We start from the raw sequence: 144,179 nt of genomic DNA, 5'->3' as shown, positions 1-144,179 counted from the left end.
GTCATAGGTTCGTTATTTTGATAAATTATGGAGGGAAAATTGGATGTGGGGAGATTGAGCGCGGACGCGTTGCGATACGAACTCAAAGTCAGAGGTGTTACAGAGCAATTAGCGCACGATGAGATGCGGCATACGTTGAGAAAGTTAATAAAATTGGAGAAAAATGCTAGTTTTGTTTTACCGGATTATCCGTTTAATTTCGTGGACGATTTGAAAGCCATACGGGAGGATTTGGCGCAAATACAGATCAAAATCGATGAGTACGCGGGAATCGCGAATACGATATATTTGTTGGGGCGCGAATACGATATATTTGTTGGGGCGCGCGAATCGTTCACAACCGAAAGAGAAAGCCGATAAAGACTTAAGAACGGGGTTGGTTACACAAATCGTAACGTTGATATCGCGACTCGAATTGAAAACGAGAACTACTTCTACTCTAGATCCTTCGTCGAATCTGAGTGATACGTCATCGGATGATAGCGATGTTCCAGATGGTATGGCGGGATCCTCTAAATTAGTTTCGGTAACGAAGTGGGGAATTTCTTTCGCCGAAGACGGTAAAAGTTCTTTGAGTGCGTTTTTAGAACGCGTAAATGAATTAAGAGTCGCGAGGGGTGTCTCGAAGTCTGTTCTGTATACATCTGCGGTGGATTTGTTTAGGGATTGAGCGTTGATATGGTATCGTGCGAACCGGGGTAATTTCGCGAATTGGGAGGAATTAGTGGAAGGTTTAAAGTTAGAATTTCAGCCCGTTGATTACGATAATAGACTCTTTGAAGAGATACGTCATCGCACACAGGGACCTGGCGAATCGATGGGAATTTATGTGTCGGTTATGAGGAATTTGTTCTCACGGTTAAATACGCGAACACCGGAAGATACTCAAGTTAAGCTAATGCTTAAAAACTTAACTCCAGCTTTCCAGCGACAATTAACTTTGGTTGAGGTCGATTCGGTTGAGCACTTATTGCGGTTGGGGAGAAAATTAGAAGCAACTAAGTTATCCGTGGATAGTTACGCACCACCGAATCGTGTTGCAAGGGTATTAGAACCAGACTTAGCGTACATTCAAACAGACGAGACGGTATCAGTTGCGGAGGCGGTCGAGCAAAGCGCGACAACGAGCGAACCAATATGTTGGAACTGTCAAAAACGTGGACATAGGGCTAGAGAGTGTAGAGCTCCTAAGAGGTTGCATTGTTTTCGATGTGGTGAACAGGGTGTGATTACTCGAAATTGTTCTCGGTGTTCGGGAAATGGGTCCAGGGTGCGACGTTAGGTCGGTGTCTGCACCAAGCGAACGTAAAGCCGATCGGAGTTTTGCTTGATTTTGTCTTTAGTCATGTACGTGATGACGAGAGACCGTATTTAACTGTTAGCGTGCTGGGGAGAAAAATAGTCGGATTGCTTGATTCGGGGGCTAATCAGACGGTTGCGGGTCTTCGGGGCATTTCCTTTATTAAAGAAATGGGATTACCGATACATCCCACCAATAAGAGAATCACGGCCGCGAATGATGAGAGTTGCTCGGTTGAGGGCGTAGTGAGCTTGCCGATGGAATTGCAGGGTCGGGAAAAAATCATGGAAGTTTTGTTAGTACCGGGTTTGAGACACGAACTCATATTGGGAACAGACTTTTGGCGAACGATGGGTATAGTACCTGATCTTAGGCGCGGTGATTGGTCGTTTTCAAAAGAGCCACCGTTGGTGAGAGTTAATGCGATACAGGCGCGATCCGAACTTAATCGGAAAGACGAAATTAAGTTGCGGGAAATTATCGAGAATCTATTTCGTAGAGATATGGAAGGCGAATTAAGTCATACGACGTTGGTGGAGCATCATATTCGTACGGATGCGTTACCGATAAAACAGAGGTACTATCCGATTTCTCCGGCAATGCAGAAAGTAGTAGATAGGGAACTCGATGAAATGTTACGGTTGGGGGTCGTGGAGAGATCGCGAAGCGCGTGGTCATCACCGGTATTGTTGGTTCCGAAAAGGGATGGCGGTTATAGATTCTGCGTGGATTATAGACAACTTAATAAGGTTACACAGGCGGATGCGTATCCTTTGCCGCAGGTAACATGGACGTTACACCGTTTAAGAGACGCGAAATATCTGTCATCAATTGACATCAAATCGGCGTACTGGCAGATACCGATGGCTAAAACGAGTATGCAGTATACGGCATTTACGGTACCGAATCGCGGGTTGTTCCAATTTAGGCGTATGCCTTTTGGACTGTCGAATGCTCCGGCGACGTGGCAAAGATTTATTGATGGGGTAATAGGAAATGATTTAGATCCACATGTTTTCGTTTATCTCGATGACATAATAATAGTGACCGCGACGGTGGAGAAGCATTTCGAGATTTTGCAGACGGTTTGCAATCGTTTGATAGAAGCGGGACTTACTTTGAATAAAGAAAAATTTCAGTTTTTCCGGGATAGCCTTAAATATTTGGGTTACGTGGTAGACGGTAACGGGTTGCATGTCGATCTGGATAAGGTCAAGTCGATTCTGGAAATCCCTGTACCAAAAAAAATATCGGAAGTTAGAAGGATGATTGGTGTATCGAGCTGGTACAGACGTTTCGTGCCGGGTTTCGCGACTATAATTTCACCATTGACGGCTTTGCTTAAGAAAAATTGTAAAATACTTACGTGGTCGAACGAATGTGACGAGGCGTGGAAAACCATAAAGGAGAAACTTGTGACTGCTCCTATTCTGACGCGTCCCGATTTCGATAGGGAGTTCGTTATACAGACGGATGCTTCCGATTTTGGGTTGGGTGCGGTATTAACTCAGGTAATTGACGGTGAAGAAAGAGTTATTTGTTATCTCAGTCGTTCATTAACAGCACAGGAACGAAAATATAGCACTACGGAAAAAGAGTGTTTGGCTGTGTTGTGGGCTGTAGAAAAATTGAGGCCATACGTTGAGGGTACTCATTTTCGCGTCATTACGGATCATTACTCGTTAGTTTGGTTAAATAAGCTAAAGTCCTCTTCCGGACGGTTGGCCAGATGGTCAATTCGACTTCAGCAGTACAACTTCACCATTGAGCATCGTAAGGGTAAAGACCATGTTGTACCGGACATGCTGTCTCGTGCGGTACCGGTGGTAGTCGACGAGGTCGTGGAATCGGTGATAAAGGATCCGTGGTTGAATAAACTCAAAGAGAATATATTAGATAAAGAATATAAATATCCGAATTATAGAATCGAGAACGGGATAGTTTATAAGAGAATTAAAGTTACTTATCCGAAATTGTCGATGGACGGGGGTTGGCGTGAGGTTGTTGCTAAGAAAGAACGGACGGGAATAATTCATAAATATCACGACGTAGCGGAAACGGGAGGTCATTTGGGAGTGTTTAAAACCATCGCGAAGATCACTCAAAATTATTATTGGCCCAAATTAAAGAGCGATGTTATGAATTATATAAAGAATTGTAGAATCTGTCAACAGATTAAAGTCGAACAAAGGGCTCCCGCGGGGAAAATGCATAGTCACTTGAGTGCGGATAAACCATGGCAATACTTAAGTTTTGACCTTATCGGACCGTTACCGCGAAGCGCGAAAGGGTTTTCGTTCATACTAGTGGTACTCGATGTGTTTAGCAAATATCCGGTGTGTTTCTCGTTGAGAAAGGCAACAGCATCAGCTGTGGTTCGTTGTCTGGAGGACGGTGTCTTTTTAACATACGGGGTACCTCATACGATCGTGTCGGACAATGGCGTGCAATTTAGATCTAAGGAATATAGTAAACTTTTAGAAAATTACAATGTTAAAAGTAAATTCACACCATTTTACCATGCACAAGCTAATCCTACTGAAAGGATTAATAGAACCATAAAAACTATCATTACGGCGTATGTGTGGGATAATCATAGGAAATGGGATACCTTTTTGAGTAAAATTGTCTGTGCGATACGAACAGCTAAAAGCGAAACCACGAAATTTACACCGTACTTCGTCAACTATGGTAGAGAGATGATTTTGGATGGAAATTTACATAAGAATTTGGACAATAAGCCTCCTAAAAGTCTAATTAAAGATAGAGCTAACGAGTTCGGTCGGTTGTATAGAGAACCTTATACGCGTATTGGAGTAGCATCAGATCGCGCGAGAGAGATATAATTTGAGACGTCGGTCAGTCAGTTTCGAACCGGGTAATGTGGTTTGGCGACGTAATTTTATCCTTTCGGGTGCGATTAAGGGTATAGCAGCGAAAATGTCAACCAAATATGTAGGACCTTATCAGGTTCGGAAAAAATTATCACCGGATATATATGTGTTAGAGGACATGGAGGGTAATGCCATGCCGGGTCACTGGCATGTTACTCACCTTAAAGTATTTAATGCTGAATAAGTGTGTGTTTGCCCTATGGTTGGGGATATGAGAATTCCGCCATGGTGTACCACTGCCTGGGGTAAGAGCCCCCTAAATGTGTTGGGTTTTTGTTGTAGTCATGGGTTGGGAACAAAACTACCTGTCTTTATTTTCACAATCCTTTTCCACTTTGTATCCCATAATTGTAGTAATAAACCTATTTTTTTTTGTTCTTCCTAGTAGAGTCGTTTTTCTTTTTTGTTTTAGAGAGTTTTCGCTTCACGAATTCCTCTATGTTACTGATATTAGTCTGAAGTGATGCTGGATTGTATCGTGCGGTGGTTTGTTTGATCCCTGTAAGTCGTAGTGTTATTTCCTTTTCTACCGTCTATGGTATCTTCTTGCTTCACCGGTTGCGTATACCCGAGAGTTGCGACGTAAATCCGGGTAGCGCTTTCAAACTCCTTTAACCTCATTCCTTTCTACTCCCAATTTTATAATTTTATTTTTTTTTGTTTACGAATCTAAGGGATTGAATTGATCATCGTATGGTTATTGATGGTATTCATGGATTTCTATATCTATGTTTTTTACTTTATTTTATTTTTTTTTTATTATTTCCTTCCGGCCGATTTGCCGAAGACTTGGTGGCTTAGGGCACGTGGTGGGCCAAGTAAAGTTTTGTTGGGTTTCTTTTTGATACGATTGGGGTGGGTTTTTTGTTTTGGGTTGTGTTTTTTTTGTAATGATTCCTTTGGTATTTGGTTTATACGTTTCATGGCAAGAAATTTTGGGAAAATTTCTTTAGGAGGAAAGAGGGGAATGTTACATTCCGAAAATTTGTATGTTATGTGTGGGTGACTTGTTTATGTGTAATGGGTTATGAGTTGCATACATTCGGAAACTTATTATTATTTTTATTTATTTTGTTTACATTTTATTTGTTTATAACATTTTATTGTTTTCTCTTTCAGCAACATATTCTGAGTATTCCTTTTTTTCCTTTTAACTCCTATCACTTTAAAATTCTCCTTTTTGCTTTTGAGAGGGTGTCGTAAATTCATGATGTTATCTTGCGCAGACGTAATTTTTTTTGATATTTTCGATCTTTGGGTATAAAAGACTGTTCAAGTTTCTTCTTGAGCCTCTCTTTCTTACTATATTACCAGAGCAATACGTGTTCTCGAGTGTTAAAGAAATTTTGGTTGGTTCGCCATTTTTGGTTTTGGTGTAAAATTTTGTTTCTAATCCATATTTGTGGGATTCATCACTCGAAATAAAGTTTTGGAAAAGTGTTTTTCTTTTACCAAATTGTACGGAGATTCCGGATTTCAACGTATTTCATTACATTTTCTTCTGTCTTCTGGTTAAACCTCGAACATCAGAGGTAAGCATTTTTGTAAGGTCTTTATTAATTAGTTTTTGGCATATTCGTTCACCCTTTCACATTTTTCTTTTGATTCTTAAACTAACAATCTACTAATGCTATTTTTCAAAAAATCTAACTACTTTAAAAAAAAAAAAATTCTAACTACTTAAAAAAAAAAAATTACTAATTACTTAAATAGAAAAACTATCCTACAAACAAAAATTCTTAAATCTAATATTTCCACGTTTCATTTTTTTAAAATTTCTATATCCAGGTTTTTGTTGAGGGGAGCAACTTTTGGCTTCTCTTATTGGAACAACCTTTTTTTTATTGGTATTTTGGAACCATTGTCCAAGGGTATAATTTCCATTACATCCTAAGGATTCTAATTATTCTTTTGGAACAAAACAAAGAATATTACCTTACCTTTCCTGAGTCACCAGAATTTGTTGCTGAGGAGTTATTTCGAATCGGACCGGTGATCAAGACTTGGAGTAAAGGTCAGATAGAACAACATATTATTATTTTGGTCATTGAAGAATTTGTATCTTATATATCTTTTTTTTATTATTTTGATTTTCCTTAAGAAAATCTTTAAATTAATTAATCAATTTTTTTTTAATATCATTTCAATTTTTTTGTAAATTCTTGTTTGGCGAGATTTTTTTTTAAATTCTGTTCTGGCGTTGATTTTTTTTATAATTTTTGATTTCACGTTGAGTTCAACCATACGGAGTCAGACGCGGGTTAATTTTTCATTTTCATTTTTTTGGTATTTTGATTTAAATTTCCTTTCAGTTTTGACTTTCATTTTTTTTAAAGCTCGCAAACATCAATATAGTTTTTTTGTTGTTTGAACCTAAAAGTTTACGGTTTTATAATTTTGTTATTAGTTTTTTTTTTACTTACCTGTTATTTACGGGAGTTTTAATAAATTTTGTCTGCAACTCAAAACCCATTTTGTTGAGCGTTTGTGTTTTGTTGTGTTATTTGTTTATATCACTTGAGTTTGTACTTCCGCGTTCTTAGATTGCTTTTTATCGGGTTTGTTGGCGGATTTTTTTCGTTTTTCTTTCACTAAGAAATAATACAACTTCCTGGAAGTGCTTTAAAGTGGTCATTTTGTTGATTACATTAACTGTTATTAGTGAATTATAATTTTTCCGAATTTCCATTGTTGAGTCTTTGGTAAAAAGTGGTCATGTCTTCGTGCGAGCGGTGTAGTCGTGTGGTGGGGAGAAGAACTGGCGTGCAGTGCGAGGTTTGCCGTCGTTGGTTTCACACCAAGTGCGCTGAATCTGGCGATACGCTGCAGGACTCGCCCTCTAAGACGGCTGAGGCTTGGATATGTCTGGATTGCAGGTTAAGTGAGCGAGGTGTTAATTCCCGCAAATCAATCGTGCCTATTCAGTCGGCTTCATCAGGTTCTGTTATCACTATAGAATCTGTTTACGAGATGGTCCGTGATATGCGGTCGGAGATGCGATCGAAGAACGGGGAACTTCTTGATTCGGTTGAGTTCTGCAGTGGGCGTATATCTGATTTTGAGCGTATTTTAAATGAATTAAATGAAAAAATCAAGATTATCGATAAGCTAACGGCGGAGAATGCCTCCCTTCGTGAGCGGGTGGCTGGTCTTACGTCTCGCGTGGATGACTTGGAGCAGTATTCACGTCGAAGCAATTTGGAAATTCAAGGGGTTTCTCAAAGAAATAACGAAAATTTGTTGAATGTACTGGATACTGTCGCTGCTCACGTGGGGTCTGATGTCTCGCATGTAGATGTGGATGCGATTCACCGTGTCCCCCATTTCGATCGCTCGAATTCTGCTCCCAGGTCTATTGTCGTTCGTTTCTGCAGTCGCCTTAAGCGCGATTCCTTTCTGGCTGCCTGTATCTCGAAGAGAAAGTCTATGCCACCGGGTTCACCTCCGGGAATGTGCATTGCTGGGGTTGGTGATAAGTGTTTTGTGAATGAGCACCTAACATCATTGAATAAATCGCTTTTATCGCGCGCTAGAAGTTCAGGTAAAGAGAAGGGATATCGTTTCATTTGGACCCGTGATTGCAAGATTTTTGTCCGTAAATCAGAGGGCTCTCATGTAATACAAATAAAGACTGAGAAGGACCTTGCACGTATGTAAAGTATGTAAAGTAATACTCAATTGTCATTATACCAATTTGATTGTGACTTGTTGTACCGCAATGTACTCCTTAACTTTTTATTATCAGAATGTTCGGAGCATTCGGTGCAGGTTGCCGATTTTATACAATAACGCATTAAATTCCGATTTCGATGTAATTTGCTTAACGGAAACTTGGCTCCACCCCGGTATTTTTTCGGCCGAAACTCTCCCAAGTTCGTACACGGTTTATAGACGTGACCGAGTATCTGCTACTGTCGATTCCACTACTCGAGGTGGCGGAGTACTCATAGGCGTTTCGGGCTCACTTTATAGTTTCGAATCATGTGATTGGTTTCCGGGGGTGGAGGCGGTTTGCGTGACGCTGCACTTCGGCGTGGCTAAGTTGCATGTTTGTTGTATCTATATTGCGCCCAATGACGCTGCTGCTTTGTCTGCTTTTTCAGATAATTTGATGAATATTATCGATCAGCATCGCAATGATAAATTCATTATCTGTGGCGATTTCAACTTACCCGAGATTCGCTAGAGTAGAAATGATTCTTTGATTTCTCTTGTTCCTCACTGCAGTGGGTCTCGGACCGTGAATTTTCTGGATGCTCTGTCATTGGGTGAGTTGGATCAACACAACCATTTTACAAATGCTTATGGGCATACGCTCGATCTAGTATTTAGTCGCCTCGTAACGTTAACAAAGCTCGAAAGATGTGATAATCCTCTGATGTTCGAGGATACTGCTCATTCCACTCTTGAATTCTGTTGTGATGTGCCCCGAGAGAACAACCTTAATCCGCGCCCTGGCGTTGCTTACAATTTCTCTAGAGCCTCTTATGACGAAATCAATGGTTACCTCGACAGTTTAAACTGGTCCAAAATTTTGGACGGCGTTTCGGTTGATGCTGTAGTAGATACGTTTTATTCTTACGTCTATGACGTTATAGACAGATATGTGCCGCGTAGGGGTTTACGGGTTACTGGTTATCCCGCTTGGTTCTCTCGGGACACAATTAACACATTACGTGAGAAAAGGAATGTACATAGAAGGTGGAAACGATACAAAAATCAACTTGACTACCGCACCTTTTCAATGCTGAGACATCGTTCTAAATGTCTTATAGCACGTGATCACAAAGATTATATGGTTCATGTTCAGGACTCTGTTGCTGCTGACGCTAAACAATTTTGGTCATATCTAAGACAAAGAAAGGGCGGTGTTGGCGTGCCGGCGGTTGTCCGACATAACGGTGTCTCCTCGGTGAATGGGGAGGAAGTTTGCGAGCTCTTTTCCGACTACTTCGGATCTGTGTTTGCCCCGCCGGTAATTACTGCATACCCCGAGGGGGTCCATAGCCTTAATGCGATCTCGGTTGGCTGTTTCGATTTATCCGAGGTTGAAGAGACTCTTTTTGGTGTGGCTGTTTCCAAGGGTCCGGGCTCAGATGATATACCTTCCATTTTTATTAAGTGATGCTCTAAATCTCTTGCTAGACCTCTATGTTTAATTTTTAATATGTCGCTACGTTACGGTATTTTTCCATCTGTGTGGAAACGGGCGAAAATTACGCCTATTTTTAAGTCCGGAGATCGTGGTCTTGTAACTAATTACCGTCCTATATCTATTTTACCAATAATGGGAAAAATCTTTGAAAAATTGGTTTACAGCAGGCTATTTTTTCAGATGAAGCCCTCTGTGAGTGCGAAGCAACACGGTTTTTATCCGGGGCGATCTGTGGACACCAACTTGTTAGAATATACCGACTTTCTTTTTTCGACTATTGATAAAAACATCCAAGTAGATGCGATATACACTGACTTTAGCAAAGCTTTTGACAAAGTGGATCACTGTTTATTACTGTTGAAGTTGGAGCGCGTTGGTGTCGCAGGTGTCCTTTTGAGCTGGTTTGCTTCGTACCTCTCCAATCGCACGCAGGTGGTTGGGGTTGGCGGATATTTGTCCGGTCCTGTTATCATGTCTTCCGGAGTGCCTCAGGGTACTCATCTGGGCCCGCTCTTGTTTACGGTGTACATAGGTGACATCACCAGGTCTTTTCTTACCTCAAGATGTCTTATGTATGCTGACGACATTAAAATATTTTCTTCTGTTGCTGCTGTTTCAGACTGTGTTAACCTTCAGAATGACCTGAACAGATTTTATGACTTTTGTGAGATTAATAATTTGTCACTTAACATATCGAAGTGTCGGACTGTTACTTTTACGAGAAAAAAGCAGTTCTTTAAATTTGATTACCGGTGCGGAGCATGCTTATTGGATCGTGTTGACACTATTAAAGACCTGGGCATTACTTTAGATAGCAAACTACTGTTTGATCAACACATTGATGCAGTGGTGGCCAGAGCTAATAGGATGCTGGGATTTGTAATGCGCTCTTCTGAATCGTTTTGCTGCCCTAGACCTATTATTTCTTTATACAATGCTTTCGTTAATAGTATTTTATCGTTCGGCAGTACAGCTTGGAACCCTCAGTACGACGCATACATTAACAGAATAGAGAGGATTCAGATAAGGTTTCTGAAGTATCTCTCGCATAAATTCCGGCATCCTTATACAGATTACGAATCTGCCTGTCAAATGTATCATATGCCCACACTTCAGCAGCGCAGAACTTGCAGTGATGCCTGCTTTCTGTTCAGGTTGGTCAGAGGTTACTGTGATTCTTTCTATCTTCTTTCACGCATTGATCTGCATGTTCCCCCTCATCGGCTGCGCTATGACTTTCTGTTCTATGCGCCGACTGCCCGGACAAATTCGTATAGAAATTCCCCAATACTTCGCATGGAGAGGACAGTGGACCGTCTTGGGTTGGACATATTCGCCGTCACGCCTCACAACTTCAAACAAATTATTCGTAATGCCGTGCTCGCCCTACCAGTTGTGTGATTTTATGTACATTATCTCGTTGCAGCGGCTTGAGTTCTGCCTTGAATTGATTTGATCACATATGCTTAAGGCCATTATCAATTGATCGATTGTCAATTTTGTGTTCATACAATTTATTGTATACAAAATGTATTATAGTGGAGTAGCTTTTATGTGGGACTGTGTCCTGTTGCTACCCCCGTGTGTGTAAAATAAAATAAAAATAAAATAAAATATCACCATGTGACATATATCACCTGTGAAATATGTGATAATATGTGAAATATCACCTGTGACGTGAGATGATGGAGTATCATCTCACGTCACAGTTCGTGTTGTACGCGGGGTTAACTGTGTGGCGCCATATAAGTACCCCTCCCTTCTTCACTGAGCCGGTCGAGGACTCGCGTACATCTCAGGGTGATAAAACTAGTTTTGTCTTTGTTGAAAATTACGTTATTTTTTTTTGTTTTGATTTAAAATCTTTTAACGCATTTGGCGTCATAGGTTTAACAAAACACGGGCATACATACATAAAAAATTTGTGGTAACATGAAATGTATTGGCTGTAAGTCGCTGGAGACTACGAAAAAGAAATAATATACTATTTTAAGAAAATTCAGGACAATTGCAATCAGTATAAAAATGAACAACAGTTAAAGAAAAACAATTATTTTTCAAGTTACTTTGGACAGACGTTTTTACAGCATGTTCCATATATGCCGATGTGGACAAGTTTATTAAAACCAATACAATACAACAATTTGGTTGAAAACCAAATAAACAAGACATGTGGTTGGATAACGACTAAATCGTTGATTATGCATTGAGAATATTGGCAAAGGATAAAAATATTCAAATATTTTGTCTGGGAGAAGTAGAAAATATTATGAACGGGTTTTTACCAAAAACAATTAGCAAATTCCAAAAATATTTTTTCCCTATATTACGTAATTGTCATTGGATGCTAATGGTAGCAAATGTTGAAGATCAGCAAGTTTTATTTTTTGATCCAATGACTATTGAAACTAGAAAAGCACAAACTTATTATAAACAATTGACCAATTGATTGTTTGAAGAAAAACGATTTTTTCGGAATATAAGAAATGGTTAGGAAAATTTTCTTTTTGATTTTGAAGCAAGAAGCGACCGGGAATATAATGCCGTTGAAATGGAATCGATTAAAAACCCCGAACAGGTCGACATTTGCTTATGTTTGAAGAAAATCAATTTTTCCGGAATATAAGAAATGGTTAGGAAAATTTTCTTTTCGAATCTGAAGTAGTAGGGCAGCAACTGCCACCCTTAGTCGCCACCTTGATATGATGATTAACACTATTGCACTGATCCAAGAACCTTGGGTTTTAAAATCCAAGGTCTGCGGTTTCAGTGGTTTAAGCGGTTCTATTTTTAGCTGCCCTGCTACTAATAAGGTCAGAACTGCCATCTACGTACCAAAACACGCAAGCGCTCACCTGATGCCTCAGCACACAGGAAGAGACGTTACGTCGATTAGAGTACGGTGTACCATCAACCGAAAGGTTAAGGAAGTAACGATGGCATCAGTATACCTCCCGTATGAAGACCAGCTTCCATCTCAAGGATTGGAAAGGCTGGCCGCGAGGAAAGGTAACTGGAATCTTGTCATCGGATGTGACTCTGGGTGTTTGAGCGATAGTGGGTTGCGTAAGCCAACTGAATGCTTTGATGTTGAGAAGTACCTAAATACTATTAGTGATTCCTTAATCAAAGCTTATAAAAAAGGCCTGTCCCCTCCGATCAGAGGCCGTCTCTGGGCGTGCCACCATTTGGTGGTGCCCTGAGCTCGGCAAACTCAAAAAGCAGGCAAGAACAGCCTTTAATAGTGATAAAAACTCAAAATTAGACTACGACTGGAAACTTTATAAAGGAAAATTACCGGAGTTCAAAAAAAGCATTCGTCATAGAAAACAAGAAACGTGAAGGAAATTTTGTGAGGAAGTTTCCTCCTGCAGCGAAGTTTCTCGGTTAAATTGGGTTCTGGCTTCAGACCCTGAACGACGAATTGTCTTACTAAAAAACGCTGACGGTTCTTATACTGACAACCTTTTGGAGAGTCTTGTAACGAAGTTACATTATTTTTATTTTTCAAAAACCGAATATCCCGAAAAATTACCGAAAACTAAATATATATCCGAGTATACTTCCCACACTACCTCGATACGTTACAGTTTCCACCCGATTTGTAGAAATTCCGAAAAAGATATCTTATCTCCTTATCACCGCCCGTTTATGCAACCCAATTCACATTTTATTAATTTTGATAATTTTCTTAATTAGACTTTGATTTTCTCCGTTTTCCATTTCGAAACCGTTATTTTAAATTCCAACAACGTTCCCTGACCAAATCATCAATAAATGAAAGTAATTAATAAAATTGCTGAGTCACGAAAACATGTGCTTTCCGAAAAAATTATTATCAAATAATTACATAATTCCGAAATTAACAAATTTTCAAACAAGATACGGCAAGCCACATGTTTCTATCAGTCCAGCCGACCGTCCCGAGGAAGTTTCAGCAGCCAGCGAGCTACCGTCGAGCTACCGTATAGCGACTATTTTTTATGATGCGGAATTAGAAATCGTAGAACGATCAAACCGATTTCAAACATTTACAAATATCATGAAATAACCGTTGAACGATTCTAAAGATGATCCGCTTATTATTAATACAATAATTCACCGAAAATGCACCGAAAAAAGTGTATCAACTGGTGGGATAGGGTTAAGGGCTGCCATCTGTCTAAGGAAGTATTATATTATCCTTCAGCAGAGGCAGCCTTGTCTGTCGTAAAGCTTGGTGGAAACGGTCTACGAACTCGTCACGGGTCACTATAAGGTAAACAAGCATCTTTATAACCTTAAGCTTGCTGTTAGTCCTCTCAGTCTTCTTCAGTTATTCATACGGAGCACACGTATTTTGCGTGCGCTCTACGAAAAATTGAATTAAGACGATAAATTGATCATTAGCGATCTGTTTGCGGTTGACCTGTGTAGTGCAACGTTTGACGTTTAATTTAGTGTTAGTTTCGCGAATTTTGGACGCTTAATTTATTAGTTACTAAGTTTTTAGTGATTAAGTTTTGTGTTTGGTATACGTAAGGACGAGAGTCGCTCGCTGTCTTCGAGTCAGCGTACGACGAAAAAGGTCAGTGTTAGACAGGGAAAAGAAGATAAAAGGAATTCTTAGAAATTTCCTTGTTGTGACGCCGTCTCGGGAACGGAGTGACCGATTGGAGCGGGAGAAGTTCCGTTGCGTTCGGAGGAGTGCCGGGAGGTGTTTTGACGCGGTTTTGCGCTTCCGGTTTAACCGGAAGTAGGTGTGAGTTCGCGTAACTCGAGAACGGAGTTGGTGCGTGTTCTGCGGTTATCTCCAGCGTAAGTTCGGCTGGGTTCGTCTGGCGTCGGGCGTTCTGGCCCTTTCGTGAGGAGTGCGGGTGATACTTCCGGCGCGGCCATCGTGATTTTGAACGAGGCGTTTGTGGTCACCGTTCTAGGCCTGCACGGAAGCCCGTACAGCGACAGACTTGACGGCTACATCGGTATGCTGGAAAACCTCGATCGCGAGTTCGGGAACGGAGCGGTGGTGGTCACCATGGACGCCAACGCGCGGTCGCCGCTCTGGCATGATAGAGCACTCGACGACAAGGGCGAACAGCTGCAGGAGTCCTTGCTTGGGAGTAATCTTCACCTGGTGAATGAACCTGGCCAACCGTCGACGTTCTGAATCAGCAACGGAGAGTCCAGCATCGACGTTACGGTAATCGGTGCGGTAGTCGACTGGAGGGTGGCCGAAGAAACATGTTCGGACCACAGGGCCATTCACTTCGGGTTGCGCGTCGATGAACCTGAAAAAGAAAAAACAATTATTAGAAAAAGTGTTAAAAGGGTAAAATGGGGAACGGTGGAGGAGTTGATGGGCCGCGAGTTCGCGAGGTGGGAAATGGACCCCTTGTTTGAGGGGGGTGACGCCGAAATGGTGGTGCGCGAGGTGACGAATCGCTTAATAAAGATAACGGAAGCTACAATCGTGAAACGGATCGTAAAGTCAAACCGTTGCAGATGGTGGAACTCGGAGTTGGGAAGGGAGAGGGGGATCATGCGCCGTATTCGCAGGAAGCTGCAGAGAGCGTCGAGAATAGGGTGTGAACTGGTGCCCAGATTAAAAGCAAATTTAAAGGAGCGGATTGTTAATTACAAACGAATGATAGAGGCAGCCAAGAAAGACACCTGGGTTAAGTTTGTCGAAAAACATAGCGATGACCCGTGGGGGTTGTTGTATAAGCTGACCATAAGTTGCCGGTCCGCGCCATGGTTCACTCCGTGCTGTCGGGCGGTCAGGAAACGGTGGGGTGGAACGATACGGCGCGAAGTGTCCTGGATGCGCTGGTGGTGTGTAGGGAGGAAGAGATTGGGGCGATGGAAGCGGAGGAGTACAGGGCGGAGCGTGCTGATGTGTGGTTCAACATGCGTGAACTCAATACTGCGGTGAAGGGGATGAGGTCCGGGAAGTCTCTGGGCAATGACGGAGTGCATCCCGAATATGTAAAGAAACTGTGGGAACTACGGCCAGTTATAGTTTTCATAATTTAACACCATCTATGGTTGGTTTGACGTAAGATTCGATGCATTTTTAGTGATTTTTATTATGTGTTAGCGGTTTCGACATCCAGCGCCATCTACACATATTACCCCAATAAGTCGAACCGACCGGGGCAAGTACAGTTTCTGGGTTTGGCAGGTTTCTTTCGACGATTCATCCAACATTATTCACTAATTGTCAATATGATTGGGAGCAATACTTTTCCAACGCAACAACGCAGAACCATTGACCGTCGTATCGTATTACAGTCGTCGGACCTCTACCGCAGAACAAAAATATCATAGATCATGAGTTAGAAGCTCTAAAGGTAGTTGAAGCCATAAAACGATTCCGCATGTACGTGCTTGAAAGAAGATTTCGAGTTGTAACGGACTGTAATGCCCTGTAATAATGAAAAAGAAAGACATAACTCCAAGAATCGGACGCTGGATATTAAAACTTCAAGAATATGATTTCGATGTTGAGTGCCGATCCGCGACAAAGCTGGCTCATGTAGACGCCCTGAGCAGATGTCCCAACGACCCCTCAAAAGAAGAAGTAGACCTCGCCAGTATTGATGTATGCGCTATAAAAATCGACAAAGCCGATTGGTTACTGACAATGCAATTACAAGATGAGAAAGTGAAGAACATCTACCATATCCTTAAAATAAAGCCGACGAATAACGAAGAGAAACAAGTACATGTTGATTACGAAATAAACAAGAATCGCATCTATAGACGTGTTGATAACCAGTTAAAATGGCAATCACATGGATTCAGATGGAGAGTAATCAAAAGCTGCCACGACGATATGGGACACTACGGTTTAGAGAATGTGATGCGTGAGTTAAGACAGCTACTGGTTCCCGAAGATGACGAGGGTTGTAAAAGGGTACCTGAGTGAGTGTGTGGAATGTGCCTACCATAAATTGAAAGGTGGAAAACAAGAAGCGACACTGCACAACATTGACCGAGGACCTATTCCTTTCTACAGGGTCAACGTGGACCATTTGGGACCGTTTCCTAAGAGTTGCAAGGGAAACATGCACGTTTTGGTGTACGTAGACAATTTCACAAAGTATATTTACCTAAAACCTGTAAGAGACACGAAAACAAAGAATGTAATACAAGCGTTAGAAGATATTACCGGTATGTTCGGACCTCCGAAACGAAGGTCCATACCTAGTGGTCAAGAACCTTGGAAACGATCGTTACCTACTGGGCGATATTCCAGGAGCAGAGCGAACCCAGCGCAGCTTCTCTTCTGTGTTTGCAGCCGATCGCATGAAGCTATGGTGTGTCCCTTTCGACCCACAGGGAATCGCGGACGATTCCGAAGGTAGCGAAGCCGAATGTTAGCGGTTTCGACATCCAACGCCATCTACATATATTATCCCAATAAGTCGAACCGATCGGGGCAACTATTATCGGATTCAAAAGTTTTTGCCCCTCACTTTGAACGCGAATAACAAAAAAAACTACTCCGCAGAAAAAATCGAGACCACCTTTGTTGGACGCGAAATTTAATTCTTTATTATGTGTAATAATTTCAAATTTTTTCTCCCTCTCGTATAGGAATTGTTATAGGTATAATGAGAAAATGTACGCGATTACGGACGATCGGCGAAGAAGCTCGACTTTGCGATTTTTTTACACGGGAACGGTTCATCGAAAAAAATCTAAATTTCGACCACACATTGCCTAAAGTGTACTAAACATGCCAGTGTTTTTATTTTTTGATTTTACTGACCCATTTTCAAAAAAAACTACATTATGTGAAGTAGTGATATCTCGATAACGCGTTATCGTATGAGATTGAGGCTAACATCATTTTGACCGCCTAATGAAATTGAATAAAACCCTAACCCTCATTGTATATGAAGTACTCAATGCGATTTTATAATGAGAGTTAAATAAATCCGCGCGAATCTATTTCCGCGGGTGTGAGGAGCGGAGGAAGGTTACGCCGGCCGGGCCTCTTCGGCATTATGTGGCGGGGAGGCATCTTCAAACGTATAGGATAGAAACGGCTTAAGCACACTGTATAAATTTTTGTTATTTTTTGCATTTATTTTTCAAATAATTTTTTAAACAAGTCACTATTTTTTACTTTTAACCACAATTTATTGTCTGCTAGATTAACAGTATCACTGTTATTATTCGTGGGTTTATATACGGTTTTACAGAAATGAAAACAACAACTAATTTTTCGATTATTTACGATTATTCTGGAAATTATATTGATAAGATGATAAGACAGTTTATGTATTAGTAAATTATATATAGTAGAATAGTGATTAATATACAGGGTAATTCAAATTCGACCCCCACCATTAGGATCTCATGGTTTCTGAGAGATACAGAAATGGTGAAATGGGGCCAAAGTTGCGTATCTTAGAGCTCATCATCTTTCAACTAAGTTTTTGGATCTAGCCAAAAACTTAGTGGTTTTAGTTTTTAACATATGGCCGAAAAACAAAAAAAATGCTTTTTCGCTTTTTATTTAAATTGAAAAAACATTCTTAAGGCAACTCTTTATGACAAATATCATGACACAACTAGAAATTTTCTCCGACGTTTTGTTTTCGTGAAACTATCATCAGGTATATTTTTTCTAATGAACGCTATATTTGATTTTCACACCAAAAAATAGCATAATTAATTCTGATTTCAATGATGTCACACAATGTATTTCATTTAAAAAAACATTGAATTATTCAAAAAAAGAATAAACATGATCATAGTTTCAGGAAAACGAAACGTCGTAGAAAATTTCTAGTTGTGCCATGACATTTTTCATAAAAAGTTGCCTTAAGAATGCTTTTTCAGATTCACGAAAAAAAGAAAAATAAAGAAGTTATAGGCAAAAAACGAAAAAGTTATTTTTTTGTTTTTCGGCCATATTTTAAAAACTAAAACGGCTAGATCCAAAAACTTAGTTGAAAAATGATGCACTAAGATACACAATTTTGCCCCCATTTAACCATTTCTGTATCTCTTATGGTTTCTGAGGTCCCAATGGTGGGGGTCGAATTTGAATTACCTGTATAGTAGAATATAGTGGTTTAGTAGCAATAGTAGTGGTTTATTACTATTATGGTTTTTCAAAAGGATTTTATTATTTTGAACATTCAAGATTTCACAGTTCCTTATTCAAGGTTACAATTGATTGTAAATTATAATTGTAATAAAAGGTTGTAAAAACTGTAAAATGCTGTTTTGATTTAAAAAATTATTTGAAAAGTAAATTCAAAAAGCGCTTAAGCCGTTCCTGTGCTATACGTGTAAAGATGCCTACCCGCCATATAATGTCGAAGAGGCCCGACGGAAACTTCCTCCGCTCCTCACACCCGCGGAAATAGATTCGCGCGGATTCATTTAACTCTCATTATAAAATCGCATTGAGTACTTCATGTACAATGAGGGTTAGGGTTTTATTCAATTTTATCAGGCGGTCAGAATGATGTTAACCTCAATCTCATACGATAACGCGTTATCGAGATATCACTACTTTACATAATGTAGTTTTTTTTGATAATGGGTCAGTAAAATCAAAAAATAAAAACACTGGCATGTTTAGTACACTTTAGGCAATGAGTGGTCGAAATTTAGATTTTTTTCGATGAACCGTTCCCGTGTAAAAAAATCGCAAAGTCGAGCTTCTTCACCGATCGTCCGAAATCGCGTACATTTTCTCATTATACCTGTAACAATTCCTATACGAGTGGGAGAAAAAATTAAATTTCGCGTCCAACAAAGGTGGTCTCGATTTTTTCTACGGAGTAGTTTTTTTGTTATTCGCGTTCAAAGTGAGGGCAAAAACTTTTGAATCCGATAATAGAGCAGTTGTTTTTACCGTTTTGTATTTAACAGTATTATTGACAGTTGATTAAATGTTTCAAATTAAACGTGAATGACTTTTATATCTTAAAAACCTAACATATGTTATGATTGATTGAGGTGGGGGAATTATTTCCGTTTAGATATTGTTTTTGTGGTTACAAGTGGTTTAACTAGTCGTCTTCGAGCCGTTGTGTCTTTGGGTTCGATTGAGGCGTCTGATTTTTAAATACTTAAATACTGAACTAAATTTCTGCCAATTTGAAGATGGACTCTATAAATACAATGATGGCCTCCCTATGGGTTCACCACTTAGCGGTCTCCTACCAGACTTTTTCATTGATAAACTAGAGACATCGTTCCTACAACCTGACAATGAATACAATAAATACATTCTGTTCTGGAAAAGATATGTAGATGACATTCTCATAATCTGGGATGAATCTTCACCTAGGTATCTAAGAGAACTATTACAACATGTCAATACTCTTCATGAAAAGATAGAGTTTACTATGGAGAATGAACACAATGGGGAAATAAATTATTTAGACCTCACCTTAAAGAGACATAATGGAGAAATAAAATTCGATATCTACAGAAAACCAACTCAGACAGATGTGGTCATTCCTTTCGATTCCTTTCACCACTATTCCCATAAATGTGCTGCGTTTAATGCTTATATACACCGGCTATATGACACTCCACTTACACACGAACAGATGGAAAATGAAATTAAAATAATAGAAACCATCGCCCACAATAATAAATACCCCCCTAAATTTGTGAATAACCTTATTAACAAATTGTAGCGTGCTGTGGCAGCAGCTCCATTTAAAAACATAAAATTGTAATTCATTTGTTCTAATTTTTTCTCCCACTCGTATAGGAATTGTTACAGGTATAATGAGAAAATGTACGCGATTACGGACGATCGACGAAGAAGCTCGACTTTGCGATTTTTTTACACGGGAACGGTTTATCGAAAAAAATCTAAATTTCGACCACACATTGCCTAAAGTGTACTAAACATGCCAGTGTTTTTATTTTTTGATTTTACTGACCCATTTTCAAAAAAAACTACATTATGTGAAGTAGTGATATCTCGATAACGCGTTATCGTATGAGATTGAGGCTAACATCATTTTGACCGCCTGATGAAATTGAACAAAACCCTAACCCTCATTGTATATGAAGTACTCAATGCGATTTTATAATGAGAGTTAAATGAATCCGCGCGAATCTATTTCCGCGGGTGTGAGGAGCGGAGGAAGGTTACGCCGGCCGGGCCTCTTCGGCATTATGTGGCGGGGAGGCATCTTCAAACGTATAGGATAGAAACGGCTTAAGCACACTGTATAAATTTTTGTTATTTTTTGCATTTATTTTTCAAATAATTTTTTAAACAAGTCACTATTTTTTACTGGTAACCACAATTTATTGTCTGCTAGATTAACAGTATCACTGTTATTATTCGTGCGTTTATATACGGTTTTACAGAAATGAAAACAACAACTAATTTTTCGATTATTTACGATTATTCTGGAAATTATATTGATAAGATGATAAGACAGTTTATGTATTAGTAAATTATATATAGTAGAATAGTGATTTATATACAGGGTAATTCAAATTCGACCCCCACCATTAGGATCTCATGGTTTCTGAGAGATACAGAAATGGTTAAATGGGGCCAAAGTTGCGTATCTTAGAGCTCATCATCTTTCAACTAAGTTTTTGGATCTGGCCAAAAACTTAGTGGCTTTAGTTTTTAACATATGGCCGAAAAACAAAAAAATTGCTTTTTCGCTTTTTATTTAAATTGAAAAAACATTCTTAAGGCAACTCTTTATGACAACCTTAAAGAGACATAATGGAGAAATAAAATTCGACATCTACAGAAAACCAACTCAGACAGATGTGGTCATTTCTTTCGATTCCTTTCACCACTATTCCCATAAATGTGCTGCGTTTAATGCTTATATACACCGGCTATATGACACTCCACTTACACACGAACAGATGGAAAATGAAATTAAAATAATAGAAACCATCGCCCACAATAATAAATACCCCCCTAAATTTGTGAATAACCTTATTAACAAATTGTAGCGTGCTGTGGCAGCAGCTCCATTTAAAAACATAAAATTGTAATTCATTTGTTATTATTTTTATATCCACACACAATTGTTTTTGAAGCAAAACATAACAGACACAAAAAATAAAAAGTCTGCCAAAAAGTTAATTTTATAATTGTATTATTATGTTGGCTAATACCTCATAGCCACATTTGGTGACCCCGAACAAAGCAACTCGCAACCTGGAAGATCTTTCCCCCAGTCCGATTAAACCAACTCACAACCTGAACATTATCCCTTCAACCCGACTAAACCAGCCCGGCAAATGAGATTCAACTAAAAAATTCAAGAATCACCAGTTCAAGAATTAAGAAGAACCCAAGCAGAATCCATTCAACCGATTGAGGTCCAGCGAACATACGCCCCGGCGCCCCTCGCACTCTATAACCGGCTAAACGTTACCGTCGTCTAATCAGACAGAGAAGTAGTACTTTCACTTACTCACCTATTTAGAATAACAGAAAGAGGAAATTAGAAATTTTATTTTTATCATCCAAATTATTGAATTAAATCCGTTATAAATTTATGTCATACAATGACATATTTCAAAATCATATAATAAAAATACACAAAATTTTATTATTTTTAAAAAGTTTTTATTATATTTTTCAATCGTAAATAGAGTTTCTTAATAAAAATTTAAATTTTGTTTCAATATGGCGACCACAGATAATGGTGATAACTCGATGTCTGACGACCTTCAAAATGTCACTGCCATAAAATTTCTACCATTTTGGTCCTCCAATCCTGATTTGTGGTTTCGGCAAATAGAGGCCCAGTTTACACTGTCAAAAATTAAAAACGAGAAAACAAAATTCAATTATATTCTCGCGAATTTACCAACAGATAGTATTACAACCGTAGTTGATTTAATTCAATCTCCTTCGGATACAACTCCTTACTCTTCCCTTAAAAATGCTCTGATAGAAAGATTATCATCGAGCGAAGAAAAAAGGCTCGATGATATTCTTTCTGGGACTCAAATGGGAGATCAGCGTCCGTCGGAGTTTTATAGGGCTATGTCAAGTATCGTCGCAGGTTCCCAAGTAGTAAGCAACGAATTGCTTCTGAAACTTTGGAAAAGACGCTTACCTCAAGCGGTATCAGTCGCGCTTCTCACATCTGGAGAGGAGGAAGTAACAGACCTTCTATCTGTCGCCGACAAAGTTTGGGAGACGTTAAATTCCTCCACACTTTCTTCCTCATTTTCCGACTCACAACACAACACTTTTCACCACACCTACAATTACACCCGTGACAACAACACGAACAACACCGCGACATGACGAGTTTTTGACGGCAATTCAAAATTTGACAGTAATTTGCAAAACATTATTAAAATCAGTTGCCCAACAACACCAACAACAGGACTGCGTAACGAAACGTTTAGAGAGCCAGATAAATTCTTTATCTGCACAGTTTCAAAGCAATACACCGTCAACTACGTCAAATTATTGTAATTGCCACCAGCGTCATACCTCTCGTGAGAGATATCGTTCTCATAAAGTTCGATCAAGAAGTAATTCAAATTCAACTAATTTGAATCACGTATATAATTGAATCATCGTAATTATGGCAAAAATGCAACCAAATGCGATGGTGCCACGTGCAGTTTTTATTCCGTATTTGCAGATAGAACCGCCACCAATAATTCAAAAAACCCGTAAAGATTCGAAGGAAAAAAGAAGAAATGTTTTCTAAATTCAAAATTAAGACTGATAGTCAGCCTCAACTTTTGGCAAATTCATTTAATACAAGACTTTTTATATTTGATAATCAAAATAACCTAAATTTTTTAATTGATACTGGCGCCGATATTTCGGTTTTACCATTTAAACTTTTTTCCAAACACAACCAAGACACCGAATCAAGCCTTTCTGCAGCCAATGGTACTAAAATTAACACTTACGGAAAAAAATTACTCACGGTTTCGCTGAATTTAAGACGAAATTTTCCATTCGTCTTCACCATTGCGAACGTTAACAAACCAATCATTGGCGCAGACTTTCTTCATAAATTCGGTATCTTGGTTGATGTTAAAAACAAACGATTAATTGATTCGAAAACAGAATTATACTCAATTGGTACCAGTATCAAAACAAATGAACCAACACCAAAACTTTTTTCTTTCGAATCCATATATACAACCCTTTTAAAATCATTCCCAACACTAACCTCTACACCGGATTTTTCTTCACCAGTCAAACATCAAACAACACACAAAATTATAACTAATTCTCATTTACCGTTTTGTCGTCCTCGACGTTTAGATGTACATAAACACGCAATAGCCAAAAAGGAATTTGATCAGATGGTAGCCATGGGAATATGTCGACCCTCTTCTTCTTCAACAGCATCGCCTCTACACATGGTCCCCAAAAAGGATTCCAATGATTGGAGACCAAGTGGAGATTATCGACAATTAAATAACGTTACTATTCCGGACCGATATCCCCTTCCACATATTCAGGATTTCAACTTACATTTGAATGGATGCAAAATTTTTTCAAAAGTGGATTTAGTAAGGGCATATCATCAAATTCCGGTGGAAGAAGAAGACATTCCCAAGACAGCTATCACTACTCCTTTTGGTCTTTTCGAGTTTACTCGTATGCCCTTTGGCCTCCGTAATGCTGCTCAGACCTTTCAGAGATTCATAAATGAAGTTCTTTCGGGTCTCAATTTCTTATTCGTTTATTTACATGACATTCTCATTGCAAGTCATAACGAAGAAGAACATTATTTACATCTCGAGAAGTTATTTGAACGGTTAAGTACATTCAATATCAACATCCAACCATCTAAATGTGTTTTTGGAGTTACTTCCATTGATTTTCTTAGCCATCATATTACTAGCGATGGTATTCAACCTTCTAAGTCTAGGATTGATGCTATTTCAAAATTTCCCAAACCAAAAACATTGAAGGAACTACAAAGATTTTTGGGCATGATTAATTTTTATCATAGATTTTTACCGAACATTTCTAATATTTTATCACCCCTTCATAATCTTTCATCATCGCTTTATTCAATTAAACAAAAATTAATAACATCTTGGTCAGATGGACATGAAATTTCCTTCGCAACAGCTAAAGATCTTCTAACGAAATCTACCGTTCTGGCTCATCCATCCCCTCACGCTTCGCTGTCACTTACCACAGACGCTTCTAATACAGGTATAGGAGCAGTTCTGAGCCAAATTATTGATGAAACACCGCAACCGTTAGCATTTTATTCACATAAACTTTCTCCAAGCCAAGTTAAATATTCAACTTTCGACAGAGAGCTATTGGAAATATATTCTGCCATAAATTTTTTTAATCATTTCCTACATGGAAACAATTTTACAGTTTTCGCCGACCACAAACCTATAACTACGGCAATATTTTCATCAACAGAAAAAACACCAAGACAAACCAGGTACCTAAATTACATAACACAATATACATCCGATGTGATATACATTAAGGGAAATTCCAATATTGTTGCAGACGCTTTGTCCAGGACAAATATTGTTAATTATTTGTTATTTTATTAATTATATATTTTTTATTATATGTATTTACCCTCACGTTATCAAGTTATCCGTTGCACGGCGTAAAAATTGATTCGTCGTCAACGCGATAACAAACAAAAACAAAAAAATATAAATATAATTATTCACAACTCGAACGCACGTCTTTCAATGTTTGGCTGTTGCAAACAAATAAAAATAAGGTATTTTTCACCGAAAGAAGTTTTTCAACCAGTGCAACCCAGAGAAACCCAGATATTATTTAAACATAAATTTATCCGGTATAATAAGATATAATAAGATCAATAAACATACAATTCTGTCCGATATTGCACAAGTGTTCGATCCACTTGGGTTATTATGTCCGGTAACAATAAATGCAGAAATTATTTTACAAGAAATTTGGCAATCATATCCATACAAGCTGGGTTAAATTTCGACAACAATTACCTTATCTAAATTCAATTCGTGTTCCGCGGCACATATCACTTCAATACTCAAGGTCATTAGAATTACGCGGATTTTCGGACGCTTCAACGAAAGCGTACGGAGCGTGCATTTACCTTCGTTCTTGTGTGGTCGACGGAGACGTTATAAGTCGTTTGATTTGTGCAAAATCCAGAGTTGCACCATTAAAGCAAATTACCGTGCCGCGATTAGAGTTGATGGGAGCATTGCTGCTTGCGGACTTAATGAGTAAGGTTAAAAATGCCTTTAAAGTAGATATATAAAAAACAACTTACTGGACAGACTCTAGTGTGGTTTTGGGTTAGTTATCAATAGAGCCATCACAGTTGCAAATATTCGTAGGTAATCGTGTCACAAAAATATTGGAGAGAACAAATTCAAATGAATGGAGATACGTCTCTACAAAAGAAAATCCGGCTCGAAGGACCAATTTATGTTTAAATAATATTTGGGTTTCTCTGGGTTGCACTGGTTGAAAAACTTCTTTCGGTGAAAAATACCTTATTTTTATTTGTTTGCAACAGCCAAACATTGAAAGACGTGCGTTCGAGTTGTGAATAATTATATTTATATTATTTTGTTTGTTATCGCGTTGACGACGAATCAATTTTTACGCCGTGCAACGGATAACTTGATAACGTGAGGGTAAATACATATAATAAAAAATATATAATTAATAAAATAACAAATAATTAACATTATGTAAATAAAAAACTTTGCTTTTTAGAAGGGTATCTTTTATTTTCGGCTCTACCGGTTTCGACTAATTCTTTCTAGTCATCTTCAGGAGCAATAGCCACGTCTGTTATACTTTTAATTTTCGAAATCTGGAATCATCTCTTCTTTCATCAGTACTTTCTTGAATTATTCGTTCTTAAATGTTGTTAAAATTTTCTCTATTTTTATGTTTTTCCTTATTTTTAGCTCACGTTGAATGTTATTATTAGTAATGTTTATGTTCTGGTCTCTGTGTGAGAAGAAAAAACATAATTAATCAACGAAATGGCTGAATGAAAAATTTTCACCATAGACGAGATTAAAAAGCTAGCGCCCGGCTACCGTGGCAAAGCTGAAAACTTCAACCCGGCTAAACTCGGAAAGAAGAAAGAAGCGCCGCAAAAGCCGAAAGCACCAGCGAAAATACCTGGACCAAGTAGTGGAGATCTGCCAGCACCGACGCATCTGCAAAAAGCACCTACGCCTCAGAGAAACGACTCAATAATATCCGAGTCTATTTTTGGAATTGACGTGCGTGTAACGGAAATTGCGCCAAGGCAGGAATTCTGCGCTAGTTACAACAGGTTAATTGATCTGTCACTTGAGACATATCAAAACCTCATGCCAGATGAAAAACACCTAGAGCGCCTCATGGTAAAAAAGGAGATGGCGTATTACGCTACCTCACTACTATGGTGCAAACTCATAGATGTAAAGGCAAAAGAGGGAAGTGTAGCTCTAACAAGCGAAGAGAAAGCAATAAGAACGGCTGTAAAGGATGAACAACTGAATATCCCACAACCAATTTATGCTATGCTCAGCGAGATAGGAAACTACACAGACAAAATGGGAAAGGAAACCAGGCATCAAACACCTGCGCTTCCAATTACTGTAGTCCAAGGACTAGGTGGTTACCATGCAAACGCTATAAATGTCGATACACATAATCTCTTCGAAGAAGTTCCTTCTTTAGGAATTGCAGGAGATATGGTAATGGCTTTAGCCGCGTCGGAACCGGAACCAAATCCAAATTTCAGGATTACAATCCCAGAGAACTCGCAGGTTACGACGAACCTTGCGGGAAACACAACACCGATAGGACCAAGAAGGCCAGAAATCATACAAAGATTGGCCGGACACGGCATCACAGCGAACACCTTTCAGGAGTACGTTCGAGGGACACGCTTCAACTTGAAGTATGTAAAAGCACTGTCTGACATTATAGGACAATTCACAACTTTTAGAATTGAGAAAGTGTGCTTCAAAAACCTAACTCTAAGTGGAGGAGAAACGCAAGTGGTGAAATCACGTCCAACGGAAGTCGAAGATCCAGAGAGATGGAACGAGAGGAACGTTCAAACCATCTCATCCGCGACAAGCTCAGTAGCTACAATGGGAGCTGCATACTGTTTTGGTTTCCAAACGTTTAAAGAGAATGGACCAGGCGAAAATCGCATGCAACAAGTAGAAAACTGGAGCTGTATTCAAGGAATAGGACAACAACCATGGGTAATGCCTGACGATTGGTTTAACAATCGAAATGACAGGCGAAACTTACCGGATGGAATTGGGACTGAAAGATTCAGAGCGATATCAATGCGCCAAGATGATCAGTTGACAAATACGACACGGCGAATGATTAAAACTCAACGCTAGTGAATGCAAAGCATAGTTGGTCTACGGACAGACGCCCACTTAATTGTGGTTAAAACTGCGGACTATTGCAAGCAAACAAAACAAAAGAGAATTCTATATTACACCAAACTTAGAAAGAAAAGATTTATTTCGAAACGACTAAGGGGTTTAATCAATGGGAATTTTTATTTTATAAATAAAATGGGGATTAAACATTACTAATAATAACATTCAACGTGAGCTAAAAATAAGGAAAAACATAAAAATAGAGAAAATTTTAACAACATTTAAGAACGAATAATTCAAGAAAGTACTGATGAAAGAAGAGATGATTCCAGATTTCGAAAATTAAAAGTATAACAGACGTGGCTATTGCTTCTGAAGATGACTAGAAAGAATTAGTCGAAACCGGTAGAGCCGAAAATAAAAGATACCCTTCTAAAAAGCAAAGTTTTTTATTTACATAATCTAACAGGATGGGAAGTAATAATATTAATAAATAATTAACATGCCCCCCGCCTTGAAAGGGTTCTTTCAATGAAAACAAAAGATAAATAAGGAAAAAATATGGATTACATTTTTTTTTGTTTTTAATCTCGAATTTCAAACCACCGGTAAATAGCAAAGTTTCACAACGGCTCTTTTTATAATTCCGCTGGACCCAACCTGGTATTCTGCGTGATCGGTCCGCTGTTTAGTTTAACCTGCCCGACACGTAATATTTGCCAAAAATAATCTGCTCCTAATAAAATGTCTATCTTGCCGGGTTGATTGAAGGAGGGATCCGCCAAGCGAAGGTTACCGGGAATGTTCAAAGCATTCGCATCTACTATAAAGTTTGGTAAATTGTTTGCGATGCCATCAATTATTAGACAATCAACTCTTAAAGAGAAATCTGAACAATTTGAATGAATTTTAAATGAACATGAACCGCTAATCGTTAATTGATTTTTATTAATACTCTCTACGTTAACATTTATTTCAGTTTCAGCTAATGACAACTTTCGCCGAGCTTCTGTTGTAATAAAGCTGCTTTGACTGCCCGGATCGAGAAGTGCGCGAAGAGAATGTTTTTTGTTGTATTTATCAAATGAATGCATTATGACTGTTAAGAGTAAGACGGTAGAATGTGTGAGAGTTTGAGACGTGAGACTGACATTAGATGTTGATGCTTGTGTTGGGGAACCCGAACGATTGTTCTCCAAATGTAAAAGAGTGTGAGTCGCGCCTTGCAAACCTTGCATGGACTTGACCGGCATTGATTAAGGAAATGACCTGATCGGAGACAATTTAGACATAATTTCATCCTTTTAACTTGTTCGATCCGACCCTGAACGGCAAGTTTCCCGAAAGTGGAGCACTCTTGTATATAATGATCACCCTTGCAGTATGTATAAATATTAAATCCCTAAATTCTCAGTACCCCGACACACTTACACTTTACAAAGCTCAAGTCACAGATATCGAATTGTCGAACCTACTACATAAACAATTTTCTCACACTCACACTACAACACCCTATCAGTTATTGCTACAACCCACAATGCTACCTGATATTAAATTATGATGTGAAATATCAACGGAATCTCATATGTCGAAACCAATTCGTATTTGGACAAAATCATGTTTACAATGCCAGAAAGTTAAGAAACAAAGGCATACAAAATCGCCAATTCTCAAAATCAAAGTTCCAAAAGTTCGATTTGAACACATTCACATTGATTTGGTTGGCCCACTTGTTCCATCTCTTGGATGTACTTATCTGCTCACGGTCATTGAGCGTTTCACACGGTGGCCAGAGGCTTTTCCTCTAAAAGATATCTCTGCAGCCTCTATTGCAGATACTCTTTTCAGGCATTACTTCAGCCGTTTCGGTATTCCTACCATGATCACTCACGATCAAGGACGACAATTCGAATCACTATTATTTTCAAAATTCCAATTATTTTTAGGTACTCATCAAATACACACATCTGCTTATCACCCACAAAGTAACGGTATGATTGAACGATTTCACCGTACTTTGAAATCAGCGATTATTGCTCGAGGTAATTCTACTAGATGGAACAATGACTTGCCTTTGATTCTCCTAGGTCTCAGGTCATCCCTAAAGGAGGATTTAGGTTGCTCATCCGCTGAATTGGTTTATGGTCAGCAACTCAGATTACCAGGAGAATTTTTCATACCTACCGAACCATCAATTGAAACTGAACCATTATTATCAAGTTTAAAATCATCTTTTGCTGACATTAAACCAGTTCAGTCAACCATACATTCCAGCCAAAAACCTTTTGTTCACAAAGAATTATTCGGGTCAAACTTTGTATTTGTTAAAATTACTGGAATTAAACCTACGTTGTCTCCTAGGTACGAAGGTCCCTTCAGAGTGTTGAAGAGATTTTCAAAATTTTTCGTTGTATTGAAAGACAGTAAAGAAATAAATGTAAGCCTCGATTTGCTGAAACCAGCTTTCTTTCTGAACGAAAACGTTTCTCCTGAATACAACAATTTAATAATTAATAAAACTAAAAAAGTACATTTTAAATTTTAATTCAAATTTTTGACTAAATGTTTTCCCTCTTTCTGTTCTTTCTTTATAGGAGGGGAAGTGGATGTAGCGTGCTGTGGCTGCAGCTCCATTTAAAAACATAAAATTATAATTCATTTGTTATTATTTTTATATCCACACACAATTGGTTTTGAAGCAAAACATAACAGACACAAAAAATAAAAAGTCTGCCAAAAAGTTAATTTTGTAATTGTATTATTATGTTGGCTAATACCTCATAGCCACACAAATATACTCACAAACACATAAACTTAGATATTAATGACTCTTTAGTTCCGTTAACCAAGAATATATTGACATGTAGATCTATAAATTATCCAGGGGACCTATCAACAAACATTCAAAGAATCTTCAAGAAATATAATATCTCAATATCATTTAAAACTAATTCAACCTTACTGAACACCCTGAGTAACGTAAAAAACCAATCAGATATACTACTGAAAAATGGTGTTTATTCGCTTGAATGTGATACGTGTAGTGCGACATATATCGGTGAAATTGGGAGAAACCTGAAACAACGTATAAGGGAACATAAGCTTAATGAAAATTCGAATTTCGGCAGACACTTCCTAACTCATAATCACGTTTTCGATGAAAAATTCGTTCATTCGTTCAAAATTCATTCGTCCTTCGGACGTCTTTGTGTAAACGTGTCTCCGCGTTTTCATTTTCGTTCCGTGTTTAATTATTGTAAAGCGTGATTTAATTCTTTCTGATGTGCTGAAATTGTTAAAGAAATACATAACCGAACCATTCTGGCAGATTTGCTTTAATAAAGTGTACTTAATTTTCTTCATATTTTAACTCAGTGTTTGATATTCTTTACGTGGTTTTGACATTATTCATTTCCCGATCTTGAAACTGGTTGTGCGATGTCGTCTAGCCCGTGCGGTGGGTGTGGCCAAAAAGTCGGGCGAAATGCGGGCGGCGTGCAGTGCGAGTCTTGCAGCGCATGGTTTCACAGCAAGTGCACGGACATCCCCAAGGGGTCCGTTGCCGCGCTTAGCGTACCTGGCGCGTCGTGGAGATGTAAAGTCTGTCGATCACCCGAATCTAGACGCAGATCGTCTCTTTTCTGTCCGCCTCCTGCTGCTCCTCCTGTACCCTCCTTACCTGCCGCTACTCTGGAATCTGTCCTGGATGCGGTCAGGGAAATTCGCTCTGATTTGAAGACACTGAACAGCAGATATGCGGATTTAGTGGAATCTGTACAGTTCTGCAGCAATAAAGTATCGGAGTTCGAGGGTGTTATAGGCAGGCTTCATAATCAATTCAAACTTGTTGAAAAAATCACTGCTGAAAACGTCACGCTAAAAAGAGAGGTCGTTGATTTAACTAGTCGTGTTTCAGAATTGGAACAATATTCCAGGCGCAGCAACCTCGAAATACAAGGTATTCCTCAGAAGAACAACGAGGATCTGGTGAAGGTTCTCTCTTCAATTGGTGAATCCTTGGATGTCTCCATCTCACCTTCCGAAGTCGATGCGATCCATCGGGTTCCTCAAGGTCCCGGCAGAGCTTCCAACTCGGACCCGAAAGCAATTGTGGTTCGTTTTTGTAGCCGCATTGTTCGCGATCAGCTTCTTGCTGCCGCCAAGTTGCGGAGACGATCGGCTCCGAAGGATTCTGGCCCTGGTTTGTCCATTGATGGGATTTCGGATAAACTTTTTATCAATGAGCATCTTACCCAAGCGAATAAAATCCTCTTTGGGAGAACCAAGAAGATGGCCAGGGAGAAGAAGTACAAATATATATGGATTCGTGACTGCAAAATATTTGTGAGGAAGGGGGATGACTCACGCCCCATCTTAATAAGATCCGCAGGTGACATTGATAAGCTTTAATTTGTTAAGCTTTCATTTGTCACTTGTCTTATCTCTTTCATTATAAGTTACTTGTTAATGTTCAATGGCTCCTCTTTCGTGTTACTACCAAAACGTGCGAGGTCTTCGCACTAAGCTGGTCGATATGCATAACTGCCTTTTAAATACAGACATAGACGTGATTTGTTTAACTGAAACCTGGCTTCACCAAGGTATTCACTCTGCCGAAGGCTTTCCCTCTTGTTACAGTGTTTTCAGACGTGATCGCCCGAACGTCCCCGATAATAGTGTGCGTGGTGGTGGCGTTTTGATTGCGGTAGCCTCTTCCCTGTCTGTCCTTCCGCAATCAACATGGTTTGTGGACCTTGAGGCAGTGTGTGTTACTCTACGGACCGGTTCTATAACTTTACACATTTGCTGCGTTTATATTCCTCCTTCTGATCAAAATGCATTGCTTAATTTTATTAATGAAATTAATTTAATCATTGAAGGCCATCCTAATGACAAATTTTTGATTTGTGGCGATTTTAACCTAGCTGAAATTCGGTGGTCAGCCGATCTTTCAACCGGCGTCTCCACTTCTTCTGCTCGTTCGAGTGAGTTTCTGGATGCCCTCGCCTTATGTGGTCTCAACCAATTCAATTTTCACATGAATGCCTTTCAGAACACTCTCGACTTAATTCTTGCTAATTTTTCTAATATATCTTCTATTTCATTAAGCACTCATCCTCTGATCCCTGAGGATAGTGCTCACAACACTTTAGAATTCGTTTGCTCGTTTGAAATGCGACACCGTCTTCCCACAGAATCTTCTAACGTATTTAACTTCAGACGTGCTAATTTCTCTGACATTGATTCGTATCTGTCTAGTATTAACTGGGTTACAGAGCTAAATACTCGTGAAGTAGACCCTGCTGTTGATTTCTTTTATTACCATTTAAATTTTGCCATTCAAAAATTTACTCCGATCAAGCGCAAATTCACTAGTGGTTTTCCGATGTGGTTTTCGCGAGATACTATCAGAGTGATCAGAGAAAAGCGAAGGGCTCATGTTAAGTGGAAACGGTATGGAAAACAAATAGATTATTTGACTTTTTCATTATTGCGAGGGCGTTCTAAGTTTCTCATTCGGCGCGACTATGGGAGGTATGTTAGTGGCGTCGAGAGCAGTATTAAAGCTAATCCTAAATACTTTTGGTCTTATATTAAAAACAAGAAAGGTGCGGATACAATTCCTACACCTATGACATTAAATGGGGCTGTTGCCGGGGACGGTAAGGGTGTCTGCTCGCTATTTGCAACATATTTCTCTTCGGTGTATGTCCCTCCCTCTGTTAATCCTGTTAATTCAATTAATTCACTTCATTCTGCTAATGCTGACCTTAATGATACTACATGTTTGGGTCCGATGCGCTTTGAGCGGTCTGAGGTTGAGGAAGCTCTTATTGCTTTAAACATAAACAAGGGTCCGGGCACTGATGGTATTCCTCCTATCCTAATAAAATCATGTTTTGAATCTCTTTCTCTACCACTTTTCATCTTATTTAACAAATCTGTAAAGGAAGGTACGTTTCCTGCCTTTTGGAAACGTGCATATATTTTGCCCATTTTCAAATCCGGTAGTCGTAACCTTATATCTAACTATCGCCCAATATCTATATTGTCAGTGTTTGGTAAGGTTTTAGAGAGACTGGTTTATACCAGACTCTTCTTTAGGCTTAAATCCAAAATCGATCCTAGACAACATGGCTTTTTTGCGAATCGGTCAGTGGAGAGCAACCTGCTTGAGTACACAAATTATATTTTAACATCATTTGACCAATATTGTCAAGTTGATTCTGTTTACACCGATTTTAGCAAGGCTTTTGATCGTGTGGATCACAGCCTTCTTTTATCAAAACTTCATGGTTATGGTGTTCATGGTGGGTTGCTCCGCTGGTTTGATTCATATTTGCGAGGTAGGAGCCAGATTGTATCTGTTAACGGATATTGCTCTGACCCTATATCAGTTCCCTCGGGTGTCCCTCAGGGTAGCCACCTCGGACCCTTGCTATTTAATCTTTATGTTAACGATATTTTCAAGGTTGTGAAACATTGTCAATGTCTAATGTACGCAGATGATCTCAAGCTTTATCTGCGTATCTCCTCTCCGTTGGACTGCTCTAGACTGCAGACTGACCTTCTCAGGATTTCTGACTTTTGTACTAAAAACCACTTGACCCTAAATCTGTCTAAATGTAATGTTATTTCTTTTTCGAGAAGGAAGAATACTGTTCATTACGATTACAACATCGCTGGCGTAAACTTAACACGCGTTTTCTTTATTAGAGACCTTGGAGTGACTCTTGATCCCAAGCTTCTCTACGCACAGCACATTGACACTACTGTTAATAAGGCTTGGCGTATGCTCGGTTTCATTATGAGATCCACCTCTTCCTTTGTAAGCGTTGACGCGATTAAAAATTTATATTTCGCATATGTTTACAGTATTCTTAATTTTTGCACTGTAGTTTGGAATCCCCAATACCTTATTTATATTGACCGAATTGAAAAAATTCAATCTAGATTTTTGAAATATCTAAACTTTAAATCTTCCATACATTATATTAATTATCATTCGTCTTGCAGATCTTTTCGGTTAATGCCCCTTCGACAACGTCGCCTGTGTAACGACATATTATTCTTCTACAAGGTTTTACACAATATGTGTGATTCCACAGTTCTTTTGAATTCGGTCAATATTCATGTACCTCCCCGTCTTCTTCGCTTTAATTTCTTGTTCTGTACCCCTATTCCGCGCACCAATGCTTTTCGAAACTCCCCTATGTTGCGAATGGCTCGTCAGGCTGATAAGCTCGATATTGATTTGTTTCAGCATTCATTTTCTACGTTTAGGCGCATACTTTTTAATGCAGTCAGCGAATTGCCTCCTTCGTTTTGGTAGCTCGTTGGTTTCTGTTCTTGTATAATGTTTAATTTCGCCGTTACTATTGCTATTAGGCATTGTTTTATTTTATTTTACTTTTTGGCTTTTTTGCTTTATTGTATTATTATTATTGTTTTATTTTGTTTTCTCTTTTTTTTTTGTATATATATAATATCTGAATTCCGGTGTTTTTAGTTTAAGTTTAATTTTATTTTTAATTGCTCGCCTTAATTTTGATAATTTTGATTTTTTCTTTATTCATTTTTCCTTGGTACACGTTTTCTTTTTTTTATTGTAAATTTTTTTCGTGGTACAGATCATTTGGGTTTGTCCTGTTTCTGTACCTATAAATTATAAATAAATAAATAAATAAATAAAACTATTACATCATCAAGGTAAGGGATATAAATTGACATTACTGGAGGCATATGAAATAGATCGATTTATTCACACAAAAACTGATTTGCACAGTTTGAACGACCAGGTTCAATTACAAAAGACACCCCTATACCGATATTTGAATAACCCATACGATCTATACAAGAGGATCTCTACCTAATGGTGAGGGTAGTTTTCGCACTATATAAGGATCCTTCTCACCAAACATATCCTTTTAATACCCAGTCCTTATTCATCCTTTTTATCTCCATTACATAATCCCAAACACCTATTTCCTAACCTATATAGTTATTTATTTAAACTAATTATCTTGATCTCTGATTTTTTGATTGTATTTTGAGAATTATAATATGTTGAATCTACAATGTATCCCTGGCGATTTATGTTAAGATATTCATTGATGTATTTTTGAGAGTTTTTATATTTGAATTTGATTCTTTAGTCTGCACCTGCGCGTAGGGTGTTTATTTCTAACCCAATCACATGAATTTGTTGTTTTTCACCTTTTTAACGTGTTCTCGATTACGACGTAGATCTTTTAGGTTAATCCTAAATTTGTTTTATATGTGCTTCGTTTTAATTAATTTGATTTTTTGACATCATTTTTGAATCATCTATCATGTGATGATGGTCACGTACAGAAACCGGTAGAGTTAATTAATAAAGGAAAATATATTGGCGTAGTTTGACCATTTATTTTGGTTTTTCTTTTTTATTTTAATTAAGAGTTTTCGTTTATCCATATTTCGGATTTTAATTTTTGTTTTCCTTTTAGGCTTTTTATTTTATTTATTATATATATATATATATATATATATATCAGAAAAATTTATAATAAGACGTAAAAATAAAAAGCCTAAATATATATATATATATATATATATATATATATATATATATATTGTAATGTTTTTCCAAATGGACCGCAAATAGTCCCTCTTCTTTTGAAAAGAATTATTTTAATGAAAACAACATTACTAAATTTTATAATAATTTGTTTTTTTATTAAATTGAAAAAAAATTAAATATTTAAACAGAATTGTCGAATTATCTCAGGGTTAAGGCAGGTTCTGGTAATACTGTCAAGACAAACATGTGCACAACTTAAGGTGCAATCAAATTGAGATGTTGTCGACAAAATTAACAAAATATACTGATTATATAAACAAATATTCTAAATTAGTTGATTCGAAGTAATATTTATCAACTCGGATATGTACAACAACTCGTCAAATATTAAATTAATTAGGAAATTGTAATAGTAATCTCAAAATTTATATTGAATTTATCAAGAACTTCTCTTATTGAAGGTAAGAAGAGTTTTTTTTCTTTAAAAAATGTATCAACAAAAGCAATAAATTATAAAAAAAAAATAACTTAGCCAATTTGTTTCTATGGGAACCTTGGAGGTCAAACTCAGAATAATATTTTCTTCGTGACAGGTGATGGTTGGATTCAGGATTGAGGACCAATTTTTCTCTTCACTAGTGATGATGGTTTCTACCAGAAACGGAACCAATTGCTTTACTTGATGAGGAGCGAATTTAATCGTTTCTTCGAAATTATTGAACAGGAATGGATATTCTTCTTTAATAGGAACAGGATGAATTGTTTTTTCAAAGTTGAACAGGAACGGATATAGTTTTTTTAACTCGTTGACACGTTGATTTAATTATTATTAATTTTCAACAGAGCAAAAAAAATGTGTGTGTTTCTTTAGACAACAGGAAGCACACTCTTTTTGTTGATAAATTCCGTTTTTCGGATGTTAAATTTCCAAATAACCTCTCCTGATTGGTTAAATTTATGGATTTGGAATTTGTGTCTTAGTTTCTTCAATGTAGCCAACTTTGACATTTGAAATGTCTCTAATTCAATTTGTCAAATTATTATTTAAATTTTTAAAATTATTTATAATTATGCGTGATATTTCGTAATTTTGATGCTCTTTTAAATCAATTTTCAAATATCCATTCATTTTCTTCTGATCTCAACGATAAATTTTCCAATATGTTCAAAATAATTTTGTAAATTTTCATCCAAATTTCATTATTCCATACAAATATTAGTTATTTTCTTTGTTAACCAAGTTAAGTTTATCGTTCTAAATAAGTTTGATCCAGGTAGATAAAGATTTAAATAAATAATTTTGAAAAATTTAAATTCAGGTTATCTAATATCGAATCTTTAAAATTACTTCGCATCGACTTTACAAGTGATAGTTTAGGATTAGGACACAAAAGAAGAATAAAATGTACCGAAATTCACTAGCGTATAGTATCTAACATTATTTTATAATTGTTTAAAAAAAACTCTTCTACGATCAATACGATAATCAAACAAGACTAAACTGCTGGTAATGGTTATTATTACAATATATATATATATATATCTTCGAGCAAGAGATTTCCCGTCGTAAAGCATCGAATCCAATCTTGCGTCAACCAACCATCGTCTTCGTGGAGGGACCTCGTGGTTTACATTTCCTGAGAGCAGCCATCTTAATTTTCGTTTTCTACGTCCGGTTCCTTCCGAAGAAAGAGAGAGAGATAGGAAGCTGCGCAGAGGGTCTACGCAAGTAAAACATAACGAAACATAACCTTATTGGACGTCGGACGCGTCTCAACGCAATTCAGGATTAGTAACTATAAGAAAGAGTTTATTTCTTCGTGATTTTGATTAATGATTAATTAATTCATAAATTTGATTGAGAGTCTTCAACTCAATATATATTTTTGTTGTTATTACTGATTTAAATTTATTAAGATATTTACCTTTTTTTTTTTGAAGTTTTGTTAACTTATCGCTTGGACGTTACGGGCAGATTTTTTTTTTTGACACTTATTTTGGGTGTGCCACAATTATATTTACATCAGCTGATGATAATTTATTGTGTACTAATTTTATTTTCTTTCAGGTTATTATTATTTGTATTTTATTTTTGGTTTATTGAGTCAAAAGCGATAAGGTTTATAGAAATTGATTTCATAACTTTACTATACATTATTGAAGATCATTATTGGTATAATATTAGTTATATTATTATTACTATTATTTTGATTAACAAAGTTAATCAACTTTTGAGAACTATTCAATATAGTTGTTTGAATTTATTATCTCAACATTACTTTTCTTTTGTGTATGTTAGTACTTGTTTCTTTTCCTTTGACATTGGATTCGGACTTGCTGGGTCAAAGGTTTGTATTGATAGGTTTCGGTTTAAGTTCGTGGCGCCCTTATTTATATCAGAACCCTCCCTTCTTCACTGAGTTACCGGAGCCCGATCCTATCAATATGTGTCTTGTTTTGAATTTTCGGCGCTACAAATGTATAACTTATGTCTCGAACAGAGAAGGTTCCCTAGTCCGTGGAAACCCGCGGAAGCGGTCATGCTGCTAAAGAAAAAGGGAGTTGTTGGCAATGTGAAGGCCTATAGGCTGATTTCCCTATTTCCTGTGCTGAAATATTAAGTTAAAGTACGTGCACTTTAACTCCTTTCAGTCATAAAAGGAGTTTATTTATTTATTTATTTCACTATTTGGGATACATACAGGGTAATCCCCACAACAGTATCCTCTAAAATATAAAAACATAATTAAAAAAAAATACAAAAGAACTCATTTACAATTTAAGCAACTAAAAGATAACAGAAATGATATTTAAAATAAATTACAAAATAAAAAGTATTATTGACACACGTTCAATTTACAAATAGCATTCCGAAAAGTACTAAAAGATAAAACAAAAATGTCCACGTCAGGACAATAACGATTATACGTATTCATAATACGAGGTAACGGCGAATTAAAGTACGCATTAGTGCTAGAAGTGGGCAATCTAAATAAACACTGATCTCGAGTAAAATAGCTGGGCACAGCGAATGAAATATGATTCATAAGTTCGGGCGAATCAAGCAAACCGTTGATCAATTTATACAAGAACAGTATATCAGCGGCAGATCTACGTCCGCGCAGCGTTCGCAAACCAAAGACGGTGCACCTTTGCTCGTAGGAACAGTACGGTAAGTTAAATTTGTGAGTCAAATATCGAGCAAATCTTTTCTGCAATCCCTCAAGGCGGTCAATATACACAGCATATACAGGATTCCAGACAACCGATGCATAATTTAGAACACTGTTAACATATGCCATGTATAAGGACCTTATACATTGTAGGTTAGTAAAAGGTCTGGAGATTCTAATGATGTAACCTAAAATCCTATTAGCCATAGAGAATAATTCTTCCGAATGATTTGTGAAAAGCAATTTAGAATCGAAAACGATACCCAGATCCTTTACACTAGAAGTAATTCTCAAGTACTCCGATCCAAGTCTGTAATCATAGCCTACGGTGTATCTTTTTCTGCTGAAGGTAATATGTATGCATTTGTCATAATTTAAATAAAGAAAATTGTTTGTGCAATAATTTTGCAAACGATTAAGATCATCTTGAAGTTTTACACAATCAGAAATTGATTGAACTTTAGTAAATATTTTGCAGTCGTCTGCGTAAAGCAAAAATTCACTGTGATGAAAACATTCGTAAATATCGTTAATGTAGGCTAGGAATAAAACAGGACCCAAGTGACTTCCTTGAGGTACACCAGAAGTAACTAAGGCGAAGTTAGAAGTATAGTTATTTATTTTTACAGCTTGACATCTATCGGAAATATAAGAAGCCAACCACGATAGCAGCCAATTTGACAAATTAAACCTTTCTAATTTAGATAGGAGTGTTCCATGATTCAATTTGTCAAACGCTTTACAGAAATCCGTATAAATGGAATCTGCCTGACAGTTTTCGTTCATGCATGATTGAATGAAGTTGATGTAAGACACCAGATTAGTATCAACCGAACGGCCACGGAGAAAACCATGTTGTTGCTGAATCAGAGAAGGTTGTATCGCACGGTATAAATTATCATATATAATTTTTTCGAATACTTTAGATATTATCGATAAAATAGAAATAGGGCGATAGTTCGAAACGATATTTCTACTACCCGACTTAAATATTGGCAGAACAAACGCTTTCTTCCATTCAGAGGGGAAAATTGATTGTGAGAGAAAACGGTAGAAAATAATGCAAAGTGGTTAAAGAAGTTATTGATAAAAGAAGAAAAACTACCAACCGACATAACTTAATCATTAACTTAACATAAATTGATCAAGAATATAAAACGGAAAATAAAAAGAAACTACCTGACAATAACCCCAGGAGATAAGAATGCCGGAACAGTGATCATGGATAAACAAACATATATTTGGCGATGGTGGATTCTATGTTCATCGTTCAATATGAATATTAATAAAACTCTGGGTTAACGATGAAAATGGTTTATTTTATTTTAAATTCGGTGCTACATGTTTCGGAATTATCTTATTCCTTCATCGGGCACGACTGGAAGTATCGAAATGTTGTAAGTTATAGATTTTTTAGAGATAAAGAAAGTCATAATTACCGTCAATGTTGAGGAGTTAAAATTAATTGTTTCGTTAAATGAATCAAGGACATATCAACAGCATAAAGTTTCAAGAAAACTTTTCTTTAAAGAATATCTCTCTCCAAAAAAGTATCGATCTACACGTGTTTTATAGTTAAGAAAATACTTTTCTATCAAAATTAACATAACACACTATTCCATTTTTTAAAAAACTGCTAAAAGAAAGAATGGGTTAAAAAAGGGGGGTGCGAGAAGCTTTCGAAACTTACAAAATTATTAAAATTAAACTCAGTCAGAGTCCATGTGTTGAGCACAAGTGGAAAAATTGAACTGAGGGGACATGAAATTTGGTTGGGTAAACGATAGCGCATGCGTTACAATTATTTAAGAGATGTGGAAAATTAGAAGTCATCTTATAAATTTAATGAAATGTCTGAAACTATTAAGATCTTCAACATCGTTCATAAGTTGATTATTGTGATTATTAATATGAATGTAGTATTCCTCTAAAAGATCTAATTCTTTAGATTTATGGAAGTTCTTGATAAGTTTCAGATTACTAATATCTATCTTATGGTTAAATTTGTGGATGTGTTTGTAAATCGCAGAACTTTCTTTTGTTAGGTGTTCTTTAAATCTGGTAAGTATATTACGTCCTGTTTGTCCAATGTAAAACATATCACACTCGGAACATTTTATTTTGTAAATGCCACTCAGTTCCTTCATAAACTTCATAAATTTACAGAGAAGGAACTGAGTACTACATTCATATTAATAATCACAATAATCAACTTATGAACGATGTTGAAGATCTTAATAGTTTCAGACATTTCATTAAATTTATAAGATGACTTCTAATTTTCCACATCTCTTAAATAATTGTAACGCATGCGCTATCGTTTACCCAACCAAATTTCATGTCCCCTCAGTTCAATTTTTCCACTTGTGCTCAACACATGGACTCTGACTGAGTTTAATTTTAATAATTTTGTAAGTTTCGAAAGCTTCTCGCACCCCCCTTTTTTAACCCATTCTCTCTTTTAGCAGTTTTTTAAAAAATGGAATAGTGTGTTATGTTAATTTTGATAGAAAAGTATTTTCTTAACTATAAAACACGTGTAGATCGATACTTTTTTGGAGAGAGATATTCTTTAAAGAAAAGTTTTCTTGAAACTTTATGCTGTTGATATGTCCTTGATTCATTTAACGAAACAATTAATTTTAACTCCTCAACATTGACGGTAATTATGACTTTCTTTATCTCTAAAAAATCTATAACTTACAACATTTCGATACTTCCAGTCGTGCCCGATGAAGGAATAAGATAATTCCGAAACATGTAGCACCGAATTTAAAATAAAATAAACCATTTTCATCGTTAACCCAGAGTTTTATTAATAAACATATATTGACAACACAAAAGAATTCCTAAAGGACAATAATTTTGAAAAAGTAAAGAAGGATCCTACTAATGCATTCAACAGAGAAACCAAAGAAATAATAAAGAAATGTGAAGAAACAATAAAGAACATATTGGGCAACTATAGGTATGTTAATATAATCAACCCACAAACACCAAAATTATATTCTTTAATTAAACTGCATCAGCAAAATCATCCGATCAGACCAATAATCAGTAGTATCAACACAAGCACATATAACTTATCCAAAATACTCGTTAATTTCCTCAAAAATAGCTTAAACTTTCAACCAGAACACACTATAAAAAATCGTAACCAATTGATCATCGAAATAAACAACATCACATTACCCTGCACATTTAAAATTCTATCCTTTGATATAACAAATCTGTACACCAATACACCAATATACCGATCATGGAAACATTAAATATATTGAAGGAATTAATATAAAATAACCTTAGTAACAAAAAAGACACAGAAAATATAATTTCTTTACTTAAACAATGCCTTAAAGAGAATTTTTGTCAATTTGATGACAACATTTACAAATATAATGATGGATTGCCAATGGGATCACCACTCAGTAGCATTTTAGCAGACATTTTCCAAAATAAAATTGAGAAAGACAAAATTATAAAAAGTACGGAGCCAATTATTGGGATTGTCAACCAGGGGGTGAATAAAAAACCTTCTTTACAAGTACCTTAGCTTTCGTATTTTTATTTAATTCTTCATCAGAGGAACGCTATTATTTTTAAAAACAAAAAGAAACAATTTAAACGAAAATTGTACAGATTAAAACTTAACCTAACTTACAGATAGAGGTTATAGTTGTTAAAAGTTGTAAAAATATAATAATCCATAATTCAAACCATGAACCAAATTAGTAAACGGCCCAAGAACCGCTGCAAAACCAAAAATCCAACAAACGATGGCACAGGACCAATCAATTCGAAAATCTATCACAAAACAACCCTGACAGTTGATCTTATAGATCAGGTTAGATTTCAGACCATCAGGGGGACGATCTTTCAAACTGGAAAAAATGCCGCGTAAAGGTTTGGTGGTATATTTCGCGAACAGTAAAGTTCCGTCGTTGAACACTTTCACGAGATTATCGGTGAGACCAGGAATAAACGGCAGCTTAACGAATCACCTAACAAGTGGTTCATCCACATCCGGCGGGTGAGTCAGGGAGACATCGGAAGGAAGAAGACCACGATCAGGAGCTACCTGAGGAGAGACATGAGGTGTGTCACAGGAAAAAAGGATTCTGTTTACTAGCGGAGCAGGGTAACCATTATTCCCAAAGATGTCCGCCAATAACCTTAGGTTCTTCATCCTCAGGGCCTCATCACAAATGCGGACAACTCGGTTCTTCATACCCTTCAACGTGTTAATTTTCATATTTAGAGGATGGCAGGAGAAAAAGTTTATGAATCTTCCCGGATAAGTCGGTTTGCGATACCAGTCAAGTGCAATGATTGATCAGGATTGCGTACGACCAAGGAGTCCAGGTGACAGACCTATTCTTTTCTTTCTCCAGGGTAAACTGTATATGGGTGTTATGTCCGTTGAAAGTAGTCAAGGTGATATGTTGGCAGTCAGATAGCAGAGCACGGGTGGGTTAATATTGTTCTCGGTCCTTACCTGTCATAGACCTCACGTGTGTCCTTGTTGTTTTGTGATTGATTTTCGAATTGATTGATCCTGTGCCATCATTTGTTGGATTTTTGGTTTTGCGGCGGTTCTTGGGCCGTTTACTAATTTGGTTCATTGTTTGAATTATCATTAATAATATAACAATGCTCAAAAATATTAATAAACCAAGGCAGCTGGACCTGTTTGAGGATTTTTTCATTGTTAAATACAAAAACCACAACCCTAACACATTGCTTAACGATTTTTGTGATGTTAACACCAATAGATTTTTCATAAAGATGATGTAAATTAGTTCCGTTGAAATTTTTTCAGTGTATCAATAATTATAGTCCTCTATATTGAAATTCAATAATCCCACGCTTTTAACGGTTTTTCTTTCAAAACTCGTAATTCAACTAATTCAACTACGCATCAGCAGTCCACCTAAAACCGCCGTCATGTAAAGGTGGGACTCACAATCAGTACAAAGTTTTATTTTGTTAATTCTTTTTAATTTTCAAAATTCAAAAATTTAAATATTAACGTTTTTCGGCTCATTTTTCGATTGTTTTTTCAATTTTGACATACAAGAACTTTTTGGCTTAATCAACTCGAAGAGTAGCTACTTGGAAACAACGTGGAAATTTACGAATCACGTGTTTAGCACGAAGGTAAATTTTTTCATAACTTCCTTTATTATTATTTGGAACTTATAAACTTTTTATTACATTTATTTAGCTAATACAACGAATATCACGAAGTTTATCAAGATTTATAACCTAGGGTTTTTATGTAAAGAGAATTTCGACATTGACTTCTTCTTCTGTAATGCTTTTTGAAATTTGTATCTCACTTCTTATAACATCCTGATCCGCTGACGGTAAATATTAACAAATATTAATTAGTTGTTAAATTAACTTTATTATCATAACCTCTAACAGTCTCTTCTCTTGTTATTTATTTTGTAGTCGTGCCTGTTGATGTCGTGAAACACGAAACACGTGTCGCACCGAATTTATATATAAAAAATACATCGTTTAAGCCAAGAATTTCCTTGCGTTTTTTACTTTCATATTACATTACTATGGAGTCTAAACATATTTTTAAAAAACTTAATATAACCTTAGCTTTTTCCAACAATAATTCTTTACTTAAACTTTTATCTAATTATCATTGCAAACAATATGATGTTCTCAAAGAAAGTGGGGTGTATTCGATCGGATGCTCTAATTGTAACGGAATTTATATTGGTCAAACTGGCCGTAGACTGGAAAACAGAATTAATGATCACAAAACTAAAATTCAATCAAATATTTACAAACATAGAGTTGAAACGGGACATAACATTAATTTTGATAATAGTTCAATTATTCATAAATGCCAAAAAGGTTATAAACTTGATCTATCGGAATTGTTGGAAATCCATAAACATAATAACAATAATAACTTTACTTTGCTTAATGATCAAATTCAAAATTTATACAAACCTATTTTCAAATACCTTAAATTTACGTAATTTATGTTCCCCCCCTTTTTTATAAAAAAAAAAATCTTTATATTTTTCCTTATATCTTTTAAATTTAATTTCTTTCATGAACCGACTTTTTTCCCTTTCTCTCTAATTTTATTTTTATCTCTCTTATCCAGTTTAACAATTGCTCTGGCTTGATTTCTTCAGTCTCGCCTGATCTCATCCCACCAACACATCTTAAAGATTTACTCGTTTTTCTAATTTTTAACGTAAGTTTATTTCATTTATTACTCTTTAATTACTTTATATTATTGTTCTTTTTAACATTTTTGAAGGTTCTTTTTTAAAATGTTTTTAAATATTTTTATTTTTCTTTAGATTCCACACTTTTTAACGTCGCCATTCCTATTTCATCTTTTATCTTCATTTTGTTTATCCATCAGATAGCAAAATGCTTTATTTTCATTTCATTTCCAGTCTACACCTATTATAGCTTCATTGACTGTAAGTATTTTTCAAATTATTTTGATTTGATTTTTTCACTTCTCATTTTCCTCGTGGTTAGGTCTTTTTTATTTAAAAGTTTTTATTGAGTGTTTCCTGCCTCTAAATTTTAAAAAATTCGTTTTGTAACGGTCGTTGAAGGGCTAACCAAAAACTCACGTCACAGTTTCTTTTTAATCTTATATTAATTTTAGGTTCAACGTACGATATTTCGTATTATACGGTTACAGACAATACTTAAGAAAAATATAATAATTCGGTTTTCTCTTTTAATGGAACGACTACGAAAGACGCGCACCACACCAAGGTCATCTAGCGACTTGTTCTTACTCGCACCATTTACGAACTGGTTTTCTTCTAATTGTTTATACACCTAACGCCATCTAGTATCACGCTACACTCTCACCCTCTGAACCCAAGGTTTATATATTAAAGGTTGTCTAAGTACCTATGCTGCAATACTTTGATTTAGTTTGTGGGCGAGGGGCAAGAGCAGGAGTGTTTCGTGACGTAAGCGATCACGGATTGCGCACGCAACCTCATGGCCATGTGGTGCTCCGTGCATTTGTTTAATTTGAATTGCTTGGCGGTATTATTTTCCACATGTGACGTAATGCGCAGTATGATTGCATACGAATCTAGACAACCTCTTATATATAAACCTTGCTCTGAACCATGATTTGGTCCTCCATTATGGTTCAGCACCTTAGGTGGACGGCCTCTCTTCCTCCTCGGTAAAGTTGGTGGCACAGGTGCTCCAACGAAAGGAGTCAATTCCGATGCATGAAATTTTCCAATTATTCTGTTTGTTTTAGGTTCTTCTATTTCATAAGTTGTTGCGGAAATCCCTTTTCTTATTGCGTATGGTCCATCTCGTTTCGGCGCTAATTTGCTAGTGAACCCTTTCGACCCTTTGCTCAATTCATGAGACCGTATTAAAACCATTTGTCCAGGTTGATAGTCTGGAGCAGGACGTCTGTATATATCTGCGTATTGTTTTCGACGTTCCTGTTCTTTTTGTACGTTTTCTGCAACATCTACCAGTCTGGATACGAATCGTTTCAAATATGGAGTCATCTGCGGAATGAAATTATCGGTCTCCAATACCTCTCTAGCATCATGTCTGTGATCATCCAATGTCCGTAATTCTCGTCCAAACGTCAAATAGGCTGCAGAATGTTTTGTTGTGGAACATGTTGTAACGAAGTTACATTATTTTTATTTTTTTTTAAAAACCGAATATTCCGAAAAATTACCGAAAATTAAATATATCCGAGTATACTTCCCACACTACCTCGATACGTTACAGTTTCCACCCGATTTGTAGAAATTCCGATAAAGATATCTTATCTCCTTATCACCGCCCGTTTATGCAACCCAATTCACATTTTATTAATTTTGATAATTTTCTTAATTAGACTTTGATTTTCTCCGTTTTCCATTTCGAAACCGTTATCCTAAATTCCAACAACGTTCCCTGACCGAATCATCAATAAATGAAAGTGATTAATAAAATTGCTGAATCACGAAAACATGTGCTGTCCGAAAAATTATTATCAAATAATTAAATAATGCCGAAACTAACAAATTTCCAAACAAGATACGACAAGCCACATGTTTCTATCAGTCCAGCCGACCGTCCCGAGGAAGTTTCAGCAGCCAGCGAGCTACCGTCGAGCTACCGTCGAGCTACCGTATACCGACTATTTTTTATGATGCGGAATTAGAAATCGTAGACCGATCAAACCGATTTCAAACATTAACAAATATCATGAAATAACCGTTGAACGATTCTAAAGATGATCCGCTTATTATTAATACAATAATTCACCGAAAATCATCCCGCGTCGTAATTAATTAAATTACTCCATTCCTGATGGTCATCCGTTGAAAATATTGCCCATGTAGGATTGCCCCGAACATCACCCAACTGCTGGAATTGTTTTGTGTTAAGGTGCGCGTAAATTAATACCGATTAATTGGTGTTGACGTGAAACACGTGGTCGGGAAAACGTCTGTGAATATAAGTGCCGTAAACAGTGGCCGATTTTGTTAAAAATATTTTTGTGATTTTCTGTATAAGTAAGGGTATCTTTTGATTTGTATTATAAATTTTTCCGTTAATTATTGTTGATTAATTGTTAATTACTCCGCCGTTCTTTAACCGATTTTACCCGTTCAAAAACTGTAATTATGTAATTTTATGTCCCGCATCCGATAGCGCCGTCAGAATTTTGCTATTTTTGTTAATTAGCGCCGCGCATTGTAAATTAGTCGTTGATAACTTGTACTGATACGATCCCCCACGCGGAAAAATCCAGTTTTCGCCCCAAAATGGTATAAATAGCCGGCCAAAATTCTGATTTTGAACAGTTCTTCATCAGTACTACGACCGTCTTTAACAAGTACTACAACAGTCTTCGTCAACAGTTAATTTCCGAAATATCCGTATTTCAGTTTACCGTAAGCCCAATTTATTTTGATAGACTTTGATTTTATTTTGCTGTTAATTTTCATTAATTGTTGTACATTTTGTCCCAACCTTAATACTCTTGGAAGGTTCTTCGAGTATTCCGTTCCTTTGCACATTAGGAAGGTTTCCAGGTGTATCCCATACCTCCGCCTCATTTTTTTTATTTGTTTAATTTAAATTCATTTATTTTAAGTCAAAGTCTTGTCAATTTATTCCCACCGTCCCCATTCTCCGACCGTGGTCACAAAGCAATAAACTGCCCTCCTATTTGTTTATTTTATTTTTAATAAAGTTGATAGTTATTCGTTTTCCGAATTTCTCTTGTTTTCTTTCCCATACCGAATCCCTGGATCTCCGACTGTAACCCCCAAAAGTTACCTGGAGGCGAAAGAGTTCCTTAACTCTCTAAACATAAGGTGGCGCCCGAGACCGTTAACATCCCGAACACATAACAGGGTACCAAGACCCCTTTTCCTAGGACCGAACCAGGATAAGGTCGTCGCAATGTTGCTGTATTCATCGCAAATCGAATCTTTGGGAGTCTCTCATCCCATGTTGTGTGATCATTTCCCACTGAGATAGCCAATTGTGGTTTTAAATCACGGATTTTTCTTTCTACTGGGTTTGCTTCAGGATGATATACAGGATTCAAAATCTGCTTGACATCTAGTATATACATTGTTTGCTGCATTACCTCGGAAACAAACTGCACACCATTATCACTAAGAACTCGTCTTGGTAAGCCATATCTCAGAAATAGTTCTTCCACCAAAAGTCGAGCACACGAGACGGCTGTTGCTTCTTTCATTGGGAAAAGTTCAATCCATTTTGTAGAAGTATCCTCGATAATAAAAATCCATCGATTTTCTTTCGCTGTTTCGGGTAATGGTCCAAATAGGTCAATAGACAATACTTCAAATCTTCGGTTGTAAGTAGGGGTTTGCAATAATCCTGCTGGTTTTAAATTGGTTGGTTTGTACTTTTGGCAGGGAACACATGCCTTTATATAGTTCTGGATATATCGTCTCATTCCAGGCCAATAGTACCTTTTCGCTACTCGTTCAATGGTTTTCTCGGATCCATAGCGTCCTGCGATCGCATCATCATGGTATTCCCTCATGATTTCGATTCTGCATTGTGATGGCACTACGTATTGTGCTTCTTCTTCGTCCGATTCTGGAGAATAACGATATAGAACTCCCTTGTTCATTAAATAACCGTTTCCAGTCCAGTGAACGTAGTCTTCATTCGTAGGAACAGTTTCAAAGGACTTGACAATCTTATCCAACTCTGGATCTGCTAATTGATCAGACCGCAATTTTTCTAAACTATACCCTTTTAGATCAACAGTTATTGTACATACACTACATGTAGTGGAATTTTCATCTGTACAGCTAGGTCTCGAAAGAGTATCAGCAATCTGATTCGCCTTTCCGGGTATGTAGGATATTTTAAGATTGAATGATTGTAATTGAAGGGCCCACCTGGCTAGGCGTCCACTTGGCGATTTCAATCCCATAAGCCATCGAAGAGGTTGATGATCAGTCTTCACATGTATTTCCGAACATTCGATGTACCCTCGAAAACGATTTACTGCCCAGACTACAGCTAAAGCTTCTCGTTCTGTTGTGGTGTAGTTTCTTTCGGCAGCTGTCAACAATCGACTGGCATATTCAACTGGTCGTTCATCATTGCCTTCTCCTTGGAGGAACACGGCTCCAATCGCATAATCACTTGCATCTGTATTTAATGTGAATGGTTTGCTTTCATCCGCTTGACGTAGTACCGGTGCTGAGGTGAGCAAACTCTTCAGTGTTTCAAAAGCTTTCCTCTGAGAATCATCCCAAGTCCAAAGCGTTCTTTTTCATCAAATTCGTTAAAGGTTTTGCGACGTTTGCAAATTCAGGTATAAACCTTCGATACCATGCACAAGTCTGTACGAAAGAAACTAGGTGCTTCAAATTTCTTGGCTCAGGCATCTGAGTGATGGCATTAACCTTTTCAGGATTGACAGAAATACCATTCGAAGTAATCAAATGACCCAAATATTTGACAGTAGCACACGCGAAACCACTCTTCTGCCGATTAAGTTTCAAATTGTACATTTCAAGTCTTTTAAATACGTCGCATAAATCTGACATATGTTGTTCGAATGTTTCTGAAAGAATTATTAAATCGTCTAAATAAGCTAACATTGTCACATGCGGTAAACCTGCGCGAAAACTATCGATCAGTCTCTGAAAAGTCGCGGGCGCGTTTTTAAGTCCAATACTCATACCGATGTACCGGAAAATACCGAACGGGGTTGTAAAAGCTGTTTTGTCTCTATCGCACTCACGTACCTTCACTTGGTGATATCCCGCACGCATGTCCAATGTTGTCATGTAGTTTGTGTTCTTCGCTTGATGTAATAAGTCTTCAATCCTGGGCATAGGATACTTGTCACTGATTGTTATTGCGTTCAAGCGTCGGTAATCTACGCATAATCGTACATTTCCGTCTTTCTTTGGGACTAGAACCACAGGAGCAGTCCAAGGACTCTCACATTCTTCGATGATACCTTCATCTAGAAGTTTGTCCAGTTCTCTCTTCAACAATTCTTTTTTTGGAGCAGGCATTCGATATGGAGGGACGGAGATAGGAATTTGGTTCTTCTCAATGACAATGCAATGTTCGGCATAAGGGGTAAAGCCTCCCCCTCGTTTGAACACCGGGGTATTTGCAAGAAGATTCCTCTAATCCTAACGTTGACCGCGTGTTAAATCCTTAGCCTCATCTGGTCTGAGTTCTATAGAATTTATGACAGGTGATGTGGCAGGTTGATGATTCCCATTTACAAAACTGTATCTCTCTTCCGGATGCTCGCTGAAATACCATTGGTCCTTACATAAATCTAATACAAGTTGGGTTTGGCGAATAAAATCCATTCCTAGCAATGTACAATTGTCGTGACATGTCGTTAACGCTAGAAACTTGTTCGTTATGATTTTATCGTTTAGGGTTGCATCCAAAATACAACTGTATAAGTCATCTCCATTCATACTATCTTTCAAATCATCTTTGCACGCTAAAGATTGTTCTGCACTACGCGAATACTCGATTAAGTCAGTGAAACTTTTTACCGATTCGCGGCTAACACGTTTTCGAATTTTCCTACGCAACAATCCGTAAATCATATCGATTTGCATTTCTTCCGAGATTGTATACGTCACTTGCGCGAGTAATGCACGAGCATTACATATAAAATGTTCAGTTTGTTCATTTTCCGATTGTTCTTTCGAAAATAGTTCACAATATACCCGATATGGCGGTAAAACTTTGCTGTACGCGGAACGTAACGCATCAATTGCATCTTTCCACGTCTTAATTGTTTGTTTAATGCCTTGCCAATAGGTAAAGAAAGATGGAAGGGAAATGCGTGATAAAGGATGAAAAAATACTTCGATCGAGCCGGGCACGATCCGGCAACCTCTGCCTTTCCGGGGCATTGCTCTACCAATTGAGCTATCGATCTACATACTTTTCCAACTAAAGGATTTCGGATTATATGTAATTGACAAGGAAACCTTGTACAAATTAACCAATCGACGTCAAGGTGGGTTCCAAATAACCTCTACCGAGGTAATTAATAATATATTACATTTTTGGAGGTTCACACATTAAATTGAATAAAGAAAGATGGAAGGGAAATGCGTGATAAAGGATGAAAAAATACTTCGATCGAGCCGGGCACGATCCGGCAACCTCTGCCTTTCCGGGGCATTGCTCTACCAATTGAGCTATCGATCTACATACTTTTCCAACTAAAGGATTTCGGATTATATGTAATTGACAAGGAAACCTTGTACAAATTAACCAATCGACGTCAAGGCAACCTCTGCCTTTCCGGGGCATTGCTCTACCAATTGCCGGATCGTGCCCGGCTCGATCGAAGTATTTTTTCATCCTTTATCACGCATTTCCCTTCCATCTTTCTTTATTCAATTTAATGTGTGAACCTCCAAAAATGTAATATATTATTAATTACCTCGGTAGAGGTTATTTGGAACCCACCTTGACGTCGATTGGTTAATTTGTACAAGGTTTCCTTGTCAATTACATATAATCCGAAATCCTTTAGTTGGAAAAGTATGTAGATCGATAGCTCAATTGGTAGAGCAATGCCCCGGAAAGGCAGAGGTTGCCGGATCGTGCCCGGCTCGATCGAAGTATTTTTTCATCCTTTATCACGCATTTCCCTTCCATCTTTCTTTATTCAATTTAATGTGTGAACCTCCAAAAATGTAATATATTATTAATTACCTCGGTAGAGGTTATTTGGAACCCACCTTGACGTCGATTGGTTAATTTGTACAAGGTTTCCTTGTCAATTACATATAATCCGAAATCCTTTAGTTGGAAAAGTATGTAGATCGATAGCTCAATTGGTAGAGCAATGCCCCGGAAAGGCAGAGGTTGCCGGATCGTGCCCGGCTCGATCGAAGTATTTTTTCATCCTTTATCACGCATTTCCCTTCCATCTTTCTTTATTCAATTTAATGTGTGAACCTCCAAAAATGTAATATATTGCCAATAGGTGGCAGCATGATCTGTTAACAAAAGTGGTAACCCACGTAACGCATTTTCATCGGAAACATTGCTACAATCCGTGTAGACTAAGATGGCATCAATAAAAGCTTCTACCGGGATGGGAACCGGAACCGGGATGTGCAATTAACCACTGTAATTTAACAGATATGAAAGTGTTTTTAAATAGTGAGAAATATGAAGGTTTAAATTTAAATTTTAAGAAAGGTCAAGTTTCAGTTTTATATGAAATGTATTGTAATTTCGCAAAGACCTATTACGATCAAGAACTTGCAGAACCAATGTTTAACAGAGATACATTTATAGCACTTTCACCGATTATTGTAATTGATTGTTCACGGCAAAATAATATTTTAAATGTTGGAACCATTGATATTCGCATTGAATTTGAAACGAGTGAAGAGATACCTAATGCTACTTCCCTCTACTGTTTAATCTTGCATGATCGTGTTTTCAAATATGTACCTTTAACTGGTATGATAAATCAAATATAGATTAGGTTGTAAATAACTTTATTTCAACAACATTTCGTTTTAATAAATCAGATGTACTGGGGAGGTATCCACAATTATAAATTATATTCCAACATGGGTTCATATATTAGGTTACAATATGAAGTTCAGATGTGCGGTTGTAGACGTTCAAGGGTTTTATGTCAACTCTAAATTCGAAGTTACAGAATTTACTCTTCTGGATATCACCGCCACCGACTACATTATACATTTACACCTAAAGCCTAGTATACCATTCCAACGATTAAACGTTCAAGATCAGAGGTTAGTAAGATATTTAGAACGCAACCATCACAGGTTGTTATATGACGATGGGTGGATAAATCAATCAGAAGGTCTAAATGTAATTGATGGCTTAATTTCTACCTACGATCAAACATTTGTTAAGCGAAATCAAAAGAAGCAATTTTTGGAAACACGTTACTATAATAATTCAACAGTAACATATATTGCGTTAGAATTTGCGGAAGAGGATGGGACTAAATTAAATTCATCCTCTAAACAATGTTGGTTCCACACCGGCTCTCCAGCAGTATGCTCACAAAACAATGTATTAATTTTAAGAAATTTTTTATGTAAACAAAATAAAGTTACTTATATTTAAGTTGTAAATAAATTAATTTTTAATAAAATCAAAACTTCGTTATATTTTATATTTAGATTGTTTCACCTTACAAAAAACCGAAAATAATTAAGAATACTATAAATTGATAAGTTTATACAACTTTAACTTCTCTAATCAACAATTAATCATATATTACACAAAAAAATGATAGTTTACATTAAACAAAAAAATACAACTTAGCCCTAATAAATCCCTTTTACAGCTCCAAATGGTATTTTACGACTTCAATTCCAATCCATTCCAAAATAATCTTCTTCAAAAAGAAATAGTAACAATGATACCAACATATTGAGGTTATGAATGGCCCAATCTGTCACCAACAGATACCAAGTGGCTTTTAAACGACCTTCGATGACGTAGCTCCAAGATGACGTTCCAGAAATACTTCTAATAAAGTTCTCCTTATAAAAAAATAATGATCTCGTCGACTAGTGGGTTGATGATCGCTTAACACGATATAAGTATTCCACTAAGAATCAATATTACCATAACCATCCCCAATAAAATAGTTTTCGTCAAAATGGCGATGGCGCCGCTGTTAAGGCCGCGTTTCAATTCGCTGAGGTTGTTAAAAGTGCAAAAAAAAATTATATAGTTACGACCTTGATGTTGAAACGGCGCTAGATGTTCGGTTCGGACTCCGGCGCTGGTATCGTCGGGGAGCGCGCGGCGTTCGGATTTTCAAAGTACCGGAATTTTTTTTTTCAGTACTGGTTCGAAAACCTATATTTTCGAAGACTTGCCGAGTACAGTGAAGGAATGCAATGACAGGTAAAGAAATTGTTTATTTTTTTACCGTAAAATGGGGCTATTTGGAACTACAGGGTTATTTAGATTATTTTATAATTTTTAAAGCACATATTCGATATACAGGGTGTATCTGAATGACTGCAACAAACTTCAATAGGTGATTCTTTAGTGAATTTTAAGGGTACTTTCATATATGAACCATGGGCGACTTCGGCTCCCCTAAGGAGCTACACCCCTCCAAAAATGGCGGAAAATTTTGGTTTAATTTGTTTTTCTCAAAAACCATAAACGCTAGGAAAATGAAATTTGGGGAATATGTTTAACTCATAATAGGGCATGTTTTGACCCTACTTGTACTTTCATCCTACCCTTCTAAACTACTAAACGTAAGCACCCCCTTCAGATTTTTGCTAATATTTTTTTTATGCAGATGATAAATACATTAAAAAAATTTTATCTAGGTAGATGAAAGTATCCTAAAACTTGCTAACACTGCACGTTAAACATTGGGGTTGTCGATCAAAAGTTGGAATGAATTTTTAATGAAAAAATCTTAGTAGGCTTTGGAAAGTTTGTCAGAAATATTTTTGACGTTTAAATGTCAGTGTTTTTCTTACTATTATTATTGTTCTTCAAATTAATTTTTAAATAATGTTCTATCGCATTTACGCTCGTTCACTCGACGTTTCAAAATTTTCAATAAAACAATAATAATAGTACGAAAACCTGGGGGAACATATACCCAAACTGATGAATTATTATCAACGTTGGATATTGACAATGTTGACTTACTATAAATTTTCGAAAACAGAACGCACTCTTTCCCGTTCATGGGAGGAGCAAATGTGGCAAACAATGGAAACCACAGGTAAGGAGGAGTATCGGCTTGCCAAGGATGCAGGATAGTAGTTGGAGTAAGCGGTCGTATGGGCACAACTACAACGCAGCTTCTGGAGTGGTAAGTAAATCATAAACGTGTTTGTATTTTCTTTTGAATTGCAATTTTAAAGGGTGTGATAATAGGGAAAAGAACAGGAAAATTATTGTTCTTGGGAGTGCAAAACAAGTACTGTTCAATTTGTGCTCGTGCACAAAACCAAAATAATGTAGTTGAGCACATTTGTTTTAAAAACTGGCAAGGATCCTCATCAGCTATGGAATCAGATATAATTGTTGAAGGATTTTGCAAAAGTGTAGAATTGCATGGAGTGATGTATTTAAAATTTATAGCTGATGGGTGTGCAGTTGAAAAAATGGAATGCACAAACCATGCAATAAAAAATTATGGAAAATCCTTGCACAAAATAAAGATGGACACCTCTATTAATTCGCAAGGGCGTAAATACCTTACCGTACCAATTATAAAAGAACTGCAAAAGAGCGCACAAAGGGCGATTGGTCGTGGCAAGGGAGATGTTATACGTCTCAAAGCAGAAATACCGAACACGATAAATCACGTGTTTAAAAATCACCACTTTTGTAGTGCTGATTTCTGTAAAGAGAGTGGCATTGTAAACATAGAAACGATGAACCGCTTGAAATCAGCTGGAATTTTATATCACATAAATGGTATTAGTATACATTATTACGAGATACAGAGTGATTGAAAAGTAGGCAGCAAAATTGAAATCCCGCGTAGAACAACCAATTTCGAGTTGTACTGAATGACTAAAATGTCACACTCACATAAAACTAATGTCCAATATCTCGAAAGCAAAAGCCGACCAGAAAAACTTTATTCTCTCATTTCGACTTGAAACTGGTTGCTGTACATGGGATTTTAATTTTGCTACTTACTTTTGGATCACCTGTATACTATTGCTAATAACTGTAATTATTTCAACATAATCGCAATAAAGAATTTATTAAAAAAAGCACATAAATTGATTCACAATGAAGTGAACAATAAAGCAGAATTATATATGTCGTTGTTGGCAAAATTAAACTGCGGAAAAAGGTTCAATTTGACCCAGAGTACCTTCATTGTAGCATTGCGCTACAATGATGGTATCTTATTTTTTTCAAATTATCGCTAATTAGTGTATAGCAATAATAACTATTGATTTTTGTATCGTAGGTCATTCATGGCAAAAGTATGGCTTTCAAAAAGGTGGAGGTGGACAGGTTGGGCAGCAATTTTTAAGATACATTGACAAGTATCAAAAAAGGAGGATGCAAATAAAAACAAAGAAAAGAACACAACCTGTTCATGACCGCAAACAAAATTATGACTACGGAAATAAATCAAAACAAAGGAAACTGTCGGCATCAGAGGTTGCTTCCGAGTCTGATAGAATTATGCAGTTGCTGCAGGTTACTTTCAAATTTCGAACAAGGGCTTTAAAAAAGAATATACATTTTTATTTCATAAATATTATATTTTTCAGACGTACTCCTGACATTACAGAAGTACAGGTTGTTTAGTGTGTAGGATACAACTATAATATATGTAGTAATAGTATAGCATAGTAGCATTCTTTTCTTAATTTTTTTTAAATAGTTCATGTATTTTTTTGTGTTGACTTTTCTAGCATTATTTTAGCACATTGACAACGTTCAGGGTTTGAGTATTTATAATATAATTTTGCTTAAAGTATGTAGATTTTGTTTGATATACAAGTGATTTGTAGATTAGTGGATATGTAAATCTGCATGTATCTAGCACGTTGTTTTTAAAATTAAAATAATTGTAATAATATCAGGTTTCACCAGAGCAACGCAATCAAATAGCGGAGCAAACTCTTGGACAATATGCTTATGACACTTATGTCCAGAAAAAAAAAAACGTCGACTAACTGCATCCAACTTTGGTGAAGTTGTTAAAAGACACCAAACGACAACTTCACAAAACTTATTGTATCGGTTACTTTATAATAAACCATTTAAAAGTGCCGGTATGATTTATGGCAGTGAAAAAGAAATAGTGGCCAGTGCAAGATTTGAAAGGGAGTTTGGCGTTACAGTAAAGCCTGCTGGCTTATTTGTAGATATTCATAATGGCTTTTTGGGAGCATCACCGGATGGTATTGTTGTCCGATCCGCATACAACTTTTCGTTTTAAATTCAATTTAGTCTTGTGTAACTTGTATTTCGCACCCCCACCACGTATGCCGGTATATAAATTGTATTACACCGTTTAACTCGCCCTCTTTCAAATTGTTATCGTTGTGATTGAAGGGTCGAGCAAGAGAACCGGTTACCGCGCGTGTAATAAAGACAGAGTAAGAACTTTTAAAATTTATTGTTTAAATTTACATCATTATGGTACTTCGATAATATATTAGAATCAGCACCGATTTAAAATTTAAGAACATCTAATTTTTATTAGCGTGTTCATTTGGTCCTTCGAGCCGGATTTTCTTCACAGTTGTCGATCGCCATTTTATGCACGTTTTCAACGCGGTTCACTCTGCAAAACCATTTTTCTGTTTCTTTTGCTGTTTAATTATTAATTTCAGTTTTCTTTTGTTCCCCGTGGAATATTACTCTTTTCGAATTTTTTTGGAAGCATTTATTTTTTATTTCTTTTTTTTTGGCGTTGTGTCCTTGGCTGCCTAATATTCTCCTTATCTTAGTCCTTATATATACATATTTACATTTTATTTACATTCTATTTACATTTTATTTACACATTACACCTCTCCTCAATTCTTCCAATTTTTCTTAAAAACGGAGAAGCTTGCGAAACTAACGCTACGTCGAAACGTCCTTCAAAATCGTCTTTATGAAGCACGAGATAGTGGTCGCAGTATCACTGATGATCAAACCGAACGCTTAATATTTCTGGAACAATCCAAACATGCTGATGATACTTACAAAGAATTTAAGGCGATACATAATCAGATCATCGGACTCATCGATGACACCGACTTCGATTCCCATGACGATATTCGCCGAGAGGTTGATTTGGCTTATTTTACAGTTAAGGCTATCTTTCATCAACTTCAGCCAAGCTCCAACGCACCTTCTACAGTAGTTCCATCATCATCGTCGCCCAAATTAAATAAAATTTCTATTCCAATTTTTAACGGAAATCATAAAGATTGGCCGACCTTCTGTGATTTATTCCGAACCCTGATTCATGAAAAGGACTCCTTATCACCTACAGCAAAATATCAATATTTACCTCTTTAAAAGGGGAACCTTTCAATCTACTAAAGGGCCTTCCTGTCACCAACGAAAACTACTCGATTGCATATAACACCTTAAAAGAAAGGTATCACAATAAACGTCTGGTCCTTCGAGCCGGATTCTCGAATAAACGCGAAAATAAATTCGTGGAGGTGCGTGCAATTGTACCGGTTCAGTTTCAATAACACTTTCGATTTATTTTAAGATTAATTTTTTCGGTGCGCAATTTCTTATTCTTTTTAGTTTTTTTTTCTTTTTTTTAACAAGACTTTACTTAAAATGGCTGAAACCCAATCTAAAACTGAATTGAATGCGCTTTTCGAGCAACAAAATGACTTTTACGGCTCTATTTCTCGCGTCGTGGAAAATACAAAAAAAATGGGTAAAAATAATTGGACATTAAATAATCTTCAAAGTCGTCCCGATCGACTGGAAGCAACTTGGAATGAATTTTTTAATCTTCATAAACGGTTAATTCAATATAAAGTCGAATATGCTGATACCGTGTATTTTTCGGACGATTTATTTTCGGCTTGTGAAGAGACATATATTGAATCTAGAGCATTTCTTCTTGATTCTATTCGGCCGTTTAAGGGATCTTCTTCAGCGGGATCGGTTCGTAGTGTTAGGTCCGTGCAATCAGCTCCACCACCAATCGTCGATCCCTCAATACAACAACCGGTTCCACCGATTGCTACGGCGACACCGTCGTTTTCGTGTTCAAGACAATTACCACAAATAAAATTGCCTACTTTCGATGGTAACTACAATAACTGGCCCCAATTTTATGACTTATTTTCCTCAATGATTTATTCAAACGCTGGAATTTCTAATGTTGAAAAATTTCATTTATTTCAAAATTTGTTGGTAACTAATGACAACTTTCAACGTGCGTGGACATTGCTGATCGAACGATACGAAAATCGTCGAGTTATGGTGGATGCGCAATTGACCTTACTGTTGTCAGCACGTTCGATTAAATCTGAATCAGCTTCCGAATTGAGGAGACTTCTCGGGGAAGTTAAAGAGGCTTTAGGAGCATTAGAATCTTTGGGATGTCCTATAAAATCTTGGGATAATATTTTAGTATATTTGCTTGTACGTAAACTTGACACAGAGACGGCCAAGGATTGGGAAAAATCAATTAGTAGCTACCGAGATCCTTCAACCTTCGACGAATTGGAGGAATTTCTCGTTCACCGCATCTACACTCTTGAAGCTATTGAAAAGTTACCTGGAAATGGTAAAAAATTTTCCCAAACATTCCCTAAAAGTGTTAATTTCAAAGTACACAATGCTTCGGCTACCGGTTCGGGCTGTTCGCTATGCGGTGCTTCTCATTACATTTCGGCTTGTCATGATTATCTCTCGCGGAAACCAACACAACGACTTGACTTCGTAACTTCTAAAGGACTTTGCTTTAATTGTCTTGGACCACACATGTTCAAAAAATGTCGCGTTTCAAAACGATGTCGTTTCTGCAATAAACCTCATCATTCAACACTTCATGAAGCTCCCCCAGAGACACGTATGCTTCATTCTAAAGATGCTGCGTCCAAATCAAATGTACCAATAAGTCAACCGTCAAGTCATTTCGTTCACTCTCACCATCATCACATTCCAGTGCTTCTCGCAACAGCATTGGTTCGAATCGTATCACCCCGTGGTGATTCGATTATCGTTCGTGCGTTGATCGATCAAGGTTCGGAGGTGTCTTTTATTGGTGAAACTCTAGTGCAACGGCTTCACCTGCAACGGCGTTCCGCGAGTATTCCGATCACCGGGATTGGATCAAAACGTACGTGCGTTTCTAATGGCGTCGTGTCGATGCAACTATTTTCGCGTCTAAATCCATTTATCTCCTTTGAAGAAGAAACATTAATTATACCGAAATTAACGTCTTATGTGCCTCAAAAGTGCACCGATCGGTTGCCGTCCGAGCTAAGCGACCTTCCCTTAGCTGACCCAGAATTTACTTCGGACAGAAAAATTGACTTGATACTCGGAGTGCGTTTTTATTCCAAAATAATACAAAGTGGAGTTAGAAAGAGTACCGATGGTCTTTTGATTGCTCAACAAACAGCTCTGGGCTGGGTACTTTCCGGCGCGTTGTCTAATCAACCTTCTTCTCATGTCGGTGCATCCGGTTTTCAGTGTTCTATCGATCTTGAGTTCCTTGATATCATGCAACGCTTTTGGAAACAGGAGGATGACACTCTTAATGTTTCGCGTCTTTCATCGGACGAACGCGAGTGCGAAGAACATTTTAATCGAACTCATCAACGGGATTCTGACGGTCGATTTGTGGTTCGGTTGCCGTTTCGCGAGTCACCAAATAAACTCGGAAACTCCTACTCGGTCGCTGTTGGATCTTTTCAAAGATTAGAATTAAGATTCGCGAGAAACGAACAGCTTCGTATAGAGTATGGCAATTTTATGCGTGAATATCTTTCACTGGGACACATGCGTCAAGTTCCAGTAACTTTAAGCTCTCCAAATTATTATTTGCCTCATCATGGAATTGTTCGTGAGACAAGTTCTACTACGCGATTGCGGGTGGTTTTTAACGGGTCGCAGCTAACTTCGACGGGAGTCTCGCTTAATGACTGTCTTTATACAGGACCGAAACTACAAAGCGAATTGATAGATGTTTTGACGCGATGGAGACGACACCGAGAGGTTTTTGCCTGCGATCTCGAAAAGATGTACCGGCAGATTAAAGTTCATAATGACGATTTACCATTTCAACGCATTGTTTGGCGTGAAGACGCTACTGAAGATCTTCAAAGCTTTGAACTTACCACCGTTACATACGGGCTTTCTTGCGCGCCTTACTTAGCGATTCGTTGCATTCGTCAAATCGCGGACGAACATTCTTCTAGTCAACCTCTCGGCACAGCGGTACTTTTGCGGGATACTTATGTTGACGATATCCTCTCTGGGGCAAATGACATTGATGACGTACAGGAAGTCATATTTCAACTAAATCAAGTATTGAAAGCGGGCGGTTTTAAAGCGCGTAAGTGGACTTCGAATCATTCCGAATCATTAACGAATCTATCTCCTGAACTGATCGCAAAGAGTAACACTCTAGATATTGATAACGATCACTCTCCCCGCGCTCTCGGGCTTCTTTGGGACAACGTCGACGATCAATTTTTGTTTCGTTTGAACGATTTTCGAGAATTTTCGGGTCAGGTTACAAAACGTTCCGTTCTTTCGTTTATTGCCCGACTATTTGATCCTCTAGGCTGGCTATCTCCGCTGATAGTTACAGCAAAAATCTTCATGCAGGATCTATGGATCCGAAAGCTTGATTGGGACGAGTCGTTACCAAATGACTTAGCTCTAAAATGGACTTCTTTTCTAAACGATATTCGCACTATTCCAGCAATTCGAGTACCACGGTGGCTTGGAATAGAACAAAACGTTACGTCCATTGAACTACACGGTTTCGCGGATGCTTCTAATGCTGCTTTTGGGGCGGTCGTTTACCTTCGTGCGTTTGGGGATTCGGATGTTCGAGTTTCGATTATCTCTTCTAAAACGAAAGTGGCACCGTTGAAAACCGTTACCATACCGCGGCTCGAATTGTGCGCGGCTGTGCTTCTTGTGCGGTTGGTGAGACGCGTGATCCGTGCTTTAGACTTACAAAGTGTCCCCGTTCATCTTTGGAGTGACTCCACAGTAGCACTTTCATGGATATGTAGTCATCCCGGCAGGTGGAAGGACTTCGTCCGAAACAGAATAATCGAAATTCAGGACCTGCCTCAAGCTAAATGGTCTTACGTTCCAAGTCAGGACAACCCTGCCGATCTTGCATCACAAGGAGTCCCCATTCGTCAACTCCAAGGCGAAACACTATGGTGGACAGGACCTTCTTGGCTGTCTCTACCTTCATCATATTGGCCTTGCATTCGACCAACAATATCATCGGAGGCAGATCGCGAGCGACGACGTTCCATTCCAGTGACTCATACAGCATCTCCTGAGAACGGCTGGATCTTAAAGAATAAATATTCAACGTTGAATAAACTTCTTCGCATCACCGCCTGGTGTTTCAAATATTTAAAAAAATCTAAGTCTTGTTCTGTTGTAGGCATTCTTACTCCCGATGAAATTAACCATGCAATGATGTTTTGGGTCCATGAATGCCAGCAGCTTTATTTTCCTAATGAAATTCGAACTCTTCAGGACGGACAAACAATTCAGAGATCCAGTCCGTTGTACAAGCTTACTCCGTTTCTGGACGGTGAGGGATTCTTGCGGGTTACGGGCCGTCTTCGGTTTGCGTCACTGGACTGGGACGAGAAGCATCCCCTCATTTTGCCCAAGGAATCTAGGATAACTAGCTTGGTAATCGATAGTCATCATAGAAGGACATTACATGGAGGTACGCAGCTGACTCTGTCTTCATTGAGACGTCGTTTCTGGATAGTCGGCGGCCGTGTTCCTGTTCGATCTTTCATTCAGCGCTGTATAATATGTGCGAGACATCGAGTAGAAGCGAGTCAACAACTTATGGGACAACTGCCTCCTTCAAGAGTCACGCCATCTAGACCGTTCACACATACCGGAGTTGACTACGCAGGGCCATTTCAGCTTCGAACATTTCGGGGTCGGAATGGTAAGATATATAAAGGATATCTGATACTTTTTGTATGTTTAGCAACATCAGCTATTTATCTCGAAATTTCAACGGACTATACAACTTCGGGATTCTTGGCGGCATACAAGCGTTTTTCTGGGCGTCGTGGTCTTTGTAGATGCCTATACAGCGATTGCGGTACCAATCTCATTGGCGCAGACCGAGAGCTGCGATCATTGTTTTCTGCCGCTTCCAAGGAGTGGAGACACATGGCCGGTGTTCTGGGTGATGACAGTACTCAGTGGCGATTCAATCCTCCTGCTGCCCCGCACTTTGGGGGAAAGTGGGAGGCTGGCGTTTGTTCTGTCAAGACGCATCTAAAGAAAATTGTTGGTTCGACGCTGCTCACCTACGAAGAGTTTTCTACCGTCCTCATACAGATCGAGGCAGTTCTGAACTCGAGACCTCTTTGCTCACTATCCGAAGATCCCAACAACTATGAAGCTTTGACTCCTGCTCATTTTCTGGTTGGATCAGCGTTAAATGTTGTTCCAGAGCCATCTCTAGCAGACGAAAATATTTCTCGACTTTCACGTTGGCAACTTCTTCGAAGAATGGTGGAAGATTTCTGGAAGCATTGGCAGAAATTCTATTTGCAGTCTCTTCAAAATTCAACAAAATGGTATGAACAACGAAATATTCCTTCGATTGGTAGTACTTTGGTTAGTACTCCCCCCTGAAAAATGGATGATGGCGCGAGTTCAACGGTTGCATTCCGGTAGTGATGGCAATATTCGTGTGGCTACTATAAAAACAGCAACTACGACGCTTACTCGCCCTCTAGTAAAATTGTGTTTGCTTCCTTGTTAATTGTATTAATACATTTATTTTTATGTTAATTCTTTTCTATTTCAATCAGTTTAATTTCATTTTGTTTTTCTTTAGTTGAATTTATATGTTACTGTATTCAACACATTCATATAATTTGTAATTGTAATTCAAGTTTTCTATTTGCAAAATTCACTTATTCTTTTGATTTATTTGTTTCGATCGTTCCGCCTAAAATATTCAATGTTCTGTTGTTCATTATTCAAATTTCTTATTGCCAAAGTGTTTGGCAAGGCGGGCGGAATGTTTGAATTCTTATAATTTTATTACTTAGTTTTAGTTTTCAATTCGATTTTTCCTTTTCGTTCATAATTTCGTTCCTTTGTATGTTGTCTTTGTATTCATGTTACGCGTGCGTCTTGTCAAAAACCTGTATATTTGTAAAAATACCTGTATCGTGTCAGTTAGTCGATTAAAAGTCTTGAAAAGAGCATGAATTTCGTCGTTTTATTGAACACATCAACTTATAAGTTTTGTGGAGTTTCGAGAGAGAGAAAAAAAGAGGATATTTTCGTTTAATTCGATAAGTATAAAACTTTCAATTTTTGAATTATTCTAAACAACGTCATTTAGCAACGCTGTATTTTAATGAGATTTTTAACCTAAAGGCTATTCGTGATGAATCATCAAAATCACTAAGATTTCTCATCGATACGTTCAAGGAAAACGTCGAGGGTTTTCGTGCGCTGGGTTTTCCGGTTGATGAATGGGATTTTCTCTTGTTCAACATTCTTCTTTTGAAGCTTAATGTCGCTACGAAAACGAAATTTGAGTCAGAGCATACATCGATTGAAATCCCAACATATGTTCAATTAAGAGATTTCTTGGAAAAGCGGGAAAAGGCATTGGAGTCAGTGGTGCTTACCTCAAATGAGAAAACGTCTAATCAATCCAAAATCCATCATAATCTTCGTAGTAAGCCGTCCATAAGCCTTACAATTGAAGAAACCCCTTCAAGGCTTAAATGTTTATTATGTTCTCAACCTCATCAGTTATATCGTTGTTCGACATTTCATGCTAAATCGCCAGCAGAACGATTATCAATTGCCAGAGACAACAACCTATGTCGTAACTGTCTTAATAAATCTCACCAGACCAGTAACTGTGTATCGACGCATCGTTGCAAAGTTTGCCAGCAAAAACATCATACCTCTCTGCATTTCGAATCAAGTAAACCATCACCAGTCCCCGTCGGAACTACGGCTTGTCATGTTAATCAACCGAACAATGACTTAAACCACCAAGTAATTTTACCGATCGCTTTCATGTACGTCAAGGATCAATTTGACAGATTACACCTTGTTCGTGCACTAATTGATTCAGGCAGTATGTCTAATTTTGTCACCGCCAAACTTGCCAGAAAATTGGGTTTGCCTCGTACCCGAAATTCTTTGTTACAAATCCGAGGACTGAACTCCATGTCATCCCTCTGCAATAAGGAAACAATTAAATGCAACGTTCAGCCATGTAATGACTCTCAGATTTCTTTTGATTTTGATGCTGTGATTACCTCTAACATCTGCTCAGATCAGCCAACATATGAATCCATTCAGAAGGCTTATGATCATTTAAAGAATATACCTTTTCAAAAGGAATTCAAATCAAACCTAAAAGAAGTAGATTTACTTTTGGGTGCCGAATTGGTACCCCAGATACTCACTGGTGGACGTATACGAGGAGGGCCAAACGATCCTGTGGCTGTAGAATCTATATTTGGATGGTTACTTATGGGACCTTTATCATCGTCATCCTCATCATCACCAACAACTTGCCTATCAACTCTCTCCTCGTCACTTTCTCTAGATGATACTATTCAAAAATTCTGGGAAATTGAATCCATTCCTGTAACATCTTTGAATACTTCAGAAGAAGAAACATGTGAGTAGTAGATAAAAGCCGATTCTAGAACCTCCTCTCAGAACCTCAGGTCAAGGCCAAGGCCAAGGTCACGTTGAGTGACCATGACCTTGACCTTGCCCTGAGGTTCTGGGAGGAGGTTCCAGAATCGGCTATTGCAAAGGGGGTCGTTGACCAGTAACCTTGACCTAAACAATGACCTTTACTTTGAGCTCACCTCAGGTCAAGATCACGTTTAGTGACCATGACCTTGATCAGTAACCTTGACCTGAACAATGACCTTTACTTTGATCTCAACGGAGACCTTGAAGTCAACCTTAATTGTGACCATTACATTGACCGTGTACGTGACCGGAAATGAAGGTTACACGACGTGAGGCCATTGAAAACCCCACTTCGGAGGAGGTATGCTTTAAATAGCAGATAGAAAATCGTGTTCAACAGTATTGAAGTAAGAGTGTTGTGAACATAAAGAAATTGAGGAACTTGTAGCTCCTATTTTAAGCAGTTTACATCGCTTAAATATAATGGCATCGAGAAATCCAATTAAAGTCATCGATATGCAAGGGTTTACTTTATCTTCGGGATTTCGAGTTAAAGAATTGGCTATCGGTGATGGTGAGTCGATTTCCCATTTCATATTTCAACCTGATATAAGTTATGAAAGACTCAATAAGCGAGAATGTCGACAAGTGCGTTGGGAGGAGAATAACTTACACCATTTGCATTACGAGAATGGATATGTGCCCTATAATCAACTGAAAGACATTCTGGAACAGCATACATGCGGAGTGGAGGTGGTGTTTGTAAAGGGATCTCAAAAAGAAAAGGTATTGAGAGACCTATTATCATCGGTAAAGCCAGTGATTATTAATTTACAAGATAATATATATTGCCCTTTGCTTTCGTTGAGTCAAAATTCTTGCGCATATCATTATAAATCGGAAAGCAGTTGTGCAATTGAAAATGTTAAATTAATTTTAAAATTTTTAAAAATGGATTTAGATTAGTGTTAAAATTTAAAATTTAAATAAATTAATTTTTATTGTACTGACTTTTTTTATTCAATTTAAATGTATCACATTCCTAATCCTAATATATAAAATGGAAAAGAAAAACAACCGAATTAAATTTCATTTAATTTATTGAACTCGTCTTTAATAAATGATAAACAATTGCATATCTTTTTAACGTATTATTTATGGTGTCAACTCGACGCCCCCGAGTTAGCAGTTCATGATGTTTTTTCTTGGTGTACTCAAGTCGAGTGATGACTCTTCTCGGGTGCTCCCGGAGGAGTGGAGCATGACCGGGTTGGATTTACTTTGAGCTCACCTCAGGTCAAGATCACGTTGAGTGACTATGACATTGATCAGTAACCTTGACCTGAACAATGACCTTTACTTTGACCTCAACGGAGAACTTGAAGTCAACCTTAATTGTGACCGTGACGTCCCCACCTAAAATGATGTGCATAAATAGCAAGTCAGGTTCATAAAAGATTAGTTTCATTGAAATCATCCGACGTAGTGGTGACATAACAACGCAGAACAAGTAAGTCCATAAACACTTGTCTTACAGCAGAAGTATTAATGTTATATATACTTAGTGGGTTCCAGACAACAATATACAAAAGCACCGAAGAGAAGTCTCGAGGTTCAACAGGCGGTGTCCAAAAAAGCGAGCATAAGTCCAAAGGTGATAAAACCCTCGTTGACACCCGTGGCATCTGAAGAGGTGTTAAAACAAGAAAAGTTTAATACAGTTATAGAGTGTGGTAACAATATGCAAGCGGTCGCTGATGGAAAAGATTCGTTTGCAGACTTAAGCCCTTTTATTATGACGCAAAGTGTTAACGGTAATAATGAAGTAGTTTCGAGAATAGATAACATGGAGAGCTTAACCAACATGTCGGACAGTACAGTAAGAGCAAGTAGAGGTCCTCTATTTTCGGAAACAGTGTATGCACTAAATAAGAGCCGCACGAAATGTGTGGCAATAGGATTAAGTGCTGACTTACATTTTGAACCAGTGGTAAGGTTAATGGGAAAAGGTCAATGTTTAACATTAACGGAAAACGATTGGCACAACATTATTATGTATAAGTCAACAATCACAAACAGTTTTGCTAATCAGTCTCCGTCGCAGATAGTGTTGTGTGGTGTCAGTATATCGTGCGATTGGATGGAAAACGTTTGCAAGATTTTAAAGTTGGAGAGGGGTGGAGAATATGTATATATTGCATATGAATCGTTGCATGAGCTTTGGAACGTAGCAGATTTAGTAGCAACTCGACTGAAATTATTGAGAACTGTGAATTACAAAGCATATTATGATAGTGTTATAAACGCGTTAGCTGCAATGGATGGAGATGTGAAACGTAATATGTTAACGATGCTCAATGAATCGTGTTCTGAACAAATATGTATAAGTAAGGAAGTGATGTTGTACAATTTCGATAAAATCTTGTTGGATGTAGATTTGTTTAAATTATTTCACAATCAATAAAGACATGGGTAAGGTGCGGATTGATGAGAGTAAAAATGAGATGCATAGAATGTATGCATGGACTTATGCGTATAGACAATCACGAAAGTGTAATTGGGAGGAAATGTATTTAGATCGTCTTAGATTTAAGAATAGAATAAGTTATGTAAATGATATGTTACACCTGTACTTAAGCAGCGAATTTAGAAATAAGATTTTTCATGAAAGATTTAAATATGTAATGACTTAAAATAAATAAAATTTTTTTTCAAATGTGAGCGTATTATTAACCATCCAATATTCACCGAATAATGTGCGAAAGCTATTAAATATAATGGTATGAATGTTAGGACAGTGAAACAGTATGCATCGATCAAGCAAACGGTCTGGTCGAGGTATTGTGAATACATTAATCAATAAGCTTCCGATAGAACTACATTTGCCAGGTTATAATTATTGCGGTCCGGGAACCAAATTGGTAAAGAGATTAGTTCGTGGAGATCGGGGAGTGAATAAATTAGACGACGCCTGTAAAACGCATGATATTGCCTACGCAGCGACATCGAATTTAGCTGAGCGACACATAGCCGATAAAGAGTTGTATAAGACGGCGAAAGAGCGGTTGAGAAGTAAAGACGCAAGCTTAGGAGAGCGACTATCGTCGGCGTTAGTGTCAACGATAATGAAAGGAAAAACAATAATGGGTATGGGAATGCAAATTCGTGCCCTAAGACGTAGAGGGACAACTCGTCAGAAGTTGAAACGTGGCGGTAAGTTGTCGTTTACGCAGGCAATGAACTTAGTGCGGCGAGCGATTGCACAGACCAACAGTACGAATACAAAGGGAGATGTACAAGTGGGTTACAATCTGTTGAAACCTTATCAAGGTAGAATACTTAAACCGCGCGGAAAAATAATCAAGATTCCCAAGACGGGAGGTTTTTTACCCTTAATACTTGCAGCTTTGGGTGCTCTCGGTTCTTTAGGCGGAGGTGCAGCAGCTATTGCAAAAACCGTAAACGAAGCAAAAATAGCAAGGGAGCAGTTACAAGAAGCCCAACGTCACAATCGGGCTATGGAACCAAAAGCGATCGGCAGCGGTTTGTATATTAAACCATATAAGCAAGGTTGCGGACTAGTCATGAAAACGGTATCACGAAAATCAAAGCGACTAAAACGCCCCAAGAGGGCGAACAAAATTGGTACAGGAATGTTTATTAATCCATATAAAAAGGGTTGTGGTTATAAAACTGTAGCAAAAAACTAATAAAAATACCCCAACATTCTTTAACGGATGTAGAGTTAAGGCGATATGCACGAGCGCTTGATCTGTTAAACTTTCGTGGGGTGTACATGAGAAACAATTTACCGAAGAAAATCCGAAAACGAGAGAGTGGGATAATAAATCTTGATAATCGTACGGGTCCCGGTACTCACTGGACAGCTTACAACAAGGATGGTGTAAATGTTAACTACTTTGACAGTTATGGAGATTTACGACCACCGATTGAAGTGGAGAAGTATTTTATATCGGATGGGGGGAGAAATATTGTGAGGTATAATTATCGACGATATCAAAAAGAAGATCAAACAAATTGTGGACAATTGTGTCTGCATTTCTTAGATAGTTTAAATACCAAGGAAGTATCCGTGTAAGATTAGTCTTGAGAACAACAATGGAACAAGATACAATACATACAAGTTATACATTTACGCTCACCGGAAGGGGGTCGGAGTTGTCTTGTAACTTTAACCCACCGATTTATTTGAATGAACTCGGTACATACGAGTTAGCTCTTTTAAATTTCGAAACGTTCAATACGTTACCTAATATCGATTCAACAAACAATATTTTACAATATGAAGATCATATGGGAAATTTTACAGAGAATATTGAAATACCGCTAGGAACATACGATATTAACGATATTAACGAATACGTTAAAAAAACATTAACAGCGAGGAATATTCTCAGCGTGACTACACCGGGTACACAGATACGCATAAGAGGTAATAATAATACGCAACGTGCTGAGATAAAAACAAACCGGCGAATAAATTTTGCTAGCGATAATTCAATCGGTTCCTTACTTGGTTTTAACCCTAAAGTTATACCTAAAAACACGATAACAGAATCGGATCATATCGTGAATATAAATAAAACGAATGCATTACAAATTTATTGTAATTTGAGCTCCGGATCGTATACGAATGGACAACCCATGCACGTGTTGTATCATTTCTTCCCGAACGTACCGGCTGGTTTTAAAATAATAGAAGCTCCACAACAACCGATTTACTTACCTGTTACAACGAACGTGATTAGTACATTAATAGTACGCATACTTGATCAGGACGGTCAGTTGGTAAACTTCAGAGACGAAGAAGTGACCGTGAGAGTGCACTTGAAATCGGTGTGAGTAGTAGGGTATTTAATATGGGTATAGTGTACGACGTTCGAAGAAAAGCACAGGAAAATCTGGGTGATAGAGTAATGTATAAAACGGTACGAAAGGATGTAAAACCTAACAGTAAGCGAAAATCAACTACCCAGTTAACACGCGTCAATCGTCAGTATTTAAGCAACTTAGGTTTTCAACTACTATAAATGGAGTCCTTAAACGTCACGGAGAAAATAAAAGTAGATAACTCGATTGTAAGTTACGAATATCATTCCCATCAACCGTTTGGTTCTACTAGCTTCGGTAACAATGATGAAATTCGTATAGGCATACCCGAAATAGACAATTACACATTGCCTCATGAAAGTTTTTTGTATGTGGAAGGGAGCGTACGTAAACTGGATGCGAGTGGTAAAGCAACAAAAGATGCTAGTGCAACTGCAAAATTGATAAATAATCCTGTAGCGTTTATGTTCAGTGATATTCGCTATCTTATAAATGGTGTTCAAATAGATGGAGTGAGAAACGTGGGGTTAACATCATGTATGAAAGGATACTTTTCGTATACCCCTCACGATATAATAAAGTTGGCGAACGCAGGTTGGAACATGGGCGAGGATCTGCTAGGTCAAGTGGTCCCAACATCCCCTGTAACGGATGCAATAATGGATAAAAATGGAAATTTTGGATTGAGTGTACCGCTAAAGACATTAATAGGGTTTGCTGAAGATTTTAAAACAATTGTGATGAATGTGAGACAAGAGCTAGTGTTAATTCGTAATAATGATGATAATGATGTGCTTGTGAATACGGTAGAAGAACCGTTACAGTTAAAAATCGATAAAGTTGTGTGGAGAATGCCCCATCTAGCCGTAGGCTTACGAGAACAATTAGCTCTAACAAAAATAGCAGGACGAAATATTGATCTGCAAATACCTTTTCGCAGTTGGGAAGTACATGAATATCCTTCTTTACCTCAAACAACAAAGCATTCATGGGCTGTGAAAACAGCTCCGCAGTTGGAAACACCTAGATTTATAATAATTGGGTTTCAAACAAAGAAGAAAGGAAAACAGTTGGCGAACATGGCAACCTTTGATAATGTAAAACTCACCAATTTGACGGTATTTCTAAACGGTGAACGCTACCCATACGATAATCTGAACGTGGACTTTGATAGTAATCGTGTCGCAGTGTTATATGACATGTATACACGCTTTCAAAAGTCCTACTATGGGAAGGAAGGAGAACCATTACTCACTCCGAAACAATTTATTGAAAATTATCCACTGATTGGAATTGATTGTACATATCAAGCAGAAGCGCTACACAAAAGTGGGGTAGAAATACGGATAGAATTTACGACAAAAAATCCGATTCCTGATGGTACCACAGCATACTGTTTAGTTTTACATGATAAGGCGTTTCAATATTCTCCACTAACAAAAATCGTCAAACAAATGACTTGAGTATGGGGAAAGAAGGGTTGGTAGTGTGTAGTTGGATCGGATCCTGAGCCGCATCGCACCCGTAGCTCATCATCCGAAATGTGAGACTTCTATATTCAGCGTAAACAAAAAAAAGTCGTAGAGTATAAGTTGTGCGACAGATTTCTACGGCTGCATAGTATGGATAATCGTGTTGATGTACGGAAGCAAGATGTATTCAAATAAAACTCAATACATAATTCTCGATATACAAGGTTTCATGGTCAACGAAGATCAGTTCGTACCTAAAGAATTAGCATCATGTGATAGTAACAAATGCATAACCCACCACGTTTTTCAACCGAGTAGCAGTATAGCTTCATTACCATCTAAATATAGGAATACTGCAAACTGGTTAATGACACATCATCATTGCATCGACTGGAAAGTTGGTTTTATCCATCCAATGGAATTCGACGCCATAGTCAAATATCTGTGTCGGAATGTCAAGAAAGTGTATGTTAAAGGACCTGAAAAAATTAAATTTTTAAGACATATTATTTCCGCGCCGATATTTGCGTTGGAAGGTAGTATCTATAAACTTGAGATGGGTATACCGAGCTGTGCTTTTCACTCGCGACGAAGAAGTATGTGCGCTCTTTCCAATGTACGCCACTTACAAGAAGTTGTCGAAGAGGGGGTGCAAAACAAGGATGCGAAAGACAGTCGGTGACTATAAAGCAGAGACAAGTCGTAATGGGGGATAGTTAAGAGCTGGTTGCGATGGAACAAGTGTTCACTGTGTTTGGGTGTTGGCCACTTACATCTGCCAAGAAAGTGTACAGCGTAATGAAAAAATATGAACAAGATGCCTCATTTGCGAACATTCCAGCTCGTGATTTAAAATATTTACCAACACAGTATTATTTCGATAAAGTACCATCTATGGAATTACGAAGAATTTGGACCCAACTACCGTTCGCCTACCAGCAATCGAAAATGTTACAAATGAAGTTACCGTGTCTTGAACATTATAATAATGATTGTGCGGAAACTCATTTCGATGGACCACCACCACCTAAAATGCATTGTATTAAATGTACGTTAGAAAAGAAATAAATGTTATTTTTTTATCCATATTGATGAGTTTTATTTAAAGGAACCTCTTCACCTCCCCTTCCCCCCCTTTTCGTAGTTGAGCCCGCGCGGGGGGGTGGGGCAGGGGTGGGGCAGGGGAGGGGAGGGGAGGGGGAGGGGGGGGATTGTAACCCCCCTTGAGTCACGGGCGAAGATAAGGTCCGAACGACCTCGCATTCTCAGACAGTATGACCTCCCCTTGGGCCACAGGCGATAACAAGGAGAAAACCTGGACAACCTCGCATTCCCAGACAGTATGACCTCCCCTTCAGTCACAGGCGATAACAAGGAGAAGACCTAAACGACCTCGCATTCCCAGACAGTTGACCGGACAAATACCTGTTCACTAACCCGTACTTAAAGGTAGTGGAAAGTGGGTTACTCCTCACTCCGTGTACAGCAGTCGCTGAGTGATATAGTAGTGTACAAAAGACGATAATTCCTTAAAAAGTGTGTTTACAATAATAACAGATTTTGTTAAAAACTGTGTTTTTCCGACCACGAAGAAATCGCCTTCTGCTAGAAAACCATTTGAAAAGTAAGTTACATCAATACAATTTTTATCGGTTTTCTTCATGTATGTTTGTGATGATTTCAGGTATTAATTGTTATACGCTGAGAAAAGTGGTTCTTCAGCGCATTGCAAACCTGTCAGACGTGATAGAAAACCATTTGAAAAGTAAGTTACATCAATACAATTTTTATCGGTTTTCTTCATGTATGTTTGTGATGATTTCAGACATTAATTGTTATACGCTGAGAAAAGTGGTTCTTCAGCGGATTGCAAACTTGTCAGACGTGAGCGAACGTATAATTTTAATAAAATAATCCAAATTTTTTGTAACCCTTTTGATTCCTTGAAGTCTTTCCCATTATGCTTCACTTAATTGGTAACAGCCACGCTCGTGCAAGCGATAATACCGATGGTATGACCGACCCACTGGTTGCCGTGCTGCCACGCAATAACGACAGTACGAATGTTGTTGAGTCAAGCCTACCGTCGTTACCATTATATTGCAGCGGCAACTTTGACGGTTTGAGTCGTACCATGCAGGATTTCACTACAGACCCACCACTGTACGAGCAAATAATGAATGAGCTCCGGTCACAGCCAGGGAACGACAATGGTGCGATTGTTACCACCAGTCCAACCTTGTCGTCCTACGGCTTAACTCGCATCAGTATGGAGATACGAGAAGAAGGAACATATCAGGAAGTTGTTGTGCCACCTGAACCTGCTACCAATCAGGCCGACGTGGTACAACCACTTCCAGATATTGTACATACGGATGTCACAAGTCAAGCACCTGCTGAAAACCAGGTGCTTGCGGCACCGTCTGTACCAGCGACGGAAGACGTATCCCAACCCTCCGATAGGATATGTGTTTCGCCTGTCTTCTCGAGTGGACCCATACGGTACACATCCCGCCGTATAAAAAAACGCGTCAACTTGTTGTCAAGGGGTTGCGTGAAACAAACTACCCGCCCAAACCCTTCTCCTGCTTCACAAGACTCCTGTAGATTGCTGCGCAACGCATTAGCCAAACCTCCCCGTAACACACGAAGAGTACCTACACTCGCTACAGTAACCAGACCTGCAACGGTGGTTACATCTCCACCAGAGGTGACCATCGACATCCGTGACAGCCCGCCAACTATCACAACTATCCCACCACAAAATGTGGTGTTCCCACCACCTTTACCTATCCCTACTATCCCGCAGAGGCAAAATCTTCCAGCTGTAAATACCGCACATCCCGACCCATGGGTTGATGCGTTTCTGCATTCAACAACCAACTTGGCAAGCAGTCTTTTGTCCCAAGAGGATTTTTTCATCTTGGGCTTGAAACCTCAATTGCAAACCAAAGTGACGACTTTGGAACATCATAAGCGCCACTTCGTGAACGCGTTGAATGCAGTAAACCAGAATCCCACCGTCTGCTTTGCTGCTTCTTCAAACATCCTTAACATGTACAACACCAAAATTAACCTGTATAAGTCCCTTCTCAGGCTGCTGCCTGACAACGGTTAATAGCGTTTTTTTTTTGAAGCTCGTTCAGTTTTTTTGTCTCTTGCAGTGTTAACGTTGCAGGAGTTGGCTATGGAGAGCGTTAATTCGACGATTTCCCGTAAAGACCGTACGTTGCGGTTAGTAGATGTTTTACCAAAGACTCTACTACTAAACGTAATGTACAGCTGGGACATATGCTTCTGGCGTCGAATATCCCGAAAGGGCGATCGAATCAATCTTGGGGAGGTTTGCTTCCCCACCGTGGAACGCTTTGGAAAGAAAATGTCGCAAGGCACCGTACATAAGTTGTTCCACGGTTCTCCGGTTGATTGGAGTTCAACTTTCGGAGTGGGTCTTCAGTATCAAGCAAGGTATGTTTTTTATGAATCACATTTGGGCAACCTTTGCTATCGTTGTCGACGCCGCCTACACCATATTAGTATAACGAACGTTTTACAACTGGATTGTCGTGTGAAATTGCGCTCGAAAATAAAGTATGCATCTTCTGAACGATTGCAGACTATTATTTTAAATAAAAAATATTGGTGTGCGATGTGTTGTCGTGTGTCTTTGTTTCGAGTCTGTTTTAAACCACAACTTGAGGAGGATCAAAGTACTGAGGAATTGTCGGAGGGATGTCTCAGCAACTAATATGTTGTAGGTGGTTTTTTCAAATTTGTACACCATCCTTGTATGATACTGAAAATCGTTCGAATTGATGATATGACAACAAGTTCGCTTCCTTTTCACCTTTTCCGCTCCCATGCTTTTGTTTATATGTATTATTAATTATTTATTTGAATATTTACCGTATCTACTTATTGTTACCGCTCCCATGCTTTTGTTAATATGTATTATTAATTACTTATTTGAATATTTACCGTATCTACTTATTGTTAATTTAATACTAAGTAGTGTAAATTGTACTGTGACTTACACTGCTTTATTTTGTTTAATCACATAACATCTGTATGTGAATAACCCACTGGTGGTTCTACTACATCAACCATACAGATACTTTTGAAATCATGATAATAAATAATTTTGTAAATTTATGTATACCACGTCTTATTGTAAAATAAATATTGTGTAATATTACGCACGCTTTAAATAACTTTCAAACTCAATGTTAACAGTTTATATAGTTAAAGTGTTGTAAACCATTATTTTGAAACAATGATAATAAATAATCTGCTGAAATTTTTTGTATGCTACATTTTATGATAAAATAAACATTGTTTTCTACTACGACTTCATTTCTTGTTAATCTCCCGTTCAAGTATCACCCGTCAGCATGGTTGAAGACGTTAAGTTTGTTAGCCAACCTTTAACACTACCAATCTGTAATCTTCATAACGACTTCGCTGCAAATAAATTTAAACGACATAGCGAATTATTTGGTGGGGAATGTAAACGTGGTTTGATAATTGGTTCTTCGGGTGCCGGAAAAACAAACGTAATGTTAACTTTATTGACAGCTCTCAACGGGTTGCGCTTTTTGAATGTATATTTGTGCTCTAATTCACTCTACCAAATCAAATACGAATTTCTACGACAATTACTTAAACCTATCCGCTCTTGCGGCTATTATGAATACTCAGATGTCGGACGATTTCTACCACCGTCAAAGGTGAAAGAATATTCAATTATTATTTTTGATGATATTGCTCCTACAGAGCAACAGATTATCAAGGAATATTTTTCATACGGTCGTCATAGAAACGTTGATACTTTTTTACTCGCTCAAAGTTATAGCGCCATTTCCAAGCAGCTTTTACGTGACAATTGCAACCTTTTAGTTTTATTTAAACAAGATCTCACTAACTTGAAACATATTTACAACGATCATTTGCTAGGGGACATTACGTGGGATGATTTTGTCAGAATTTGTCGAACTTGTTGGGATACACCGCACGGTATATTAGTTATTGATTTAGATTGCGATAAAAATAACGGACGCTATCGGAAAGGTTTCGATGAGTACATTATACTGTAAAACCATTGACTTTACGACTGCATGCTCAGTCTCTGTGCGATCATTACACTATCACGTTGAACTATGAATCGTAATGTTGCACAACAGTTAATAGCTGCGCGAGAAGATGTTAAACATAAAATACGCACTTTGAAAGGAGATATAAAACAGAAGCAGTCCATTGCCGAAGCTCAACTCGCTCCACTGAAAGAACCTCTGACAGATATTTCCAAAAAATTACAAACTGTCAATTTATTAGCGCTCGACAATAAATTCGGGATAAAACGTGATTTATTTACCCCGAAAAAGGAGCAGTCACCAGATATCTCAGCCTTACTGGCTGACTTGCAGAAACCTTCTAAAGGACTTAAACTGGAAACTCCTAGAGTGAAACCTAAACGTAGAGTTACGTCAACACCCATTAAACCGGGAGCTAGCATGGATGTTTCACCGGAACTCGCACGGAGTCCGCAATTTCTCAGCGACGAAGAGGTGTTCGAGGGTCGAGATACTACACCTGAGGTTTCTGTTCGTGAGTCAGACACATCTTTAGATGTCTACGAGCGGGACGCTAGGGAGCAGTTGGCGCGCATGAAAGAGAATATGGAGGGAATGATGGAACAGACAGTTATTCGAGAAGCTTTAGGACAGCTGGACCCCTTACCACGTACCTATGTTACGGGTTTAACAGTAGATGTAAATAACGAGTTCGATCAAACTTACGGTGTTCGTGCACTTACCGATGGATTGTATATCGCAAATCAACCAATAACGTTTGACGGGAAAAACATTTTGGTGGGTGAATTTACGTATACAGGAACACCGGGGTTATACGAGTTGTTATTCAAAAATAAACCGGGTAAATTTACTTTACCAGATGCGAGAAATTACAAAGATATCTTACAACGTTCGAATGTACATAAAAGAGATTATGACGCTTCAAAAAGTATCATAACTGATGATGAAAATGAAAAGTTTGTGAACATAATCAAACCAATTTCCTTGGGTCAAAGACCAAATGTGTACTGGGCTCGATATTGGCCAAAACCTAAAACTGGATCAGGTCACTTAAATAAGTTGTTAGTACCTGCTGCAATTAAAGAGTACGAATACTGGGACGACGTGAACGAATTAGTTGATCGGTTGCGTTTACTACTTGCTTCCGAAGCAGCAGGTCATACTGCTCATCATAACGAAATTATATCCCTCATAGAGGAATTACGGGAAGCGCAAGTCATTCGTTAAGGGTATATAAACTTTTTTCTGTTTCTGTGACGCTTCAGAAGCCAATATGCCTTTAAACCCTTTTGGTGAACATGGTTCTACATCTGTCGATAAATTTGGTAAGCATGTTCACCACCATGTTATACAGAACCACATAGCAAGATCCGAAGTTCTACAACCTTCATCAACATTTATTTTAACTTTACGTGGTGATGGAGATGTTGATCCAAAAACAAAACTTTATAAAATCACAAACAAAAGTGGAATTACGGATTACATCAATTCTTTCTACGAAGGTATGATAAAAGATGTTGTAAAGTCCGCTCATGTTCAGTTACTTGTTAACGATATCGTTATTAAGTCGCTCCAGGGAGTCCAACTCAAACGCGGAGATACCATTAAGTGTAAAAATAATGCACCGATAGGAGGACTACCTTTTCTTGTAGAGTTGTTGATTGAAGGGGTTGTAGAGTAATGGTTAGTGTTAAGCGAGATCTCGTTAACGAACTACATGCACCTGCGAGACGACATTATCGGCGACGCCGCGTTCTGCTTCACGGACTATTGGATCTTTATCAAGCTGATTTGGTTGAAATGATCCCATATGCGTCGGTCAATAAAGGTTACAAGTATATACTGACTGTTATCAACGCTTTTTCAAAATACGCATGGGCCTTACCACTCAAAACCAAAACTGGGAAAGAGGTTACTCAAGCTATGAAGGACATTTTGCATAGTAAAAAGAATATTACTCCGAGCAACTTACAAACCGATAATGGGAAAGAGTTTTACAATAGCGATTTTCAAAAATTAATGGAACAACTTAACATTAATCATTACAGCACCTATTCCACTTTAAAAAGCTCGATTATCGAACGGTTTAATAGAACCCTAAAAAATAAAATGTGGAAAGAATTTAGTATGCAAGGAAATTATCGCTGGTTAGACTTACTACCCAAATTACTAAAATCTTACAACAACACAATACATCGCACCATTCACATGAAACCTTCAGCTGTTAATCGACGAAATGAATCTGCTCTGTTAAATACTGTATACAATTCCATTAAAGTTGTCGACCCCAACCACCATAAATTTAATGTGGGGGAACACGTGCGAATTAGCAAGTACAGACACGCTTTTGCTAAAGGTTACCAACCAACTTGGTCCAATGAAATTTTCACCATAGCGACAGTTCAAAATACTAATCCCAGGACTTACCTTATTAAAGATGGTAGAGGAGAACCCATTCTTGGAGCATTTTACGACGAAGAATTACAACGTGTGAAACACCCGGATGTATTTTTAATTGAAAAAGTTCTTCGTCGAAAAGGAAATAAAGTCCGAGTGAAATGGTTGGGAATGGATAGCTCTCATAATTCTTGGATTGCAAAAAAGGATGTATTATAATTTTTACACTAAGAAAATAAAAAACTTTTTTTTTTAATTTCGTTGATTTTATTTCAAGTAACCTTTTTAACAACCTACTTTCTACTTTATATACAAGTTTTGTGATACAAGCAAGTATTTTTTTTTTTTACAAATTAACTGATCGCAATTTAACTAGCCATACATGTTTACGTTTAACAACTCCAATAAGTTGTCCAAAAGATCTTCCCTGCGTAGATCTTCAATAAGATAGTTTCCCCAAGCTAACGTATGACATCCATCCTCCATCACGTAACGTTTATCGTCATGTGCAGAGAGCGCCACTTTATTCTTTAGTTCTGTATACATCGTGTGATAGGAGGAGCGAAAGACATACATCTTTTTTCGCACAGAACCTCCATCTTCGATAATCCGTTTATATTCTGAAACACTTAAGTTTTTATCGATAACATACTTTTTCACACCCTTGGCACGCTTGACAACTCCTTCCAAAGTGTTAATACAATAAGCTTTAGCTCCTGTACCATAAAACGATGTTAATATCGTATTTGGGTACTCATCTTTCATTTTTCCAACTATCGGCGGCCCTGGAGGAATATTATGTCTGTTGTTTAACTTGTAATTAGAGGTATCGAACATCTCTATATTTTCTTTGATATCCTGGTATACATTCTCAGTAAATATTTCGAGAATTAACGAATCCGTATCTGTATATAACAATAATACGTTTTCACCATATTTCTCTTTTAAAAAATTATAAAAAAAGTTATAAATGACCGCTTTCGACAATTCCAGTACGCTAAACCCTACATACAGAGGTTTGTTATATTTGACCTCCACCTTCTGCATTTCAATGGCTGCCAAATTATGGCAGAAAATTTTCGATGACTTGAAAGTCGGCTTTGCGATAAGAGCTTCTGCACCGGGTCTCCTGTAACGATTCTCCCAATGTGACACTAATCGTATATCGACTCTATTTTCAACATTTTCCATCGTTTTCCCATACACGATATTATTCATTTGTTTATAATGATTTTTCCCAAATTCATTCGTAGCATTCATTCGTTTCTCAGAGTTAAAATCGATATATGGTTTCATCCACGGCGATTGTTGAAATTGCAATGCACGGTGTATTTTGGTTAGCTTAAGACCTTTTTTCACACATTCACGTAGGTTTACATAGTGAATTATGTATTTCGATTTATTTTGTAAGTTCGCAATCAACTTAGGATGCTTCGATCCGGGAGCGATTATGTTTTCGGGACAAAACGGTAGATCATCATGCTGGTTGTGTAACCTTTCGGGATACTCCAAATCCACTTCAAAGACATAACCAAGGTGTTCATCATCTAAACACTCCACATCTATATCTGCTATTTCTTGGTTCGACAACCATCGAAAACCGCCTGTTGGTAATTTACAACTCATTGCATACCCATACAAATTGGTAGCGTCCAAGTATAGAATATATGATGATGGTTTTTCCGGGTTAAAATCGTCAAGGAACTTGTTGTTTGCTATTGCAGATCGTTTTACACACATACAGAGACCGCCTCTAATTCCTTTCTTAAAAAAGTGTAACATGTCAATGTCTGATAACAATTCTAATTTTACACCTGTCATTTTTAACAGAGCATCCCACCCAAACCCGGGCGCAGTATAATAATGGCAAGGATCCAGATTGTAATTCTCCAAAGATATTGTCCTGAAATTTTCAAAGACGTCAGTCAACATTAACACATCTGACGCCAAATACAGGTCACTGTATTCTCCCAACGTTGTACACTTAAATTTATTCCATACAGTCTGTGCTCTAGAGTATTGTTCCTTTGAAATATTACTTGAACTCAATATGTCGTAAAACTGTGTATGATCAGGCAATTTACTATACTCCAACTTTTCAAACGAATCTACGAACGAATATGGAAATACACCTTTCTGGCGCATCAATCTAAATTCTTCAGAGTCTTTGAATTTTTTTTTCACTTCCACACAATCCTTATCATCCAAATATGAAACCAACTTTTCCAAAGAACTCGCCATAAATCTAAACGAGTCGACGAATCTTATTTTCATAAACACTTTGCGTTTCTTTCCCTTGTTATCGGTTGTTTCTCCGACAACTATTTTTTTGGAAAAAGAAATATATTTTTCTTTGTTTTGTGCTATCACCTCTACTTCCTCCTTGTTTAGGGCAATACTTTTCACAAACATGTGGGCATCGTAATTCGACAGGTTGTGGAAAAACACAGGGATAAACATCGGTAATTTATAATTTATATTGCAGACGGAATGCGCAGGACCCCTATACAATCCTGTCAAGTGATCGTGATCACACACTTTCTCTTCTTTGTTTATTGGTTTATCACAAATGTGACATACGGAACTCAGTTCATGTACAAATTGGTCCAGACAGCTTAGCGGTATCATATCCTTTGTTTGCCTCAAATGTTGTTTATAGATCTCTATTACATCCTTCTCCAATCTTATAATAAATTCCAGAGCAGCGTTTCGCCCTCGGTATATTCGGAATTTCGATAAGTTATCATCGTAAGCACACTTAATGTAGTACGCAAACGCGTATGGTTCGTGTTCAAAACATCGGGCCGTATATGGTTTATTATCATCGTAAACTTTTCCTTCTTCGGGCGTTAAGGGTTTCAGAATCGCCTCGAAATCGGCGTACACCACAAACGGAACTTTCATTTTTTTTTCAAATCCTTCAAATTGTAAAACATTTTCCTTTTCTAGATGTCCGAACTTATTCACTTTTATTTGTTCGCTTGGTACTGTTGCTTTCACTTTTTTACAGTCATCCATCTGATGTCGTACCAACTTGTCTTCAGTTGAAAAGTATTGCAAACAACCCTCACAAATATATCTTTGATGTTCATGAGTCGATGATTGTGTATTTATCAGTCGAGATAAGTTTTTTATCCAACAATAGTGGTTATTCCCGAAATTGTCGCTCACTACTAATAAGTTTACATGACGCTCCCGTTTCTGTTTACATATACATACAGTTACAATATCATCTACCATTTTCTCTCCATTATACCAAGAATTTATACCATAGACGTTAATTGAAATGTTATTTTCTTCCTCAAATTTTGGTATGTCTCTGATGGGTACTGGGAATGTTACGCAGTCAAACTTTAATTCTGTTTCCCTATAATCTGGGTATGATGATATTCTTTGCGGTAAACCTGTGGGTTGGTACAGCGCGGATATCAGTGCCCAAGCAAAGCACTTATTATCGTTATTTTGCACGTTTATTACCGCTCTCTTCCCTTTTATGGATGTCGGTAAGTCGATGTAGCTCGATGCTCTTGTAGGATTAAACTTGTTACAGTTCACTTCAAGATATAATATTTCCAACAAGGTCCAACCTGCAGTATTAACGCCTTTAGTTTCGCATTTTACTACTTTTCTATTCTTATACTCTTACCTGAGTCCCGTTCTTGGAATTCCGACATTTTCACCATAATCTCGTCCATAAAGTCCTCGTATGTTTGGTACAAGTCTACGGCTACTGTTATAATTTTATTTTTTGTGTTGAATGATTTGATTTCCACTTCTTCCTTCGTATTTATGAAATACAATCCAAAAATTTCCGTATTCACTTTTAAACTACCATTTACATTCCTCACGGACTGTATCAAACTGATAACTTTTTCTCTAATTCGGTTACTGAATTCCTTCATGTCTACGTACTTCCGTTCATGATCGCTCACTCTAAAACTACATATTTTATCTCCAAATATCGAATCTATTTTTTCTACACCATCATCTATTATTACGAAGGCTTTCCGTTTATGTTTGTTGCTGCGCAGATGTGAGGAATAACATTGTCTGGTTACGTGTTCATCACATATTTCACACACTATAACATCTCCTTGTTGATCCTCTTCCACCTTTCGACGTTTCCCAATACATGCTGTGCGTTGATGTCTCACAAGATTATCTGGTCTAGTAAACTCTTTGTAACACACGTCGCAGGTCAACATGTTCACAACACTCTTACTTCAATACTGTTGAACACGATTTTCTATCTGCTATTTAAAGCATACCTCCTCCGAAGTGGGGTTTTCAATGAACTCACGTCGTGTAACCTTCATTTCAGGTCACGTACAAGGTCAATGTCATGGTCACAATTAAGGTTGACTTCAAGGTCTCCGTTGAGGTCAAAGTAAAGGTCATTGTTCAGGTCAAGGTTACTGATCAAGGTCATGGTCACTAAACGTGATCTTGACCTGAGGTGAGCTCAAAGTAAAGGTCATTGTTTAGGTCAAGGTTACTGGTCAACGACCCCCTTTGCAATAGCCGATTCTGGAACCTCCTCCCAGAACCTCAGGGCAAGGTCAAGGTCATGGTCACTCAACGTGACCTTGGCCTTGGCCTTGACCTGAGGTTCTGAGAGGAGGTTCTAGAATCGGCTTTTATCTACTACTCATGTGAAAAACATTTTCGAGAAACTTACCAACGTATGACTAATGGTAGATTTGTCGTTTCCTTACCTTTTAAATCTAGCAAACCTTCCTTAGATTCTCGGAGACTCCTACCAAACCGCTCTTAGAAGATTCAAATCCTTAGAAAATCGCCTTCTAAAAAATCCCTCCTTACACCAAGATTACGTATTATTTATGTCTGATTACCTCCTATCTGGCCACATGAGTTTGATCACCACTAATCCATCTCTCTCCTCTACTTCATACTACATACCCCATCATTGTGTCACACGCGCAGAAGGCGCATCTACCAAGATCCGAGTAGTTTTCGACGCATCAGCTGTCACTTCGAATGGAGAATCGTTGAATGACAATTTACTTATTGGTTCTAAATTGCAACAGAATATCGTCAAGGTCTTGCTTAATTTTCGTTACCATGAATTTGCCTTTACGTGCGATATACAACAAATGTATCGACAGATTTTGATTTCGGAAAATCACCGGAACTATCAAAAATTCTATGGCGGTTCTCACCTGATGATCCCATAGAAGAATATATGTTAAACACCGTCACTTATGGCGTTTCATCAGCACCTTTTTTGGCGCTCAGAACAATTATCGAACTTTCACGTTTATATTCACATGAATTTCCGGTAGCTTCCAAGATTCTACAACATGACACCTATGTAGATGACATTGTCACAGGAGCGAGTTCTTTAATGGAAGCACGTACCCTACAATCAGATCTGATATCATTATTGCGTAAAGGAGGTTTCGAATTGAAAAAATGGGCGAGCAACTGTCCAGATCTTCTACAAGATGTTGCGGAGACTGATTTACAAAAACCAATATCCATGGATTATGGAGAATTTAATTGCATAAAGGTTTTGGGCCTTCAATGGGACCCCAAAAGAGATCTATTTACTTACTCCTTCACTCCCATACATAAATCCTGTACCAAACGTTCCATACTATCTGACATTGCCCGTATATATGATCCCCTTGGATTTTTAACGCCTTGCACACTTAAAACAAAAACTTTCATACAACAATTGTGGCAATTGAAATTATCCTGGGACGACACGCCTCCATTGTTCATTTCTGAAAATTGGAAAATATTTAAGAATGATCTCATTCAGTTATCTAATTTAACTTTACCCAGATTAGTTATTCCGAATAACTCTGAATCAATACAATTGCATCTTTTCTGTGATGCCTCTCAAATTGGATACTGTGCCGTTGCTTATTTACGTTGCCAAGTCCAAGCTACAATTGAATCTTCGCTTTTATGCGCAAAGGCTCGTGTAGCCCCCTTAAAAACTATCACGATTCCACGCTTAGAACTATGTGGTGCAGTTCTTCTCACTGATTTGTTGTCAACAATTCAAGAAACATTATTTCCTAAAATCAATATTGATTCGATTACTGCTTGGACAGATTCGAAAGTTGTTTTATCTTGGATTTCCTCTTCCCCAAGTAGATGGAAAATATTCGTCGCGAATAGGGTCTCACATATCCAGGGAATTTTACCTGCAAATTGCTGGAAACATGTTCCGTCTATTGATAACCCCGCAGATTGTGGTTCCCGCGGCCTTTTTAGGATCACCCAGTCAGTTAATCTCCTCTACTTTATGGTGGAAAGGTCCTTCATGGCTTGCTGATTCATCAAATAATTGGTCCGCATTATCTGAAAACATAAGTGATACACACGAAGTAGTTATTGAACAGCAATCCAAATATTCATATACCCTTGACACTTACCCGAATCATTTTATTGATGATCTTCTAACTAAATTTTCTTCTTTCATTAAAATTCAACGAATTATTGCATATGTTCGACGGTTTATTAACCACTGTAAAAAACATTATAAATATTCTACCATAAATTTATCACCATTTGAGATTCAATCTGCGTTAACGACAATTTTAAGTCATGTACAGTCTCAACATTTTTCAACGCTAATTACTTCCATTAAAAATAATCAAATTCCTGAAAAGTCTTACCGTAAACTTGCTCCTTTTTTGGACCGAGATGGTATTATTAGGGTGGGTGGTCGCCTTAAACACGCTACAATCCCGTTTGATCATAAACACCCAGTGTTGTTATCTAAAAACAATCGTGTGAGTGAACTTATTGTGGAAGAAATACATAAAACTTACCTCCATCCTGGACAACGCACGCTTCAAGCTTTGGTGATGCAGCAATACTGGATCATCGCTGCAAGGAGTGTTATTCACCGAGTGGTCTCCAGATGCTTCCGATGTTTCCGTTGCAAGCCGAGGTCATACGCCCCCTGGATGACCGATCTACCATCATTTCGCCTCGCACAAGTTAAGGCGTTCTCCACTGTGGCTGTTGACTTCGCTGGCCCCATTTTTACCACTATTAGCCGTCATCGGGGATCGCGATCTACTAAGTCTTACATATGTGTATTTGTGTGTACATCCACAAAGGCTATACATCTTGAGTTAGTTTCAGACTTATCAACAGAAACTTTCATCGCTGCACTACGTCGTTTCCAATCACGTCGAGGTCACTGTACCCTTATTTTATCCGATCAAGGAACCAACTTCGTGGGTGCTTACAACCGACTGCGACAGATGGCCGCTACCGCAGGGGAAAAACTCAATCTCCGGTGGCAATTCCATCCTCCAGGGGCTCCCCACTTCAATGGCTTAGCGGAGGCTGGAGTCAAATCCGTTAAATACCACTTGTTGCGTGTGATTGGTGAACAAAGACTCACCTTCGAGGAAGTTTATATTCTACTAACACAAATAGAAGCAGTGCTTAATTCGAGACCATTATCACCACTTACCGAAGATCCGAATGATCTCCAAGCACTCACTCCCGCACATTTCTTGTGTCTCGAACCTATAACCTTTTCTGTTTTAGATTCTGATCTTACTCAGATTCCAATCAATCGTTTAGATCGATGGAAATTATTGCAAAGAATGATGCAGGATTTCTGGAAAAGATGGCATCAGGAATACTTATCAACGCTCCAACAGCGACAAAAATGGAATATTCCGACATCTAATCCTTCCGTAGGCGATCTAGTAATTATTCGTAATGAGCAGCGTCCTCCGTTACAATGGGAAATAGGTCGGATAGAACTTATTCATCCCGGAGTCGATGGCGTCATTCGTGTTGTCACAATTAAAACGAAAAATGGCCGCTTGACGCGACCAGTAACCAAACTTTGTTTATTGCCAACTTAAAAAAAAAAATTGTTTTGTTTATTTTTACGAAAAAATAATTTTCTAGTCATTAATATCACATGTATTATATTTTTACTTACCTGTTGACTTTTTTTATTTCATCATTGTTAAATTCATTTCAAATTTTATATTATTCTTGTAAAAAAAAATTTTTATTATTTACATTTTTTTTTGGTGGGTGGAATGTCCGATCCGCATACAACTTTTCGTTTTAAATTCAATTTAGTCTTGTGTAACTTGTATTTCGCACCCCCACCACGTATGCCGGTATATAAATTGTATTACACCGTTTAACTCGCCCTCTTTCAAATTGTTATCGTTGTGATTGAAGGGTCGAGCAAGAGAACCGGTTACCGCGCGTGTAATAAAGACAGAGTAAGAACTTTTAAAATTTATTGTTTAAATTTACATCATTATGGTCCTTCGATAATAAATTAGAATCAGCACCGATTTAAAATTTAAGAACATCTAATTTTTATTAGCGTGTTCAATTGTTAATCTATATTTAAAATTTAAAAGTAATTATTTTTTTCTGGTATATAGGACTTATACGCGACGATTCTATTATTGAGATAAAGAGCCTGTACAGCCTTCATAAAAGTGGAATGACATTATCCGAAGCCGTTACATTAAAAAAATATATATGCTTAGAAAATGTCAATGGAGAAATACGGCTGAAAAGAAAACCATAATTACTTCTATCAATTAAGTATTTTCTTATAATATCCCATATCAAATTACATCCAATGGCGCTTAAACAAATAAAAAGATAAAAATATTAAACACTACCAATTTTGTTATACAGGTGCCCATTATGTATGGAATATAGTATATATCTTGGTAGGTATCAACTTTATAAAAAAACATTTTAAACAAAAGTTGTTTAATATTTTATTTGCCGTAATAAGACAGCATTCAATTGTTTTTATGTCAGAAAACAAATGAGCAACGAATAACACTTGCAGTTTTTTAAATGGCAATGTACCCTTTCGTTAGGCTCATTTGATAGAGATTTTTTTTCTCTTTACGATGACGTAAAATTTTAGTAAATTGTTTATTAAGAAAATTTAACTAATAACATTAATCTAGATATTCGAGATCGTCAAGTACCTCGACGTAACTCGAATTATTGGAGATGTACACTAATTTTTCGCTTATTTGTTTTATTTTGTATGTAAATTTAATTTACGGTAATAATTTGAGATACTTGACGATCTCGGATATCTAGATTAATGGTATTGATTAATTTTTATTAATAAACAATTTATACATTTTTTTCAAAAATTTTCTGATGTAAGGGTACAAAAATTTTACGCCATCCTCAAGAGAAAAGTAATTTCTATCAAATGAGCCTAACGAATGAATACGTTGCCATTTAAAAAACTGCAAGTGTTATTCGTTACTCATTTGTTTTCTGAATTAAAAACAATTTGATGCAGTCTTATTATGGCAAATAAAATATTAAACAACTTTTGTATAAAAGATTTTTTTATAAAGTTGATACCTACCAAGATATATAGTATATTCCATACATAATGGACCTATAGTATGAATATCCATAATTAATATTTTTTTATTACAGGTACAGGGGCAATTGAATATTTGTCAGAGAGCCCAATGCTATTTTGTTATATATATTAATGACAAGGAACCACTATTTGTTGAAATAATTGGAAGAGATGCAGAATTATGGAAAAACGTCGTGTTGCCAAAATTGAAGTCGTTTTATATGGATGTCATGCTTCCAGAAATTATAGAACCAACACATAATTCTGTTTAAAAAATAATTTTCCTTTTTAGTGTGTATGGGGCGACCTATGTGGAGAAAAATTGTGGTAATCATGATTGATTCCGCTTAATCAATTTTTTAATTTTCCTTTAATTAATTTCTTTAAATTTTTACTATTTGTAAACAGCTTACTATCAACTTCATTAAATATATCTGCAGCAATATTAGTAATAGAACAGGAAATCGTGATTCGGATTTTATCAAATTTTGGCCAGGTGTAAAATTAAGTACAAAATTAATACTATTACTCGCTTCTGTTTTGAAATTCCGCCCATTTTACCCGATCATTATCGCTTTTTCAATAAAATTGTGCAAATTTTAAATTATTCACTGACCATAATTTTAAAATGCAGACGTTTTGAGATTATAGCTTACAAACATTATTTTTATGTTAACTGTTTGTATAATCCTGCTGAGCAAATAACAATTTTCATATTATATTGTAATATCTAGATATTTTCTGATAACCCTTGATTTAATTGCTGACCAGGTACTATTGCTGCTTTTTTATAGAATACATATTATGCTGACAACTGTTACTGACGGAATATTGGAAAAAAACATTTAATTATATGGATGTCATGCTTCCAGAAATTATAGAATCAACACATAATTCTGTTTAAAAAATAATTTTCCTTTTTAGTGTGTATGGGGCGACCTATGTGGAGAAAAATTGTGGTAATCATGATTGATTCCGCTTAATCAATTTTTTAATTTTCCTTTAATTAATTTCTTTAAATTTTTACTATTTGTAAACAGCTTACTATCAACTTCATTAAATATATCTGCAGCAATATTAGTAATAGAACAGGAAATCGTGATTCGGATTTTATCAAATTTTGGCCAGGTGTAAAATTAAGTACAAAATTAATACTATTACTCGCTTCTGTTTTGAAATTCCGCCCATTTTACCCGATCATTATCGCTTTTTCAATAAAATTGTGCAAATTTTAAATTATTCACTGACCATAATTTTAAAATGCAGACGTTTTGAGATTATAGCTTACAAACATTATTTTTATGTTAACTGTTTGTATAATCCTGCTGAGCAAATAACAATTTTCATATTATATTGTAATATCTAGATATTTTCTGATAACCCTTGATTTAATTGCTGACCAGGTACTATTGCTGCTTTTTTATAGAATACATATTATGCTGACAACTGTTACTGACGGAATATTGGAAAAAAACATTTAATTAACACCCATTGTTTAATGTTTTTTTTTATATTCTATTTTCCATAACACTAATTAACTCTATCCACTGTTGGATAATAAAGTTTATTTATGTTACTATGTTTCGCCTTTTATTTTGGATTAATATTGTTTTTTAAACATCGATACAATTAATATACGCATAATATCCGCAAACCGCTTACTAAATTACAAAATTACATTGAAAAAAAATTTAATAATTAGCGCCATCTATGAGGCGTATGGCAAAGCTTTGTTTTACTGATTTCTTCTTTACGAATTCCCAATATTTTGATGAAATCGCACATTTTTCGATTTACTCAAATTTCGAGATAATAACAATTCAATTTTACGTCTAATTACACGTAACGTCTTCCTACATTCTACTAGTATCCTTGAAGCGTTGGCATCTCAATTTAATGTTTAATTTCTCGTAAAAGTCGCTTTACATCAAGTGTTATTTATGACAAACTTTAAGATTTTTTTATGTTACAAATACAGCAATTTTACAACGCGGAACACTTCAATGTGTAGAAAAATATGTGTACTTCAATTCTGTGTATTCACTTTTCCATAATAATTTGCCATTAAGTTGTATTTTGGGTAAAAAGTAACCTCTACCGGCACATATAAAAATGGCCATTTAAACACTTAAATGTAACACCATTTATCTCATAATTTCTAATATTCTCTTTTTATTGTGTTTAATCGTGCCCGTAATATAATTTAATATACATCGTTTAAGCCAAGAGTAGTCTTGTTTTTTTACCTATTTTCATAGTACAACATGTAGTGACATTCGTCGTATTTTTATGGCTTTTATGTAGCGATGCCACTTTAGACTGAACCAGTGCCTAAGCGATGCACGCGTCTGTCGGTCGCCGTTTTACCCGTTCAATATCGTTTGAAAGCGCACTCGTCTATGTGGCGTTGTTTTTTTTCGGGACAACGGAATTGTCTCAGAAATCGCCTGTCTGGGGATTGTTATGCTATATAAGGTGGTCGGAGATGACGAAGAAATCAATACAGTTACGATTGACAAAGCAAAATGCCGAGAAAAGAGAAAAGTCTTTCAAACAAAATTACTTTGTTGGACAAAATTAAAAGTCAGCCAGCGAATACAAGCCTTCGAAATTTCGCAGTAATTACTGGTACACCAAAGTCTACTGTAGCGCGTCGTTTACAACAAGAACACGACCTGCGTGAAAAATGGACGAAACAGGAAGATCGCACGAGGTTGTCTAAAGGAAATCGTGATGGAAAAGATCACAGAAGTTAAAGAAGCGTTGCATAAATGTTTTTCCGTAGCTAATGGATAGAAGTCAGAAGAGATTGCGAAAAAACTGGAACACAACGAATTTAAAGCAACAAATGGATGGTTATCTCGATGGAAAGCAAGACACAAAAGGGAAGCGCTGATAGTGAAAGCGCTGAACATTGGAAACACACGAAAATTCCAACTTTTATAAAGATTTCTGTGCAGACGACATCTATAATATGCTGGCGAAATTATGACTTTATTATCGAGCTACACCAAACGGATCCTTGTGTTATTCGCATATTGCACTGTTTGGATACAAAAAAGAACTGAACCGCATTACTATTCTATGCTGCGCCAATATGTCTGGAACTGACAAACGAAAAGTGGCCGTTACAGGAAAAAGTACTAAGTCTCGATATTTTAGGTGCTTAAGAATGGAGGGTTTGCCAGTGGAGTACCACGCCAACAAAAATGCGTGCATGACTTTCGAAATTTTTCGAAGTTGGCTTTTGAGGTGGTATAAAGAATTGAAAAATAAAGAAAGAAAAATTGTATTGCTTCTTAACAATTGTACGGCACACCCTCATACAAATAATTTAAAGAATAATAGTCTTGTATCGTATTTGACCATTTTGGTGACGTAGTAAATCGGTTTATCTGCGGTGTTTAAAAATATCTTCTAGTTTAAAGGTTATTTTTTCTTTGTAGATAATTTTATCAAATAAACTTTTATTCAAAACTTAAAAATTAGTAGTAACAAAATGATTGTTTCAAAAACCTAACGGTTAATTAATCAAAACATTTCAAATTAAATTAAAATAGTCTTGTATCGTATTTGACCATTTTGTTCAAATAATGTGGTTCATCTGCTTGAAAAGGTTCGTAGTCGTCAAAAATTGTTGGAGGAAATAATTTAGTCTTGTATGATAAAAGGTGGTTTCAATAGTATTCTTTTTAGTCGATGAAGTAAATTTAATGTGTAAATTAGTTGGTTGTTGCAGATATTTAAGAAAATTCTTATCCAAGTTACATCCAATCTCAAAAACTGGGTTATTTGCGGTAACTTTAATGTTCTCCTTCAATAGTTTACGTTTGATATTTTCATTTAAATTTGATAAACCACAAAATTTTAAACTCAACGCCAACACATCGCAGGCCACATGCATCGACATTAACACTTGGTATTTTTTGAAGCATCGGTTAATGGCAAAAACGTCTCTTCTAAATTATATTGAATGCTGGACTTCGGGTTGAGTTTCATGACAGAAAATCTCGAAGTTAATCGGTTTGCCGCCATTAATCTTGTATCTTTACTTCCTTTCGATTTTTGGGGATCTTTTATGGAATATTCCCATAATTCTTTAATCTCGTATTGTCTTAACCAATTAGAATGTATTCAAATACAGGAATAATCCCTTTTTAATTTTTCAATCCCACGATCAATTAATAATTTGAATGATTGAATCGGAGTTAAAGTTGGTATTCTTAATTTCCCCTTCGATATTTCCTTTAGGATTTTTGATATCATACTCGGTTCTACATCTGAAAAATAAAATTGATAAGCCGTATAATTTGCAATGGCAAAATCGTCAAATAAACTTTGAAATGAGAGTTTTAAATCATCCACGGTTTCACATTCAGTAAAAAGATTGCATAAAATATTCGTTATGTAACTTTCGTTATTACGTGAATTTCCCAAATTTAAATTATCTTTTAATTTAGTAACCGGACGTGATTTTAAAAAAATTATTCCGAAATTATGAAGTATCTCAGTATAGTGTTTCGATGATGCATTTAATACAACATTAAGAATATTAGTGTTAGATTTCGTTATTAAATTAATTAAAAATTTTAGATGGTTCAATTCTTTAAAATATTGATTTAGCACTGAACTTTCATGACCAGTAACTGTTTTAATTGTCAAATTAATTGAATCAATTCACTCTGGAATATCATAGTGAAAAGATGATCAATGAACGTTACAAGTGATCGATCCAGAACAACGTCATTTTAATGACGATGAATTTGTGGAGCCATTCAAATTACGAGTACTTTTAATTAAAACCCATGTTTTTAACTGCAGAAACAACCGATTGACTAAATTCTTTTAAATGCTCATTTTTAAATAGATCAACCTCTCATTTCCTTCACCCATTACCACAACAATCCAAAATAAATACTTGAGATCTAATTAAGTTAGTTTTGGTTTGTTTAGCTAATTGTATAACAATTTTTTGTTTTATTTTTAGTCAATCGGTTGTTTCTGCAGTTAAAAACAAGGGTTTTAATTAAAAGTACTCGTAATTTGTATGGCTCCACAAATTCATCGTCATTAAAATGACGTTGTTCTGGATCGATCACTTGTAACGTTCATTGATCATCTTTTCACTATGATATTCCAGAGTGGATTTTGATTCAATTAATTTGACAATTAAAACAGTTACTGGTCATGAAGGTTCAGTGCTAAATCAATATTTTAAAGAATTGAACCATCTAAAATGTTTAATTAATCTAATAACGAAATCTAACACTGATATTCTTAATGTTATATTAAATGCATCATCGAAACATTATGCTAAGATACTTCATGATTTTAAAATAATTTTTTTAAAATCACGTCCGGTTACTAAATTAGAAGATAATTTAAATGTAGGGAATTTACGTGATAACGAAAGTTACATAACGTATATTTTATGCAATCTTTTTACTCAATGTGAAACCGTGGAAGATTTAAAACTCGCATTTCAAAGTTTATTTGACGATTTTGCCATTGCAAATTATACCGTTTATCCCTTTCATTTTTCAGATGTAGAACCGAGTATGATATCAAAAATCCTAAGTGAAATGTCGAAGGGAAAATTAAGAATACCAACTTTAACACCGATTCAATCATTCAAGTAATTAATTGATTGTGGGATTGAAAAATTAAAATGGGATTATTCCTGCATTTTAATACATTCTAATTGCTTAAGACAATACAAGATTATAGAATTATAGAAATATTCCATAAAAGATCCCCAAAAATCGAAAGGAAGTAAAGATTCAAGATTAATGGCGGCAAACCGATTAACTTCGAGATTTTCTGTCATGAAACTCAACCCGAAGTCCAGCATTCAATATAATTTAGAAGAGACGTTTTTGCCATTAACCGATGCTTCAAAAAAATACCAAGTGTTAATGTCGATGCATGTGGCCTGCGATGTGTTGTCGTTGAGTTTCAAATTTTGTGGTTTATCAAGTTTAAATGAAAATATCAAACATATATTATTGAAGGAGGAAATTAAAGTTACCCCAAATAACCCAGTTTTTGAGATTGGATGTAACTTTGATAAGAATTTTCTTAAATATGTGCAACAACCAACAAATTTACACATTAAATATACTTCACCGACTAAAAAGGATACTATTGAAACCACTTTTTATCATATAAGAATTAAATTATTTTTTCCAACCATTAATGATGACTACGAACCTTTTCAAGCAGATGAACCGCATTACTACGTCACCAAAATGGTCAAATACGATACAAGACTATTTTAATTTAATTTTAAATGTTTTGGTTAATTAACCGTTAAGTTTTTGTTTGAAAAAATCATTTCGTTACTAGAAATTTTTAAGTTTTGAATAAAAGTTTATTTGATAAAATTATCTACAAAGAAAAGATAACCTTTAACCCTTCATCAGTGTGGTGAGGTATAACATACCCCAACCATTATATTTTGCCAAATATTTTGGAATATGTTACTACTAACGTCATCTAATTTTTAGTAGCAGGAGCAACTTGGGAAAAATAAAATAATGAATATAGAATACGATTGTGGTATGCTATACTCCACCCATGTGTGGGCACCAATATAGGCAAAACACAACGGTCGTATTTTTAAGGAGAACAGTTCGCTAGATTTCGCTGAACTCATGAGAACACGCACACATACACGCATATGTATATACTTGACATTTGACATTGCAAATAATAAACATAACTAACCTAACTAACTTTAAAGTTATCAACTGTAATTAAATAGTTCAGTTTCGTTCACTTTATTTTGGATTATAAATTGTAAAATGGGATTGTAATTATGTTAAGACGCTACTATAAGAGATTGAAATTTTAAGTTATTAAAAGAATTTTTTAGAAGAGGATAATGTTTGGAGTCGGCATAAGCAAAATAAGTTGTTAAAAACGTAATCGTATCTAAAAATAAACAAACAACAGTAACAATAAACAGACACGACTTTTAGGAAGCAACTTGAGAGTATACACATTACTAAAAAATATTAACAATGTTGTAAATTTCAAAACGGATGTAGGTAAGATAGGTGCACATTATGCTGGCATAATCAACAGCTTAAAGATATAACAAATGGCTCACATATATATACCAATAGATGGAGCCTTATAATATAAAATACAGGGTTAAATAAAAACTAGGTTTAATGCGTGGTGATGACGAGATAGAAGACCGTACTCTCGTTGTAACCGTTGAGGCGTAGGTTTTTGACGTATATCGGTTTACCGAGTTATAATTAGTTTTTATTAAGTTTTAAATTGTGATGTTTAAAAATATTACTATTGACGATTAAAGTTTTGGGTAAGTTATCACGTTATGATAGTCGAATATTTTTTGAGTGTCGGATTAAGGTTGAAATATAAATTTTAATTGCGGAGTCTAACCAAAATCATTGTTGCAGATCAAAGTTAATAATTGTAAGAATTGTATTTGAAAATGGAATAAATTTCCGAAACGTCATACAAAAAAATGTTACGTTGAAATATCATTTCAAAAAATTAGAAGTTAAATAAATGGTTGTCAAATGTGTCCTTTTTATTGAAAAAAACACATGGTTGTTTGATTTATTTTATAAATTAAAAAAATTAATATAGAAGAATACCTCTAAAAAACAAATTAAAATCAGAAATTAAAATAAAGAGTTATAAAACTGTCTGTGGTTTGAGATATTTTGTGTTAATGGTATATACATATTATTTTTTTAAAATTGGCAGATGGTACATGTTGGGACATGTATTTGTGGTACATAATGGGACGCGTCCCAACATATAGCACGTCAAAAGAAATGTTGACTACTATAGAGAACCAGAAAGTCTAACCCTAAAATACTTCCTTAAAAGAAAGTAAATGTTTTCATACAGAATATAAACCGAAAATGAAAACAGCAGCGGAAAGTATTGCTATTCACTTAGTAAATCTGCCTTGCACCGAATGTGGTCCAAGTATAAACAAATAAATGACGATGAAAAAAAATTTTTTTGTTTTCAGAAAAAACATGGATGTTCTCAAATTTTTACTGATGAAGAAGTGAAAGCATTGTCTAATTACTTATGTGTTACGGTTTGACTATCAAAGACACTTACGAACTAGCATTTCGATTTGCTACTGCCAACAATAAGACCATCCTTGCATCTTGGAATACAAAAAATCAGCAGGCGTTGAGTGGATTTGATTATTTCGGAAGAGGCAGGCTCATTTGAGTTTAACTTCTCCAGAACCAACTAGCTTAAGCCGCGCTATTAGTTTCAATAGGCACAATGTATCAACATTTTTTGACAACCTTGAAAAGGTAATGTCGAAACATAATTACACAATTAATCAAATATGTAATTGTTACGAGACTGGTATGACTACCGTCCACAAACCACCAAGGATAATTGCTTCGAGTGGTCAAAAGCAAGTGAGAAAAGTTGTCAGTGCTGAAAGGGGACTTCTTGTTACCAGAAAGGGAAAGAAGAAAATTATTCTTTGATTTTGATTTCACCAAATATAATAATATTTAGGATGTTTTCAAGCCCCTGACTACATAAAAAGAAACATTTATGTTTTGTTAATTAGTTTTCAGTTTTGTTAAAAGAAATGTGATTTTACTTTTATAAAAAAATATACTTTTCTCTTGAAATAATTAATGTCCCATAGTGCAACGGTGGCCAAACTGTGGCTCGCGAGCCGCATGCGGCTCTTCGATGATATTATTGCGGCTCAACTAACAATTCAAATAATAAAAAATCTTCGAAGAAAAAAGATTCCCCGAACATTTGCAGAGCAAACGTCGTTACTTGTGGCGAATAAGGAAGCTATAAATCAATACGTCTGATACAGATTTCGGGGAAGAACCTTTTTACAGTATTCAATTCACTCGAACTATCGCGACCCTATACGGTGATTGTGTTTGTCAGTCTCTCTTCTTGAATAAAAACGGTAGGTAACGATTTAAATAAAATACTTCACATTATATGAATGTTATTTAATGTTATTAATATTTACTATTATAGATAAAATATTGATTTACTAAGATGACCCCTCCAAATAAACGAAAGCGGAAGTATGCCGACGAAAACCAAAATTTTAATGAGGAATGGGAAGAAGATTATGCTTTTATAGAAAAAAATGGCAATGCTGTCTGTATAATTTGTAACTCAACCGTGAACAATTATAAGGTAGGAAATTTAAAACGTCATTATGAAAAACTCCATTCCGAATTTATATCTGAATATCCGGCAAAATCGGAGTTAAGAATTAAAAAACTACAATCGCTAAAGTCTTCAATTAATAATCAAGGCAATTTTATGTCAAAATTTACTGAAGAATCTAAATGTGTAACAGAAGTTAGTTTTAAAATAGCGTGGAACATAGCAAGAGCGAAACGGCCATATACTGAGGGAGATTTTATTAAACAAAATATTATTGATACAATTAAATCATTAGATACCAATAATACAAAACTTTTAAAGTTGATAGGTGGCATTCCAGTTTCACGACATACAGTAGAACGCCGAATTGCAGAAATAACTGTAGATTTATTATCGCAATTACATAAAGACATAAAGAATTGTGTAGCATTTAGTTTGGCGCTTGATGAATCAACGGATATCACCGATCAACCTCAGCAATTTTTATTCGTTTCGTATTTGAAGATGGAGTCACGCGAAAAGAATTATTAGATCTCATTGCTTTAAAAGATACTACACGTGGTATCGATATTAAAGAAGCTTTTGATGCCGCCGTTAAAGATATCCCGAAAAACAAACTAATAAGTATAGCCACTTGTTTAAAAAGTTTAATTTATTTACATTTTGTTTATTTTATAGAATTGTTAAAAAATGTATTATGTTTTCTTTTCATTCACATATTTTATTATTATTTTATTTTTAAATTCAAATATTATTTCATATCGTATTTCTTGTTCCTGTTTGTCTTGTATAAAAGTCTTGTTTTTCGAATAAATGTTCTCTTTTGTCGTTCAGATTTCGTGGTGTTTAATTCAAAACCTGTTCCCCCAAAAAGTTATTTCGATTTTCAATTCCCGAAAAATACCCCTTTAATTCCGCGAAAGTTTTCGTTTAACAGCACTGATGGAGCAGCTGCAATGGTAGGGAAAATGTTGGATTAATAGGGCTCCTGAAAAAAGATGAAAATATTCCAGATTTTATTCCCATCCATTGCATTGTACATCGCGAACATCTTATCGCCAAACACTTTAATTTTATTCATGTGTTTACACCGCTCATCAAAATCGTAAATTTTATTCGAACTAATGTAAAAAATCATCGCCAATTTCGTAATTTTATTGACGAACTTGATTTAAATGAACAAGTAAATGATTTATCATTATACTGCATAGTGAGGTGGTTATCAATGTACGATGTCCTGAATAGGTTTGTAATATTGTTAGAACCAATTATTGATTTTTTAGATGAAAAAAAACAAACATATCCGCAATTAAAGGATAAAGAATGGCTCTATGATTTAATGTTCTTCACTGATACAATGGAGCATTTAAAAAAATTAAATTTATTGTTGCAAGGTAAGGACAAGAATATCTCAGAGTTGAGTCAAAGCATTTTCAGTTTTAAAAGAAAGATACAACTTTTTGAACAAGACGTAATGGATAAGACATTCAATCACTTTCCTCGATTAAAGGAAGCTGCTTCAGAATATGATATTTCTTTAACAGTCATCATTAATTATCAGACAAAATTAAAAAACCTGTACAACGATTTTGAAGATCGATTTACGGATTTAGTTGCACTGAAACCATCAATTGCATTTTTGTTAAATCCGTTTGAAATTGATATCCATAATAATGGTTTTAAATTATTAAAATGTTTACTACCAGAGACGGCTTCCGGAGAGATAGAATTAATTGACATGCAAGAAGATCAAGGTCTCCACATGTTACACAAATCGGCAAAATCAATAAATGAATTCTGGAAATGTGTACCAGCAGTTAAATACAACAATTTAAAAATTGCAGCTTATCGATTACTATCAATATTTGGATCAACATATGATGTCGAATCATTGTACTCAACAATGAAACTAATTAAATCTAAGTTTCGTTCACAATTGACTAACCAACATTTAAAGGAATTAATAAGATGTTCAACTACCAATTATCAACCTGATTTTCAAAAATTAACTTTTACATTACAAACTCATCAACCTTCAACTAGTAAGAAATAAATATGCAAAAATTACTATCATTAAATACATTGTGACTTAAAAAATTGTTTTTTTTTTATACCAAACTCTTGCGGCTCCCAATATTTTGCCTGCCTTGTCCCATTGTGTACCATATTGTGTACCATATTGTGGTCATCATTGGGACAAATGGTATATTCTGGGACACATGCCTTATTTTTGCCTCTTATCATTTTTATACTTAAAAACCTAAGATAATAGTTAGTACCTATCATAAACAGTAGCATATTTCAATCGCACCCTTGAAATACTAAGTTTCATTAAATTATCGGACAAAGAAAAAAAAAACGTCCCACTATAAACCATGCTCCCCTGTATTAAATGAAAATGAAATAATTATTTTTTCATTTCGCTCTCAAATATGTTATTCTATATCGGACTTTCGTTTGACACACTACGGTTGAATCACCCCTTTTACGAATATTTTTTGATAAAAATTAATTAAATTTGATAATCAGATCAATTATCTCCGAAAGCAAAACATTTTTATAAGAAATCAACATACCTTCAAAAGAAAGCCGTTCTTTATAAAAAACGAACTAATTCTCTAAAGAAGAGATTAACATTAGCGACGACACAGTAGCAAGTGAAGAATTGCGGCTTACGGAATGAAGCTATCAACTTCTGTTAATTGCAATTAAAGTCTAATGTGGTAAAATCTAGAGGACGGCGATACTCTGACGACGAGAAATTAATGTGCCTCGAGTTATATAAACATGAGTTATATAAACAAAAGAAAGATTATATGTTTTAACGTTCGATGAAGTAGCATTAAATCCACATTTGGAATACAACAAATACTGCGATCAAATTTATGGTTTGGAGAATGACATCATAGTTGATCATGCGTTGGTTTTTATGATACGAGGAGTAGCCCAAAAATGGAAACAAACTTTCATGCCACTTTTGTAAGGGCACTACAACAAGTCCACTATTAAAAGTACTTATAAAAAAATTATTGTTGAATTGGAAAAGGCCAACTTAACTGTTGTATTATAGCTACTGTGTGCGATCAAGCATCCACAAACAGAACAGTAATAGAAGGTAATAATTATTACATTTTACATAATTATTTATCTCAATCACGCATTCTCATGCAGGAGAGCCGAAAAAGATGCATTGAAAATAATGTGCCACCGAAAAGTAGTATTATTGTTAACAATTCCGAAATTGTGCCTCTTTATGATACTCCCCATCTTCTCAAAGGTACAAGAAATAATTTTTTAAAGAGAAATATTTGTTGGGACATAGATGGGTGAATTATAGTCGCAAAATAGGATGATATTGTTAAGGCGTATGAAATAGATTGTGGTAATGGGAAATTTCGTCTATTGCCAAAAATCAATCACCACCACATTAAAATAAATAAAATGAAGGTGTCTTGTGCAGTCCAAATATTTAGCCACACCACAGCAGCCGACATTTCATACATGGCAAAATCAAGTAAGTACATGTTGCTTGTAACAAAAAAATGATGTAACTTTATAGTTCTTATAATATGTATCTGTTTTTAGATGCCACTGATATAACCGGTACAGTGATAATGGCTAAACATGCACAAGACACCGCTGTTAGTTTAAAATTTTTTGATCAGCTATTTGACAGCTTTAATGGGGGAAGTTGTAGAGCGCCCCCTGGAAAAATACTTAAGGGTGCAGTAACAAATTCATCGAGATATCTAGTATTTTGGAGGGATACAAGAGGTAACTATCATGCATTATTATCTATAGCAAAATAAAATACATTGGCTGAAAATATGATACATGTATTTTTAATAACCGCAAATGTATTTTAATTTATGTTTATGTTGTTTCAGAAAATCTGGAGAAAATGTATTTCCAAGAGGGCACGCAGGAAAAAATAATACCTCCTAGCTTAAAAAACTGAATATAATATGCTTTAAAGACCTCACAAAAGAATTGCTTGGTAGAGGCTTTTCTTTTTATCTAGCAAGAACCTTTAATCAGCATGGCTTGGAGAACTATTTCGGCCAAGTTAGGCAGCATCGACTTCGGAATAATAATCCAACGCCAAAACAGTTTGGTGATACCCATAAAACGCTGCTGATAAGAAATAGTTAGTACGCATTCTGTGGAGGCAAACTGCGAGGAAACCTTCGACACTTCCTTACTGAAGTCGAAGGATTTTTTATCAACCCAAGTACATGAAATGGAAGATCAACAATATTCAAGAGAATTTATAGTTCCAATTTTATTTGACCAAAATTTTGCAAAAGACGAATAGATAATCGGCAGTTGGGTATGTTTGGGGACGATGCATTTGACACCGATACTTTTATCAGCGAAATCCAAAATCACGCTTGCATATGGGAATACAAATGTGAATCGTACAGCAACAAAATTGCGAAAAATAATGCATGGGTTGCCATATGCGAGAAATTTACATCCAATTTTGCAGAGAAATCGGTAAGTTTTATTTAGAGAATATATTTTATTACTAAATATTATTTTAAATATTTTTATATTTACATATAAATATAATTTTTTCAAGGAAACATATAACACAAGAAAATGCTTAACTATTAATTGGACTACTTTATTTAATTTATATTTAAATTTTACGTAATTGCCACTCTAGTTTTCCCTCATCACTTTTAAAATATTCAGCAAATTGATCCCGAATAGAATTTAAATATCGTCCACCCTGATGAGTTTGGACAGCATTTTCTTCTAAATCTTGCAAAGATTCCGGCACCGTCAAAGTCAAATCGGTAACTATCCCTTTCACGAACGAAATTGTGAAGTATACAACATGCTTTTACAATATCTATGACATCAACATATACATTCATTGGTCTATGAAAGATCCTCCATTTATTTGCGAGTATTCAAAACCAGCACTCAATATACCTCCTAGCACGGGAAAGACGATAGTTAAAAATACTTTTAGTATTACTAAGGTTGTTTCCTCAGTACGGACGCAATAAATTTTGAGATAGACTAAAAGCTTCATCACCAACAAATAAATATGGCAACAAATTGCCTCCGTCCTGGATTCGTCAGGAAGACGGAATATTAAGTGTATTTTCCTGTAGATTTCTGTAGAAAGCACTTTCTTCGAAAATAGATGAATCGCAGTGTCTACCATAGGAGCCTATATCTACGAAAGTAAATATAATTCGTAATATAATTCGAGTCACAAATAGCTAGTAAAACAAAAGAAAAATATTTTTTATAATTGATGTATAAAGAACCGGTATCTGCAATGCAGTTGGGGAAGTTTGCTCGTGCTTCACATCCCTTTGCAATGCTTAGCCATTTCCCTTCCGTTGGCTCCGGTAAGCACAAGTCTTTTAAATTTATCCAAATTTGTTGACAAACATCTCGAGTTATTCTAGCTATTGTTGTAGATCCACATCTGTACGAATACACCATATCCACAAATGTAGTTGCCATCCAGTTGCCAAATACCTGAAACAAGTTGTTAACTATTTCTATATTTTTTTTTGCAGCCACGGTATTACAAAGGAAGTAGAAAACGTTAAGGGATGGCTTTAACAGAGAAGTGAAAATAAATAAATCGACAAAAAGTGGTTCTGCTGCATCCACTAAGAGGCAGTATGTTTTTTTTTCATCCGTTGTCTTTTATACTACCATTAGCAGAAGCCAGGGCCGAAACATCAAACAGTTTAACGACTACATCTCCTCAAAATAATGAGGACGAAGAAGATCAACCACCGAAAAAAAATAGGCAAAAACTAAAAAGAAAATCAGTCGTGTCTTTGGAAGATCAACTTATAGAAACATTGTTTAAGTGCATTGAAAAAAAAATAATAGTGGCAATGATAATCTACCACATCCGGACAATTTCAGCGCTGTAATAATAATTATCACACAGTTCCTCCTAGCAATATTGCTACTCCGCTATTTACGCAGGGTTCAACGTTGTCGGTGGACTCTGCACATACAAATTCATCATTTGAAGATGTATTTCAATTGTAGATAGATAGTAGAAACAGAAAATCAACAAAATGTGTACCTACCTACGTTGTTTTATTATATCTGTAAAAAAATATGAATTCCGGGCGTACCTACCTATTGATCATGTAATTGAATTTATCTATTTACTAACCTCAAAGTTACTAGCAAGCCTCTCTTCAGCTGGAATACTTGTTCTCATATTGGTGTCAGGGCGTTCAATTTTCGATTTCAAAATTCTGATTAATTCATCAAATGAACTAATTGACATTCTAAAGTAATTAAAAAATTTCTTTTCGTCTTGCCGGAGTTTACCAAATAAATTATAAAAACTTCCTTCCTGTCGTCGTGAAAGTAGAAGTGGATGTATCCAAAGCAATCGTACCTTGCTACGTCTTCTTCTTGTAATCAAAATAAGTAGTATTACTACCCTTACTAGTCTTCAAAATCCATTGAGACTGGCGACTACAATCTCAACCACACCATAAATAAAGTAGGACAAAACAACGTTTCTGTTTTGTTTTTGATGTGGTCAGGTTGTAGTCACCTCGGCTTCAAGTGAGTTCAGTTCATATGAGGTTACCTCAACTGCAAAATTGTGGCTCCTGTACAGGCGCACTTAGGTCACGGGTTTGACCGAAAACCGAAATTTTGGGTGCTGGGTGCGGTTTGGTTTAAGTAGAATAAGCGCAAAGAAAGAAAGCCTTGACGAAAGAATTGACGTACCTGAACGTCAATTCGATTAACTTAATTATTATATTTTGTTTCAATTTATTATTGCTATATTATTGGGTTACTTTATTTTATCCTTGTGTTGGGGATGGTTTACCCAACGTAGATTTTGGGATGCTGACGAGGTTTTTTTGAAAGTATGGACAGAACTAACGCTCCACAGTTTATTAACGTGCTTACTTCTTATTACATTAACAACTTGCTTACAACTAACTTAAAATTACCTAAATTCGTAATTGCGAAATAGAGACAAGGAATAAAAGAAAGAAAGGAAAGATAGGATTGTCGACCAATATTGCTAAGTAAGGAAAAGAATCATGTTACACAATTTTGGTTAATTAATAGAAAAGAAAATGACTGACTTTAAAATAAAGAGAAAAGAATAAGATTAGGAGAAGAGAATAACATTAATTAAAATTATACACTCGCAACACGTCCCCCCTTAATTAGGAAATTTGTAGGAAGGGTTGCTGCAAATTTCTATTGTATCTACGGATTCGGCAGAATTTTGAGTAGGCTGTACTACGTCTACAGGTTTTTCTTTTTTTAATTTTCGCAATACTATTATTACAATGGTAACAATTATAAAAATTATCAATAATACATAAATGGATACATAATGATGTACATCGTGAACATTTGGAACTAATTCTTTTTGCTTATCTTTTAAATGACTTAAACTAACACTAAATTTACTTAAACTTATTAAGTTATTTGACATTAACGAATAATTGTACTTGGGAACATTAGCAAAATTTATCTTTGACTTCCAAAACGCTTCAGTCATATTAATTTTTGGAATAAAAGGAGTAATAAAATTTGTAATTTGCTTAATTTCGTTAAATGATTGTAAAATTACATTGTCAGCATAAGCTACACATTTTGGTTGTAGATTTAAAATTCCTGTGTTATTTAATTCAATCGACGATTTACTAAATTTACAATTTATTTGTAGGGATGTCGCCTTAGGGGCTGCAAAAATCCAAGAATTTGGATCTTCATTTTTTACGAATAAAGGGTGTAATAAATGTATTAATCGTTTGTCGCATGATTCTGATATTTTACTTTTACTATAAATTGATATTTCGCAGTTCTCACTGGCAGCTACGAAATGTAAAGGTTCTTTTTGTTCACAAAGTAATTTTTCATTTAAAGTAATACATGACTTAACATAATCTATATCAGTTTGAAAAAATTGTTGCTTATTATTATCTATTACTAAATACGATTTCGACGGCACAATAAAACTAAATAAATCTTTATCTAAACGCACTGGGAGACTTGTCACTTTTACTAAATCATAAACGTCTCGGTTGGTTAATGGTACACGCACTATGAAATATATTATTTCTCCATTTCGATATACTGACAGTTTCAAAAGTTTGTACAATTCATGAGAATTTGCTAAAATGAGAGTGACTGGAAAGGTCGAATCTGTGGGAATTAAATTTTGAATTTTCTGCAGTTCCGAAACTAATTTTGCTGGACTTAATAACAAAGGGTGGATAATTCCTTGATGGGCATTTATAAGGATTTCTAATAAATTACCTTGATATTGACTAAAATGATTTGCAAGTAAATCGAAAAGTAGTACACTTTCGTCAATAGTTTGATAAAGCTTTATTTTTGCGGTGGCATTATTAACAGAATTTGATATTTTTTCGATATAATCTGTAATATGTTCTAGTTTAGTTTGTAATTTCCGGTAAATAGGATTATTCTTACTAGTATTCAAGGCATTCATGGCACTTTCGAAAGTCGACACTTGATATTTTGATAACTCAATGAGTTTATTTTGATTTTCCTCTAAATAATTAATCTTTTTATTGAACATAGCACCGTCTTCAGCATCCAATGTACCGAAAAGCAATTTGGCTGTTCCGCCAATAAGATTAACTGCACCCCGTTTGTTTCTTACATTATTATTAGTAGTGGCTAAAAGGTCAGCTACAAGAAGATCATTCTGTTTTAATCTTTCAAGAGTCGCATTCATTACAGAAGTGAATGTGTAACAAAATTGATCAGGAAGTACCTCTCTATTACTATTACAAATTTCATTGGTTTTTAAGGAACTAACAGTGACTAGTTGATACAGTTCTTTATAACTTCTAAGATCTATTGAGTTATACAGTTTCCAAACAGTGTTGTAAAGAGATAAGGCGTGTATTTGTTCAAAATAGAGGCCAGGATTTGATTCTATTCGATTTATCTCAAATCCCTGCTCCGGCGTGGCGACCACTATAGAGATTAGGATTAGTATCAGCATCTGAAATGATTATCTTTGATTAATAGTTTGAAACAATTTTAATCTGTTATTATGCACTTTAACTTTTTTGTTACCAATTTGTATAGTTGAATTTTCTGGAGAGTTAATTTCGATGACGTTATAAGGACCGTTGTATAATTTGTCAAGTTTATTTTTCCGTTTTTCGTTACGTAACAAAACTTTGTCACCTAATTTTACCGTCAATGGGTTTACTGATTTATCGTAATGTGTTTTAGATATTTCTTTATTTTTTATCATATTTTCTCTCGCTAATTCATGACAGTGCTGCAATCTAGCTTTTAATTCATTTTGGTACAAATCGTAATTGTAACATATTTCGGGTATTTTCTTTAAGGAAGAGGGAATTTCTGCTTCATGACCAAATAATAAATGAAACGGTGTAAAATTCGTAGCAGAATGTACGGAAGTATTGTATGTAAATAATGCATAAGGAAGCCATGTATCCCAGTTGTTTTTATCCTTGTCAACAAAATTTCTTAAATATTCTGTTAAATTTCGGTGCGAACGTTCGAGACTGCCGTTTGACTGTGGGTGGTATGCTGTTGTTTGGATTTTAGTAATCTTTAAAATTTTACATGTCTCCTTAAATATTGAACTTAAAAAATTTGCACCCTGATCTGTTAATACGCAGTTTGGCGTTCCAAATTTACAAATTATTGATGTAACAAATGCTTCCGCAATAGTGTAATTTTCCTGATTTGGAAGGGGAATTGCTTCACAAAATTTCGTTAAATCATCTTCGAATGTCAAAATATATTTGTTTCGCGCTTCCGTTTCCGGGTAAGGATCCATGATGTCTAAGAAAACCTTTTCAAAAGGTTTAGTAGATGTTGTTGTTATCGCTAAAGGCATTCTCGTATGTTTACCTGATTTATTTTGCTGACATTTACCGCATGATTTAATAAAGTTCTTTATATCTTTTAACATTTTGGGCCATTTGTAATGTTTTCTAATGCGTTTATAAGTCTTTGTGATACCTTGATGTCCTCCTAAAGGGTTTGTATGGTATTCTTTAAAAATTATTAGTTTCTCTTCCTCTGTCCCGATGTCACTGACATTATTGTGATAAATTGTTAAAGTTACGCTAGTTATCGTTTGAAAGATATACCGTAACATTGATCGTATGATATCGATTTTAAAATTATTATAAGGTGGATACTTAGTGAAGTTTACCAAGGCCAAATTAATTAAATTATTTCTTTGAACGTAATCCGCAAGAATTTTGACTGAATCAAACATTTCTTCATTAGTAAGTTTTTCTTTTGTCGTTATTAATAGGAATTCAATATCCTTCATGTTGACTCGAGTTACGGATTGTTGTACTACAGTTGTAGAGTTAAACTTATCAATCGTTTCTGCATCGAGTTGCATTTTCTCGAACATGATACCGTTTACACGAGGATTAGTTGTTATGAAATGTACCCGTACACAAGACGCAGAAGCGGATTCAATATTTTCATGACTGTCTTTTATTTTCTCGTTTAAAATTAATCTGTTATTTGATTTAGAAATAAAATCTTCGTAGTTGGGTTTTGATTGACTCCGTGTAATGGCATTAATAAGAGTTGGAATACGGCTAAGGGCATCGGCGTTTGTGTTTTGTTTCCCCGGTTTATGTATAATTTCATACTCGTATTCCTCAAGTTTCAACCTGAATTTTAAAAGTCTGCTCCCTGGATCTTTTACGGAAAATAACCACGTTAAAGGTTTATGATCGGTAATGACACACAACTTTTTTCCAATAAGGTACGGCCTGAAATGCTTTACAGCCCAACAGATTGCCAACAATTCACGTTCCGTTGTACTGTAATTTCTCTCTGCTCTAGCCAGTGTACGAGAAGCATATGCTATAGGTAAGTCTTTCCCAATTTTTCCCTGGGAAAGAATTGCGCCCACAGCAAAATTACTGGCATCAGTAGTAAGGAGAAATTCACGCGAAAAATCCGGGTATTGTAGAAGAGGAGCTGTACTTAATTTTTCTTTAAGTGTTACAAAAGCTTCTAAACAAGAGGGTGACCAATTGAATTCAACATTTTTCTTGAGCAATTCTGTTAATGGCAAAGAAATTTTAGCGAAATTTTGTATGTAACGCCTATAATAACCTGCTAATCCCAAAAACGATTTTATTTCTTTGGAGTTTTGTGGTACAGGATAATTCTTAACGCAATCAATTTTAGTCGGATCCGGGTACGTACCATTTTCGGTTATTATATGGCCTAAATAAATTAACTCTGGCCGCAGGAATTCACACTTTTCCGGTTTTAAACGTAAATTACTTTTTTTTAATCGTTCGAATACTTCAGTTATTTTTTGGTTGTGTTCTTGAAGTGTTTTCCCATAGATAATTATATCATCTAAGAATACAAAACATTTGATTCCTTGTAACCCTACTAATACAGAATTCATCAATTTTTGAAAAGTAGCTGGTGCTCCCTTGAGTCCAAATGGCATACGGTTAAATTCATAATGGCCATATGCCGTGGAAAAAGCGGTTTTATGCTTAACCGAAGGTGACATGCGCACTTGGTGATATCCAGAAGCCAAATCCAATGAACTGAAAAATTTTGAATTTCCGAGTTGATCCAAAATCTCGGTGATGTTTGGTAACGGATGAACTGAGGATATTGTTTTTTCATTCAGCTTTCGAAAATCAACCACTACTCGCCACTGTTTATTACCATGAAGATCATTCTTCTTAGGAACTACCAAAAGAGGAGAATTATATGGTGACTGGGATTCAGTGATTATGTTATTTTGTAACATGGAATCAATTTGCGTTTTTATTTGTTCTTGTTGATGATGAGGCAATCGATAGGGTCTAATATTTACTGGAATTTCATCTTGAGTCGGTATAGAATGATTAACTACACTCGTATATGGAAGAGAATCACCTTCTAAAAGAAAAATACTATGAAATTGTTTACAGATTTTTAGAATGCTTTCACATTCTTCAGGAGTCATATGATCTGTTCGAATAGAATTTTTTAAGATTTGTAGCCTTTCGCAGGTAGTATCAGAGGAATTAAAACTTAGTATGTCAAAATGAGTAAGATCGATAAATTCAATATTAGGATTTCCAATTTGAACTTCGTGTTCATTACTGTTTACAATTGGAACATAACAATAACCGTTTTCTGGTTTGATTATGCAGTTTCCGATGAAACATCCATTTTTAATTTAATTTGAAAGACATAGAGATTCAGATGTTGCACTTGTTTTGACGTGAACTATCGACTCAGTTCTTGCCGGTAACTTTACCACATTATTCGATGCCACTTCTACCATAGGTAGGAAGATAGTTTGAACGGAAATCTTAAAATCTACCTGTCTTCGTTCGTAGTCGATTTTTGCTTTATATTTCATAAAAAAATCTTTTCCCAATATTCCGTAAGACGTAATAGGGAAATCGTCAGGGACTAAATGAATTGTATGAGGGACGATTTCGTTTCCAATGAAGAATTTTGCATCGCATATGCCGTAGGAGAATATAGGGGTATCACCTATGCCTCTTAATTCCGATTTGTATTTTAGATGGCATACAGTGTCTTCCTTTACACAGCACCTTTTTATGATTGTAACTTGACTACCACTGTCAATTAAGAATTTTAAAGGTTTAGGAGTGATATCTGCACAGAGTTCTATTTCATCTAAGGTTGTTTTCGTTACAATATTAATTTTATAAGAAGGAATAGAAGAATTCTGAATTAATGACGTCGGATAGGCTTCTAATAATGTGGACGGCTCGGATTGCCTAAAGCTCCGGCCGTCGCCATCAAGTTTCCCGAATTCGAATTAGAATCTGTTTCAACAGTGTTTCCGCGTGGTTGTTGACGTTTGAATTCGTCAGCGCGTTTCTTTTTATAACATTCGCGAATGTGATGACCGGGTTTTTTGCAATATGCACAAGTGATCGTGTTTACCGTAGTTTCTTGTTTTATTTCGCGCTTGTAAGGAATGCTAGGAATTTGTGCATGCGCACCTTGAGTTTGATTACGTTTAATAAAACAATCCTTTTCTAGGTGACCTAGTTTTGAACAAAAATGACATTTGGATCTTCCCGTGGATTTATTCTCAGTTTTTTTATGACCCAATACATTATTGAAACGTTCCTCCTCAACTGCGGCCGAAATTGCTTCAGTGAGGGTAGTGAATCGCGAAGCTTTAATAAGAACTTTGTATTGGTAATTAAGACCTTGTGTGAATGCTTGATAAGCGGATTTTTGATTTAAATTTTGAATAAGAGTTGCGGATTCTGGCCCTTGGCTCGCTATACATGCGTCATTTAAGTCGTTAAGTAATTGTTCAATTTTGTTCGCAAAATCTCTAACGCTTTCGTTATTGCCTTGTCGACAATTCAATAATTCCAATTGAAGTTGTGCAATTAACCTGGACTCTAAAAATTGTTCTTGTAGCAGTACCTTTAAATCGGCCCATTTAGTAACAGATTTGTATTTAATCAAGTGATAAGCTGGACCCGAAAGTTTTGTAATTATGATTTTTGCAAGTAACGCCTTGTCGGCATCGGATGTTAAAGATGTACTCATAATATCACAACATGACACAAATTTATGAAATTCCGATCGATTACCACTGAATTCGGGTATTATTTTAAGAGCCATATTAATGTCGAGTTTCGATTCGGTCATATTGTCATCTAAATTATTTGAATTCGGAGGAGAATAAACCCTTGAAACAATATGTGAGTTTTGATTTAAATTTTGAGATACTGGTGGAAAATTCAACTTTTTTGTTTGGCTTCGCAAATTCATCAAAATATTCTCATGAAAGTACAACAATTGACTTACTGTTGGTGTTGCGCGCGTCTCTCGGTATTGACGTTCACAGGAGGCGGCGCTGATGATGGCTGGAATTGATGAAGTTATGCTAGGTGGCGCTGATGATGGCGTCGTTGATGAGTTGGCAGCAACTTCCGGTAATAATGCGTCCTGGGCGTTGATGATGACGTGGATAATTTTTACGAGTCCCCTCGTAGTTCTGGTCCTCTTTTTGGTGTACTCGGATACCCTTCGCTTTTCCTTGCTTTAGGTTGTCCCAAAAATTTTCCACACTCCAATAAGAGTTTGATTAGTATACCTCGTATCACCTCTTATATTTTGCACACCCCACACCTGACACCAAAATATGTTGGGGATGGTTTACCCAACGTAGATTTTGGGATGCTGACGAGGTTTTTTTGAAAGTATGGACAGAACTAACGCTCCACAGTTTATTGACGTGCTTACTTCTTATTACATTAACAACTTGCTTACAACTAACTTAAAATTACCTAAATTCGTAATTGCGAAATAGAGACAAGGAATAAAAGAAAGAAAGGAAAGATAGGATTGTCGACCAATATTGCTAAGTAAGGAAAAGAATCATGTTACACAATTTTGGTTAATTAATAGAAAAGAAAATGACTGACTTTAAAATAAAGAGAAAAGAATAACATTAGGAGAAGAGAATAACATTAATTAAAATTATACACTCGCAACACTTGTTGTTTTTTTTATTGAATTGATTGTTAATCAATTATTAACTAATTGAGAAATTTTATTAATTAATTGGTTAATTACTTGTTTTATAAATTGATTTCAAAATATACCAAACCCTAATTTACTGCTGTCCACTTTCAAGGGGATGCTCAGGCACAGTGCCGATCCACGTTTCTCGATAAAATCTCGTTTCTCCTTTTGGTAGCTCATAACATATGTTTATAGTTAATGTATGACTGTTTTAAGCAGCATGCCGAGAAAATGTGCTTACTTTGAGTGTGGAAAGAGTCTAACAAATACCCCCAATCTTCGCATTTTTGAATTTCCTGTCCATGATCCGGAGAAACTGGAGAACTGTATAATAAATACAGGTAAGGCTTGAAACAACTCTATCAGCAAAAGATATACAGTAAAACCTCGATATTTATATTATCGAGGGCGTTTAGAAAAGTCAAAACGGGCATCTGTAGTCAACTTGCGGCCGATCTCCGCCTTGTGGTTTACAATTGCGCGCGCATCCCCTGCCGTATACGAACCACAAACCTGCGGTCGTACTCAACCGCATCGCGACCGATTTCATTTTAATACCATCTAAATACCAAGACGTCGCATCGAAAGGACGCTTCCATAAACAACAATGGACGATGCATTTTACACCGATACTTTTATCAGCGAAATCCAAAATCACGCTTGCATATGGGAATACAAATGTGAATCGTACAGCAACAAAATTGCGAAAAATAATGCATGGGTTGCCATATGCGAGAAATTTACATCCAATTTTGCAGAGAAATCGGTAAGTTTTATTTAGAGAATATATTTTATTACTAAATATTATTTTAAATATTTTTATATTTACATATAAATATAACTTTTTCAAGGAAACATATAACACAAGAAAATGCTTAACTATTAAGTAGACTACTTTATTTAATTTATATTTAAATTTTACGTAATTGCCATTCCACGTTTCTCGATAAAATCTCGTTTCTCCTTTTGGTAGCTCATAACATATGTTTATAGTTAATGTATGACTGTTTTAAGCAGCATGCCGAGAAAATGTGCTTACTTTGAGTGTGGAAATAGTCTAACAAATACCCCCAATCTTCGCATTTTTGAATTTCCTGTCCATGATCCGGAGAAACTGGAGAACTGTATAATAAATACAGGTAAGGCTTGAAACAACTCTATCAGCAAAAGATATACAGTAAAACCTCGATATAACGGACTAATACGGGAGAGGGAGTGTCCGTTATAGCCTAAAGTGCGTTACATAAAAATTTGTTCCTGAATACGGTTTTTGGGCTGGTATGAAAAATTTTATACTCAATAACATTATTTTCTTAAAATAAAATATTCGTTGATATTATTGAACGAAATCTTTTATAAAATATAGCCTTACACTGTAACATTTTTTTATAATATAAATATTATATAATTTATAATATTTTTATTAGTATTTTTTTGTTCTTCCTTTTATTATTTGATTAATATTTTATAATGTAAAGTAATTTTGCTGCCATATACCAAATTTTAATGCGGCTTGGTTTATAGCCTTCAGAATATATACTAAACGATATCCGGATAGACGGCATGCTCAACCAAGTGTTATAAACAGGGTTTGACTGCAATTTGAAGAAACAGGTAATATTAATTACCAAACGGAATGGTATTGACAAGCATTATAGAGGACCCGTGCACTAGTACTAGAAAAATTAAAAATAATCTGGGCCTAAGCCAATTGTCAGTAACTAAAATAATAAAAAGACATATCATTCGTATCATGTGCAACTTGTTCAGGAAATGAGCGAAAATGATTTTCAGACGAGATTACGTTCTTGTAATTGGGTCTTTGCACAAATTCAATAACATGCATGTTATTTCGATTTTGTGCTTGTTACGGATTATAATTATTGATATATCTTCTTAATATTGTGATTGTTAGGTAAATGTATATAATATAAATTAAATAATTTTGTACTTTACGATGTTATATATTTATTTCATTCTTCCGAAGAATTGGAATATTACATCGTAAAGTACAAAATTATTTAATTTATATTTTATACACTTTTACGGATTTTATGGACATTTCATAAAAATACACAACCATTTTTATGAAATGTTAATAATCACGATTTCCATTATTATGCAATAGAAAATCCTTATATTGTTAGACACCTAGATCAGCGGTTTTCAACCTGTGTTCCGAGTGCGCTTTTCTGGGGCTCCGCAGCCGTTCCAGGACATAAAAGAAATATATATATATTATAAGACATAAGGTAGGTATAAGGAGCTCCGCCACAAAAATTGATTCTAAAAAGGGCTCCGCAAGTCAAAAAGGTTGGGAACCGCTGCCCTACATCATCAACACAGATGGTCTATCAATGTGTGGGGAGGAATACCAGATACGCATTTACTATGGCCTTATTTTTTGGAAAATTCGGAAAATGGAGAAACATACTTAAATTTTCTCACTAACCAAATACAAGAATATTTGGACGATGTTCAAATGCCGTTGAATATTCGCCAAAATTTAATATACCAACATGACGGTGCCCCGCCCACTATGCACAAAATGTGAGACGGTATTTAGATACAAGAACAAATAATAAATAACAAAAAGACAGAATGTAATATTAAGTAAAATAATTAAAATAAGGTGAAAATTAAAAGAACTCTTCCGCAGTTTTCAATTAAATATACTTAGTACCGCTTTCGATAATTATTTATCATTATCAGCTAAATACTTCGCTTGGTAAGTTGCTTTTTTTTCTAACTACCAAGTGACATAACCTAAAAATTTAACCGCGTCCGGTTTCTTTTTGTATATAAAGGTTAAATACCCAATTGGGCACGATGAGCTCTTCTAAGAGCATAAATCCCATCCCACTTGCTAGTGGTGCGCCCGCAGGGGCCGATGAGCCGCGGCCGCCGGCAAGGTCGGACGACGCGCAGGGCTTCACCGAGGTCCGCCGTCGTAACCGCCGCCATAGCGGTCAGCGCCATCGGTCTCGCGGCGCAGAGACATCGGGTCGGAGGATCGCTAGGGAAGAGAAGGCCGGCACGGCCCCCACCCACAACGGCTCCGGACGAGAAAGCGGCCGAGCACGGCCGAAAACCCACGACGGATCGAGAGCGCGACCGTCGCAATCGACTAGCGGCGTGGCTGTCCCGCAAAGAGTTCGTCCGCCGCAATCCAGCGGACAGGGCGACTCAAGGGCGCGGCCGCCGCAGTCGAAAGGACAAGTCGACGCCCGAACCCGGGGGGAGGCTGAGATCCGCCAACTCGTTAAAAAAGTTGGAAAGGACGTGCGACCGTTACATTAGAGACTCTTGTCTGCGCAGCAGGCCACTAGACTCTAATCAACATGCTTACACCCAGGGAAAGTCCACGTTGACGGCTCTTCACTCAGTGATCAGTTTCGTCGGTGGTGCGCTGGACCACAAGGAGTCCGCCCTCGGGGTTTTTATTGACGTGGAAGGAGCTTTTGATAAAACTACCTTCTCTGGAATTAACGACGCCTTGCTAGAGCATAACGTTCCTCTGGCCCTGTGCGGCTGGATTGAGAGCACTCTAAGACATAGGGTCGTCAAATTAAGAGCTGGCCATACCACTCTTCAAGGGGCTGTTACTAGAGGCTGTCCGCAAGGGGGAGTACTTTCTCCACTTTTGTGGAATCTCACCCTCATTAGCCTCATGAAACGCCTAAATCTAGCCGGTTTTAAAACCGTTGGCTACGCAGATGACCTGACAATCCTCATAAGAGGCAAGTACGCTAATGTACTCCTCGACAGGATGCAGGAAGCACTCAATCTAATTGAGAACTGGTGTAATAAACAATGCCTTTCCGTCAATCCCAAAAAGACATAGATGGTTCTTTTTACACGCAAGCGCAACATTGGCAATCCTAGACTGCCAACGCTCGCTAAAATTCCACTTAAACTGTCTACAGAAGTCAAGTACTTGGGCTTAATAATAGACAGTAAGCTAACGTGGAAATCCCACCTAGACAATAGAGTTAATAAAGCTTGTGTCGCCTTCGGCCAGTGCCGGAGGGCTGTCGGGAGGGCTTGGGGTCTGTCTCCCAAGATAGCCCTGTGGATCTACACCGTCGTTGTTCGACCAATGCTAACTTACGGTGCGGTGGTATGGTGGACTAGAACTTCTAAGTCTACCGCCACCACTGCGCTTAATAGAATACAGAGACTCGCGTGTCTGTATGTTACAGGTGCGCTGCGATCAACCCCCACAGCGGCCATGGAAATCATGTTAAATTTACCACCACTCAACCTACAAATCCAGGAAGTGGCGTTGGTAAAAATGAAACGACTACAATCAGTAGGAACTATGAAGGATGAGGACGCTGGCAGCAGATCAACACTCTGGAGGGAAGCAGTGTTAGACACACCCCTACTCGAGTGTAAGACTGATCACAGACCAGCAAAATATGTTTTCTCAATGAAGTACCTCACCCACGTCAGTCCCACAGTTGTAGATGTACATAGAACTTTAAAGATCTACACTGATTGTTCAAAAGGACGAAATGGTGCAAGCGCGGGGGTATTCTCTCACGATCCCCTGATTCGCCTCTCAGAACCTTTAGGGTCCAGCACCACCGTCATACAAGCGGAATTAACTGCTATTAAACTTGCTGCTGACTGCATTGTTGAATCCAACAAGCGGGGTAAGTGTTTTACTATTTTTACAGACAGTAAACAATTTCTTTTAGCTTTAAGCAGAGTTATTATAACGTCTGCAGTAGTTATGGATTGTCACAAAGCACTGGAGGAGGCCGCGAAATACAATTCTGGCAGAATCCAGTGGATTAAAGGGCATTCCGGCTCTCCACGGGCTACCACGCGGACAGGCTAGCCAAACGTGCTGCCGGTAGAGCGCCCTGTGCACCCGAGCCGATAATTACCCCCTCCTTAGCCACTCATATCGAGTTAATAAAGCACATTACCCACAAACAATTTTTAAACGGGTGGGACCGTACCCCGGGCTGTCATCTCGCTAAGGAATTGTTAAAATATCCTTCAGCCGCAACAGCCCAGTTTTTCGTAGGGCTCGGTAAAAGTGCCCTTCGCACTGCCACAGGTCTCCTCACGGGACACTGTAAAGTAAATAAGCACCTTCAAAACATGAAGCTTGCTGACTCTCCTCTCTGTCGAGCCTGTGAACAGGATGACGAGACGGTTAAACACATCTTGTGTGATTGCCCCTCTCTTACCGACCTCAGAATGAGGACCTTCGGGGAGGAATGGCCAACCACAGATGACATCAGGAATGCACCTCTAGGAGCTGTCCTAGCCTTTGGTAAATCCTTAGGCTGGTTGATGTGACCACAGCGTGTAATGGGAGCATGCACAAGGGGCCCAATGGGGCCTAAGTGTGGCGTGCGGTTTTGCATGCACTCCCCAATCCATACATACATACATACAGCTAAATAGTCAAACAATTAAGAGAAGTCACAATATATACAATGATTTAAAAACCTAAAACAACGGAAAATAAAATTGTAAAGTAGACGACACGAAACGACACTGCAGGTTATAAATGAATGGATTTTGTAATAAAATCTCTGTTTCCGAAGAAACAAAAAAGACTAATTAAATTTAAGATCTTTAGTATTATAGATTAGGCTAAGTAGTTACGTTTTGTTATGATTTTCGTTTAGATTTAAGAAAAATTAGGGCGAAGTGCAAGAAAAAGGTAATTCATTGCAGTCCATGACCTTCAAATTTGACCTTGTCATTTACAGTTTTGACAGATATTGATTTTGGCGACTTTTCAGACGAGTTTAGATTCTAAAAACATAAGAGATCGATAGATTGTATTGATTTAACCCATAGGCCACAATTTCACCCATTTCAGTATCATTTTTTATATCTAAATTCCAATTCTTCATTTCCAAACTTCAACATCAAATTACGGCTTTCTCGAAGGAAATTGACACCCGAAAGCGCGTTTATCTAAAAAAACGAAAAATTAGCAACAAAATTACAAAATCTTAATCAAATTTAAAGTTTATTAATAATTTCGAATATTTTCAAAATTAATAGTTATTTTCTTTAAAAAAATCAATTATTTTGGCCAACCTGTGTAATTTATAATTCCCGCCACTGAATCAACCAATCAGAGAGCCCAGATTCAAACTGAGAAGATCAAATTTAGATATCCAAGATGCCTTTGTCCAAAAAGGGTATATAAGGCCGCGCAAATTGACACCGAAGAGAGTTCAATTTTGGCTAGAGCTACGCGTTGTAGAATCTACGTAAAATTAACCTCAAATCTTCTAACCTAAGCCTGAACTTAGAATTTTTTTTTTGACAACTCAATTTCTTTATCAAGTTAAAGTTAAGTGTTTCTGAATTATCTTCGAAGAAATCTAAACCATATCTGAGTTCGAGTCCAATTTTCCATCCTGTTCCCGAAGGACCCAAGAACTAAATTTCCCAAGATTCCAAAACTACTAATACCGAAGAATACCCATCCCTCAAGATCAAAGTCAGCCAACCATTTTTAACTGACCTCCGGAAAGAAACAAGATAAGTGAACATATTTCCTTTTATTGGTAATCAAACATTACTTTCTTGAACTTAATCGCATACCTGTTCCTCGTTTAAACCATTCCGTTATTTCAGAACTCTTTAATTTTTATAACCATCGCGATTAAAAATCAAACTTAAAAGACACTCATAAAATAAACGCGTATAAGCTTTGTCTACGACAATACTCTTCTAAACGAGTTACCTCTTTCTTGCACAGACGTATTTATTTAGGCTAGTATTTATGTTAAGTTCGAAAATTTAAAAATTTAGTTAATAGATGTCCCCATGAACTTGCGACTTATTTTTATTCCCTGAGATTCATGTTCTTTTTGATTTAAAAATGTATTTTTGTTCGTTGCGAATCAAATAAAATATTTTTGTGTGAATTATCGTTTTTGTATAATTAATTTGTAATAATTGGTTTGCATAAAAAAAAAATTAATAATCGAACAAAACAAAATAATACAATTTTTAACCTGTACAAAATCCCTGTCAAAATCAGCAAAAGTGTTTGCAAAAATGTGTTGTGTCGTTTTTACATAGTTTTTATAAAAATCCTGCAATGGGCACATTTTGAAAGAACAATTGAATATCTCAGGAACTATGAACGCTGTGAAATAGTAACATATACGGTTGAATAAACAAATTAGTTGTATTTATAATGATAGAACATACGGGGTGTTCCATTAAAAAAAAATTACACACTCTCCGTTACGTGAAATTGTTACGAATTTTTTAAGTTTCTTAATTCTTAAATGTAATGAAATTCCAAAGAAAACAATGATTTTATTGAACTTTCCTGTATTTACATTGTTGAGTTAGTAACATTAATATTTTTAAGTTTTGAGTACTGTTGGGTTGGTAGTATTGAAAACGGTGCACATTGCGCACATGACGAAGCGGGTGTCATGGCGAAGACGCGAGTTTAATCGTTTATACTTGAATATATTAAAAAACAGCAGAAACTAAAAAGTGGATTTATTCCCCAAAAACATTGGTCCTTCGAGCATGGATTAGTAACAGTGAAGACATTAAAAATAAAAAAAAAAATTTCGTGAATTGCATCACCTTGGCTGGGGTCCGGCGATCGGAACTTGGTTCTTCTCTTCGACAACGACACGAGGTCAACTCATCGGCGGCGGTCACTGGTGGGTTCCTGAAAGAAAACACAAAACGTAAACTAAGTCCTTTTTTACTTTTATCCTTTTTCGTGAGTATTGCTTCACAAAATGGAGGAACTCAAACCTCTGTTGGCAAAAAAGAAACTGCTCAAGGCACAATTAACGCGTTTCGGGACGTTTCTCGAAAAAATTACAACGGAAAAATTAAACGAATTGAAAATCAGATTACAAAACATTAAAGAGATTTTGCATGAGTTTAACAAAATACAAAACGCGATCGATTTACTAAACAAAGACGACGAGTATAATGACGAATACGAAATATTTGAAACAAAATATTATGAATTAATAGCAGAGGCGACAACATTTATTCAAGAGCGAGATAATGACATCGTATGTAAAAGCGCTATAAACGATGAAACGACGGGTTCGGCGGGGGCTGCGACGGCTTATGCACCGAGCAACGGTTATTTTCATAAAAATGTTAAACTTCCTACGTTGGATTTGCCTAAATTTTACGGAGATTATGATCAATGGATATATTTTCACGATACTTTTAAATCGCTCGTTGACAATGACAACTATGTAGATGACATCAATAAATTTCATTATTTATTTGATGGTTACAAAAGAAGCTCATCAAAACTTAAGACGTTTAATTGATAGTTATAACAGGCACACTCGTTCTTTAAAGGCCTTAGGTGAACCAGTAGAGTACTGGAGCACGTTGCTTACACATTTGATTTTTAAGAAATTGGATGACGCTTCTAAAATGAAATGGGAGGAGCACGCGGGGCAGACATTTAATAGTGATGTACCAAACATAAAAAGTATGATAGATTTTCTTACAAATAGATGCAGTATTCTGGAAACCATAGAAGGTAATAACAAAACGAATAAACATATAGGACAAAAGAAGAATGAGCGTACTATTGCAAATTTAGCTACGAACAACAAAACATGCGTTTTTTGTGAATCAGGCGATCATTTCATTTACGGTTGTAATAAATTCAAAGCATTAACTACAAGCAAAAGAGTTGAGGAAGTTAAAAAACTCAGGCTTTGCTTAAATTGCCTTCGTTCGGGACATTTCTCGATGGATTGCAAATCTTTGTCCACATGTAAGGCTTGTAAGCAAAAACATAACACGCTTTTGCATTATGATACACAAACAAATACACACACAACTGAGAAACGTGTTACAACCGCACATACTATGAAAGCATTGGAGAATACTTCGATAATTTTAGCAACCGCGCAGGTTCACATCAAAGATGCGACTGGAAAATGGCGTGAGGCTAGGGCACTTTTAGATTCTGGCTCGCAGTCGAATTTTATGACAATGAAGCTTGTAGAAAAATTGCAATTACATACTTACAACTTAAACGTACCGGTAACAGGTATTAGTCAATGCAACCTTAATGTTAAGTATGGAACGAATACCAAGATTAAGTCTATATATAACTCATACACCATTGATTTATCATTTTTGGTTATAAGAGATATAACTGATAACTTGCCAAATGTTCCAATAAACATCAAAGAATTAGAAATACCGCGACACATTAGGTTAGCTGATCCGAAATTCCATCAACCAGGAGAAATAGATATTTTAATAGGCGCTGGCTTATTCGCTGAATTGTTGTCTATGGGTCAAATTAAACTCGGAATTGGTTTACCTGTTCTACAGAAATCAACACTGGGATGGATCGTATCCGGTCCTATGAGTACAAATTTAAGACAAAAGGTGCGCAGCAACGTATGTATAAATAACTGCGAGATTCAAAGGGCCTTGGAAAAATTTTGGAAGGTTGAAGAGTGTACGGCACAAATGGTTTTTTCTGCGGAGGAAAAATATTGTGAGAATCTGTATCAACAGACGACCACAAGGGACAACAATGGACATTTTGTGGTACAACTGCCAACGAAAGATAATATTAGCGAATTAGGAACAGCGTTTGAAACTGCTGAAGCAAGATTTTTAAATTTGGAACGAAAGTTATTCAAGAATCAAGAATTATGGAAACAATACTCCGAATTCATGAGTGAATATCAAGAATTAGGACATATGACAAGAGTAAATCGCGACGATACATATGCGTATTATTTACCTCATCACGCAGTGATTAAAGATACAAGCAGCACTACGAGGCTCAGAGTAGTATTTGACGCTTCGACAAAAACAAGTACTGGCATTTCACTGAATGATACTCTAATGGTTGGACCTACGATACAACAGGAATTATTTTCCATTCTCTGTAGGTTTAGAGAACATAATTACGTATTAACCGGTGACATTGCAAAGATGTATAGACAGGTAAACATCATACCTAGTCAGAGAAATTTACAACATATTGTATGGCGACAAAGTCCTGAACATGATTTGGAGCATTTTCAATTAAACACGGTAACGTACGGCACCACATCAGCATCATTTTTGGCAATTCGCAGTCTGCATCAAGTTGGCATAAATATTCAAAATAAACATCCTAACATAGCTAAAGTTATAATCGACGATTTCTATGTTGATGATCTTATTACAGGTTCAAAGACTTTGGAAGAAGCATTGAAATTAAAAAATGACTTAAGTGAGATCTTAAATTTTTTTTGAATTGCGGAAATGGAATTCGAATTCACAAGAAATTCTGCAAGCAAGCGATGAAACAAGCGTGGATTATCTAATAGGGGACTCTAAGGATGTAAAAACGCTGGGAATTTTATGGTGCTCACAAGACGATACACTTAAGTATTCAATTAAACCTATAGTTGAATACGGGAAATTAACGAAACGTATTATTCTGTCAATTATTGCTCAGATATTTGACCCACTTGGTATTGTATCTCCTTCTACGATCAAAGCAAAGGTAGTTTTACAGCGTTTGTGGCAGCTGGGAATCACGTGGGATGAAGCTGTACCTATCGAACTTTACACATCATTCAAGAGGCTTTATGAGGAATTGCAATATTTGGCAAAACTACAAATTGATCGACACATTTTGCTAACAGATTTTGCAATGGTAGAAATGCATGGTTTCAGCGATGCTTCTGAAATGGCTTACGGAGCATGTATTTACATTAAAACCATAAACCAAACTAAAACAAAGATTCGTTTATTGTGCGCCAAATCGAGAGTAGCACCTTTACGGAAAATTTCATTGCCGAGATTGGAACTCAATGGTTGTTTATTGTTGGCAGAACTAGTGAAAAAAGTACTTGATTCATTAAACACAGAAATTACTAAGGTTTATCTCTGGACTGATTCCACCATAGCGCTTGCTTGGATACATGCGGATCCTTCGAGATGGCAAACATTTGTTGCAAACCGCGTATCGCAAATACAAGAACTAACAGCACATGCACAATGGAAGCACGTAACCAGTTCAGAGAACCCTGCAGATTTGATTTCTAGAGGTATCGAGACTTCTCAATTAATAAAGTCTAACCTTTGGTGGGAGGGGCCGAAATGGTTAAAGAGTAAAACTTATCCTGATATTGACATGAACTTTCCTAAGGAGTTACCAGAAAAGAAAAAAAATAAACTAACTTTCCATTGTACAATTACATGCGACATTTTTGATAAATATTCATCATTAAATAAATTAAAAAGAGTTGTTGCGTATTGCATGCGCTTCTACAATAATTTGAGAGAACCTAATGAAAATAAAATAAAAGCAAAATTAACTACACTAGAGTTAGAAAGCGCGTTTATGCGACTTTTGAAAGTCATGCAAAGACAGGAATTCAAAACTGAGATTGATTTATTGATGGCTAAAAAGAATTTGCCTAAAAGTAGTAAATTATTGTCTTTGAATCCAATGTACCTACGAAGATGGATTGTTAAGAGTTGGTGGTAGATTGCGTAATTCAGAATATGACTACGACATCAAACATCCAATCATATTGGCTAAAGGACATCCTTTGACTAATTTAATTATACGTGAGGAACATTTGAGAAATTTGCACCTTGGCCCACAGGGACTTTTATCTTGCATCAGACAAAGATTTTGGCCTGTTGGCGGTTTAAGTGTCGTGAAGGGGGTGATTGGGAAATGTATTGTATGTTTTAGAACTAAACCAGTAAGTCCCAGTTATTTGATGGGTGATTTAGCTAGAGATCGCACATCGGCTATAAGACCATTTTATGTAGTGGGTATAGATTTTGCTGGCCCATTCAACAGCAAAGATGGGAAATTAAGAAACAGAACTATCATTAAATCATATGTGTGTTTATTTGTGTGTTTTGCAACCAAAGCAGTACATATTGAGGTGGTATCAGACCTAAGCACCGATTCATTTTTAAACGCATTCAAGAGATTCGTATCTCGACGAGGTTTATGTAAACGAGTTTACACGGATAATGCAACTAACTTCGTTGGCGCTAAGAATTATCTCAACGAGTTGAAAAAAGTAATCGACTATAACAACGATAAACTTGAAAGATTTTGCTTGAGAAATAACATAGATTGGCAATTTATTCCGGCACGTTCTCCGCATTTTGGAGGTTTATGGGAGTCTGCTATCAAATCGGCTAAATCGCATTTTATACGAATTATTGGCTGTAACGTTTTAACCTTTGAAGAGTTAACAACAATTTTTACTCAAATCGAAGCAATACTAAATTCTAGACCACTTACTCCTTTATCCACACATCCTGATGATTTCTTGGCTCTTACCCCGGGACATTTTCTCATTGGAGAACCTCTTAATACGATTCCTCAGCGAGACGTTATGGATATCCCCTTCAACAGACTGAATCAATTCAACAAACTTCAACAAATGTATCAACATTTCTGGCGAAGATGGTCTATGGAATACATCAACATCCTACAACAAAGAGGCAAATGGTCTCAAGCTGTTGGAGAAAACGTTAAGATTGGACAGCTAATATTACTCAAGGAAGACAACACTCCACCGTTGAAATGGCGACTGGGAAGAATTCTTGAAGTTCATCCTGGCAGTGATAATATTGTGCGAGTTATTAGTGTAAAAACAACCAGTGGTGTTGTGAAGCGGGCTGTTAAAAAGGTGTGCGTTCTTCCTATAGACGTTGAAGTACCTAAAAAACTATAACATGTAATATTTAGATTTTCGTTGTACTTACCTATTTTTATCTTGAAAGTTAGTACTTTCAACGGCGGCGGTATGTTGACTTAGTAACATTAATATTTTTAAGTTTTGAGTACTGTTGGGTTGGTAGTATTGAAAACGGTGCACATTGCGCACATGACGAAGCGGGTGTCATGGCGAAGACGCGAGTTAACGGTCATGGCATGTAAAGATTTAATCGTTTATACTTGAATATATTAAAAAACAGCAGAAACTAAAAAGTGGATTTATTCCCCAAAAACATACATTAATTTATTTTTCATTACAAACATTATTTTTACATATTTTACATATACATTTTGACATCCCTGCTATTAACAATACTTGTCTTGCCAAGGCAACCTGCCCCTTGCAGTAAAATACTTAGCAAACGAGTTACGTATAGCCTTAGCTATTTCTCCTGGTCTCCTAGCTTCGGTATCAAATGTACCTGGAGGAGTATAACCTGATCCGGTAGAATGTTCTACCGTAAATACTGCCTCTCAAAATAAAGAAAGGGATGTCTCACAAGATGAAGAAAATACCTCTTAAGACATTACCGCAACGGGGGGAATAACTCAAGGTGGTCCGCCCATAAGCAAAAAACGGAAAACAGAAAGCAAAGGCAGGACAAGTAGAGAAATTAATGGATGAGGCTTCTGTTTTCTTAAAACAAGTAGCTTCTAAACCGAAAACACCTAATGATGAAAGCTATATTTTTTGTGAGCTGCTGTGTTTTAAATTGCGAGCCCTCGATGATGACACTCGTCAAACAGCGATGCACGAAATCAACAATATTATGTTTAATTTAAAGAGATCGAGGACATCTTACCATTATTATCAACAACCTAGATATTACGCTTCGCCTGCACAGACTTCTTCAACGTCCAGTACTCTACAATACGAACATAATGACAACGTAAGTGACGTTAGCGCACCCTATCCAAGTATTGATGAAGTTGTTAAAAGTTTCAACACTAATTAATCGTTTGTGGGATTATATAAGTTACTTCAGTTCCTTGATATACAGTATGTCCCCGTTATACCTTATGGGGCCACAATCCGGGGACGTACTGTATAATACACTGTTTTTTATAATTTAAGTTACGTTTAATGTTTATATACTTTAGTGCCGAATAAAAGTTTATTTTATTTATACTAAATACTACTCACCTTTACTTCTCCTTGAAGTTCATGTATTATAGCGTTACATACTTCATCTACGCATCTCGATACGGTTTGCTTTGAGAAGTTAAATAAGTAAGATAAACTATCTCCTGTAGCGAAAAATCGTAACGCAACAGCAAGTCTCTCTTGCTTTCTCTCATGTTTGTATCTTCCTTTTCTATAAATGGTCCGATTCTGTTCAATAAATATTCAAAATCGGCTAGATGACAATCGGCAAAAGTTTTGAAATCTGCCAGATGGTTCTTTTTTTAATACTCCAGCGGTAGCAACCGATCTGTGAGATACATCAGATTTACTTTTGCCTCCCACTTAAAAATGTTTCGAGTGGTGGAACTGTCGTTCCATCTATTTGTCTCAAACGATATCCCCGGGCGTTCAGTTTGTCGAAAACGGTTGAATGTGCGTGCAGTACGACGGTAGAACTCTTTGTATCTGAGAGATACCAAGCTACCTGTGTTGTAAGTATTCCAAGGTTTCAAAAATTTATTTTATTTTCCTCAGATTAGTTAATTTACCGTTCAAATAGTACTTTCTTGCAGATTTCAACAATTTTTTTTACAAATAACTGTTTCACGAGAGGTTGTATATCCTAGATACATTGCGACCATTGCAAGAAGTATTATATTTGATGTGAGTATTTTATTTGCTTATTACGTTTTGCCTAACAATTTAGTTCTTTGTTATACATGGGTAACACTTTTTTGAAATTTTAGTGTAATGGGAGATAAAAGGATATATAAGTTCAATAATCCGAAAGATGTGGCTGAAAGAGAGGGAGATTCAGAAACGGAGCAAGAAGGTGAATCTGATTATGATGATGAAGAAGTTGCGGAACATTTTCTTGGAAAAGACAAAACAACATGTTGGCGAAAGAAGAAACCTGTTCCTAGAAAAAGGGGAAAGGAGAATATTTTGCTTCATCTTCCAGGAGTAAAACATGCGGCAGTTGGAGTAGAATGTGTGTCAGATACATGGAAATGTCTGTTTGATGGTAATATTCTTGACCTAATTGTTATCTACACAAATCAATATCTGGCGAAAATTAGAAATAATTACGGGAGGGAAAGAGATGCAGAGTTTACAGACCTTATTGAAGTAAAGGCGTTCATTGGGCTTTTGTACTCTATCGGTGTAACAGACTAAATTTGGAGGAATTATGGGCAGGTGATGGTGACGGAATTGAACGATTAAGACGCACAATGTTTTTGCAAAGATTTAAACTTTTATTACGATGCTGCCGCTTTGACGATGCCGTAACCAGAGACGACAGAAGAAGAACAGATAATCTAGCACCTGTCCGTACTATATTTGAAGCTTTTAACGATAATTGCAAGGCATGTTACACACCAGGGGAAAATTTAACTTTAGATGAGAAGCTGGACGCATTTAGGGGAAGATGTAAATTCCGGCAATACATACCTTCAAGGCCGGCCAAATATGGCTTGAAGATATTTGCCCTCGTTGACGCAAAACTGTTCTATATATATATAAAACCTTGAAATATATCCTGGAAAGCAGCCTAAGGGTCCCTACAATCTAAGCAATAAACCTGTTGATGTTGTAAAACGTTTAGCAGTACCTATACTGAAGACAGGGCGTAACATAACTGCAGATAATTGGTTTTCTGACATAAACCTTGTTAGAGAATTAAAAAGAGAGAGAATCTCTTACGTACTCTTAAAAAAAATAAGGTTCAGATACCACTGGAGTTTATCAATACTAAAGCACGTCCAGTTGCATCAAGTCTTTTCGCATTCAACGACGATTGTACGTTATTGTCATATGTACCGAAGAAAAACAAAAACGTACTTCTCGTTTCAAGCCACGGGTGACAAAATGAAGCCAGAAATGTTGACTTCTTATAATACCACAAAGTGCGGCGTGGACATTGTTGATAAGATGTGTGGTACATATAATGTAGCGCGTAATACCAGACGATGGCCAATGGTAATTTTCTTTTCAATATTGAACATGGCTGGAATCAATGCACGTATAATTTATATTGGTAACAAACATCCACCGATCGCCAGAAGAAAGTTTTTGCGTATTCTTGCGAATGAACTTACACGTGAACATTTGCAACGTAGAAGGGTCCTCACAAGAGGTATGCCTTTGGATCTACAAAGAACTTTAGCAAAATTCAAGCCACCAGTGGAAGAACCGCATGTAACTGTAACCGCATGTAACCAGTGGAAAGTGAAGCTGCAGGCTCCTGCTCCTGTTATGCAAATAAAATAACAAGAATCACTAAATATAATTGTTAAAGCTGCAAACAATTCTTATGTCTTCAGCACTGCAAAATGTTATGCGACAAATGCGTTTCAGAAAATATGAATGTATGACTCTGTGCCCTGTTGGCGACTGAGTGATTTTCATCACACTCGTTTATGTATAATATAATAAATGATACTTATTAGAGTTAGGGATGTTTAAAACAATAAGATGTTTCACTAGAGTTTGTTTTATTTCAATGGAAATATTTATTTTGAGAGAAAGTATGTATGTATCCGTCAGAAACAAAGCGACCTGTTATGCGCTACAATACATTGCGACCGCTGGAGTGTTAAATCACTCAGCATCTCTAGCACTGTATCTGATAACAAATAAATCAGTGTTTGCAGTTTATTTAAGCGGCCTAAGCTAAGTTTTATATTTATTTTATTAATATCACTATAATTATGATTACCTTCTCCGGCCTTTGTTAAATGACGTCATCCACCAACGCCTTGTCCGTTTCATCATCTTTTTCTTCAATAACACACCACTCAAAAGTACATAATAAAACGCGGCCACACATGCTACTTCCTCGTCACTGTCCGATTCATAACCGTTATTCATTTATAAAGTATTAACAATTATTTCCGTTAACCATCAAAAAATTTAAAGCCGGTCTGAAGTAAAGAACGTCAATAGATGACAATAGCTGTGACGACAAATGGTCGACTTGAGGCCACTCGGAATTTAGTAAGCCACGCGCCGTGAGAACAGCGAGAATAGTTGGAGTTCGAGCGATCTCGATCCACTCGAGGCTTGTCAGTTCACAGGCCGTGGGACCTCGGCTTAAGAAGGAGAAGAAATCAGGACATTAAACAGAGATCAATTGCGGGTATTCGACGAAGTGACGCGCGAGTAGTATAGTTACCAAATGTAGCTGCCCCTTAACAACTGTAATTGCCGAATATGAAGCGTCAGCAATTAATTGTTATAAATAACTGCGAGTACTTCGATATCGGGGAATTGTAATTCCGACTCCACGAAGTACTCAAATCGTCGACGCGGTGTTCAAGTTACGCTTCCGTTTTTATAAAATCTTATATAATAAATTATAATTTTAAATAAAAGTTAAATGATTAAAACGTCCTTTTAATAAAAAAAACTCTATATAACAGTTAAATAATATAATTGGCGCAGTCAGTAGGATCTGGTAAACGTGAGTGATTAAATCTTGTATCGTGCCTAAAATCGGTCCGACTTACGGAACACTTGTGGTGAACTTTCAAGTTCTTTATTACCGGATACGAGAAGAAAGAAGAAAAGTAGAACCCGCCGAGGAATTTGGATCCTCTCCAATTGCTGATCGATTCCCGGGACTACTCAAAAGAGAATCAATGACAACAATTTTATTCATTCTTATCGTACTGTAAGTATCTTTATTTCTGCCATCCTTTATTCCTTTTCATTTCCGCGACTTAAACCTAATACGCTCTGGACAATTTAAACGACTTACTGGAGGCAATCAACGAAATAGAAATGGCAAGAGAAATATCGAAAGTAGACCAAGATTTGATACCAGTCTTTGACGGAGACAGAATAACTCTGAAGAGTTATATTAATGCCTGCGAATTCTTGATTGAAGAATATTTACCAACAGCACCTGCAAGACCAGAGGAAATTCGCACATCTAAAAGACTGTTAATGATTTTTATGGGTAGACTACGTGCCAAAGCACGCGAGGCGGTGGATGCAAATAAAACACCCACCACTTGGCCCGAACTTAAACAAATTATAATTCATTCATTCGGTGATAAACGATCCGAAGAGGTTCTTGTTTATGATTTGAATAGTTTGGTTCCACAAAAAGAAGACAGTACAGCCAGCTACTCTAATAAGATTAAATCAACTCTTTACACTCTTCTTTCTAAGGTTAACTTGGAAGAAGACAATGTAGCGATCCGCAATCTCAAACAAGAGCAATACAACCAGATAGCTCTGAGAACTTACCTATTTGGATTAGACTTGATAAATCCCAACATTGGTTTAGAAGTTAAATTACGACAGCCCACCGATATTGAGACAGCAGAAGGTTACGCCTTGGAAATTACTAACTGTAACACCCAGAAACAGCGTTTTCTTTTTAATACAAGGCAGCCAATTGCATCGCCAATGCGTACCATTATCAGACCACATCCCATGGTAGCTCAACGTCCAAACTCGATGCAAAAACCTCCCATGGTTATGCCACAACAGTATGGACAGCCAAATAAATATATTCCACCCGCAATACTGCCACCTCGTCCAATGTTTTATCCCAGACAAGAAAACAATCAACCATTTGTGAGAACCCCGGCACAATTTCAACAACGACCATTTAGACCAACACCGATGGAAATAGACAATAGTAACAAACGTCCAGCCTCATCTATCAACCGACCAGCCCCAAAGAGACAATGGATGTCAAATAATATTGAGCTTCCATCAGAAACAACCGAAGCCAATATCTATGTCCAATATCCTGATGATGACCAAACGGACGATAACTATGGGGAACGACATATCGATGAAAACGTCGAATACACAGAAGACGTTGAGACGCAGGATTTTCCCCAGGACACGTCTCAAGAGCAATTAACGTAACGATTTCGAACAAAGCCTATTCACAAGATCCGTTACTACCCTACGTCGAATTTGAAGGCTTAAGATTTCTTATAGATACGGGAGCAGAATGTTCTCTTATCAATTCGAAGTTATATGAAGAAGTTAAATCGGTTTACGCATGCGATAGTCAGAAATTTAATATAAGAACACCTCACGGAGTTGAAAAAACAAGAAGCGCGGTTTACGCACCGCTTCCTAACATCTTTAAATCACCGGAATATCATTTATTTGTATGCTTTGATTTTTCACGTACATTTGATGGTTTATTTGGTTTCGATCTGTTAACAAAATTAGGAGCTTCGCTTGATACAAAGAAACAAATCATTGTTACAGATAATACAACAATTCCTTACAAAATTGACAATACTCAAACAATTAAACCATACTCGCAGTCATTAATGAGTTTTCAGGTCACTAACATTAAAAATGGCTTAGCTTTGTTTCCTGTAATGAAAGATGATACAGACAACGTAATGATCCCGGAAGCACTCGTCGAAGTAAAAAACCATGAAACGCAAATTTTTGTTACAAACAATTATGGAAACCCGATCCGTTTGAACCCGACGCCGGTAGAAGTGCAACCAGTAAGCGAAATTGAAGAAGAAATAAACATCGGTTATAATTTTATAGATAAAAACCATTTAGCGGCACTTCAAGAAAAAAATGTTGAAAAGAATTTGAAATTGGATCATCTAAATTTAGAAGAAAAGAAGGCTCTTCAAGCATTATTATCGAAATACAAACATTTATTCCATATAGAGGGACAACAATTAACTTTTGCTTATAAAATAAAACATCATCTTAACCTAAAAGATAATAGACCCATCTATGTTCGAAATTATCGTCAACCAATCGAGACAAAAAAGGAAATAAAAAAACAAACTATGGAACTACTACGACAAGACATCGTGAAAGAAAGCGTTTCGCCTTGGAACGCACCTGTCCATATTGTAACAACCCAAAAAGACGGAAGAATAAAAAATCGAATGGTAGTTGACTTCCGACGACTAAACGAAAGAATGATAGAAGACAAATATCCAATTCCAAACATTGCCGATATATTAGATAAATTGGGCAGGGCAAACTATTTCACCTCTCTCGATTTGGCATCAGGCTACCACCAAGTCGAAATGGAACCGGAAGATAGAGAAAAAACAGCGTTCAGCACCGAACAATGCCATTTCGAATTTAAAAGAATGCCTTTCGGATTGAAAAACGCCCCGGCTACCTTCCAGCGTCTAATGGACGAAGTTTTACGTGGTTTACTAGAAGACACATGCCTGGTATATCTCGATGATATCGTTATTTACTCTTCATCGCTGCAAGAGCATATACAAAAACTAATTAAAGTTTTCGACCGTTTAAATTCAGCTAATTTTAAAATTAACTTACAAAAATGCGAATTTCTCAAGAAAGAAATTAAATATTTAGGACATATTATAACAGACAAGGGTGTTAAACCTAACCCAGAGAAAATTAGAGCAATCATACAATTCCCCATACCGAAAACAAAAACCGAAATCAAAAGTTTTCTCGGACTACTAGGATATTACCGTAAATTTATTAAAGATTTCGCCAAAATTACCAAGCCGTTTACATCTTGTCTAAAGAAAAATGCTAAAATCAACATCGAAGATTCAACATACATAGCCGCATTCGAACAGTGTAAAGGATTACTTACTAATGATCCTATACTAAGATACCCAGACTTTACCGAAGAATTTATTGTGACAACAGATGCGTCAGATATCGCTCTTGGAGCTGTTCTTTCACAGGGCATAATTGGAAAAGATCAGCCTATTTGTTACGCGTCTCGAACACTCTCGGAGACAGAAAGGAGATACACGACCACGGAGAAAGAACTTTTGGCGATAGTTTATGCTGTCAAACAGTTCAGACCGTATGTGTACGGAAAGAAGTTTACCATCTTCACGGATCATAGACCGTTAGTGTGGCTTTGGTCGCTAAAAGAGCCCAACTCCAAACTAATGCGCTGGAGAATAAAGTTGGAAGAATACGATTTTGACATCGTTTATAAAAAGGGCAAAGCCAACACGAACGCAGATGCGTTATCGAGAATTACATTAAACGATCTGAATGTAATTACACAAAGCGATCTAGATAGCATTCTACCAAATTTTGATGATACAGAATTATTAGAAATAGCGAGCGAAATGTCAATTGCACTGATTGACTCACCTGCACCTCCAGCTATCATTGCTACAGTACAAGGAATTGCTCGAAAAGAAATAAAAATATCGGATAGACCAACCAGACAACTAAGATCAACACGTCGGATAGAAGAAAACAAAGAAAATTCTGACAATAATACTATTCATACTACACAGACAGTAGAGCCAAAGAAATCGATTGAAATCCAGGATACTATTATTGACAACAAAAAGACGCAGTTCATTATAACAAAGAGTTTGGGAAATGGATTAGAAATTACAATCAAAACAAGAGGAGATAACACCATACACTTGGTACGAATCCCAGCAGAAAACCAATACGAACATATTCTAAATTTATATAAAAACTACATGGCTGGAAATAAAACATTTTATATTTACACGTCTGTCGACGAGCTCTATCAACAAATGTGTAACGTTTATAATAATGAAATATCAGATAGAGGACCACGAATAATCAGGTGCCTACGACGAGCGGAAGTTATTTCAGATGAAGCAAAGAAGATCGAAATAGTAACAACGTATCACGAAGGAATGACGAACCATCGTGGTATACAAGAAACTTTAGAACATCTCAAACGGAAATACTGGTGGTCGAAAATGGAGGAAACAATCACCAAGGTTATTAAAGCTTGTGAAATATGTAACAGGGCTAAATACAATCGAAGACCCGATGTACCATTATTACCGATAACTGAAACTCCAGACGCCCCATTCGAAAAATTATTCGTTGATACTTTCTCTTTCGCAAACAATAAATATCTAACAATTGTAGACTCGTTTACACGTTTGGGACATGCGATTAAAATCAAAAGTAAAAATCCAACAGATATTGTCGAAGCATTTTTGGACTACTTCAATTACTACGGAATCCCGAGAGAAATTCGTTTCGACAAAGGATCAGAGTTTAACAACCAAGTAGTAAAAGAATTGGCCGTATTACATCGAATCACTTTGCACTTCGGTACAGCAAAGAACCCAGAAAGTCAAGCTAATGTAGAGAGATTCCATTCTACCTTACTAGAACATCTGAGATGCCTTGATGAAGATCCCGGTATAACAAAAGAAAAGAAAATTCGATCTGCTACAATTGCGTACAATAACACCATCAATAGCGCAACAGGAATGACTCCATTTGAAGCACTTTTTGGCCATACAAAAACGAGAAATCCACTCGACCTATTTTACGATGCCCCGACGTATCAAGATATTATAGACAAACATAAAAATCGAATGGCAATTATGTACGAAAGCTTAAAGAAAAAAGACGAGAACAGGAAACTAAAAACTCAAGAAAAACAACAAGAACAAGTAAGAGTTTCAACATGGAAAATTGGAGAAAAGGTATACGTAGAAAATATAACGAAAAGCAATAAAATGGTCAAACCCTACTTTGGACCATACACCATTATCAAAGTAAATGATAATAGCACAGTAGAAGTTCAAACTAGAAGAGGAGTACAAACATACCATACAAGACATCTTAAACACGGTATTGTTTCAGATGCTCCTGGGCAAGACCCGAGGTCCGAATAACAACGTTAGACGGCCCTTTATTTCCATTACATCTGGGAACAGCCAAAAACCAGGTCAGCCAATGGACAACGGTGGTACAATGTGACCTCGAACCATTAGCGATACAAATTGACAAATTAACGAAAGAATATGGCGAACTGATGAAATTTGTGGAAACAATAGAAAATGGTACCGAGCAAACAGCATTCCTGACCCTTATGAGGAATATCAAAGATCTGCTACAACAATTAAATTTTGGAAAACAACAACTCATCCCGACAAGCAGATATCGCAGAGGAGCAATGAATTTCTTGGGTTCAATTATAAAAGCAGTATCTGGTAATTTAGATGCAGAAGATGCTGAGAAGTACGACAAAGTGATAACAGAAATAGGATCAAACCAACAGGAATTAGCAACAGTAGTAGAGGCTCAAATCCATCTCTCACAAGGAACGCTTAAAATATTCAAAGATAACATCAGAACTATTCAAGAAAATCAACATGAAGTAGCTCAGCGTATAAATACTATTACACAACATATTAAAGATCAGGGTGATAAACAGGCGCGCTTTAATCTTTTGATGAGAGCACAAACGTCACTACAAGTAGCCGTTAACTCTGCCTTAATAATCGTCGATCATTTAGCAATAGCAAAGACATTCGCTAAACTGCAAACATACCACCCGACGATCATCCCGGCACACGAACTGTTGGAAGATTTACGTTTCATTCAGTCTTCAATAGTCGAATAACGAGTTCTATTAACTCCGACAGATGATAATTTATACCAAATAGAAAAGACCATAACAGTAAAAGCGTACATGAAGGGCCACATTCTCACCTTCTTGTTACAAATTCCTTTAATTGAAATGACAACCTACCAGTATTATCACTTAATTCCATTACCTATTAAACAACAATCCCATTATCTTATTCTCAACATCCCCCAACCGTACCTAGCAGAAAATAAAGATAAGTACTTTACGACCGGTACCAAATGTAAAGAATTCCAACGCGAAGAATACCTATGCCAAGCTACAAGTTTAGATACAAGCAAACGACCAACGTGCGCTTACGAAATATTGCGACACCTTCCCATATCAATGTGTACTCATAAGAAAACATCTCGACTACAGGAAGAAAGTATACATCCTACCGAATCGGAATGGATACTGTTTCAAGCCAACTCAACAGGAGAAACGGTGTGCGAAGATCGTCAGGAAGTTCATCCACTGGAAGGAAATCTTCTAATACAAATTACTCCAGACTGTAGCGTCCACCTGGGAAAAGAAATCTTACGCACCACCACCAACAATTTACCAGATCGTCAATTCCATTTGGCCGTTGTAAATTTGTCCACCATACCTGAAGAAAAATCACCTTGGCAACTGGAAAACATCCACATGAAGAATCTCCAATTGGCAACAATAAATGATGCGAGAACCAATCTCACTGAACTAGACCAAAGACTACGAGAATTCAGAACCAACCACCTTTTCAGTCTAGGGAGTTCGATGACGTCGCTCATTGGAACCGTGAACATAATTATTTTGATCATTATTTTAGTTTGTTTTAGAAAAGGGAAAAAAGTCCAGGATAGCGACAACTCAGTAACCCAAGTCCCGGAGAGAAGCTCTCCCAATCCTTGGCTCACTTTAAGACGGGAGGAGTTACCAAATGTAGCTGCCCCTTAACAACTGTAATTGCCGAATATGAAGCGTCAGCAATTAATTGTTATAAATAACTGCGAGTACTTCGATATCGGGGAATTGTAATTCCGACTCCACGAAGTACTCAAATCGTCGACGCGGTGTTCAAGTTACGCTTCCGTTTTTATAAAATCTTATATAATAAATTATAATTTTAAATAAAAGTTAAATGATTAAAACGTCCTTTTAATGAAAAAACTCTAAATAACAGTTAAATAATATAATTGTATAGCTATGGGCGTTACGGACCAAAATCCCATAAGGTTTAACATAGGGGGTCCAAAAGTAGTTTTATCCGCACCACTACCTCCTTTCGAGGCTCTGGCCACGCCCACATTTTAAATTCAACCAATCAGAGCGCGGCATTCTCCAAGATCCAGATCAACTAGCCTTATCACGATGATGTCATCGTCGATACATAATATAAATCGTCGATAAAGAAAGTTTTAAAAAGTATCAGCCTACCGAAGTTTTGTCTCTGAATGATGTAATTTTATTTTTAAAGGAAAGTGCAATTTTTAACTAACGTTGTTACAAGTTTAACTTGTAATTTAGTATAGAGTTATAGTTTTTGGTTTTCTTTAAATTTTTGTTAGAATTCGTCACGTCATCTGTTGTTCGTTTTTGAGTATTCTTTTGATGAAGATCTTTACCACCACTAATCGTTCGGTTAGTACGCGTGCGTCGATGCATTTATCTTAGGCGTAATTTCAATTTCCGTTCTCTTCTGTCGTTACACCTGTTGCTGTATAGACGTGTTTTGATCTAACCCTATTGACGCCTTTGTTTGGCCACATCGTGAGTTGAGCGAAAATTTTGTATAACTTCAACTCGTTCGATCGTTTATCGAACCGATATTGTCGGATTTGAGGGTTAACTTCACGCTTCGTCCATAACAACTTTTGACTTCTTGTGACAGAAGAAGGTGTGAGATTTCGTAAGGATTATTTTTCTTTCCCTTTGGAGATTGTTTAGATTAATTAGAATTATTGTTACCTGCAACTTGGGTTGCCTATTTCATATTTTTGATCAATTTTTTAATGTTAGTATGCTTTGAAAATTTAGTGTTCGTCGATACAAACAAATAAAAAAAAATGAGTGAGTAGCAAAAAATTCGTTTCGCTGGCATCACGCCGTATTCATCGTCTAAGATAAATAATTAATAAACATCGAATAAATCAAAAACGAAAAGAATTCGTGTTAACCAGCGCGAACCAGATAAAATCAAAAACATAAATGGTCCTTCGAGCCGGATTTGAAGAAATTTAAGAATTATTGAAAAATCGCCAAGCCGAATTGAACGCGACGCCGCCGCCATTATTGTGTTGTGAGTCCCTTTCCTTTTTTTTCCAATTTCCTATCTTTCCCTATCGTTTTTGATCTGAACCAAGTTTTTATTTGCATTCAAAATGAGTCAACTAGATAATTTAATCAGAAAACGGGGGGTTATAAAAGCAAAACTAACGAATTTTGTTAAATTTATTAATAAATTTGAATCTGATATCACGGATGACGAAAAAGATCATGAGTTATTATTATTAGAATTACAAAATCGTTATGATCGCGCAATTAAAATAGTAGATGAATTTGAGGATGTTCAATATGAAATTGATGTGTTGGGCGTCGATAGTGAGACGCAGGATGACGAACGAGAAACATTTGAAGGGTCATTTTACTCTAGCACCGCGAAAGTCAAGCGCCTACTATCGAATAAAACCATGTGTAGCGATTCATTATTTGTAGCGAGTCCTACTCCGGATCAGAGTGTGCGACTCCCGGTAATCGACTTACCGAAATTTAAAGGCGAATATGAAACCTGGTTGGAATTTCGCGATATATTCGAATCGTTAATACATAACAACAACGCTATAAACAATATTCAAAAATTTCATTATCTGATATCCGCATTATCCGGGTCCGCTCGTGAAGTAATATCAAGCTTAGAAATAACTCAAATAAATTATGACGTTGCTTGGGATTTACTATGTACACGTAATTTTAATTCAAAATCACCTTAAATCATTATTTGATATAGAAAAAATTGCTTTAGAAAAATCACATTTAATTCGAAAATTTATTGATGATATTCGTAAACACATGCGCGCTTTAGCTGCTTTAAAAGAGCCTACGGAGAACTGGGACACGATTATTATTTATTTAGCTACAACTAAATTAGACAGTGGCTCAAACCGTGAATGGGAACAACATAAAGTTTCATTAAAAGATCCCAAATTAGAAGATTTACTAGAACTATTAAAAAATCGTGCGGATCTATTAGAAACACTCGATCACATAGAAGTAAAGCAACCAATAGCAGCAAAATCAAAGACAAACGCGCGTACGAAATCATTTATAGTGGCGAATGAATCAAACGTTAGAGTTTGTGCAATTTGTAAAGGCGAACATTACATACAAGATTGCCCAAATTTCGCAAAACTTTCCGTACAAGGACGAATTGATCAGGTTAAACGTTTAAAACTTTGCATCAATTGTCTTAGAACCGGTCATTATCTTCAGCAATGTCGCTCAAGTTCTTGTAAAAAATGCAAAGCTAGACATCACACATTACTTCATTTAGAATATAATCGACCAGAACCGCCCTCACAGTCATCAACGACTACGCAGGCTCACAACATACATTTTGCATCTAATACAAACGCGTATTCAAACGTCTTACTTTCCACAATCATAATTCATGCCTATAACAAACATAACCGAAAATATTTGATTCGAGCACTTTTAGATCCGGGTAGCCAAAGCAGTTTTATTTCGTCGGAAACTCGTCAACGGCTAGGATTAAGTGAAAGAGAAACACATGTTAATGTCGCAGGTATAAATCAGTTACAATCTACAATTAATAGTTCGTGTTTGATACAAATTTATTCTCGTTATACTGATTTTTCGCTGAAACTTCGTTGTCTTGTTATTGGGGAAATCACGAGTTATTTGCCAAATTTCGTAGTAAACGCGAATAATCTACAAATTCCCACTAATCTTCGACTAGCAGATCCATCGTTTAACAAACCAGACAAAATAGATATGTTGATTGGAGCAGATTATTTTTGGGAATTATTGTGCGTCGGTCAAGTTAAGCTTCCTACTGGTCCAATAATGCAAAATACGCGTTTCGGTTGGGTTATTTCAGGGCCTGTAGTTTCCGCAAGCGCAAAATTGACCTCACATTGCAATTTTTCTAAACTCTCGGTTACTTCTGACGTGAATGATAAGAGTTTCTCGTCAAAATTATGTCAACAATTAGAACGCTTTTGGGAAATCGAAGCGGTACAAACTCAAGCTCCAATGTCAAACGTGGCAATGATTTGTGAAGAACATTTCAACAAAACGACATATCGCGCACCTGATGGCCGATTTACTGTAACAATTCCTTTTAAAGAAAGCATAGAACGATTGCGTGAGTCCCACAAAAGCGCGGAACGTAGATTATTAAGTATGGAGCGCAAATTCAAAAGACTTCCTGAGTTTGGTGAACAATATAAAGGGTTCATGCACGAATATCTCGAATTAAAGCACATGCGTAAGATAAATTGCAAAACATCAGCTGATTTGCATTATTATTTACCACATCACGGGGTTATAAACGAATCTAGCACTACTACCAGATTGCGAGTTGTTTTCGATGGTTCTTGCTCAACAACTACTGGGTATTCCCTTAATGATTTACAAATAGTTGGTCCTACTTTACAGCCTGATTTGTTCAGCGCTTTAATCAGATATCGTAAATATATTTACGTAATGGCTGCAGATATTAGAAAAATGTATCGGGCGTGTTTAATAAATCCCGAACAGACAAAACTTCAGCGAATTCTTTGGCGTGATTCTTCTGAACTTCCAATAGACACATACGAATTATTAACTGTGACATACGGTACAGCATCAGCTAGTTATTTAGCCACGCGTTGCCTAAAACAAATAAGCTTGGAATGCTCCGATCCGGTTGTAGCAAACGTTATTGGTAACCACTTTTATGTCGACGATCTATTGACTGGAGCAAACTCTCTAGATGAACTTAGTTATATCATTCGCGAGGTTCAGAGCAATCTTGAAAAAAGCGGATTTCAATTAGCCAAATGGACGTCAAACGACCCACAACTTTTGCAAGAATTTACAGAAAGTAATAGTTCACAGTCAGTTGATCTTGGTCGAAATGAGAATACCCGTACTCTAGGTTTATTGTGGAATTCTACCGAAGATGAATTTCATTACAGAATAAAGATAAACTCGGATAATTCGTTAACAAAAAGAGCTATTCTTTCCGACATCGCGCAAATTTTTGACCCACTCGGATTACTATGTCCTGTTATAATTAAAGCAAAAATCATACTACAAAAAATCTGGCAAACCGGTCTAGATTGGGATGACCCATTACCTAACAGCTTGTACACCAGTTGGCTAAAGTTTCGCGACAAGCTGTCTTGCCTGAATTCCGTACGAATACCGCGTTGTATTTCATTAAAACATTCAAAAATCATCGAAATACATGGCTTTTCGGACGCATCAACTCGAGCGTATGGTGCTTGCGTATACCTACGTTCATTTGAATCGCATAAAAATATTTCAGTTCAATTGGTTTGCGCAAAATCTCGGGTTGCGCCGTTGAAGAGAGTTACAGTACCGCGGTTAGAGTTATTGGGCGCATTGTTACTCTCTGATTTAATAAGCAAAGTAAATGTAGCCTTAGGATTGGACATATCGCGAATAGTCTGTTGGACTGATTCTAGTGTAGTTTTGGGATGGTTGGCTATGGATCATTCGAAATTACAAGTCTTTGTAGGAAATCGAATTGCTCGTATTTTGGAAAAAACATGTGTTGAAAATTGGAGATATGTAGCATCATCTGATAACCCGGCCGATCCAGTTTCGCGTGGGGTCGAAGCAATCGAATTGTCAGGTTTATGTATTTATTGGAACGGACCAGAATAGTTAAGAAAAGATGAAAGTATGTGGCCCACACGTGTTTTCAGAAAAGAAATTTTACCTGAAATTAAACAAACTATTGCCTCCATAACGACAACAACAGATTGTATTGTCCCATTTTTTAAATTTTCTTCATTGACACGTTTAAAACGAGTTGTCGCATATATGATTAGATTCTGTAATAATTGTAAACCAGCTAATACAAAGCGCGCTGATTCTTTGAAAAGCGACGAACTACGAGATGCTATGAGTTTTATCATAAAATGTAGTCAACAACAATCGTTTTTAAATGAAATATCGTTTTTTAAAAAATGCTAAAAATATACCAAAGAAAAATCCATTGGCAAAATTAAATGTATTTTTAGACAACAATGGAATATTACGCGTAGGTGGTCGATTAGGAAACTCTAACTATACTTTTGATAAAAAATTTCCAATAGTTATATCTTGCAAACATGTTTTAGCACGATTAATTTTTGAGAATGAACATAAGATGTTATTGCACACAGGTCCACAGCATTTGCTGGCCTCTATTCGCGAGCGATTTTGGCCTATAGGGGGGCGAAATTTATCAAAAAAGATAACACGTGAATGCATAAAATGTTTTCGAGCAAAGCCACGATGTCCACAACCTCAAATGGGCAATTTACCTTGTCAACGTGTGACTCCGGCTCCGCCTTTTCATACTACCGGTGTAGATTACGCGGGTCCTTTCATGCTCAAAAATAAGAAAGGTCGTGGTTCAAAAACTATCAAGTGCTACATATGTTTGTTCGTGTGTTTTGTTACGCGAGCTATTCACCTTGAATTGGTGAGCGAACTAACTACCGATTGTTTTATATCTGCACTACGGCGTTTCGCGGGTAGGAGAGGTATGCCCCAACAAATGTTCTCGGATAATGGTACAAATTTTGTGGGTGCAAATCGTGCACTAAACGAATTAGGTAACTTCTTAATAAGTAATTGTAATAATTTAACTCATATCATCAACGAAGCATCCATTAATTGGTCTTTTATCCCTCCAAATTCAAAATAAAGAATGAATAAATCAAAAACTAAAAGAATTCGTGTTAACCAGCGCGAACCAGATAAAATCAAAAACAGAGATCATTTCTTAATTAGTCCCTTCGTTGGATTTCCTGGTTGACCTTGAATGTCCTGTATCAAAGGTCGCCTTGCGTCGTAGTTTGAAGAACAATCTGGTACAGTCAGCTGATGTCGCTACCCTAACCTAACCTTTTAATTGGTTTTCTACAACGGACTACCTTTCATCGTGAGATAAATGTTCCTTTTAAGTGGTTCTATTTCGATAATTTTCTTTTTTTTTTATAAATATCAATTATTAATATCATTTTTTTATATTAATATCATTTTTTTTTAATATGAATATCAGTTAATTGAGATAATAATTGATAACTAATTTTAATGAATTTGTGTTAAATATTCACATTAAATATCAAAGAGAGATAATCGTAACTAAGTCTGTTAATTTTTGAGGTTATTTCATTTTATTTGTGATCTTGACTCGCAAGATTTTGGTTGTTTTTGTGGACCAATAGAGTCCTTGATTGATGTCAAAGATAGCTATCTATGTCTTACGTTCACTGTTAAATATTATTGTTGACCACTTAAGAAGTATCTTTTTTAATCCAAGATTGTATTCGTTTCTATAGGTGTTATTATTGTATAGAATAAACTACATATGTACTAGAAAAGAAACTTTTTGTTATATTCTGTTTTTATGTAATATGTACTTTCTTTTGAATTTGTCTAATGTCCCATTTCTCACCATCCTATAAATGTCTCATACAAGTATG

General features: G+C 36.6%; 10 protein-coding genes and 4 long non-coding RNA genes across 19 annotated transcripts; 7 read left to right on the top strand and 7 right to left on the bottom strand.

Moving 5' to 3' along the window:
- Window positions 1–5,883: 5,883 nt before the first annotated feature.
- On the bottom strand, window positions 5,884–7,337 carry LOC139431179 (uncharacterized). The gene is made up of 3 exons (XR_011641488.1): window positions 6,618–7,337; window positions 6,135–6,567; window positions 5,884–6,084 (listed from the first exon to the last, which is right to left on the bottom strand). It is a non-coding gene; the product is annotated as an uncharacterized lncRNA (long non-coding RNA).
- Window positions 7,338–43,910: 36,573 nt separating this feature from the next.
- On the bottom strand, window positions 43,911–46,941 carry LOC139431298 (uncharacterized). Its single transcript, XM_071198946.1, has 2 exons — window positions 46,527–46,941; window positions 43,911–44,011 (listed from the first exon to the last, which is right to left on the bottom strand). Exons 1-2 carry the CDS (start codon window positions 46,939–46,941, stop codon window positions 43,911–43,913), a joined length of 516 nt encoding a protein of 171 aa, XP_071055047.1.
- A 12,280-nt stretch (window positions 46,942–59,221) lies between these two features.
- On the top strand, window positions 59,222–64,270 carry LOC111417856 (uncharacterized). Its single transcript, XM_023050251.2, has 2 exons — window positions 59,222–63,569; window positions 63,612–64,270. The coding sequence occupies exons 1-2, from the start codon at window positions 59,222–59,224 to the stop codon at window positions 64,268–64,270; spliced, it is 5,007 nt and encodes a 1,668-aa protein (XP_022906019.2).
- Window positions 64,271–64,845: 575 nt separating this feature from the next.
- LOC139430997 (uncharacterized) lies at window positions 64,846–84,867 on the bottom strand. Of its 2 annotated transcripts, XR_011641349.1 has the most exons (4): window positions 84,845–84,867; window positions 66,079–66,269; window positions 65,284–66,025; window positions 64,846–65,171 (listed from the first exon to the last, which is right to left on the bottom strand). It is a non-coding gene; the product is annotated as an uncharacterized lncRNA (long non-coding RNA). The 2 variants fall into 2 exon arrangements; XR_011641348.1 differs by lacking the exon at window positions 84,845–84,867 and having other exon boundaries at window positions 66,079–66,294.
- On the top strand, window positions 73,855–76,990 carry LOC139431078 (uncharacterized). Of its 3 annotated transcripts, XM_071198649.1 has the most exons (3): window positions 73,855–74,266; window positions 74,327–74,407; window positions 74,468–76,990. In XM_071198649.1, the coding sequence occupies exon 3, from the start codon at window positions 74,603–74,605 to the stop codon at window positions 75,758–75,760; it is 1,158 nt and encodes a 385-aa protein (XP_071054750.1). In that variant the 5' UTR covers window positions 73,855–74,266; window positions 74,327–74,407; window positions 74,468–74,602; the 3' UTR covers window positions 75,761–76,990. The 3 variants fall into 3 exon arrangements, with proteins under 3 accessions (XP_071054750.1, XP_071054751.1, XP_071054749.1); XM_071198650.1 differs by lacking the exon at window positions 74,327–74,407; XM_071198648.1 differs by having other exon boundaries at window positions 74,327–76,990.
- Window positions 80,502–84,781, bottom strand: LOC111414615 (uncharacterized). The gene is made up of 2 exons (XM_023046010.2): window positions 83,776–84,781; window positions 80,502–83,716 (listed from the first exon to the last, which is right to left on the bottom strand). The coding sequence occupies exons 1-2, from the start codon at window positions 84,332–84,334 to the stop codon at window positions 80,502–80,504; spliced, it is 3,774 nt and encodes a 1,257-aa protein (XP_022901778.2). The 5' UTR covers window positions 84,335–84,781.
- Window positions 84,868–86,386: 1,519 nt separating the features above from the next.
- Window positions 86,387–87,974, bottom strand: LOC139430996 (uncharacterized). Of its 3 annotated transcripts, none has more exons than XR_011641346.1 (4): window positions 87,592–87,974; window positions 86,936–87,538; window positions 86,780–86,882; window positions 86,387–86,628 (listed from the first exon to the last, which is right to left on the bottom strand). It is a non-coding gene; the product is annotated as an uncharacterized lncRNA (long non-coding RNA). The 3 variants fall into 3 exon arrangements; XR_011641347.1 differs by having other exon boundaries at window positions 86,936–87,461; window positions 87,520–87,973; XR_011641345.1 differs by having other exon boundaries at window positions 86,518–86,628; window positions 86,936–87,970.
- Window positions 87,975–98,547: 10,573 nt separating this feature from the next.
- Window positions 98,548–99,195, top strand: LOC139431297 (EPM2A-interacting protein 1-like). The gene has a single exon (XM_071198945.1). It carries the CDS (start codon window positions 98,548–98,550, stop codon window positions 99,193–99,195), a length of 648 nt encoding a protein of 215 aa, XP_071055046.1.
- A 694-nt stretch (window positions 99,196–99,889) lies between these two features.
- On the top strand, window positions 99,890–100,717 carry LOC111420137 (general transcription factor II-I repeat domain-containing protein 2-like). The gene has a single exon (XM_023053055.2). It carries the CDS (start codon window positions 99,890–99,892, stop codon window positions 100,715–100,717), a length of 828 nt encoding a protein of 275 aa, XP_022908823.2.
- Window positions 100,718–105,581: 4,864 nt separating this feature from the next.
- LOC139431148 (uncharacterized) lies at window positions 105,582–112,725 on the bottom strand. The gene is made up of 2 exons (XM_071198766.1): window positions 112,498–112,725; window positions 105,582–107,671 (listed from the first exon to the last, which is right to left on the bottom strand). Exon 2 carries the CDS (start codon window positions 107,669–107,671, stop codon window positions 105,848–105,850), a length of 1,824 nt encoding a protein of 607 aa, XP_071054867.1. The 5' UTR covers window positions 112,498–112,725; the 3' UTR covers window positions 105,582–105,847.
- Window positions 112,726–120,705: 7,980 nt separating this feature from the next.
- On the bottom strand, window positions 120,706–121,467 carry LOC139431120 (uncharacterized). The gene is made up of 2 exons (XR_011641434.1): window positions 121,361–121,467; window positions 120,706–120,898 (listed from the first exon to the last, which is right to left on the bottom strand). It is a non-coding gene; the product is annotated as an uncharacterized lncRNA (long non-coding RNA).
- Window positions 121,468–121,482: 15 nt separating this feature from the next.
- Window positions 121,483–125,933, top strand: LOC111418214 (uncharacterized). Its single transcript, XM_071198944.1, has 3 exons — window positions 121,483–123,451; window positions 123,504–124,655; window positions 124,732–125,933. Exons 1-3 carry the CDS (start codon window positions 121,483–121,485, stop codon window positions 125,931–125,933), a joined length of 4,323 nt encoding a protein of 1,440 aa, XP_071055045.1.
- A 10,606-nt stretch (window positions 125,934–136,539) lies between these two features.
- On the top strand, window positions 136,540–137,412 carry LOC139431296 (uncharacterized). Its single transcript, XM_071198943.1, has one exon. It carries the CDS (start codon window positions 136,540–136,542, stop codon window positions 137,410–137,412), a length of 873 nt encoding a protein of 290 aa, XP_071055044.1.
- Window positions 137,413–138,836: 1,424 nt separating this feature from the next.
- On the top strand, window positions 138,837–142,368 carry LOC111421595 (uncharacterized). The gene is made up of 2 exons (XM_071198942.1): window positions 138,837–139,419; window positions 139,463–142,368. Exons 1-2 carry the CDS (start codon window positions 138,837–138,839, stop codon window positions 142,366–142,368), a joined length of 3,489 nt encoding a protein of 1,162 aa, XP_071055043.1.
- The last annotated feature ends 1,811 nt before the right edge of the window (window positions 142,369–144,179 follow it).

The sequence above is a fragment of the Onthophagus taurus genome, chromosome 8 (genome assembly GCF_036711975.1).
Source record: "Onthophagus taurus isolate NC chromosome 8, IU_Otau_3.0, whole genome shotgun sequence".
Classification (NCBI taxonomy): domain Eukaryota; kingdom Metazoa; phylum Arthropoda; class Insecta; order Coleoptera; family Scarabaeidae; genus Onthophagus; species Onthophagus taurus.
The sequence above is the reverse complement of the archived record's forward strand: the minus strand, read 5'-3'. Positions and strand labels throughout refer to the sequence as shown.

Coding starts and splice junctions, on each gene's coding strand:
- LOC111420137 (XM_023053055.2), top strand. CDS start 99,890: ATGTACGATGTCCTGAATAGGTTTGTAATATTGTTAGAACCAATTATT.
- LOC139431296 (XM_071198943.1), top strand. CDS start 136,540: ATGAAGGGCCACATTCTCACCTTCTTGTTACAAATTCCTTTAATTGAA.
- LOC111414615 (XM_023046010.2), bottom strand. CDS start 84,334: ATGTTGACCTGCGACGTGTGTTACAAAGAGTTTACTAGACCAGATAAT. Junction 83,717..83,775: donor ATTCCAAGAACGGGACTCAG/GTAAGAGTATAA, acceptor TTAATACTGCAG/GTTGGACCTTGTTGGAAATA.
- LOC111421595 (XM_071198942.1), top strand. CDS start 138,837: ATGAGTCAACTAGATAATTTAATCAGAAAACGGGGGGTTATAAAAGCA. Junction 139,420..139,462: donor TTGGGATTTACTATGTACAC/GTAATTTTAATT, acceptor TATTTGATATAG/AAAAAATTGCTTTAGAAAAA.
- LOC111418214 (XM_071198944.1), top strand. CDS start 121,483: ATGGTTACAAAAGAAGCTCATCAAAACTTAAGACGTTTAATTGATAGT. Junction 123,452..123,503: donor GAAATTAAAAAATGACTTAA/GTGAGATCTTAA, acceptor CGAATTCACAAG/AAATTCTGCAAGCAAGCGAT. Junction 124,656..124,731: donor AAAGAATTTGCCTAAAAGTA/GTAAATTATTGT, acceptor TGCGTAATTCAG/AATATGACTACGACATCAAA.
- LOC139431078 (XM_071198650.1), top strand. CDS start 74,603: ATGCTTCACTTAATTGGTAACAGCCACGCTCGTGCAAGCGATAATACC.
- LOC139431148 (XM_071198766.1), bottom strand. CDS start 107,671: ATGCTGATACTAATCCTAATCTCTATAGTGGTCGCCACGCCGGAGCAG.
- LOC139431298 (XM_071198946.1), bottom strand. CDS start 46,941: ATGACTCCATATTTGAAACGATTCGTATCCAGACTGGTAGATGTTGCA. Junction 44,012..46,526: donor AAATCATGGTTCAGAGCAAG/GTTTATATATAA, acceptor GAACCAAATTAG/TAAACGGCCCAAGAACCGCC.
- LOC111417856 (XM_023050251.2), top strand. CDS start 59,222: ATGGCTGAAACCCAATCTAAAACTGAATTGAATGCGCTTTTCGAGCAA. Junction 63,570..63,611: donor AACATTTCGGGGTCGGAATG/GTAAGATATATA, acceptor TTGTATGTTTAG/CAACATCAGCTATTTATCTC.
- LOC139431297 (XM_071198945.1), top strand. CDS start 98,548: ATGACCCCTCCAAATAAACGAAAGCGGAAGTATGCCGACGAAAACCAA.